The following is a 121,384-nucleotide window of genomic DNA, read 5'->3' as shown; positions in this document are numbered from 1 at the left end:
CTTTTTTAGTTTCTCGATTGGCATTTGTTTGGCCTTTTTTTCGTTTGTTTTTCATAGTTCTTTTGGTTATCTCTAGCAACAGTGAAAAGTTTTGGTGTAGCGTTTTACATCATGCCCATTTCAAAGACCTTGCTAGCTATGCTTTAACATGTCTCTGCATCCCTGTCAGTAATGCAGTAGAAGAGAGGATTTTTCATTACTTACTGCAGTGAAAAAAAAACACGAAACAAAATGCAGACTGAGCTTTTGGAAACGATTTTGCGAATACAAATGGACATGCTGCTGAATGGAAAATGTTGCACAAACTTTGATACCAGTGCCATAATGATAAGGCGTTTCCCATCTGATATTGTTTATGGTGAAACTAGCAGTAACGAAATGGCAGAGGTGCTAGCATTCCTAGAATAGTAAGGAGTGTTCATTGTGGAAGGATGTTGGACATAAATGCAATTGATTTCTTTGATTTTGCAGTGTTGGGTGTTTAATGTAGCCTACAAGTAATTGTATTGGGTATAAATATTGTATACTATTTCATATTGCATTAAGTGATATGCCAATATTAACTCCTTCTCACTAGTCACCAGGGTCTCACTGGTGGACGTTAATGGCTTTTTAGTCTACAGGATGATGCTTAGCCTAATGTTGTATGCATATTTCAGTTGTATTGTAATTGTTTCCATACCTATTAGGGTGGGCCGTTTTTGACTTTTTTTCGAAATTCAAAAACGGCTAGTCATAAAAATTGGCACATGCATGAAAAAATTACGTATGCAAAATTTCATCAGTTTGGGGGTGCATCTTCTGCCCCCGCAGGGGGGTCAAACTTTCAATTTTTTGAAAAAAAATGGGAAATTTCACTTTCCGTTTCAACACAATTTTTTTAGAATTTTTCTACTGGCTAGTTATAAATTGTAAGTGGGATGTACCCAGAACTTTCCTATGTAGAGGCATGTTCGAAGCTTAAGGTTTACTGCCCCCGCATCGACGACCAAAATGTTGAATTTTCACCAATTTGAAATGCTATTTTGTCATTGCTTAATAAACAAACTCGTCGCAAAAAGGGCGAGATGGTGTTAACGCTGTACGCTCATTTATGTTCTGTCCATTAACTTTGCAGGATGATACGAATGAGGTACGAACATCAGCACATATGTATGATAAAGAGTTACAAAAAAAATGAATAACCTTTTGAAGTTAAATTCTAGAGGTGGGCCTAAATTTCAGTAAAATTTGGACCAAATGAAAGAATCTGTAAAGTAAAAATATTTGAAATCAGTTGTTGTAGCCTAAGTGTTCCAATTTTCTGCAATGTACTTTCCCGCAGGAAAATCGTGTCCCTGTTACAGAACAACAGTTCCTTCTTGATCAAAGAATAACTCGCACAATGGTGATTGATAAACATGATAAATCGGCCACAAAATCTAATTTTAAACGTTTTCCGAGGACAGTCGCAAGATCAGAACAATTCCGTTCTTTACGGGAAGAAGGAGCAGGCACAAGTAGTGCTTTGGTTAAAACACCTTTAACTTATTCAAGGTCAGAAACTTTGTCATCCAATGAAGAACGCTGCGAAGATTTTGATTATCAACCCAGTTTTGCCTCGGAAAACCCCAGGAAAAGCAAGGTTACTTCCAGTTTAGTAGTATTTGCTGAATCATGCGATCGTACTGGTATTTCAGATAGGTCTGCAGCACTTATTGCTTCATCATTTTTACAAGATGCAGGAGTTGTAACGGATAGCGAATCTCAATCAGTCATAGATAAAAGCAAAGTGAGAAGAGCGAGAAAAAAAATCAGGTTTACAACTCAAATGGAAAGTAGGCCTATCATGTGCATAAATTTGCAAAGCATATATTTTGATGGCCAAAAAGATTAAACCATCAAACAAAATGAAATTGCTGGGCGACTTCGAAAACATTTCGCAGTTGAAGAACACATTACTTTACTTGAGGAGCCAAGTTCTCATTTCATTGGTCATTTTACTGCAGCCAACTGATATAATGTGTCATAGCTACCGGGATTTTTGAATAGCCTATCTTGGATCCAATAAAATTAGCTACGATAATGTAATGGCAATTGGATGCGATGGAACTGCAATAAACACAGGTCAAAAAGGCGTCGCGATAAAGCTCCTGGAAGATCATTTCCAAAATCCACTTCAATGGTTAATATGCCTACTCCATATAGTAATGAATTGCCTTTTAGGCATCTTATAAAAGATATGGCAATACTAGCAAACCTGATAGCTTCACTGGGCCCATTATAAAGCAGTTAGCCACTGTCACACAACTAGATGTTGTAAAATATAAAGCAGTTCCTGCACCAGAGATTGAAATTGATGAAAATAACCTCAGCACTGACCAAAAATATCTTCTACACATGCACAGAGCAGTGAAAGTTGGAGATATATCAATTCATTTCGCATATAGGAGTCCAGGTATGATGAACCACTCAAGATGGTTGAACACTGCCAATAGAATTCTACGTTTATATGTTGCATCCAACGCGTCAGCTGTATTGGTGGAACGTGTGGACTATATTATGAATGTTTATATTCCAGTATGGTTTGCCATTATAAAGGAAAGCAATTTCACTAATGGCTAAAAAAATTTCTTTTAAATTCTACACTCTGCTCAGAAGCTATCAAATAAACCCCCAATATCTTCAACAAAGTAATATAGAGGAATGCGTTTTATGCCCATCCTGAAAACATTTGTAAATGTTTGTAAATGACAAATTTGTGTAAACAAAATCATGATAACAATTCACGTGGAACTGTACAGTACATTCCATTTACGAAACCTGCAGATCATATTGCTTTTATTCTGAAGTGAATTATAGATTGCGTTTTATAGCTGCAACTGATCAAACGTAGGCTACTATTGCTTTCAGTTTAAGCAAGATTACGTCTTACAGTTTGTCAGTTCGTATCATCCTGCAAAGTTAGTGGACAGAACATAAATGAGCGTACAGCGTTAACACCATCTCGCCCTTTTGAGACAAGTTTGTTCATTGAGCAATGACAAAATAGCATTTCAAATTGGTGAAAATTCAGCATTTTGGTCGTCGATGCGGGGGCAGTAAACCTTAAGTTTCGAACATGCCTTTACATAGGAAAGTTCTGGGTACATCCCACTTACAATTTATAACTAGCCAGTAGAAAAATTATAAAAAAAATTATGTTAAAACGGAAAGTGAAATTTCCCCTTTTTTTTCAAAAAATTGAAAGTTTGACCCCCCTGCGGGGGCAGAAGATGCACCCCCCAAGCTGATGAAATTTTGTACACGTAATTTTTTCATGCATGTGCCACTTTTTATGACTAGCCGTTTTTGAATTTCGAAAAAAAGTCAAAAACGGCCCACCCTAATACCTATCTGTTTGTATTTTATGGATTGCATTTTTTCAGGAATTTTACTAAGCGATTCTTCTTTAACAGATAACATGTAAAACAATAGAACCTGGGTAAATATTATATAATTTGTTGTTGAAAGTAAGTGCAAAAACACCACTGATTTCAACAAAGAGAATAAAACCTCAGGTTTGGCCTTTTTTTCCATAATTTGGCCTTTTTTGGGGATGCATTTGGCCTTTTTTGTTTTATCAATCTGGCAACCCTGCTGCTCGGTCGTGTTGAGCTAGTACGTGAGTGAGTGAGGTCAGAGGTTTGTTTCAGCATAATTAATTAAGACTTTTGATAATATAATTGAGCGTTGTCTCTTTTCTTCAACGAGCGATTATAAATGTTTCAATCAAACAAGCTTATGTTTGTAGATGCCCCGAACATGTTTATTCTTGTGTACCAACCAAGCTGGCCTACACAGTAGACTTGAACCACTGAATGTTTAGCAGGGATGTTTAGTTATCGAAGCTGTGCACGAAGAAGCGCAAGATCAAGGAATGTTGGCTCGATTTTCAGAAAGTGTGCTTGAGCAACGCAATTCAAGGGCAGCTCCCCGCCGAGCGAAACTTCAATTGAATGGCCTAGTTCAATAGGCTTACCAACATACAAACAACAAGCACAAACTTCACTCTGTCAATCTCGGTAACTGATGGGCCTGCGTCAGTAGTGTAAAGCCTCTACAAGTAGGCTACAGTTATATGCAAACTGCCATGATCAAGCTTCCTCACAGATTTTTTTTATTTTGCGGATAAAGATCGCCATCACGTCCTGTTAACTTTTGTAAATCGTATAAAAAATGACGACATTACGCATTCAGCTTATCAGGTATGGCCAGTGGCGCTGCCAGACCTTCAACAATGGGGGGGCAAAAATTGACAGAGCAAGACAGTAGCGTAGTCAAAAATTTTGAAAGGGGGGGTGTTGACAGCCGGCGGGCGAAGCCCGATGGCGTGTTCGCCGAAGGCGACACTTAGCGGCGGGGGGTCTGGGGGGCCTCCCCCAGAAATTTTTGAAAAATTACTTTCAGTTTGGTGCATTCTGAGATCATTTTCAACAAAATTGTGGGTATGAATATTTCTGTAAAATGGTGCTGTCCGGTGGCATAGCAAAAGGATAAGATCATGTTTTCTTCGGCATTTTTCGGAAATAAAGCTTAGTCTCTATGTTTTCTTGTTGCTAATTCCAGACTGAGATATTTGAATGTTTGGTATTGGCAAAACTCGCTCTTTTAATGCAGTTTCGTTTAAAATTAGACAAACTTTGTTTTAGAGACATAGGTTGATTGCTTTTTTTTGCGAGATTATTACAGTTTTATTATTTATCAATTTTCTCCTTGGTTGATTGATTCAAAAAGCGATCTTATTCGGGTGAGTCACTAACTTTTATGCTCAGAAGTCAACCCAAAGTTTAGAAAATGTAACGTCATAGAGGTCATACATCTTGATGAGTGTCAAACAAAAAGCTTTGAGACAATGAAGTTACTTTAGGCTATTTCTGATATATTCAAGTTTTGTATAACGAATAGCTGTTTAGATGTTAATCTAGATCGAACAAGCGATCTCAACAGTTGCAGATGGCTTGCATCCTTGCACAGTTTGACGAGAAATTACATCATAGGCTAAAGCTTTTCTTGTAAACAATGTATATTAACATCCGTAAATTCAATTTGAAAGGTTGAAACCCCCGATCCCTCTTCCTTTGGCTACGCCACTGGTGCAAGACAGTGGTATATTATTTAATTTCTCTTGTTTTCTACCAGGGCTGGAAAAAATGTTTAGCTTCCCGGGAATCTGTTTTTTAGAGAAAAAATTTCCCGCGGCTTACAATCACGATAATGAGAACCTTATATTTTATTGATCTCCGGAGCTGACGTAAACCTTAAAAATCATGTCGACATATTCTTGATGCCTCCCTTATCGAAAATTGTTCTTTGGAATACCGCTTTGAAGGAGGATTACGACTATGAACAAAAGAATAAATTTTAAACTTCATTTTGAATTGAAAAGATATGACGTAATGTCTTCCAACCTTAGTTATATATTTTTTCATTATGTAACGTCTTGTAGGAATAAATTGAAAATCAGTATGATCACTCAAAATGAAAGCAATGGGACTACGAATCCTCACTAAACCAATCAATCAATCAATGGTCTTGTTGCACCTAAGATGACAACCTTATATTTTACTGATCTCCGGAGCTGACGTAAACCTTAACCCTTTGAAGGTTGGGGGGAGGCTGTCAATTCAACTTTTTTGTATCAACATTTGTATCTCTAAAACCACTGAGGCTGCGACTATGAGACTTCTTGACTTTTCATAACTTTTATTCACCTCTATTGAGCTGAAATTTTGAGCGAATAAAGGTTATAAATTGAGAGATATAAGGCATTTCTCAGCACATCCTCTGAAATATTTCATATTCTATTGATCAAAATTTTCCCACCAGCCGGATGAAAGTAATTAATTTGGCCTCGTTAATCAAATGTTTCGTTAATCAAATGATTCAAATTGAGATTATGTAAAAAAAATTTAATCACAACATTGCAATGCATGTTTTTCATTACTCTACCAAAAAATACCAAATAACCCAAACGTCATAAGTTACCTCAATATTTCAACGTATATGAGCAGTTCTAAAACTCACATAGTTTTAATTTTCGGATATGCTCAGCGTGAATAATTTTACAAAGTGAATCCCAAGTTTTGAAACCGTGCTTTAAAAAATAACAGAGATATCACTCCTAAAGCATAAGAAGAATCGACACCCCCCCCCCCTAACTGAGCAAGACTCCAGAGAGCCCAACCTTCTAAGGGTTAAGGCATAGATCTGTTGACTCAATGCAAACCCTTTGAAGGTTGGGGGGGGGCTGTCAATTCAACTTTTTTGTATCAACAGTTATATCTCTAAAACCACTGAGGCTGCGACTACGAGATTTCTTGACTTTTCCTAATTTTTATTCACCTCTATTGAGCTGAAATTTTGAGCGATTAAAGGTTATAAATTGAAAGATATAAGGCATTTCTCAGCATATCCTCTGAAATATTTCTTATTCTATTGTGAAACATTTTTCCACCAGCTGGATGAAAGTAATTAATTTGGCCCATGTCTCGTTAATCCTAACTGTTTCACAGCGTGAAGGGCATTGGCTGTATGTAAAATAATGTAAAAAAAAATTAATCACAACATTACAATGCACGTTATTCATTACTCTACCAAAAAATAATGTGTAAACTCACGCTACAAATTACACTCATAAGTGACCTCAACATTTCAACGTATATGGGCAGCAGTGGCTCCGAGAGGGGGGGGAAGTCGGGCCAGTTCCCCCCCCCTAGCAAAACATTGTAAAGGAAAAACGAGTCGTTTTTTGTTTTTGCAGTTTTGAGGGGGGCCCATTTTTAGTACTAAACTAAAAATTTACCAACTAAATAATCAACAAATTCTTAAATGAAGTGCGTAGTTCCAAGTATTTCTCAATCATTGTAAATGTCACTCTCGATGCTTCTCATCAAGAACAAATCATATTCGTGTTAAGGTAGGCGATGTTGAACAGCTTCAAGACGTAAAATCTGAAGCTGAAATGATTTCTGCATCACTGAACGGTTTCGATTGTATTGATAGTTTCAACTTGAAAACTGGCGATGTTTTAGCTAAGCGGGAACTATTTTTGCTTGACAACTGAACCTTAACTTCAAAATCTGCGTTGGCCAGGCATAGCATGTTGTATCCAACATAAGTTATCTGGGAAAGTTAAAGGTATCAGTCCAAGCACGATTAAAGAAAGTAAATCCTGTATATTATTTGTTTATGGATCATCATCATCATCAGTCATTATCTCCGCCTGCAGCAGATTGCGCATCAACATGAGTTATTTGCTTCCAAGAGTGGTGATTTTGAGCCAGCTTGTCCAGTGTCGCCAAGTTGAGTCCGGTCCATGATTGGATGTTGTCTTGCCATCGTTTTGGTTGTCTGCCACGTTTTCTTTTTCCTTCTATGCAAACTTTGCCGAATTGTGATCTTTTAGTGTGGCCGAACAGTTTTAAAACTTTTGATTTTATTGTTGCTGCAATTGGATGTAATTTTGTGATAGTTAAAAGATCTTCTGTTTTCGTGTGGTCAAGTAGCCTTTTCTTGGTCATGCTTCTCATGATGTGATTTTGGAAGGTAGTGAGTTTTTTCTTTATTTGAGTTTTTTGTTTATGGATGTTGTTGCTTAAATCTAGCTGGAATTCATAATGTTGCCTACAGACAGCGTTGTTCAAATGTCTTATCATTTTTGGAGTAATTGATTTATCTGTAAGCTTGTGGCATCTTTAAAGTTATAGCCCAGTCAAAGGAAAATTTCTGAAAAATCTAAAGAAAGCTGTCCTATCATCTTGCAAAGATAATTGACTTCGAGAATGTAATCAAGGCGTGGTGCAGTTAAACTCAATGCTTTACATTACCCTTTTGCAATTGGAGCTCTAAAGACGTTTCTTAAATGCATCAAGTTGGAACCAACAAGAGCTTGATCGGAAGCTGAGTCAATGCTAAAGTAGCCTACAACTAGCAGTTTTAAATTTGTGACTGCTTTGCATTATGTGGGTTACGGTCCTAAACAAGATACACTGATGAATTTAATGGAATTAAAGGAAGATGTAATCTAAGTAAGAGAAAGCTGGGAAGAGTAGGCTACTACTCGCAAGCTAAAGTTGCAGTGGCAATTATAAAAATGACTTTGTTTTCTTGAGGACAGAACGATTTTATAACTCCACTTAACTAGCTGAATCATTCGAAGGAAATATATTCTACCGTGCATTGCAAAGAATTCGATAGTTGTTGAAATTGACAAATGTATCAACAAACTTAAACATATCGTCGATGAGTTTGAAGTTCCATGAAAATTTCATCGTAATATGTCTGTTGTGCAGTTGCGGGCATGTGGGACAAATTTAAACCATTTCTAGGCTACAACAATGACATTTTTCAAGACATTTTGGATAAGTTGTTACTTTTGACAGAAAGCCACACAGCAAACTTCAGCTGCAAACCAGAACGAACCACCTCATAGTCTCATTGTTGATTGCAACTTTCGAAAGGTTTTTCCAAATAACTTTGTTATGATTTTTTTGTGTTCCGGTAGCTACCTCCAACGGTTGTGCTTTGAGAACGTGGTTTTAGTAATAACTGAAATTTGTAAAGAATTGTTTGCGCTCCAGTAGGCCTATGACTCAAAACCGATTGAAAAGCCTAACTATACGAGCAGTGGCGGATTCAGAACGTAATTTATGGGTGGGCTTAGGAAATATCTTGGTGGGCCTTTTCAGTGCCACAGTGTTAAACATTAATATGTTTTTTTCATGAGTCTGATTTTGGGTGAGCCCACTGTCAATCTGGGTGGGCCTGTACCAATCAGGCCCACCCGGTAGATCCGCCCCTGTATACGAGCCTAACTATACTCGTACATGTTGTGCATCAATTCAGACGTCGCAAAATTTTTATCACTTGATGCTGTGATCCGTAACTTTGCATTGCAAAAAATCCAGAAATGGTTGAATTAAATCAGGGATGTCCAAAGTCCGGCCCGCGGGCCAACTCTGGCCCACGAGACGTTTTTGTATGGCCCGCGCCTGTTGTTGTACAATGTGTTATATTGGGCCTGCAGACACACAAAAATCATATAAACTCAACTATTTTCGTTGCCTGTCGGCCTATTGTGTGTTTACAAAGCTTTCTAGACAAAATAGTTTGCCTCAATGACATTTTTGCTGCAAGTGTAATCCAGTGATTATATATTAATGATTTTTACATTGAACGAAGTTCTTTTCATGCTGAGGAAAATAGGCTAATTTTAGCTTAACACGAACATGCAATGCAATATTTGCTAAAAAAATATTATAGGGCCCATTTTTCGTGTTGTTTCCCGACCAGTGCTGACTTCTCTCGGAGGCCCTGATGGGCAGTACTAAAATTCACATAGTTTTAATTTTCGGATATGCTCAGCGTGAATACTTTTACAAAGTGAATCCCAAATTTTGAAACCGTGCCAAAATAACAGAGCTTTCACTCCTAAAGCATAAGAAGAATCGACACCCCCCCCCCCAAACTGAGCAAGACTCCAGGAGCCCAACCTTCTAAGGGTTAAAAGTCATGTCGACTTATTCTTGATGCCCCCCTTATCGAAAATTGTTCTTTGTAGTAGGCTACCGCTTTGAAGGAGGATTACGAGTTACGACTATGAACAAAAGAATAAATTTTAAACTTCAATTTGTATTGGAAAATACATGACGTCATGTCTTCCAACCTTATCACATTTTTTTCATCACGTAATATTTACCACCACCAAACCACCTTTGACGATCGAATTTGTTAATTTATTATTCGGTAAAATGTTTAGATGATGTCACGTCATTACGCCGATTTGAGATATAATTTCATTCATGACGTCGTATGGATGAAAAACTTTTACAAGTTTTATACTCTGCTGAGATTAAAGAAGAAACATAAATGACAAATATTGGAGAAATTGAGTCTCCTTTACAACTTAAGAATCGAACAACTCAAAACTGCTGAAACAAAACGTTTTGTTTAAGTGAAAGAATCACAACAAGCAACCAATGCCAAAATGCGCGCGGAAGAAGTCATGGGAGTGTGAGATATCGAAAATTTAACAGGTTGTTATTTTTCTACATCAATGTGACGTTAGTTAAAACTTAAAAAAGTCTATATCTTTGCTTCTGTAGAAAATCTTTTTATCTACTGTACAATTTAGTCATCAAGGTTTTCCATACTTTTTTTTAAAGAGAGAACTATTACCCCTAATTATTAACTATTGCCCTAAGTCAGTAGTTCAAAGTCTCTACACTATACGTCTACAGTCTACAAATATGTGAAACAGCCAGGAATAACCTAGCATAGGTTTTGTCAGTCCGGGCATAAAGATTCAAACCAACCAATTGAAAGAAGAAACAAACTTTCTGTCAATTTATTTGTACAAAATGACTGCAAAGGTCATTAGTTAGGCCCGTCAAATTTTGATACTTGGAAAAGGTTAACTTGCAAATGTTCATCGCCCTCCTTTGACAGTAAGATTTTTGGACTAGTTTTTAGGGAAGCAGAATTCAGAAACAAACGAAAACTTCGAGTTATTGTTGCAATTCCGCATCAGTATTTTATTTGAAGACATCAGTATTTCATCGATATGAGTATACTGTATATCGATATGATCATATGAGTATTCATCGATATAAAAACGCCGCCAAATTTTTATTTTCAGGGTAATTATTTTAGCAATTAGTTTTCTGGCGTCTGTCAATGACGTTTGACAAAGTCGACTTTATGAATAACACTCTCAGAGATACCAAAAGTGCATTTGTATTGTTTGCTTTTCACATGGTGGTGTATTTCAGAATTCACTACTACAGCAATAGAAGTGAAACAAATTTAGCGCTACCTTTGATGCTTGCCTTATAAACGGCATGAATCTCTTTTTCTCTTATTCTTAATTGCCATTTCGCAAAAGAAACATCAGAAGCAATGGCTACCATCAAGTCGCTATGGTAATGAATGCTCTTTCAATCCAACAATGGGCGTTGCTGCAGTTGTGGAGTTCCATTTCAACCCCATTGCTTCTCGCATAAAGTCAACATTTCTCTGGCACAAGATGTGTCGTATGTTAAGTATTGATATATTCCGCCTACGATCCCGGCGCAGTGATGGGATGGATTGTCAGGTTGATCAGATGCCCAAAGTATGTCGTCGATATTGGCTACAGTGCCATCGTTCTGAAATAAAACAAAGAAATGAATGTTTAGATGGCAAAATACTGTAGTTCTAGGGCTAGGCTACATGTGATAACAGTAGCATAACAATCTTCACTGTGTCAGATTTTGCTCCAATTTATTTTTCGCTTTAATTGCGTCCCTTTAAGTTTACGTGATCGCTGGTGTAGGTCTACCTCCAAGTTTTCGTTTTTAACACATAGGTTGCAGCCTATTAATTTGTTGTGGAAGTGACTGACCGTGCCACTGCTTTTCAAGTTTTAATTCTTGACAAGTAGATTCGGTGGCTATGCAAATTAAAGATACTGATTTCTGAACTCTGCTTGATCATATTTTCTTTTTGTTGGTGTCAAAGCCGTGTGTTTACTTTGTCGTTCTCTTTATGTTCGCGCCGGCAATGATATACTGTAATTGAATTGGTACCGTATGGTGGTAGGCTATCTGCAGTGTAATAATTTTGAAAAAATAAGTCTTTCTAGTAGATGATTTAGATATTTTATTCCGTGCATCCATTGCTTAAGAACTTCAATGGAGAAAACCAAGCTGTAGCGTTGGTCAGGGCAGTTGAGTTGAGTTCAGTTTATTTTTTGTTTTGTTGGCGAAAATGTGTTTCCGACAATGGTTCACCAAATCAAACGTCACATAAAACCGTTATGGTCTACTTAACCTAGCTGGCATCTTACGTCATGGAAATTACTAGAAAATGTCCAAGTATTGCACCATCGTTCGTAAGACCTGATGAAACATTGCATCACCACCTTTGAACACCTGTTTGAATTGCGTGACAATGTCTTTCATTATTGCGTCACAGTTACTGCTGATGTGCGTTTGAGATATTGCAAATTATTCTAACTTAGTCATTCGTAAAATGGTTGCTTGAAAGTTGGAGGCATATTTAACTGTTTGGTTAGTGCTTGCCAGCTGGATAAAATTTCCGTCTTTTATCTAAGTAGTTTTTATCGTAGTGACAAGTTTTTAGTGGCGTACCGTGTTGCGTCCCAATTTCGACAGCTTTGAGGCTATTTTTACAGAAATACAATTCTTGAAAAGACGTTTCGGAAGAGTGTTTCATTTCGGTCATTGCATACAGACGAACGGATCCGGGAATCTTATGTTACAATTTTCCACCGAAGAGATTATGGTTTACCGTTGTGACTAAAAAGAAAGACACAAAAAGCAAAAACACAATAAACACAAATAATTCGTACAACAAGGATGGCAGCGAGAGGGAAACTTAGTAGGCTACCTCTTTGACCTTCTTGTCAACGATACTAGTAGTGAGGTAGATAACCCTGAAAATACTTCATTTGGTGACACAAGCATGAAAATTGGCACACATGTACTTTGGACCATGTAGATTTCAAAAGTTTAATTAACCAAACGAAAATTCAAAGCGGCGGCCCGTGACGTCAAAATTCAAAATGGCCGCCATGCAGGTCCTGGACTGACGTAGGAAAGTTGCTTTATGAAAGCAATGTAGATGTGTCTCATTTCTTACTACCTTGAAAATGTTACTTTTAAGACAGTATGAATGATTTAAGATGGTATTCAACAAAATCAAGTGTGTAACGTACTTTGGACATAGAAAGGGTTTCACAAATTTGACAGTCAGGTGTGCAGAATAGTCTAAACTTTGATACTTCCACCCAAACAGACTTAAAATACTTTCTTAAAAAGACAATTTATGTACAGTCAACATTTCAGTTATCAGTTATTACTACTGAGTACGTAAATCATGTTCATGACAATGATTCACATGTAAATAATATCTATTCATGGTCACAAGGACAGGAACATAGTGAAGTGCATGTTAAATTTGCATTTTTACATTTACAGCTTTTGCATTCTTTTTTAAAATTGCATCGTCTTAGTTCTTCACATGCTTAGGCTACGGGGTCTTTTCTTGTCCACATAATGTCCCATGTTCTCCCATCTCCAGATTTCCACCCCCAGTTACTTGGAGATGGCAATTCTGGACTCCTTTCAAGAGCTCGTCCCCAGATGTGTCCGGCCTGATATGCTGCTCGAAGTGCATGCAATTTCAGCGCATCTTCTGTCGGTGAAATATTACTATATTGTTCATTTTTAAGTGTAAATAAAGTCATTCTTGCAGTGTCTACCTTATCATCAGTGCTACTTTTATCATAAAGATATACCGTGAATTTTTGAAGGATCGCAAAATCTTCTGCATTTATTTCCTCTGGACACTGACTGAGCTTCTGAAATGTTGGCGTCACATCTGGATACACTGACCACGTTACAAAGAACGACTTCTTTCCCTTTCCTTTCATGCCTGAACAAGAGTCACAGCCACTAAAGGCATAAAAGAACAACAGCCCTTTGCATTTCTGTGGACCCAGGACAGAAAATATCTGATGAATAGGAATCCATCTTCTTTTGTTTCCTCTCCCGAAAGATATCCAGAGTTCGTGAAGTCCATCCTTGCTCAAGTTTTCAAACAAGCCAATTCCAATAACGATCACATCAATGTCATTAGCCAGGATGGCTGCTTTTTGTATAGTTTCATACTTGAGACCATGATGAAGATGAACAAACATTTTGGTATCGGCTTCTTCTTGGTTTGAGCTCAAATTGACTAAAGCGGGATTGTCATTATTAGTAACAGCTTTTTCATTCTTGGAAGCGTAAACGGTATCATCCGGTGGCATGAATTCTTGGAGGGAATCAGCTAAGAATGGATATAGTTCTTTTTTATTGTCTGTATTTTGCAAAAAGTTTGGCCAGTTCTTTGGGACTCTCCCATCTCGAGAAACTCTCCGCCTGCTACCATTACCCCTCTTTATACGAGCATGAGATTTGATGCTTCCGTCCTTGTAAGTGTCAAACACAACATCCGTTCGTTTGTGCTTTTTGGCATATGGCTCAATTTTCTCCACGAAGTCCTTCTGGGCATATTCACCAAACGTATGATGTTTTGGTGTAGTAGAGTGTATACTAAACATGCTCCATCTATCACCATCATGTCTACATCGTCCAGTAAAGCAGGTTGTGCAGGTACCACATTCTCTAGGCAACCCATTAAATTTGCTTTCTGTGTTTGGTAAAGATCACCTTCTAAACTTAAAGCTGCTGGGAATCATTGGTTTTCATGGCTAAAAAAATCAGGCAGATCAACTTGTCGAATCTGGCATGAAATAAAGAGCTTTGAAAAAAGGCTGCAGTCACCCTTCAATGTGCTCTGATTCCCTTTTCGTGTTGTCTTTTTTGAGTTAAACAGTGTGAATTTTGTTCCGAGCAATTGGTGAGTAGAATTTGTCCAATTCTGATGTGAAGTTTTCCAACTGATTTTTACCTTTTGTATCATAGTCCTTTAGCATATCTGTTACCTTTTGCTCCATGACATTTTTCGTATTAAGAGTAAGCAGATCTGAAATTGACTCCTCAAGATAGGGATTGCCCATCTCTTCAATGGTTCGGGTGAGGGGAATGACGTCTTTGAGAAAAGCTTTCTGTGCTGATGGTGTTGCTTCTTGATGATTTAGGGATACTTTTTCTAGACTTTTAGAAACACATTCATATTCCTGTATAATTCTACAGACTTCAGGGCCTGCTACCGTCCATCGTAGCAAGGCTGATTCGTGTTCTGTGATTCCAATTATCCCTCCATTTCCTTTCATAATAGCATTATTCGGTTTATGGGCTTGGTCAATAGCAATCGCAGAATATTCTCTGTTGGTCTTCTGAATCACAAAGTTCCCTTTCATGAACTGCTCATAAACATCAGGAAATTTATCTTTCAATGACAACATGTCAAGTAGGTGTATGGTCAGCCACCTTGAGTAGTGAGTTCTGTCACCACTAAAGAATTTTGGAAAAAGTATTGCCAGAGCCTCCTTGTATCCTGGAAAATTTCTTTCCCGGAGAGTGCCTCCAAACCCAGCAATGAGAGTTCCAGATTGAATGCAGTGTACCAGTAGTTGAACATTGGAAAACCATCCGCTTTCCTGGCGCACCATTCTTTGAATTCCACCTCATTGTAAATCCAGCCTGGTGTCTCCACTTCTTTCGCAGAACGCATCAATGCACACAAACCACACGCTGTGACCTGATGGATACGTCTAGTCTTTGCTACATTGGATGCAGAAATGAAAGATTGTGCTGTACCTGATGATGCTACCTTGGCTTCTTCAAGAGCAGTTGTCCAGCCACTACCTTTCAGAAATGTACCTAATAGTTTTAATGCAGCCATTTCAATGTGAAGACCACCCATGATGATGACCAAGTTGCCGTATTCATCAGGCCAATACCATTGCACTTGTTTAGATAGTGCAAAAAGAGGTTGGTCAGCTGTAATGACTGGTGTTTGAGACGGATTAAGATACGACACAGTTTGCTTGACTTGATCCATAACATGCTTTATTGTAGACACACTGTCTGCTTTATCTCTCAAAAGTGGTGAAATGCACGAAAAGCTGACGTCGAATTTGTGATTTTGTATCTGTGAGGCATTGAATGCGGACCACGTTGCTTGCACCTTGTCATCATATTCTTTAGTGAGAAGTACGTGGTCTAGCCAGTTGAACTGTCTGTCAATCAGGAATAAAGATGGGCTAGGTATTTTCTGTATGTCATACGCAGGTGGAAGTGGTTGTTTAGCGTAAAAAAGATTTTTTTTCCCGTTTTTGTGAAGATTTTTAATGAGAGGTACAATTTGAAATCATAAACACAGGCTAAAAATGTCACAAAAAACATTTTCAAGATAGTAAGAGATAAAAAACACGTAAATTGCTTTCATAAAACAACTTTCCTACGTCAGTCCAGGACCGGAATGGCGTCCATTTTGAATTTTGACGTCACGGGCCGCCGCTTTGAATTTTCGTTTGGTTAATTAAACTTTTGAAATCTACATGGTCTAAGGTACATATGTGCCAATTTTCATGCTTGTGTCACCAAATGAAGTATTTTACGAGAAATCTAAAATTATCTGCTTAGGCTAACTATAGTGGTAGTGCACTTGTGGCACTCTTGGCAAAAAAGCAGTCAGGGTTGGTTTTCTAGATGCGCAGCTATTTCCCCATTACAATGTTTGTCACCATGAAGGTTGGATCTTCCTCAAGGTTACTTAAAGAGACTTTCAAATTAAGGGAGTTTGTATGATAAGTCTCCCTATCCTTTTCTAAGACTTTTTTCAACACATAACCATTTAAGCTTATTTGATTTTTTTTTGAAAGGATTAAAAATAGTTCTTCACAAACACCAGGCAGTAACACCAAAAGATTTCGGCCATCCGGACGGCATTAACAAAAAACTGAAGTGATTGAAATAAAACAGTGCAACGATACTGGCTCTACCTTTGAGAAGGCGCCTTCCCGCAGGTAAAGCGCTAACCAATTAGGTGACGCGTGCGCATAAACAATTTAAGCAAATGAGCCTCTGGAACATTGCGGCCCCTAATTATGGCACATCATTATAAGCGATTAAAGAAGAGGTTTAATGCCAGGTCTACATATAAATATTTACTAACATGTACGTTATTACATGCCTGCTGCAGCAGGCTGTTGAGAACAATCGGAAGTATAGCCTACCTATATACAGTACATTGAGTCGAACACGACTCACACAGGATTTAACACAATGGCGCAAAATGCTGAGCTGCCGGACAACGTCGGCTATGAAATTCAGTTGCACAAATTGGCATAAATGGCAAGGAATAGCAACAATGAAGCAAGTTCTCACGCGATATAAATTGGAGTGATGCGCACAGATCAGAAAACATAGCATCGAAAAGAAAAACAAGGCTACACAAATTGATGTGATACGAAAGTAACGATTAATACACATGGTATCAAGTAAGGGTACACAAACGAAGGTTACAAAGCATGTGGAGCTATAGCAGACGTATACTATAGCTATGTTGGGATCCGTTTGGTCAGGGCCGGATTAAGGTTTTATGGGCCCCTGGGCTGAGCTGAAAGTGGGGGCTCTTATCAAGTGACATTGTTCGCTAAAAATTAATGGTGGAGTGGGGCTACAACACGGGCCCAGTTGCATGTATCTGTGGCACCGAGCCCCAAACAGCGGACCAGTGGCGTAGCCAGAAAATTTTTTTGGGGGGGCCAAATATTTAATGAATTGAAGAGAACAACAAAGTGTTTGATTTAAAGCCATCGCCACTTGATGTGCAGTGGCGTATCCTGGTGGGTTGAAGCAATAAAAGTGGTAGGGGGGTTAGAGCGTGCTGAAGGCTCGCGTATTCTAGGGGGGTCCGGAGGCATGCTCCCCCGGAAAATTTTTGAAAAATTACACTCAAATAATGGATTATAGCGCTTTCTGAAAACACTTTTAGGGTAATATTTGTATGAAATTTATTAGCAGATAAACAGCTATTTTACTTATTAAAGATAGCTCTTACACACGAACGGGCAAAAACTGCGGCTAAAATAAGAGAACACTAAAAACTCAGCTACACAAAAACTCAATAACTACACAAAAACCTAACAGAGTAAGCCATTCTGAAATTGCTTCCACAAATTAGTTCAAAGAAACGTAAATCGCGTAAATTTTGCGCGATTTACAATTTGCAAAATTTATTGGTGTCTTTCTGTGTGTCTAAAACAAGTCCTTGAGGGTGTTAATAGCCAGATGTCTTGGAAAACGATATAAATTTCTACAAACTTTATTATATTTTCAACAAAGGGCTCAACTTCGGAATCCAAACTTGGAAAATTGGGGGGGAGGCATGGCCCCTTTCGCCCCCCTGGCTACGCCTATGCAGCGGATCACCTTCTTGTTTGCCATCGGCTTGCCACCCGGTGCAGCAGGTGGGACCTGTCAGTGTATAACTCCGTTGCGGAAGAATGTGTCAATCTGTGGTGTATCAACGAACTTTAGAAGACGCGATAGAAGAAGAACTGCATCATATCTAACTGACCATCTTGTATCAGGTAATGTCTTCAAAACAGGCAAACCATCTAGGAATTTTCGATGAACTTGCAAACGATGAGTAGACGTGACGAGCCATGAATAAAGGCTTTGCAACAATTCAAAAAGCTCAGCGGCAGAACGGCATGTTTCTACTGGACATTTACCGATTAAACTAAGTGAATGTGCTGTGCAAGGGACATAATGAGCTATACTACATTTCTCGCGCAGAAGAGCTTGAAGACCGTTATACTTGCCACTCATATTGACAGCATTATCATAACTTTGACCTGTAATCCGTACCATTTTCGGATATGAAAGTATCAAATAAATATGTTTTTTGTTAAAAAAAAAGAAAGAAAAATTGAATAACTGGGGCTGGACAGGGGTGCTGCAGCACCGCAGCACGTATGGGTGAGCCGCCCTTGCTTGTTTGCGATACGAATTAAAGCAGTAATCTCCAGTTGTGCAACTAAAAAAATTAGTAGATTTGTTTCTTTGAGGTGGGGGCCCCCAAAAGTGGGGGCCCTGGGCTTCAGCCCAGTCCGCCCCCCCCTTAATCCGGCACTGCATTTGGTCCACCACCCACCGAACGAGTAAACCACCTATTATAAATAACCAAGGATCACCGAAACTGTGGGACAAGCAGGTCTCAAGGAGCTTCGGTTTAAGGGCTAGGCTATAGTTAAAGTACAAAGTTACGACCCAAGTTACGGCCGAAGTTTACGGCCTAAGGTTATGGCCTAAGTTACGGCATTTGGATTGTCCCTCAAAGTTACTTAAAGAGACTTTCAAATTAAGGGAGTTTGTATGATAAGTCTCCCTATCCTTTTCTAAGACTTTTTTCAACACACAACCATTTTAAGCTTGTTTGATTTTCTTTTGAAAGGATTAAAAATAGTTTTTCACAAACACCACGCAGTAACACCAAAAGATTTCGGCCATCCGAACGGCATTAACAAAAAACTTAAGTGATTGCATTAAAACAGTGCAACGATACTGGCTCTACCTTTGAGAAGGCGCCTTCCCGCAGGTAGGCTTAAAGCGCTAACCAATTAGGTGATGCGTGCGCATAAACAATTAAGCAAATCAGCCTCTGGAACAAAGGTAGGAGGACGCACCTCCAGATTTCAGCTATCTTCACATCTTTTCAACAACAGTAGATGCTATTCTCAGCAAATATAAAAGACCATGCAATGTTATTTAGTGTAGGAGTTTTTAGTTAGGAAAACGCTTTGACCTTTGTGTTCATGATGACAATTTTTAATGCTTTGTATTTTAAAGATGTCCAAAATAGGGTGGTCTTGAGAACATTTTTTAGAATGATGTTGATGCCAGGTGCTCAAAGTCTTCCTTTTGGTGAAAAAAATCAGATGAAAAATAATTAATTTTTTCTTCATGTTTAAGGTAACTCAAGCTCCCCTCATTTTTCTGCAGAGGGCCAAATGGCTCCAACGTCTATATCTCATGAACGACAAGTGCTAGCTTCATTTAACTATAAAAATGTGTATGGTTTTCTATCCAACTTTAATGCATCATATAGCTCTAGCTCAGGGGTGGGCAACGTGCGTCTAGCGGGCCGCATGCGGCCCTTTTCCATTTTTTGTGCGGCCCTTCATCTTCTTCCAGCTATTTTTCCCCAAATAAGGCAATTTAAATTAAGGCTATTTTCATCTCGATTTACACAACTTCGAAGCTTAAGAAGTGATATGACCGTGTTTTCACCCCCCTGTACCTGTGAAATAAGTTTTGGGCCTGTATAAATCCAGCTTGAATTGAATTCACTGCAGGAGGATGACATTCTTGTACAAAATTTCAATAAGATAAACTCTATTGCTGAAAGTATGAATTAGTAGTTCAGTTCAGTTGTTTTTATTTCTGACCATCATATCAAAACAATACACGTCAACATAGCAAAGGTCGAGAAAAAGGTAGAAGCGACAAAACGCGAACGTTAAAAACGTGCTTGTGACCGAAGTAAGTTATTGAGTTGAAAAAAAAAAATTTGGCACGGTCGCAACACCTTCAGAAAAATTTAAGATATAAGAAAATAAACAAAGAAAATGTTAATAAACAAAAAAAAAAAATAAAAAAAAAAAAAAAAATAAATTTAGGCTATAGCTTTATTAGCCCACATAGCTTTAGCTGATATATTTAAGATTTGTATGGACAGTTGCTATGAAGATCGGCCATGGTGCGTTATCAAGAGTGCTATAGTATTTACTTGATGTGCGGCCCTCCTATAAGCATTACATTTTCCTAACTGCCCCTTGTGTTAAAAAGGTTGCCCACCCATGCTCTAGCTGATCTTCAAGTCATAGACTTCAAGTCAAGTGCAAAAAATGCCTTTTCCAACAAAATTAATCAATTTGATCTTTATCCTCGGACTGGGAAAGCTTCTTTGAGAGCTTGGTCCTGGCAGTTGCTCATACTTGTAGAGGCTTTGAACCACTGACGTAGGCGCGGTCACCCATATTGGCAGAGTAAAGTTATCGCTTGTTGTTGTAACAAAAAATTGATAGTAGAATTGAGCATGTACTTATTCGGCATACCTGGTTTGATAATAGAATCCAAGAATTTTGCCAAGCAGTATTCACTATTCAGGTGTAGAAACCATACTACAGGACAAGCGGGATTATCTTTTTGTGGACTTTAATTAAAGCGTAAAGCTTACACGGGCTGCTCCCGGAAGGAATCAATGTTAAATGCCGTGTGATTGTTAGGTTTTTCATTGTCTATGGTTAAAAATATCACCTCTCTGCCAAAATTACTGTAAATACTGCAAAATCATTCTGTAATACTGCAAAATCTTGCTAAACTTGGATCAAATTTTCGACTAATTGAATAGTGTAGGAGTGCGGTTGCACTTTATTAGATATTTGTATAATCACTATTTGGGCTAAAATAAAAAATAAGTTCAATCTTAACTAAGTTTTTGCAACATGGTAAAATTTCTTGCCCAAACTTTTGTCAAATTTGACCATTTTTACAAAAGAAATAGTTTGAGAATGTGGTTACGTTTTATTTGACATTTGCATGACTATTATTTGACATATTGCTACTTCTCACATAACCAGGTTGATGAAAATAACTAGCCGTCATTTTTTGCATCTACAATCTAGGCCTACATGTGCATTTACCAAGAGTACGTTACCGCAACAACAGCTGATTGCAAAAATTATATTATCATGTTTATTATCGTTTGCAAAGAAAATAGCTAAGAGATAATTGCCAAGAGTTTTTGGAGCCAGCTATAATTTTTTTTAATAAATTACTCCTAGCCTAGAAGAATCAAATTCATGGCTTCTGGACTATCGCACCTTGCCAGATGAATGGGTAAAGTGATTTATATCTTGACGTTTGAGTTTTTCAAAGGCAACTGTTACTCACACAGCGAGAAAAAAGGAATTGCAGAAGTGAAAATACTTGCAGTGCAAGTTTATCTCAAGGCTTGGATAGTGGCACCAGTAGCAGCTTGCGCTTCTTAAAATGACCTACTTCTTATGACGTCGTTGGTAAATTATGTGAAAACCAATAAAGACTTTTCCAATTAAGGCTGCTTTAACAAATCTAGCAGTTCATATTCCGTATTTGTTTGAAAAAGTAGTCAACCTGGTTTTTCTAAATAGAGCGTGCCATGCTCGGTGAAACTTCAAGTGATTTAGTCACTAGCAATTGAAGCAGAAGACAATTCACTATAAGAAAGTACAAATTAATTTGGAATCAATCAATTGACTGTGAGCTAACAGACTTTGTGATATCAAATTTAAAAGTATTTTTCTCTAAAAACTGAGCCTTAGCCTACTATGAGTTTTCTGAAGAAAGATCTGGAAACGTGGAAAGATGATGACAATTTTCAAATAACCTTAACAATTTTATCAATAGTATAAGAGTTGAAAGGAATTAACGAACATGCAGAGCCTAGTGTAGCAGCCATTCAAGAGTATTGCAGGTTGATGACAAAAGATGAGGAACAGCTCTAGTAGGCTATCTTTTTCAAGTTCCACAATAAAATAAGGAAACGTTTCCTGACAGCAAGAAGGGTACGGTATTCTTACAAAAAAACAGTGATGTACGCGCATACAAAAAATATTGATGCAGTCAGCGCAAACGCAAACGTTTGAAAAACCATACGCCGTATGCGTCAACGTAACTTGTACAAAAAGGTGGCGGCGTCAGCGTCAGCTCATACACTAGCGTAAACTAATTTTGTTTGCTAGGTGCCAAACATTCACACGGTATAAACCACTCGAAACAAACAAGTTTTGTTTTGAATTTCCACGAAGAAACACAAGCATCTGAAAGTATTAATCTGACATTTCGTTGTGTTTTGGTTCCAATATGTCTTTGCCCATTGAAAACGTTCTTTCAACTGCAGCGCTAGAAGGTATTGGCGTGTTGTAGCGAAAAAAATACATTAAAAAGTATGCGTTGACGCTATGCGTTAAAAAAAACGCGAAAACTTTACGGCGTAGCCTCAAGCGCAAACTATCCAAAAAAATGTGGCCGCAAGCGTTAGTGTAAACTAAAAGTCTACGCCGCAAGTACGCGGCGTAGAATTTGCGGCGTATACGTACATATCTGCAAAAAAGAAATATCATTTAAATGAAACATAAACAGTTTCAATGATCAAGCGAATAAAAAAATCTCAGTAACCTCACAAGTACATGTAGGTCCACACAAAGTAAAAATTACATGACTTAATGACTTTTTTTTATTTAAAAACAATAATGTCTAAAAATACAATTTTAACTGTACATAGACAGATGCCAATGTTTCGATTTTCAGGATCTCTTCAGCGCAGTGAAATGAAAGTAGATAGTTGTATTGAAGTTTAGGATGAGATAATAGTTTTCAAGAGTGATGATTAATAAGCCAATGAGAATTAAATTAATTTTTAATTTCGGATTGCAGCAAAACGTAATTTTCCTGTCAATTGGAAAATATGATTTTTTAAGAAAAGTTGTGCTAAGAAATGATTTGAATTTATTAAAAATAAAAACTTGAGAAAACGACAAAGAGTTTGTCACTAAGCTAGAACATAACAATCATCTGAGATGGATTCAAAATACTTTGTCGGCATATACTGTCTGCATACTATACCCTATCTGTCTGCAGTTAACACTATCTGTAGCGACACCGGGCTTTTTGAGGACACCCACTCTAGTAGTGAAATATTTCTCAGAAGGAAATATGCTAGAAATGTAAAATTTCTTGGCTTTTAGTTTTTGTTCTTTGCGAATCTTCTAAACTTACATTGGTCATTTTTCTACCTTCCTACCCTTCACAATAAGCATTTCGTCTCAGCTGGCTAGATTTTTTCGTGCAATGCTAGATATATATAAATTAATGTAAGTGCAATATAAATGTTAATGCAATTACTTTGAAATGTAAAAACGCCCAAAAATGCTTTATATTTATGAGCAAAAGTAATTTTTGTTTAGTTTAGCATTACTTTATGTTATAATTCAAAAATTTCAATTTTGAAGCTATTTTTGTGAAAGTAGAATAAAAACCGCCTTTCTGACGTTTTTTCATCTCAAGCAATTTATTCCAATAAATTTGTTGGGTAAAAATTTAATTTTTATACGCACAATACACATGGCTATTATCTTGTAAACTATTTTGGCACTGTGATTTTCATAGCTCCCGTTATTAGCGATTAATTAGCACGGGGCTAAAATAGCCCGTGACGACGTGACGTGCTTTCCGCGTACGAAAACAGCTCGTATTAAGATAGGGTTAAACATGTGCTTTTAGATATTATCTTCTTTTTTTTTTTTAATTAAAAATATTCAATAATACATGCAAGTTTCACTTTGTGTGGAGCTGCATGTAGGCCTACTTGAGAAGTTACTGATAATTTTTTTATTCACTTGTTGATTTATGCATATCAGTTTGTATCCTCTGTGGATCCTTTTCTTGTATCATGGGCCAATCTTATAAATGTTTGCTAGACCAACCCTTCATTTTCTTTGAGTTTCAATGATACTCGCTTTTTTACATGTTGTGTTGTTTGTGTTAGGCCTACCAGCCATCATTCTATAGATTTGAGGAAGCTAGAGCACCACACAGAGCAATATGCCACAAATTTTCAGTCATGCCCTCAGTAGCTCGAAGAAGCAATGACCATTTTCATTAGAGTGTGAGCTTACCAACTTACCACAGGGTGTGTAGCACACTGCACTTGCTATCGAAATAAAGCCTGCCAGATGTTCACATGTTAAGCTACAGTACAGTAGCTGTTTATTGTTATTTCACAAAATCAATCCGTGTGTTGCACAAAAGTAGTAGCCAGATACTTTAGTGCAATAGATTTATGTTGACATCACTGACATTGTATTAGCTAGACCTATACCATGTATTAAATTTGTATAGGAAAACATACGTTCTTCATCTTTTAAATTCAAATGAACCTACCCTACAGTGCTACCATTTCTGGTTCATGAGATATGAACGTTGAAGACATTTCGCCCTCGGCAACAAATGAGAGCGCTTAAGTTGCTGTACCTCTAAATATGAAAATTGTTTAAAGTTATTTTGCACCCTTTTTCTTTTTTTCACCAAAAGTACAATAGGTTAACTCAGTGGTGGATTTCCAGAAGATTAGCTTCCGGAACGTTAGTTTTTACTTTCTAAATGCGCTAGGTGCCGTAGAAGAGATTCAGAAAGATGCTCTTATAAGACTTTAAAACAACACACTTGATATACGTGTTTAAAACCTTGCTAAAGTGAGTATCGTAGTCTGTAGATAAATAATATTACCGTACGTTGTTCAATGCACATATTCGTATTTTAGTGATACAATAACACAAAAAATTACAAGTTTCACAAATTTTCTAGACATACATCGTATTCAAAACCATAAGACCTTTGGCGACTTCGGGTCTCAATTGCCGAGTTACGTCCCTGGCACAACCAGGATCCAACATACTTTACTGATGAAAATTTTCTCAAAGGAAGACCGACTATTCGTATAAAGAGTTACAGTGTGTAGAGAAGCACGGTCAGATGTCAGTATGAGGTTCATTTGTGAAAATCCGCGCTCACACTCGCTCGATGAAATTGGAATAGATTTTGCTTCGCGTTCATCTAAGCGCAATCTCTTTGCCACTTCAATGATTTCGTTTTCTACGTGTGTCATTACTGTGTCCTCTGACCAAGTAGTTGGATCAAGTATTTTGCAGGCGTTATCAAATGACAAGTATGTTGAATTCAACAAGCGATCTTGGATGGAATTTCCTAAGTGATGATAGAAGCGGGGATTAATTGGCGGGTTATTTCTGCAATTCTTTAAATGCAATTCTATACCTTTGAACTCTAAGTTTTCTTCAGCATCCTTGGCAGTGCGATAATGTCGCCCGGGTTTGTTCCTACGTATTTCAACTAACTTTGCTAGATTTTAATTTTGTTATCTGCATCCCAAATAATACATAAATAAATAAATTTAGATCAGTTATGTAACGTTGACCTTTTAGAACACAAGACACGGTCAATACTGCAAAGAAGTTAGTCGACGTACGAGTAAAACTCGTCGGCTAACAACTCTTCTAAAAGCCTACTGTCCAGCATTGAACGTTTTATAAGAAGCCGAAGCCAAATCGTAAACTTTTGACACTGCACATAGCTCAAAGCCTTTGTTCAAAGGTTCAAGGCTTTGACGATATTGAACTTCCAAGGTGTACTTCTATGGGGATCTTCCAATAGGTCGCGGAATAAGACTGTTCTTATTGCTACTCTTTGCAGTTGGTACCACGACTGCTCAGACATACTAGGCTAGACTGTGAAAAGGGCAAGGTATGCTAAGAGTGGTGCTAAGCAGCGGGAAACAATCAGTAAAGAAAGTGGAAAAATCGAGGAAAACTAATTGTGACGTGATAAGGTGGCTCAATGAAACATCAGAGTATAAACGTCAGGGTGTGAACGTCTAGGACAGTCAAGCTGCCTCAAGGTTGCACAATAACGGATAAAATGAATAATACAAATTACAAACGCCATCTTAACGCTACTCTGAACGGGGCAAAGAATAATAAGAGCATAAAATATTTGAGCTTCCGGAACGCCGTTTCGGACAAGTCAACTTTTTGATCGAGATTTCGGAGCGGCGTTCCGGACCGTTCCGGCTGAAATCCAGCCCTGCTTAAGTACTTGGCACCAACAAAATTAAAAAAAAGCGTTTTTAAGAACTACCCTGGGCCAGAAATGGTATCTCCAATATTAATATGTTTGCAACCCTTTTGCAAGTGAAGAACAATGCAAAATCCAAAGAAGCAACAAACTAACCCATTTCCACGTTCCAGCGGTTTCTCTGTCGTTGATGCCAATCCAGTAAGGTTGAGTGTCATCATTAATAGTATTGCGAGCTATTCGCCTGAGCAATAAAATAAAAAATCTAATTATAGACATTTTGGTATCTACGGTATTATAATTTCGAATTGTTTTGTTGTAAGTAATTTGCTCTGACGGTGCACGTTTCCATGGTGTACGAAAATTCATTGAAGCAAAAAAAAAAACTTAAATGTTTCTGCTTTTGTTTTCTCATTCATTCCATAAACGCTCCAATCAGGACAGTTAAAAAAACAGCTTGAGTCTGATACTGATGAGATTATCCGGCTCCAAATCAAGGCATTTTCAAGAGACAGCAGCATGTAGAAAGAATAGCCTACACGCTGTTTTGTCAAGTTTTCGGCCCCTTGGAAAGGTTACGGACCCTTAAAAATATTTCCGACCTGAATCCAAAAGTACCCCTCGGACCTCTTGTAAACACTACTGATTGTAACTGTTACTAGAGAAGTAGGTTACTACATAATCCTGATGATAATACAAACTTATCATAAAAACAACGGTTTTTAAGCAACTCGCTGAAATGTTTTTCAAGGCATCACTGAAAGTTAACACTAAACATCATTGAAAGTAACAAAAGAAGACTTTTTGACCATTTTTACACAAAATAACAATGATTTTAATTCTTACCAGCGTGTGTCAAGATCTCGTATGCCCAAATGAGCCAATTCAGACGCAAATCCTTGGCAGGAAGCTTCAGCGGCATCGTGCGTTGCATTTACAACGGTCTTCTGGTAAATGTAGCCGTTGAATCCGTAATGCCACATGCCGTGAACTGCAGAAAAAGCAGCACTTTGTATGCGGTGACAATCACTCTAGCAAAACTCACAAGAGATTTATTGAGTAATTGTCAATGTTTCCACAAAATCATTAGGGTAAATACGCTCTAACATACAGTATAGTTCTGCCGTGATTTGGTTGCACCTAATATCTGCCATTTTCAAGTTTTCTAGATAAACAACCTTTTGTGTTTATAGCTGTAAAATTACCAAAGTAAAACACTCGAAGTTGACTTTTGTAAGGCTGGAACGGACAGGTAAGGTGAATCCCATTCTTGAATCCAAGCATGGGGGTATCAGAAAATAAGGTTCTCATTACACTAAGCCTTCGGCACAAACGAGAGTAAAGTGGCCAGTTCCTTTCTCTCGACCGCCTTTACTTCAGCAACTACGCCCACCCAATTTATTACACCCTGGGTAGAGGTGAGCAGTGTTTTGTTAACAACCAGCATAAGCGGGGAGTCGAACCAGGATTGCATGATTGCAAAGCGAGCGCCTTACCCGCTGCGCCATCCGACCGGAACGGACAAGCAAACAAAATTTTTACGAATGAAATTTGAGCCAGGTTTTTATTTGTTTATTAAAACATGGCGTAGATTTGGTTTTGCCAGATAACTAGTTATAAAAATGTATTGGGTTTGTATGGTAAAACCTAATATAATCTCGATGTTGGCTTTAACCGCCTTATTGGCTTATTTAATGTTATGCATTGTGGGCACAAGTTACTGTAAAAGTAATTGAGTTACAGCTGCAGTTACTTCGCTCAAAAAGTAACTAGCTTCAGTTACAGTTTTTGTAAAAAGTAACTAGTTACAGTTACTTTTAAAAGAAAATGGATGTGTACTGATCTACAACTACTCTTCTTCACATGAACTACAAATTGAAAAATACGTGATAAAAAGCAAAATGATACTTTGTTCGTAGCTGTTGCCTAACTACAAAACAGCGACCACCCTGCTAGCTGTCCACACACTATAATGCTTTTAAACATTCATAATCTAATCCCAAAACGTCCGTCTACAGAATAAAAATAAATAAAAAATTGAAAAAAACGAGATGCACAGGACACTCCGTATATAAGCAATAGCCAGTAGGGCGTGTCAATATTTTTACATGGGTAGGCCTATCTAAAATGAGCGAAGAGGCACAACATCAATTTCCTTTCAGAAACATCAGTATTTCAAAATGTTGATCGTTAAGTCCAGCTCGCTTTGGCTTCAAAATTTCCTTTCCAAGGTAGAACAGTCTTTCAACAGCAGCACTGGAAGGGAAAGAGGTATCATATTGCAAGAAAAAACGCCTGATAGCGTCATTGGGGAATGCATCAAACGTAACCTTCTCTGTTGGGTTACGTTAGAGAAATTCATTTAGAATTTTTGCGGCACTCGCTTCCTTTTTTGTGCTTTCAAATAACGGAGTTAAAAAGTAATCTGTTTCATGCCTGTCAACATCAATGTCGCTGCTGCTTGCTGCATCATCGATGTTGAAATTTCTGCGGTTTTGTAATAGATTAACTATTTCGAGATGCAGACTCTGCATCTCAAAACACTTAAAACGGCTCTGCATTGCAGAGCCGTTTTAATTTCTTCACCCTTGTCAAGCCAAGAAAGTCTGAACTGTGGGTGAAACGCAACAGCTAGCTGGCAGCAGTGTTGGGCGCGATAACTCATTTTTCAGTTAAGCGTTAAGCGATAACGATAATCGATAAACGAAAAATGCCTAAAGCGATAACGATAAATCAAAAAAAATTAAGCGATAACGATAAACGATAAAATTATCGCCGATAATGTCCGATAACGATAATTTTTTTTTTCTTGATTAGCGCTGCTCTATCCACAGCACGAACTGGTTTCATCAACTTGACGAAAAATCGAACATAATTAGGCTACTGTAAAGGGACAAAACTTTTTGTAAGTTATGCATGAATAGAATCGCAACAGCGGCAGTGGGTATCGAATCTTCAACCTCTTGATCCAGAATCAAACTACTGAAGTAACCGCCGTGCTTATAATTATACCTTCAGATACCAGTTGGATGCTTTTATTAATTGAGTTACACTGCCGCTTACGTGCAGTAGGCAAAATCAAATTAAATGAAAATACCATAAAAAATTCCAAACTTTGTATTTTGCTTTCTGCTTCAAGGGCTGTTTACAGCAAAGTCAGCAATAATTGAAAAAAATCCAAAAAACGCAAAATCAAACGAAATTTATATCGGAACAACAATATTGGATTTTTCAATGTTAAAATTAGCCATTTAATGCCAAAAATCTCTGATAAACTCCCTGAGCTTCCGATCCTCGGATTCCACTGAGTGAGTTTGCAGCGCTTCCCCAGTTTTCTGGCTGAATTTTAAATGATTTTTCATTCAAATTCACTAGGCTATTATTTGTTACGTTTTTTGTCTCTGTGGCCTCTCCTTATAAACCGATTTCTTATAATGTTGATTAGTTATTTGTTAACTTTGATTTGCAAAATTACCATTCCGCATTCATAATATTGTTGCCCCACGAAAACTTATGGCGTTTATTATGTGACCGTCTTTTTTATGACTTGTTCATTAGGTTAACATTTTGGTGCTCTCTCACTTTGGGCAGGTGCCCCCCTCCCTACTTTTTTCGCTCTGGCGAGAGCACTGAACTATAGGCCTAATGTATTGTTCTTGCATCTTTTCTCGACGGTCATATATAGCCTATCTACTTCATGCTTACTGCATGGCTAATTTTCTTTAACTTTAAACAGCAACAACTTTTAACTTGCTACGCCCCTAATCTAAGCTTAAACAATAAAATCCCACTCTCCAGAGTTTTGATCTTAAAAAGTGCGGTAAAATGCACGATGCTGCAAGCAGAGTTGCGCTTACATTTTAATTGTAAAATTCACTCACGATTGCCGATTGCTGCAAAACAACTAGAGAATTGTTGCATGCATTTCATTGCATTGCAATTTGCAACTCTAAAAAGTATTGTGTTGTCAAGGCCGTCGGTGCAGGGGGCGTGCTCCTTCCCCTGACAACGACCTGTGCGCACACACTTCAGGCACTGAAGAAGAACTGGTTTCAATTTTAGTTTCATTAACTAGGTGGCTAGTAAAAATATTACTTTTTATGGTTTTTCCATTTGTGTGTTGATCCGAAATAAAATTTATCGGCGATAATCAAATATTGCCTTTGGCGATAACGATAAACGATAACTGAAAAAACAATTGAGCGATAACGATAAGCGATAAAATTTATCGCCGATAATTATCGCTGGTAAATTATCGCCGATAATGCCCATCACTGGCTGGCAGTCACTATCATTAAAAACATGACCAAATCTGTTTTGTAAAGATTCCAACAATCGGGTAAGTAATGGCAGGCAGACAGCCATCTTGTTGCTGTACCGAAGTTCTTGTAGTCTTTTCCGAGTCATGCCCAAGGTTGGTAGCAGATTAGCAGTATACCCATATATGCCTTTACCATTACCAGTGGGGTTTGTTTCAGTCTCAGATTACGGTGATGAACTGTTTTATTTTGATCAACAACGCACGAGTACAAAATAATTGACACGGCGAGGAGAACACAATAAACATAGCCAAGTCAGAGACTTTAAAGAACCGGCCTGCCACGCCTCGCGGAAGCGGGGAGCGGCGTGATTATGGGGTGGCGATGCACCCGGAAGGGAAGTCCACCAGCTTAGGTCGCGGGGGCCAGGCTGGGGAGTCTAGGTACCTGTGGAAGGAAAGTGTGGATCGAAAATTTTGTGCGACTCGTCCGCAAAATTTAGAATGGCGGAACGGCCAGGGAGACGGGCTTAGCTTTCCGCAAACGCCGCAAAAAGGTCAGCTCACGACGGCCGGGCGGCCCGTCGTGTGGGGCGACTGGTACCGGCAGAAGTTTTAAAGCCGGGCAGCGCCCACGTCTTTATCACGTGACCGTAACACAGGTACGTTTGACTCCTATACCCGGTCTGCCTGTAGGCAGAGCGGATAAACTTTGGGGTCTCCCACGAGGAAGAGAAGCTTAGCTACAAGGACAATTTAAATACTCGTGGGAGACGAAAATTATATAAAAATCTGGAGCAAAGGCTCAATTAATTGGTGTAAAAAAAGATGGTATGTGGGAATATATGGTATGCTTTACCTACCGAAAAAATGTTGACGTTGAACCAACGAGCACGGATGTGCACTGGCCAGACGTTGGGGCAGGTTCGCACAGCTGAGTCGGAGGACTAGCGATCGAAATGTAGATATGACTAGGCTACGTTACCAGGAAAAATATAGAATAATGGGATGAAACTTTAGAGGTTGCATCGAGTTGATCGGGAAATCATGTTTATCGATGTGTTAAAAGCAACGCGAGGTTGATCCCAGCGAGCAAGAGCAGCATATCAGAAGTTAATCTGTGATAATCTAAAATATTGAAAGATGAAAATATAGATCCAGTGTTGTTAATGATATTACGTAATTGATAGGTGATATGAGTCCATTCACGATATGCAATATATACTTAATTCATATATTACTATGTATATTTTTTTTATTGATGATGATTGTATTCTTCATTGAGCTGCAGCTTGCTGATGAAACGACAATTGTTTACAGATAAATTGATAATGAAACAATGGATTTAACATACTATGACGTCACACAATTGCTGGCAGGTTTTGAGGTTTGCTTTCTCGCGTTCGGATGCTCACTGCAGAGCTTCGGCTGTTGGAGAATTGAGCTTTTGATCGCTGAAATCGTCTTTTCTATGACGTAGCCCCTCCACGAGTGAGCCCGGCGTTCCAAGCTTTCCAGACACGGAGGGAACCTTCGATTGAGAGGGAAGCCACTTTTCTAGCCATCTCTGCTACCCCACGAGCAGGAACACCCAAGGCCGTCAGAACCCGAGAGCTCAACGGAGCATAGCTCCCGAGGGAGCCTACGACGAACGGAAGTGACAGGACGTCCCTGCAAGGGCGCTTCTTGTCTTCCTTTATGTTTACACATAACTCGCCGTACTTGTCGTGTTTCCTGTCGGCGGCTTTTCGAAGGGAATCCGCGCCGTATAGTCGAATGGGCAAGTGACGTCACATACAACCGTGACACCGTCAGGGCGTTGCAGGACAATGTCAGGGCGCAGGTCAGCACCGCCCGCTTAAACGTGTTGTGAAACCGTACTATCTATGGAAAGCAAGGGTTGCCATTCGGCAGGTACATGCTTCACGATCTCCCACAATACTGAATTGTGCCGTTCCGTGACAACAGGCATCACGGTAGGGCAGTGGTTCAATATATGAGGGAGAGTCTCTTCCGCTTTCCCACACGCGCCACATATGGCAGGTTTATAAGGGCGGCCATGGTTTGGTTTGGATTTCAAAGGAAGTAAGTTCAGGCGGGCCTTGTAGGCAAATGCACGGTTCGCGTGATCCAGGAGCTCCAAACGCGGAGCCCAAGAATTCGAAAATCCGGACAGGCAGTGGGCACTGACCGTCTTGCCTTGGTCAGGTTTGGATTCCTACTGTCTCCTCTACCACAAACCCTTGTGTTGATGGAGGGTCGGCACCACTTTTTTTCTTAGGGGAGGGGTGATTTTTGAGCTCCCCTCGGTCAACTCGAGACCGCCATCCGGGCGTGCGGACCAACGTACATGTAAATGACGGGTAGCCGCCGGGACACGGCCCCACAAGCTTTCGCTTGTTGGGCACGGTCGAGAACGGGCTCCTTCAGGAAGGGGGTCCTTATTCAAGTAACTGGCCAGCTGGCTTGGGGTAGGATCTGGAGTGCAGAGCTTCAGACTGGCACGACGTCAAAGCTGCCCGAAAGCGACGGCAGAGACAATGTCGTCAGGAGATGTCACCATCTTGAAGGCCTAAACTATCGAAACCGTGTCGCTTTCGCGACACAGATTCAACACACCAAAGCCTCCCAATGCAGGCTTACAGTAAAAGAAAGCGCTGCACGCCCACCTGGGAAGACGCCTCGCCACCTTCAAACACTGCAATACCAGTCGATCGAGCTTCAGAAGCTCATATTGTCTGAAGCGCCGCACTCGCAGATGGTATGACGCGGACGGAAGAATGATAGAAGTAAGTGCCAGAAGTTTCTGGCTCGGAGTGAGGAAAGATATCATTAAAGAGGAAATGTGTTTCTCCAGGGTGGAGATAAAAGGTTGGGTAAGGGACGCATCCGAGGCGTAACCGGTTCGAGCGCCAAGATATTTGTACGTTTCGCCTTCGGGGATGACTCGGATTTCCTCCCCGGCTAGGGAGAAAGGTTCCGGGTCGACCGCAGACGGGACGCCGACGCTTTTCTATAGGATAAGGTGCCACACTTGCGTGGGTTAAACCGTAGCCCGGACCAGGAAGAGAAAGGATCAGTAGTAAGGGAGATCATCTGCTCGCGTTCGGAAGAATTGAGACAGATGTCGTCCGCATAGGCCATACAACGCACTTTGATGTCTTCTTTGGCAAGAAGATTGTAGCCGCAATCCGTTTTGTCATGGACGCCTCTGAGGAGCACCTCGATGACCAAATTGAATAGCAGCCCAGACAACGGGCAGCCGAGACAACGGGCAGCCCTGACGGACTCCTCGCCCCACAGGGATACGATCGGTTTCACCGTTACCGCAACGGACGGTGCAGGTGTTCCCGACGTATATATCTGAAATGCACTCAATAAGATCTGTAGGGGCGTCGAAATGGCTCAAGATTTTGGCTATGCATTCATGCCGGACACTGCCAAAGGCGTTTCGGATGTCTAGAAACGCAACCGACACAGGTCTTTTGCGCGACTGTGCATCCGAGTGAATGGTGTCGAGCATGAACACATGTTCATAGACGCCTTCTGCGGGCATAAATCCTTTTTGTTCTCGACTGATAACACTCCCCTCCACCGCCCATCGCTGCAGGCGGCGGCATAAATTTTATAAATATTTCAGCAGATGGAGATGGGCCGACAGTTGCTGATGTCATGCAGGTCACCCTCAGGATCTTTGCATATGAATGTGATTCTCCTAGTTCTCCATTGGTCCGGTACGCCGCGGTTGATCCGGCAGATCTCAAAAAGGCTGGCCAAGAGTCCCCCTATTGGGTCCAGGGTCTTCCAGAAACCGTAGGACAATCCGTCAGAACCAGGGGCGGAACCAAAATCAAGCGACTGGAGGACCGCTTCCACCTCCCGGGCCGTAATGGGACCTTTACCGTCATCGATGAGAGAGAGGTTTACATTGCCATGCTCGTAACGATGGGCGTTCATCCACTCAGGCATCTGCGAGCAACTCCCAGCTTTAGGAGCGGTCATGTCACGTCGAAATCTCTCCTCAATTTCTTGAGGCGGAATTTCGCAGTGAAGGTCGCAGTTCTTTCCTTCAATGATCCGACGGACCATTCCCTTCGCGTCCCGCGAGAAGGCGGCTCGCAACTCCACTCCCCTACGATATCGGGCTCCGTTCCCGCGCGAACCCCCGCCATCAGACCGAGAAGAACCCCCGTTCGAACGACGGCGAGCCGCACGAGTCCGGGCGCCACATTTGAAGCGTGGTTTGCGAGGACGAGTCCTCTTGGGTGGCGAAGCGCCAGCGGTCCACTCTTCCAATTCAATGCAGAACCGATCAAAATTTACCCCATTCGCTAAGGAAAGGTTCACTAAACTGCAAAGGGCCTGCCTGGAACTCTTCATCTGACTTTACCTAACCGGTTCAGCAGAGCGTTGGATGGATCGTTGAGAATTCAGGTGCGTTGACATTTCTGAGGTAGTCTGTGGGAGTACAAGGTAATTGGTGGCTTGATTGCATGCCATGGCGTCATTTTGGGAGCGAGTCAATGTTGAGGTAGGGGTAGAAGGTAGAAAAGTTGGAAGATTTGAACTGGAGGGAGTGAAAGGTTGGGCCTCGGCAGACAGCGTCGATCTTTGACGTTGCGTGGGACAGATGACACTGCAATCAGAAGAAGGAGAAGAGCACGGGAAGGAGGCCTGAGATGGTCTGGAGAGAGAAGTCTGCTTGAGCGGTTTGGATAAGCTGAAGGAGTCCTTAACTTCAGTTCCGGTGGAAGTCGCCGGCTGCAGGGGAAGGAGTAGAGGAGCAGAAGGCGAAGTTGACCTGGAAAAGTCGAGCGAGTCCACTGCCACGACTTCGGTGCAGGACGACTTGCGCATGGAAGTTAGAGAAAGGAGGTTCGTCTTGCCAGCAGCAGAAGGGCCGTGACCGTCTGGGCTATGGCTGGCAAGCGAGATAGAGTGAGAAGAAAATCCGCTATTTGGCAGCCTTGATGAGTCAGAAGAGACCCCACTTTCCGACCCATATCCGGCCAACGTCTGGCGGGGCACCAATAAAGCATTTCGATCGGGTAAGCTATCACCAGAAACGGAGCATGGTGAACTCATTGCTGCTCGAGAAGAGGATGAACGAGAAAGGATAGCTTTCGGTATGGTGTTGGAGGGAAAGGGTGTAGGACAGCTGTCGCGGCCTTGGCAATAGAAAACTTGAGATCTTATAATCTCGAAAGGAGGAGGTAGGGAAGAAGACCCCTCAACCGATGTGCCTGCGGTCCAGGGCCGGCGCTTCCCATGCCTGACAGCAGCGGCACAAGAAAGCCCAGGCTTGGTCTTCCTGTGGGAACTGGTTCGGCTCTCTGTGAGTGTCTGGTCACTGCTTGGCCAGGGAAGGCAGGTTGGCAATTGAATGCCCTCCGGACAGGATTGCCAGTGCTTTTGGGCCCCTGACAGCTTGTAAGCTGGAGGGAGAACGAGGCAGCACCTGCTGCAAGTGATCAGGAACTCGGCACGCGAAAGATGAAACGTTAGCAAGTGTCCCTGATAAGCTTGCACATCTCGGTAAAGTTGAGATGCCCTCCTGCAAGACGTAATAGAACAGAGAAGGGGGTAGAGATTGGGGAGTGTGAGGCGAATGGGGCATACGAACTGGAGTCTATTCGACCTCAAATATACAGTAGTGGAGCTGACTCGTGGCATGCGACAGGTAAGCCACTGTGTGGTGTGGCATCACGAATCGGACACTCGTCGCCATGACGAAGCAACGAGTTCGTGAAAGCTACAGAGTCTACCGGTGAGGCTTCACCATCTGGGTTGAGTGGGACTGGGTGCCCACTTACAGGAACCTGCTTCCTCATCGGCCAGCCTAAACTAGTGGACTCAGAAGACGGGGAGGTAAAATCAACACCGGCTAGGTTATCTTGAAAAGTCTTTGAAGCTGTGCAATTTATCTATTTCGACTTTCGAGTTTTCGACCGTTGAGTAGTGAGTAGGCTACTGACTACCTCGTCTACTTGTTTTCAAAGTTATATAACCACAATCTACAAAAAAAAAAATCGCTTTACAAAAAAGGAGAACGTAAAATTTTTAAAAACAGACAGCTTTGTAGGAAAACGGATAAAATGGAAGGATAAAATCACAAACAAAGATGAAGATAAAATCACTACCAAGACAGGCATGGGTGCGCCTCAACCGTCTCCGTACGGGCGTTGGGCTTTTCCGCTCAACCATGCACCATCGGGGAATGGCCTCTTCCTCCTCCTGTGAATGCGGTGCCGAGGAACAGACCGCATACCACATCATCAATGACTGTTCTATCTTCAAGCCACCAAACGGAGTGGAAGGTCTGCGTGTCATGGATGATAAAACCAAAGACTGGCTGCTCTCTAGTAGCCTTCCAGTGTAGTCCGGGAACATCGTGAATCTGGGGTGGTAAAAGGATAGACCCTCGTCCCCAGAGGCTTACACGACGACGACTACTGATGAAACATTGGTGTTTTGAACAACAAAGTTTGTGATGTCATAGGAAGAAACAATGTGGAAAAATCATTAGCAGGTTGCGTGTATCTCAACAGCAACGTTAATCTTTTACAAAAAGTTTGGTACGGTAACTTTTTTCCTTAGCAGTTGTAGTGCAGCTGTTATTTCCGCAGCACGTGGCGGGCCGGATGAAATCAGTTCGCGGGCCGGTTCCGGCCCGCGGGCCGTAGTTTGGTGACCCCTGATCTAGAATACAAACCAACATGGAAATTCTAAAAACAGTGAAATCAAGAAAATTGAAATATTTTGGCCACATGATTCCCAATGATTCTATTCAAAGACTATTCAAAGACATTCTATTCAACTACTAGAAAGAAAAATGAACGGCAAACGAAATAGGGGCAGACCACCAAGAATTTGGACTAATGATATTAAAGACTGGTCAGGATTTAATTACAAAATTGCAGTAGAAAAATCTCACAACAGAGAAACTTGGCGCCTCATTACCTCCAACCCTCAACGAGAGGAAGGAACTTAATATAATGAATGAAGTAGGGGAACAAACGAAGGATTGTGGCGTCACAGACATCAATCCGTATAGAACGCAGCGAAATCCCACCTCACTGAAATCCCACGGCCTCCTTTCTGTCGCTGGTGCCCGCAAAATCATATGTGGCTCTTTACACAGGTCCTCTCTGTACATAACCTCGCTTCTTGTCACCGAACGCCTATAATCTCTCCCAAACAAATAATTTGACCACTAAGAAAAAAATGCCATAAACTGAAAAACAAACGACCAATTTTTGTTTGGGAAATCAAGTAACTGTAACTTGTAACTGTTGAAAAATGCTAAAATAGTAGCTAGTTACTGCTTATCGTTACTTTTTCAAAAAAGTAACGAAGTTACAGTTACAGTTACTCAAAAAGTAACTAGTTATTTAACTAGTTACTGCCCACCTTTGATGTTATGCTTTTGTATGGTAAAGCCTAATATAAGCTAAATATTGGCTTTGACCCCACTATAATTTCATGATTTTGAATAATAAAGCCTAATATAAAATTGGCTACTAAATTGCTTTGCAGAGTTTTTAATTTGACGTTTAGTGTGAGTACCTTGGCATAAACTGTGGATTACTTTGCTTGTATAGTAGATATAATGGAGGCATTGACATTCGCAATTTCCTTGGTTTATAATTTAACCAAGTCATTATCTTGATGCCTTCTTGATTTTTCAAGGAATTTTTTGCTACTTGCTGTGATGTGTTGGTTTTAAATCACAGTCATAAAATTTCAGGAAGTTAACTAAATTTATTTTTCGACCCGTAATGGTGTTATTAAAATAACCAAACTTCTAGTTAGGCCTGCACGTATAGTCGCAAGGCGTTGTTACTGTTTTAGTTATCCCATGGCCCACATGGCCCAGAACTGTGTATCAATTCGTCATTGTAATCTGTAGATTACTTTGCTGATATCACAGAAGCCTGCTGGTTAAAGGCTATCGCTGATTTAAAATCAGTTGCTGGTAGCCTACTTTATTACCATGCATGCCTTCATTTAAGACTACCGTACTACATTGGCTACACAGCATCTGGTACGGTTGATTAGAAATGACCAAACACACTGGGTAGCGTACTCCCGGGCCTCTGCTTTAAAATCTTAATAATCGTATGCAAGTTAAGCTATTTAGCGTACCGTATAGTCAATTAAGCAATCAGTACGCTACACTAGTGGGCTACGAAAAATCAAATTGATCGGCGAGCCGTAAATGATACGGCATTTAATGAAAAGGAAAGCTAGTGTGTTCGGACGGACATTTTTAGGCTACATAATCAAGTGTAGGCTACCTAGTGTTTAACAATATTTTAGCCCAATCTACTTTATCGAACGCTTTTAAATCCACTTCACCCAACTCAAAGAGATGTAAGATGTGGTGAAGTGGCCTGCTGCAATTTTGCCTGTCACGGGAAGATATACTGTTAGGTGGTTGGAGTAGACGAATATAATAGGTTTTAGAAAATTATTCTTGCACCAATTAGAATATGTTAGGTTTTACACACCAATTATCTTGAAAATCATTCTACATTGGGGCACCAACTTTTGTCAGGAGATGCATTAAATCTTTAAACGTAGAAAAATGTAAAAAAATCATTTTTAGCAAAATCGCGGATATTAGGTTTACCAAAATCACAGCAGAGTTTGTTGAAGAGTTTTTTGCTATGAAACTGTTTGAATTTTTTTTATGCGTACCATCTTCTAGTCTTCCAATACCAAGGGCTATTTGATTGAAATTTTCCTTATATGTAACAGTAATGAAGTTGTTCACAGTGGTTTCAAGAGAGGCTATACTTCCTGTATTACCGTCTATATCTGAAATATATCACAAAATACACTTTGGAGTTAAAAATAACTTTAAATGAATCTGGTTTATGACATTTCCATCTTGTAAATGTTTGCTTGGAAGTGTAAGTTTTTACTAACTTTGCTCAACGTGTGACTAATCTAGTACAAAAAATTGACTTATAATAGAATATAGAAAATATTATTCTACCTTGATTTTACAGTAGGCCTACGTAGTAAAATTAAATGTTTCATGAAAGTTTTTCTTCTGATTAAAAAGTTGGCAGTTTGATACCAGCAACCACTCTACGAAGTGCTTTGTCTGCTTGTCTCTACTGAGACAGAGGTGGTTCACTGATTTGGTCTCAACCGTCTTTGCATGGGCGTCGGACTTTTCTGGTCTACTGTGCTGTGACAGGAATGGGTGTGATGCTGAAGAACAGACCGCAGAACTGTATTCATTAATTGCAATGCCCGTCTACCAACGGAGCAAAAGACTTTGTTTTGGTCGATAAAACTCGAAAAGATGTAAACAACAACACTGACAAAGAACTAAGTATTAACTTAAATAAGACTGAAATAAGTTGTTGACTGAATCGAATTCTACACACGAATTGTGTAGGATTTACAAACAAACAACTCCAGAGTGAATGACAACAAACAATCGCAGCTTAATGAATGTGTAGCTAAAATTGCTTGGGAAAATTCGAAACATGATTGCTAGTTCTGCATTTTTGTTTTCAATTTGATCTCCATTAATACTGTATGCCATACAGTATTAATGGAGATCAAATTGAAAACAAAAATGCAGTGTATGGGCTGCGTCATAAAAACAAAACTTTTTTAATTGATATTTTTAAGTCACGTCAGCTTTATCACCACATAAGCCTTGGGCGTTACAATGTTATATTTAATAATACCTGTCCGTAAAGCAGTATCATTTGCAAAACTTTCAGCTTTCAGCGAAGATAGCAATTGTTCCAATTCAGCTGTCTTGCTTTCCAATGCGGTTATTGCTGCATTAGAAACAGGAGTAGTGATCAGAAGATAGATATCTGAGAATGCGCATTGTCATGGTGCGCGAAACGTTAGTGAAGCAATAAATCAACCTGATTATCGTTGCTTTTACTTTCACTTTTATCAGATGAATGTTGCAACTAGCGCTATAAAACATATTTATGGCCTGGTGAACACCAAACTTTTCATGCAGCCAAACGAAGTAAATGGTTGTCGTTTTTTATGGTTTGAAAAGAAAAACTTCTACATGATACATGATCAAACCACGGTTTGAGAAATAAAGAGGAAACAATTTATTTTAATGTTGTCAGTGCTTTTGTCACTACGATTGATGTGTGGTATCAGGTCGTTGCAGTAGGTCAATACTAAAAACATTTAAGCTTTTTTATTGCTTAAAGCAGCAAGGACATATAATAGCAGCAATAATAATTTGTTTGCACCGTAAATATGACACATAACTGAAAATCTACAGCAGTTACAAGGATCACCGTTTGAAGAGCAACAAGAATCATTATAAAGGTATTACTGCATTTTCATTTGTACACAGTTGATAAAGACAGACGTGTTTTTTAACGAAGGAGATACATTTCGTATAGCCAACAACTCTTGACTTGTTATAAATTATCTGAGCATGATAATCGACGATCAATTTAAAGCCAATGGCTTATAGACCAAGGTTACTATTAGAATAAATTAGAAGCTTCATTAGAAGCTTTGTAACGATCATCTACAAAAACATTCGATTAATCAATATGTTCTATACAGAGTTAATTGTAAAAATTAGATTCCAGTTAGATTTTGTTATTGTAAAGATTGTAAAGAAACAACGCAAAATTTTTGGCTATTCTTTTAACAAAACTTACATGTTTCTGCTGCTTGTATACGTTGGGAAGATGTAGCTTTGTATTCCACAAACGATGTGTTGAGTTGGATTAAACTTGTGTTTAAATTCTTCAAGTTAGCTATGTGAAAGTCGTAATTTTAGCAAACCACATAGTAGACAGATGACAGTCAACAACTTAAGTGGGTGAATGAAAGTAACATAACATGTTAGCCTCAAACGTTTTCTGCAAGACCTTCTGCCCTCATCAGAAAATAGCCTAATACGTCTAAACAAAAAAACAAATAACTGTGAACAGGGTCGTTGACGGGATTTCTCGGGCCCGGTACCACTTTATTTCCGGCCTCCTTCATCGACAATGTTAATTGTGAATATAAAGGTTGTGTACAAGCTTTTATTGATGTCGTTTAAGCATGGTCGTTTAACAAATTTTGCGCAATCTTAAAATTTTCCGAATCTCAAAACTTACTATCTCTATGTAGCCTACGGTAGCGGTTGCATTTTTTAACTTTTATTTGTCACATGGCGTTAGAATATTACTTCCCGATTCTATTGATGTTTCACTGGTCATTCTAGGCTCACCAGAAGGAAATTTACAGCAAAGTTAGTGCAGACGGTCAGAAAGTTTTCAATTTGATTTGGGAAAGGTTTTGGGCCTAGGTTAAACATTTGCTGATTGCTGCAATCTGAAAAGCGGTTTTGTTCTAATTTTTAGTGCAGAAATAGGGATAGCAATCTTCTTACCTGTGCCATTTCAGTTTTTGAGTTTAAACAAACATTAGCCTGTTTATTTTGAAATTCGTATTTCGGTTATTTCACTAAATATTGTTGGTTAAAGAAATCCCTATGCTAGACTAAATTCTTATTTTACAGTTTGTTGGCTGAAATGGCTATTTTACCACCAGAGAGCTGAAGTGGGCCCAGTACTTTACCATCTGACGGCTGAAAAGGCTGTTTTAACCTCTGATGGCAATTTCTTTAGATCTGATTATATTAAGATCTTGATAATGTTTGAAGTCGCGGGGAATCTTTTAAATCCGGGCCCTTAAATATTCCGGGCCCGGGTCCAAAAGTACCACCTAGACCCTTCTGTCAACGCCCCTGACTGTGAATAACAATAATAATAATAAATGACTGAGATGACTACAATTGGTAACAAGCTGAGTGCAGACAAAACTGAAGAAGCAGATGCCAAAGCTGCTAACAATCTTTTATATGTATTCGAATGTAGTCACAAAACAAGATCGCAGATAGCGAGTGCAATGATATAGGAATTCCAAGCAAACGACTGTAAAACATGAATTAACTTAATTTAATATAACATGATATTATACTAAGATGCTCCTCTGGCAAATAATTGTTTGTTGAGTTTGGGGTACGCTCTTTTATTTGAAGCATCTTGTAAATTTCAGTTTCAAGTTCTGATTCCTTTTTAAATGAATCTAATTTAAAATTAACGTTACAAAAAGTTGTTATATTCTCCAAGTTGTTATCTGTTGTCTTTTGCTTTTCGGAGGCTAATAAGTACAACGTGATAACATTGCTTTCAGGACTATTAAAAAATTAATGACTTCGAAATAATATTAGTTCAAATCAAATAGCAATTGTCATCAACTTTCCAATATAAGTCTGAACAAAACTTACATGCTTCTAATGCTTTTGCTGCTTCTGATGCTTCTAATGCTTTTTCTGCTTCCAATGCTTCTAATGCTTTTGCTGCTTCTACTGTGGTTTTGTACTCTACAAACGATGTGTTGATTTGAAATATACTTGAGTTTAATGCTTTCAAGGTGTTTTCTGCAGTTGTGAGCTTTTCAGAGGCTGAAAAATATCGTTTGAAAATAACAATTGCAATTACAACAATTATAATGCCCTAGGTCAGTTATTTTAACTACAAAACGAAAAATAATAATTTGGTTACATAAAAATTATATGAAGCAAGCCGAGTAATGATAACATTAATGGTTACAATAAACAATATCAATAAGTAGCCTAGTTGTAGCCTACTTTTGAAAAGCTTCAAAAACGCAGAGAAAAACATAAGGATAGTGAACTATTGTTGTCCATATGAGTATAAGGTTAAAACATTTTTGCTACTAAATTTTATCCTTAGCAACAGGTTATATTAGAACCGTTAGGATGGTTGGGCCAAGGTTCAATGACACTCCTGGGGGCCCCCAAAATACGATAATAAAAACAAACATTTTATTAAGAAACTCAAATATAGATCTCCAAAGTGCATCGAGAAAGGAGCCAATTTTATCAAAGCAGGAGTTGTCTCCAAATCAAATAGACGATGTAAATAGGCTACGGTACACTATCGCAAACACATGAAAGCACTTTCATTGGCTGCCTTCCAAGCCAGAGTAATAAAATAGTCCCTGGACCTTGTCAACGCTACTGCTCTCAGTGGAAGCAACTTTGATTTTTCTACAAAACTCTTTCTTTTTCAATTAATCATTTGAACGCAGTAGCGGATCCACGGAGTCGCACGTGCCCTTCTCACAAAAAAACTCACGCAATTATTTCTCCGCTTTTGTACAATTTTCTTGTTTTGGTTGCTCGCTCAATCACTTTTCATCAACCCAGTGCTTCTCAACCTTTATTTCTGGCAACCCAAAAATTAAGGTTAAATTAATAGTGAAGATTTGGCAACCCTATTTCCAAAACTACGTTTCGCACAATGTTTTGTAAGCATGAAAAAATGAGTCACACTCATATATACCACGATTAAACATAACAACAAAATGTCGAATTTAATTAATGTGAGCCTTGACTTTGTATTGTTTCAACAACTTGTCAAAATTAGGAGCTATCTTGCTCAGTGTCAATCTCATGTCATCTTCATCTTGAAGACAATTTCTCTCCTTTGTTTTGGTGTAAGTAAGCGTAGAAAACCTGCTCTCACCCAAGCAGGTAGTAAGAAATGGCAAGTGAGTTTTTACTGCGTGCGTGCCAACAACAGTGTTTTCATTCTTGACTTTTGTCCAAAATTGACCAAATGTTTCTTTCTTAAAACAGTTTATCAATACACTGTTGCGCTGAATGTCAATAAGCTCCTCTTGAAATCCAAAAATGCTGTTGTAGTTTTCAGGCCCACTCTAACCCCTCTTCATTCATAAATGAGCCGACCAAAGCAAAGATATATTCGCCTCGTGTTGTTGTTTCAAAAGCTTTGCAGAATAAAAGTTCTTCTTCCAAACTAGTCTAGTGTGTAGCCTACTGTTGTCTACACTTCACGGCAAAATGCATGTGGCAAAATCGTTGGGTGAAACCTGCGGTGTAGTTTGAATAGTGAAAATTACGAAAACTGAAGTAATGGTAGGCTAGGCAGTTTTAACTTTGCTCAAGAGACGTTATTTTTTATCACCACATCTTACACACAGCGACCCAGCCAAATGAAACGGCGACCCAGTTTTGGGTCGTGACCCAGGGGTTGAGAAGCACTGCATTAACCCAACCGATAAAATTAAGCCAATTGTGTGTTCAACATAGAATTTAATGGGTATAGGCCTCTCAACACTGAAAAAATTATGCAATACTCTAAGGCAGTGCTCTTCAACCTTTTTGTCCGTGGTACACCTTTTTTCAACTTTTAATAACTTTGTATACCTCACAAATAGCAATGTTTAATTGTGCACAGAAAGTAAAAAAAACTAATAATTAATTAATTGTTTGTTAAAGTGATTATAGTAGTCTTGAACTGGGCACAAGAAACTAGTCTACGCATGCAAAAGTGCAAAAAACGTCAAAATTGAAGTTGATTTAATGGCTAGCTTATTGTTGTTGCATTGTTTTGGCAAGTTGGACGTAACGTGGTGTTAGCTCTTTCTCTATTCCTCCCGGCATTAAAGAATCAATGTCAAGTATCGAGTTTCGTTTGTTTGACTTGATCTCAACAAGACTGGAAAAACCTTCTTCACACAATTAAGTGGTAGGCATCTGCACCAAGACATCAATGGATTTTTGCTCGAGATTTTTGTATTCGGGAAATTCAAGAAGAGAAACCCAACATTCTGTGTAATCCACTTCTCGGAATGAGTATTATTGATTTAAATCAGCCCGTAATTCCAATAATTTCTCATCCTCAGTTGGTTCTTCAAATGGTTGGATAATTCACGAGTTTGCTTCCAGACATTGGTCGTTGTTTTCAGGAAAATACGTAGTCAAATTGTCGGCACGCAATTTCGGGTGACCAACAATATGGGCAGACAAGTTATCTTCAGTAGAAACGTCCTCAAACTCCCAGCTAGACTCTTTCATGTATTGACTTAATACAGGAAAGTCATTGATGTTCCTCGACAAAGCATTCTCTTTCCAGAGTGCAATTTTCATCTTCAGCGCATTGATCTTGCTAGTTGACCAAAATATATCACCCCTCTCCCTTGAAGACTGATGTTCACTTGGTTCAAACGATCAAAAATCGACGCCAAGTATGCCAGTTTTGCAATCCAGAATATGTTACGAAACGTAGAAGCCCTTGGGTCTCTGTGTTCGGTGTAAAATGCCCCTAATTGTTCGCGAAGTTCAAACACACGGGAAAGAACTTTCCCTCGGATAGCCATCGTACCTCTGAGTGCAGAATAAGATTTTAGAAGAGGAGCTCATTTCATCACAAAGTTTTGAAAAAAGCCTCTGTTGCTTTGCACTTTTTCAAATGGCATTTACAATAGCCACAACTTCCAGCAGAACATCCTTTAATTTATGTTCTTGACCACCAACCTCACCTGGATTCAGATTGAGTTTCTTCGTTACTAATGCTTCGCGGTGAAAAATACAATGAATTTCTACGCATTTGAGTGACAGTCGTTGTATTCTCTTAACCACACCCTTCTGTGAGCCTTGCATAGCTGCAGCGCCATCTGTTGTGACAGCTTTACATTTCGACCAATCTAACCCTTCTTTTTCAAAGAACTTATCCATTTTCTTGAAAATCGCTTCAGCAGTTGCCCTTTCTCCAACTGTTTGACAGAACAGATAATGTTCAACAATTCTGTTAGCTTCTACGTCCAGAAATCTACAGAACACCATCAGCTGAGACTCACTGCTTACATCAGCGCTTTCGTCCAACTGTATGCCGAAAGACGGGGCTTTTAATAATTTCTGTATTTCTCATCAATCCCAAAGTCAAATGCGAACCATACGGCACACGCATCCAAAATGAGCGTATCTGTTTCAAAAGCACAAAGCAGGTTGGCGAGTAATAACCGCACACCAGTAGGTCCAGTTAAAAGTTTACAAATACAGTCGAATTCGCCTATAACGGCTTCGTTTATAACGTCAATTCGCCTGTTACATCACATTTCGCGTGAAAAAGTATCACGAGTAAAAAGCAGCTCTACAGCTGACTTTTAAACAACTCTTTTCAACCCCAGTAGAAGCCCTGAAGTCAATCAGACAACTAGACCGATACTTTTGATGTCACGACAATAGCGAGCAAATCCTACATTATTTAGTAAAAGCTGAACGCTATGTGGTAGAGAAATCCGTGTCAAAACCGAAACAGCTGAAGATCAATGCCTTTTTTGCTAATAAACAATGAACTTCTCTACTACTGTATGTAACGAGCTGTATAATGCGCAAATTTCCTGTACTTTTCGCTGTAGGTTACTTTTTTTAAACAATTTCTTTGTTTACTGTATTTTCTGCGTGATGTTTGTCAGTTTGGTGGTACACAGTAAACCTGACTGGATTATACACCTCTTTCTTTAATCAAAAGACAGTTTTGGAATAGTTTGCGGTAGTTCGTCTATAACGTCAATTCGGCTATAACGTCAGTTTTTGCAATCCCCTAGAGGTGCCGTTATAGGCGAATTCTACTGTATGCCAATTGCTGTCTCTGTTGTGACTTCCACTAGTTATCACAGATCTAAGCTGTATACCCTTCGTATTCCTTCTCCAGCTGTATACCCTAGTTTTGATCTGGTATACACTTGGGTATACAGTATACCCGGTTGAATAGCACTGCTCTAAGGTAAACGCATTGTTCACTCAACTAGTTGTCTATTAGACTAAACAATTTCAAGGTAATAGAGAGATGAGTCAAAATTTTAATTCTCTAGGAGAAAGTGGGAACACATTAGACAAATTTTCGAAATGTCATTGAATGACAATGCAAGGTTAAGCAAAACGTCGTGAACATATTAGCTACTGAAACCTCCTGTAATGGTAAAAAAAATCTTTTCAATTTTACTTCAATTTTAAGTTAGACCGTGCAACTCCCCAACTACAGAAATCCTGTTTTAATTTGATGAATTTGGTCAAATGCAAAGTGTGCGTCTAAAATAAACAACACTTTTCGTCCATGTAATATACAGAAAGCAATCAAAACAAAGTGACAGTTACAAACAATTTCCTGGGACAAGCTCCCCAAGACCTTTATCAAATTATTCGCTTTTTTGAACCTCAAATTTTGCATTATCTATTTTCTTTTGGAAATTTTAGTTTGTTGAAACTCTACTATTCCACTTTTGTTTTATCAACTACTACTGCTACTGTAACATATATTGAAGCACACTTGCAATAACAAAATTTGTAAAATTTGCATCATGCTTGAGCAACGTAATTCAGGACTGTTCTCAAGTGGGTGGAATAGCATCATTAATTTTAGTCAGTGGATGGAATAATTCACATACAACAGCTTTGGAAACTTCACTCAGCCAATCTCGTTAACCGGCTCTGCGTCAGTGGTTCGAAACCTCTACAAATAGCCTATGCCACTGCCACTTCAAACTATTTAGGGTAGCCTAAGTAAATTTTTACATTGTCAAAGAAAATGTGATTTCTATAAAGAGAGGAGTGATACCTTTTTGGTTTTAAAGTTACTGTAGGCTTCAAGTGCTGTAGCTTAGATTAATTAAAAATATTTTGGAGCTGATTATCAAATGTTTGACATATCTAGACATTATTCAGTCAACCGCCATAGGGGTGAGTTGTTACAAGGTGTAACATCTCTCTCCTACCAGAAAATTTACTTAATTTGGTATTTAAATAATAAATTTTTTTAATTTTAAATTGCTCAAGCAGTTAAATTATGCTCCCCTTCATCTTCTGTGAAAGGTAGCCTACCAGTGCAGCATCTGAAATGCCTTAAACTGCAACAGCATATGTTGAATTGGAGGATTTACCTGAAGGCATAACAGCATCTCGGGTTTCAATTCGGCCCTTTCCAAAAGCTCCAGCAAAAGTAGGTAAACATACTTCTCGAAAACGTTATTCTGCTGTTGTTACTTCTACTCCCGAAAAAAAGAAAATAGAAGATGCCTTCATTATCAGAGAAGCTAAAAAGACTGGCCACAACAAACAAGCCAAGCGAAACCTTTTGAAGAAGAGTTGCAGCCAAAAATCAAAGGAGTGGTTCTGCATGGCGTGCGATGATTCATACTCAAACTCTGCATCAGGAGAAACATGGATTCAATGTGTACACTGCAAAGGCTGGTCTCATGAAGCTTGCACTGACTTTGAAAAGCAATATGTCTCTGAAAACTGCAATGAGTAGGCCTAGTTGGGTAGAGATTGTGTGTTTGCTACACCCAGTTATAATGCATTGTTTTTGGTGATGTTGTTACTTGTTTGTTCTTGTTTTTTTTTTTCAATTAAACTTGGGTGTTCAATAAATTCTGACAGACTTTGTTAAATATGACATCAGTTTTAGATGTTTTCTCTTAAAAGTAGACTTCTTATTTATAAAAAATAGCTGATACTAGTCTAAAAAAAAACTGTAACATCTCACCCCATACTATGTAACATCTCACCCCGATACTGGAGTGAGATGTTACAACTGACTCATAGGTATGTAAATGCAAATATTTTTTTTAAAGCTCAATTTAAAAAATAATTAAAGTTGCGATTATAACAACCAGTCATGTAGCAATAGTGTATTAAATTTGCAGCAACTTTGCGCAAATAGTAGGAAAGAAATCTTACATTTACTGAAAACTGTAACAACCCTCCCCGGTCTCCCCTAGTACAACGTACCGGCAGAGGTCTTAATGTGATTCGGCGTACCGGTCACACATTTCAAAGGAAAAAAGCTGATAATATCAAGGCCAATCCTGATTTTACAAGCCTAGATTAAGAAAATTCACAAACAGTTTTTCACTAACAGTTTTCCAACGTGGTTCGGTGATCGAATTTTTGCAATTTTTAGCGGGGCATGTAAAATGCGCGTAAACATTGTATAAGAGAGTGTCTGTTGGCGTACCTTTGTTGTTGCGCAAGTTTTAATTGGTTTCGATTCATTTCAAAAATTCTTTTGGCTTAGTTATAATTTTTTAAATGTTTTGAATAGAAACGTCTCTTAACGATGAACCATGGTTGGAATTCGGCATAGCGCCATACTAAAGGTTCATCACTGAATTGAATTACCGAGACGTGCAAAGCAGTTCTCGGTATGTGCTCAAAGGCCAGAACTTACTGGAACAATTCTAACGACGTGGAACGTGACGTCAGAGACATAGCTCTCTGGCGCTACATTGAGCACTACTCTGCAAACGACATATTGCGGTTTGGGCAGACGAGCATCATCTGTTGCCAGAAAGAATATTTTAAAAAGGTGATGCATTGTATTGTCTAAAAAATTTGTTCAATTTTTTTTTAGACAACACAATGCATCACCTTTTTAAACACTTTGACACAGCCAATATAACTTTTTTCCGAATCGGAATCAATCAGGTTTAAAACTGGTAGTCTATTATTCATGCAGAGGTGAACATAATTATTCTGTTTTGAAAGTAGCGGTCTATCGCTACTGTTACAATATGCCAAAAAAGCGGCTCTACCACTACTCGCTACCAGTCGATGAAAAGTAGCGCGCTACCGCTACGCAGACAAAAGTAAAAAACGCTACTTCTACGCGCTATTTTTGTCCAGAACTGACACTGGAAAGCTCTATTCAAGTACCTTGTAAAATCAAATGACCTTGCAAACGAATGTTATCACCTTTCAAGACCACATTCGTTTACACTGCGATTTCAAGATCGTCATAGAATACACGTTCTAAGTAGAATTTGATTTTTATGCCCCAGTGTTTCAGTCAAAACTCAAAAAACGATTAATTATTTTCCACTTTAAATTGAAAAGTAGCCGGTAGAAGAAGTACGACTGAAAAAAGTAGCGCCATCTCCTACCGCTGCATTGGAAAAAAGTAGCGCGCTACTGCCCATCTCTAGCCGAATAACCATACGACCACGCTTTGCTGTTTGAAAAATTTACGCTTCAACAGCATGAGAAACTACAGAAATTATGCCGAGAAAGAAAAACAATTTATGAGCATTGTGAAAACTGAAAAGCACATTATGATCTTATCGCAAAAGCAATACTTAAAAAATTATTTTCAAAACGGTTGCGTACGGGCAGTTAAGTGCTTCCGTACCGGCACCGGTACGCGTACCACAGTTAGAGTAGCACTGGCCTATGCAAAACTGCCAGGAATAACCTATCAGAGGCTTTGTCGTCAGAGAATAAACATTCAAAACCAAACTTAAACATGAATAAGGAATAATAAAATTTTTATCTACGCATTACTTTGGCCTGTGCAGCAATAACTTACTTTTTCTTAACTCTTCCTTCAAATCGTCAATTTCGTCGACGCTCGGCCCAAGTGCTTTTGGTGAAACAGATTTATTTTCGCCTGTCGTGTAGAGAATATTTCATCAAAACCTTATTTATTTAATTAAACTTTTATCTTTAAATACCACGTTGACAAGCATGCGTATAAATGTAAATACATGTGAAAGTCTCTTTAATTAAAATGGCCCTGTCGACGATATACCAAATGATTAAAACCTTACAGGGTAAAATCACCCATAACAAAACTCTCCGTCATACTTTACTCAATGATACAAAAACAAGCACTGTGTTGTGTGAACACAACTTTATCAAGCGACAACTGTCGGTTTCAAAAAAAGGATTTTATCGTTTTACCGATTATTACCTGCATTCCAGTTACAAAATGCTAATTGGAGAAGTACAGTACGGAAAGAAAATGCCCTGACAACTTTACTTTTCTATCCTTTAAACACGTACCCTAAGGGCCTAAGCAATGCTTTTTGAAAAAAGTACCACTATCAGCCGTAAGTTTAGACCCACAACGTGTGAAAACACAAGGGAGCAGATATAACTTTAAAAAGTGTTGGGTTCTAAAAACCCCCAGGTACCAGGGCCTCTGAGAGAAATTTTTACTAAGGCTACGAAGAGTCATTCCGGGCCCCCCCTCTCACTTCGGACTCCCTTTGTCTTGGGCAAAACGTGTGATGTTTGCTTAGGCATATTGCACAACATACAACATTTTACTGCAGAATTGAACATCTGTGTGCAATAATAGTATAAGGCTGCAATAAAAGTATTATTTAGTGTTTTGTTTTGTGCATATCACGTGATCTGTCCCTCGCCAATTCGTGTATCCTGCATTGAATTCATGTGTCAGTTGTTGATGGTGCTGTTGAGAGGTGTCGCTTGTAGGCTACAGCTTTAATGTAAAATTTTCAAATTCATTTACTTATTTCTCTTAGATGTAGCCTATAGTTATTCCTGATGAGATGTGGTGTCGAAAACGTTAAATTTAGTATTTTTTTTATTTTTTTATGTGTTTAATATAAAATGTTAAATCCGTTAATGTTACTGAGGGTTATACGTACGGTATCTGGTACAACAAGTCAAGCTCTTTACTAAGCATCAAACATAACATCTTGTTAAAACATAATCAAATTAATCATCTGACAAATAAACTTTCTTCATTAACTTTTGCATTCACCACATGCTTAGCAGAGGTGAACGAACTTTTTTTTACACCGGCTGCGCTCCTGCTCCGACAGTATTCACTCCGGCTCCTGCTCCGAAATTCATTTTGAAGTGAAATAAGCGCGAAACTACCGTTTTCAAATAGTTTTTAAAAAACAGAAAAAAGCCCAAAAATGTCCGAACCTAGCGGGTTGGGCTTTTCGAAAAAAGCCGGGTTTTTCTCAACCCTGTTTTTGCTATACTATGCCCCCCTGACAAGAGAATAACCAACTTTTATGATTTAATTTAGGGTGCTTTTAACAAAACATTTTTGCACGTAAAGCATTAAATTACCACTTTGGGCCCCTCATTTGCGCGCAATGCATTCAATTACCTTTTCGGGCCATTTTTCTATATTACGGGCCCTCCAGGACTAAAGAATAACAACTTTTATGCTTGAATTTAGTTGTTTAGGATGGTTTTAACCAAACAATTTTGCGCGTAAACTATAAAATCACAATTTCGGGCCCCCCAACAATCACAGTCCTGGGCCCTCAAGGGTACGCCGTACCCTCCGTACCCCCCTCTCATAGGCCTTGCCAGGTACTGTTTGTATGTCATGAAATATTATAACAATGTTTGCTTGTATGTCATCATCATTAAGTTCCTTCTCTCGTCGAGGGTTGGAGGCAACGAAGCACCAAGTTTATGATAAACCATGTACATTTTGTATTTTATTTCAAAACAAAAAGTGTGAAGATAGGCTAAACTTGTTTCGCAAGATTTTTTTTCGATTTGAAAAATATTTGACCGCGTTTGGAAAGCAAATTTAGCTACTTGTTTTATTGTAGTTCAGTTCAGTTGTTTTTATTTTGACCATCACAGCGAAAATAACAATTGTCTATATGGCAAAGTAAACCGTAGAAGGGAGAAGACGCGCACTTCGCGCTTGTGACCTAAGTAAGTTATTTAGTTTAGAAATTGGCATGTTCGCCTACATTTAAAAAAGTTTGAGATAAAAAAAAAAGAAACAGGAAAGGCGCTTTCTTACGATCAGATCTCATTTGTAATGAGGATGGCTCGTGGAGCGAACACTATATTCATTCCAGGGAACGGAAAGTTGGAAATATGAAAGCAAACATAATTTTTTAATAATTTGCATTTTTTCAATAGTTGCCGCAGCAATTTCGAGGCTGTTTTAACTCTTTATGGTCCATATAGTTTCTCATTCATACGTTGCCAGTCCAAGATGCCAAAAAGAAATCCAGCTCGATGTAGACGCAGTGTTTGATAATAGCACACTACGTAGCCTATATGCAAAACTACCTTTTGTTTTAATGTGTTACAAATATTTGAATTGATTTTAACTAAGAAAAGAATAATTTTCATAACGTTTGTTCTCTTGTAATTCAACCAGTTACTGACCTGCTTATGTTGACTTCAGCTTCTTGTAGGACATGGAAATCATGGATAATATTTGAGATAAAACTTGATAAAAATAAAATTGGAGAATATTCGGACGCCATAGCCTAACTAATCTAACCATTAAGAGATTTTTAAGGAATGAAAGACACATTAGAAAAGAAATGTCTTACTTTTTGAGAGGGCTTCTAGGTTATTGTGTAGGAGTTTATTTTCTTCCTGCAGTAAAGACATGTTTTTTGTTATTTCCTCATTTAACGCTCGTATCGCCTTGAGTTCTATAAGACAAAAGTAAAAGCTTCAGTTAATTAGATAGACCAAAAATAAACTCATTCATAAAACAAAGTCCATTTGGTGGTCCCAGTCTTTTTCAATTTCATAATTTGCTTCTTTTATACGCAAGCCGATTAGCAGGCGAATAAATTACAGTATAACACAACCTTTTCCAGTAGGCAGCTACATGGCAGCTTTCTAAAAACTATACAAGACTAATTTGATGGTGAGATTGCTCAAACGAATTTTAAGTAGCCTATACGAAAGCAAGCAGCATCACGGCATTTATCATGTCTTTAAAACGCCTACGAACATTTTCGGTTAGCCTACAATTTTAATCTAGCCTTTGTCAAACATTTAAAATAAGAACTGCTTGAAAACAGATCACGAAACAAGAAAAATAACAGTTCACAACCTATCTACAGCAAACTAAAAAGTTATCGCCAATGCAAGTTGAGTATGGTAGGCTAATCGTATACAATAATAACTTACTGGTTATTATTAGAAAATGAGTGTTGTTTTTAATCTGTTTTCATTTCGTTTCGATTCGAAAAGCATTTCGACACTACACACTAAGAAACATTAGGCCTACCATGTTTTTTTTTCTTCTTTCTTTCAGTTTGGCAATTACTTCCATAGTAGTAATTGTGAGCTTACAAAATAATGTGTTTTGCGTTTTCAAATTTACCATAGGACCATGCTTCACACCTGTCATGATGGTGTCCGTTGAGTTATCTGTTTTTGCTCGATCTGCAACAGCATGTTTTTCAATCTCTTCTATTTTGTCCTCAAGCTCTCCAATGTCTGCAAGCAAAGCAATTTCAATCGGTTAAAAATATAAAGACAATTAGCTTTTTAGTCGATGAAGACCTGTTAAACTCCTTTCAAAACCATAGCCTATTTTTTGTAACCCTTGCAACAGTATTGGCGTATGGAAAGTGTTTGGGCTGGTGGGAGTTCTATGTCAGACGACCTTGGCTTGATGTACGGCTATGGTGCTTAGTGCTCAACATATTGTTTGAAGAATTTCATTTTCTGTTTCTATTACTCTACACTACAGAAACAAACAAGTTTCGGCAAACACTTCTGCAACTAAACTAATCGCCTGTCATATCCTAACTAAACTAACTAAACTAATATGCCTGTCATCTCTCCAAAAAAATGTCAATAGAGAAATAGAAAAAATTGATGTGTGGATGAAATCCAATAAACTTTCATTAAATTATAGTAAAACTACTTATATGATCCTCTGCAACAAAAAAAGTGCAGCAGAAAATTTTAGTCTGTCCATCAGTGGCCGATCCATCAAAAGGAAGAAATGTACAAAATATCTAGGTGTAACTTTGGATGAGCGATTGACATGGGATACTGGGATAGTCATATTATTAATCTTAGAAAGCAGCTTGGAAAGATCTGCGGCATAGCATTTAAGCTGAGATACATTGCCCCTTTAACAATATTACAAACTTTATATTATGCTTTGTTTCAATCCAAGATTCAATACTCGATTATAAATTGGGGAAGAGCAAACTCTACATTGCTTGCTCCACTACAAGTGTTACAAAACAAGTTCATTCGATCCTGCTTATTTTTGCCGAGGTCAACAAATACAACTGTTCTTTATCACCAATTTAATGTGCTCAGAATTGACGATATTATTAAATTAGAGACTGCATAATTTATGTACAAATATGTGCACAAAATGCTGCCCCGGGCCTTCGCTGGCTGCTTTATTTTTGTAAACGAAATTCACCATCATAAAACCCGTCAGAACCAAAAGAATGATTTATATTTGCCTTCTACAACGTCAAACTCTGGTAAGAAGATGCTATGTTTTAATGGAGTGAAACTATGGAATCAAGTACCAAAAGAAATAAAAGAAAAGTCTTAGCCTACAATGTTTTTAAATTTAAGTATAAATGTTTATTAAAGAATTTGTGCAATGATCACTCCTGAAACGTATCATCCGCTTATTTCTCTACACAGTTTTTTTGTTGTTGCCCTGTGTTATTCCATTGTTAATGTATTGTTAATTCCATTGTTAATGTTTACAAATTAAAGTGCTGGTATTGTGCTATATATTATATACCGTATGTGTTAATGTTCTTAATTTTGGGTCTTTTGTTTAAATGTTTGGGTGGCAGCTGACTTTGGTGACCTTTTGGTCTTTCGCTGCCATCCTTGTTGTGCGAATTATTTGTGTTTATTGTGTTTTTGCTTTTTGTGTCTTTCTTTTTCGCCAACAAAAACAAAAAATAAACTGAACTGAACTAATCTTTACAGCTTTGCTCAGGTTTAACTTATGCTGTGGATTTAAGTTTTTGTGATTTTTGGCAGTAGCCTATATACAAAATTAAATTTACGTGGAATGCACAGCATCTTTTTTCCATGACTAAGTAGGTTATAATAGGTCTATTATAAAAAAGAACTAGGCTACATAGAAAAAGAAACAAAATTTCTCAAACTTCTATGTTATTACAAACAGGAAAATATTATATTTAAATATCTTCTCCACAAAATAGAACTTAAGTCACTCCCAATAAAATTGCTTGCGTAGCGTTAATTGTTTTGTACAGCAGATAGGTAGGTTTTTACATAGTTTTACTGACAATTATGTATGAAAACTACCTTTATGTTCACCGGATCCACTGAACTGATTTGGTGAAATCACAGCAGCAGCACTTGCAAGGGTTTCGATTTGTTCTGACTGCAAAGTAAAAACGGCTACATCAAAAGAATAATGCTAATCGGTACGGTATCTTAAATTTGTAGAGGAATACAGAACATTCTAAAAAAGGTACGGTAGGCCTATTATCATAGAAATTTTTCTTCTGTATCTTACGGTGTAGGCTACAACAAACGTCAGTTAGAAGGCTAAAAATCTTGCTGTCATTGGCTTATATCACATTAGTTTTTTTATTTTCCAGAGAAAGGTTGTACTGCAGTCAGAGAGATTACTATATTCAAAAAATAACGTTTTAGTTTGAAAGAATGACGTCCTTTGAAAATGGAAAATAAGCAACATATTTAAAAACCGATTTTATTCGTAATCGTTACATAAACTGCAAAATGTTCGTGCACACTAATTCGACAGAAATTACTTGAGCAAAATAACATAATATAGTAGGTTGGTCTTTGCTTCTATTCGTGAAAACTGAATTTAAACCCTTCAAAGATGTCTTTCTATGATTATGTTCACGTTAACCTTCAAATTTGATGCTCGAGTCAAAATTTGGTCGCACTGCTTAGATCATATATTTGATTGAGTTTTGCTTTCAGCAACATGATTGGTGTTATTGCACAAACGTAGATGCAAACGACTTGTTTCTGCCTAACGCTGCGAGTTCTCTGTGGTGGTAGCAGTTTGTCACGAGCTTTAGGAACGTGTAGTTTCCTAGTCAGGTGCAATGACCACACCTTAGATCAGCTTGACCGTGGCAACCTCTAGGTGGTTATGTCCTAGTCATAGTCCGTAGGCTACAGTTCTAGTAGGCTACCTCTAGGTAGGCATGGTTTGACATAGTGTCGCCTACTGTGGACGATAGATTGATTGTAGGAAAGTTTATTCAGTGAATGAAAAAGCTTATTTGAGAACTTATTCCTGGCAGGTTCGCATACTTGTAAAGGCTTTAAACGACTGACACTCGCCGGTCACCGATATTGACAGAGCGAAGTTTCTGTTGTTGTCTGGGAATTATTTCATCCACAAAGTGTCGCTGAATAGAGAGCAGTTCTTAAAATGCGTTGTTGAAGCGCATCAAAGATGTGAATATTTAGCTACCTTCTACCTAGCTTACCTTGATCAGTCCAGTTAATCCAAAAATTACTGCCAGCAAAATAGCTGCTGCAATTAGAAGCTTCCACATTACTGCAAGCAAGATGGGCACATTAAATGGTATCCAACTAACAGTAATGCCAATTCAGTTGACTAGTTGTTGAAGTTATTTATCTATTCATATCAAAAATGCACAAAATTTAAACGAATTTAACACGATCTGAAAACGTTCTATTTTACACGTTATTATCCTGCTTTTTGTTTTTTATTGTTGTGGTGCGCTTAGGCGCATGGTTTTTCTTATTGTCGTCATTTTATTTACATTGATATTATGTAACTTGTGACCTGCCTCACTACATAATTACATTCAGCGTTTTCTGGTACAGACGCTGGAATTGATTACCACCGCATTGCGCGTATAATCAATTAAGCGTTCTGTACCACGTTCCTTTCCTAAGTTGATGGTATTGCGTTTCTTTCTTACTATATATTGATGAACCAGTTCAGTGGCCAGGTGGTTTCGTCTTCGGCTCTGGTTCTGGTAGATCTGAGATCGATTCCAGGTCGGGTCAAACCGAAGACTTTAAAAACGGTACCGATTGTGTTCTTTCTTGCGTAACGCAGTGAGAATAAATCGGGTAATAATGTGATAACATCGTAAAACCTGATATAAAATTAAACATGAGCCCTGTCGCTAAAAGACCTTAGCTGTTGTAGAGCGACAATAAATAAAACCATAACATTATTATTATTACTATATATTGAGTTGTTTTTGTGCACATAAGTCAGTAAGTACAAGAGGTAAATGGTTTTCTCACTTGGTTAGCTACTACTGTTATTATTGTTTATTTTATTGTGAATGTTTAAAAATACAACAGACATTTATTTAACTGGTGTCGCCGGCAGGATTTTTTACAGAATTTCTACAGGAGTTTAGAAAACATGGAGAAACTGATCGAAGTCCTGCAACAACAAATTGCCAACCAAGAACGCCAAAGAAATACAACAGCAGGTATCTTTACCTAATTTCGTAACGTTCGATGCCACCACTGAACTGTGGGCAGACTATTGGAAGAGGTTTAACACCCTTGTGGCAGCACAATCAATGGCACAAGACAAAATGCCGCAGGTTTTCTTCACCAATCAACCACCCACAATCTACAAAATGTTAACAAATTTGGCTGCGCAGGAAACAAACCTAAAGGAAGTCAACGATCTCACCATGACGGAAATTACAAATTACATGGCTCAACAATTCGACCCAAAACGCTTCATCGTGAGGGAGCGATTCCGTTTCTGTAGCGAAATGAAGCGCAAGCCAGGTGAAACAGCTCAAGAACTAGCCGTCCGCATACGCCAAGCAGCTGCCACCTGTGACTTCTCGTCCACTTCAAATTCATTGGACGAAGCTTTACGGACTCGTTTTATTTGTTCAAATAGGTAACGAGGCGGTGCTTAAAGCGTTATTCAAAATCAGAGCTGATGAACTTACTTTCAAACGTGCGGTGGAGGTAGCATCAGAAACCGAAGAGGCAGCCAAGGTGGCCAAAGAAACTGTTTACGGCACTCCACCAGCACCAGTTGCGAAAGTAAGAACCATCAATAAACCTCCAAAAACTAGGCAGCTTACAGGTACTTTCTTTACTTGTAAAAATAAAGAATGCTATGGTTGTGGTAATTCCAGCCACAACGTTGACCACACACCTAGAACTGGACACTGCTACAAATGGCAAATTTCCTTTCCAGCGACGTCTGGACTCCGGTAGGCGCACCTCAACTGCAAGCGCCTGTGTCACAGTTCCAATCTGCTACCAAGTATCTAGTAACAATCACGGGTTCTTTCACGGCCCAGGTAACTTGTCCTTCAACGAGAAGGGCAGATATTATTCCTTTTGTAGTCACGACAGTCAACGGACTAAACTTGGCTAGGTCGTGATGCAATAAATCTCGTCTTTAGGAATTTCTATTGATAAGTTCCTTTTGTCTAACTATTCTACTTTACAGAGCATCCAGTTATGCGACAATTCTGATAAGAGTCTGGAGAAAGCATGCTCCTCTTATGTGACGAGTTCAAAGATGTTTTTAAGCCTGAACTCGGGTGCTTACGAGATTATGAACTAGACATAGACTTCAAGTCTGATGTTAAACCTGTTTTTCTCAAACCTAGGCCTGTACCTTTCGCGCTAAAGGAGAACTTAGCACAAGCTTATGACTCGGGTATTGCACGTGGTGTATGGACACCAGTTCAGTTTTGCGATGGGGGCACACCGGTTGCTCCAGTCCGTAAACCTTCAAACTCTTCAGAAGCGAAGGCCAAGTTACGCATATGTGGCGATTATTTAGTCACAGTAAACCCTTCCCTGGAGACTCATCGTCACCCGTTACCCTTACCAGAAGACTTAATGCAAAAGGTGGGTATGGTTTCAGCAAAATAGACTTGGTTGATGCCTACAATCAGATTCGACTTGGTCCTGACAGTCGAAAACGACTCGCATTAAGTAGCTACTCACCGTGGCGTGCTTTTACAAAATGTTTTACCTTTTGCCATATCTTCTGCTCCAGGTTATTTTCAGAAGATCATGGACGACCTTACAGCCGACCTTCCAGGGGTCGCAGTCTACCTAGACGACATTCTTGTCAGTGGTACTATTGCTGAGGAGCATCTCCAGAATCTTAGACGGCTACTCCATCGACTTCACTCAAAAGGCCTGAGGTGTAGAAAGGACAAGTGTAAGTTTGCACAACCTCAGGTAGAGTACCTCGGACACATTTTGTCCAGGCAGGGCATCTCCTAAGGTAAACGCCATACTGGAGATGTCTGCCCCCACTGACGTATCTTCTCTTCGTTCGTTTTTAGGTTCCTTACAATTTTATTCGAAGTTTCTACCGTTGAACGCTTCCACTGTAGCAGAACCACTATACCATCTCACAAAAAAGGACATTCCTTGGAGATGGGGAAAACAAGAGGAAAACTATTTTGTTCAGCTTAAGCATTATCTTTCTACTGATGAGGTTCTTACAAATTTCAATGCGTCACTTCCGGTAGGTATCGCATGTGTTGCTTCTAGTGTGGGCATTGGTGCTACTTTGTTTCACCGTTACCCAGATGGCACAGAACGACCTATAGCAAATGTTTCAAAGATATTAACAGCTTCTCAGAGAAACTATAGTCAAATTCAGAAAGAGGCTTTGTCGATAATTTTTGCGCTTAAGAAATTCTATCAATATCTTTTTGGTAGATCATTCATTTTGGTCACTGATCATAAACCATTGCTTAGTCTTTTCGGCCCGACCAAATCGACACCTTCTTTGGCAGCAAATCGTTTGACTCGTTGGGCACTCTTTTTGTCGCAATTTACATACACTATCGAGTACAGGAAGACGAAGGAACATCAAAACGCTGATGCTTTGAGTCGCTTACCCGCAGGATGAGATAAAGTCTTCGATGAAGGGGAAAGTGCGGATGACATTGATATCGTCTGCGCTATCGATGCTTTGGATTTGCAGGTCCAGACCCCAAATGCTGCCTCATTACGTAAGGAATCTTCTAAAGATCCTATCATTTCCACGGTAATGCGTTTCATTCATGAAGGATGGCCGGCCAAGTCTTCTCCACAAGACCCGGTCGAACCGTTTCGTAAGTACGCAGACTCTCTTTCTACTTGTTACGGATGTCTACTTTACGGTTCTAGAGTGGTCATCCCATCCAAACTTGGTCCTTCTGTCCTTCAATTGCTTCATGAAGGACATTTCGGCATTGAGAGAATGAAGCAGTTGGCAAGAACATTCGTTTACTGGCCAAACATTGACCGAGACATAAGGAACTTTGTCGCAAGTGTAGTAGCCTACCTGTGGCGAATACCAACCGCAATCTAAAACCCAGGTCCAATCATGGACGGTTCCAGAAGCACCGTGGAGTCGCTTACACATAGATCATGCGTAGAATTCATGGGTTACCATTGGTTACTCAGCATTGATGCTTTTTCTAAATACCCATGTATTCATGCTACTACTTCTTTATCGTCAACAACTACTATCAAACTGCTAGAAGAAGATTTTGCTCATTTCGGCTATCCCCATACTATAGTTCCCGATAATGCTACTACTTTTAAATCCACAGAATTCCAAACCTTCTGTAAGGAGAGGGGTATGGTACATATCACGGGTGCCCCTTACCATCCGGAAACCAATGGAGCGCCTCGAACGTACGTTCAAGCAAGCACTTCGCAAATCTTCTCTACCCCCGAAACAAGCCGTCTTGAAGTTCCTACAGCAGTATCGACGCACGCCCGCTCCGAGTGGCTACTTTCCAAGCCAATTACTCAACAATCGTCAGATTCGAACCAAGATCGACACGCTTCTCCCCACATCATCGTCTCAAGTGGTACCACGACAAAACACACGCAACACGGACGCCTCCGAAGGTACAAAACGACATTTTAAACCAGGAGACCCCTGCTACGCGCTATCCTTCACTCCACGACGGAGCCAGGACCCTCGTTGGGTTCCAGCCGAGGTAATCAAGCGACAGGGAAGCTGAATCTTCCTGGTACGTCTACTACCACACGGTCCAACGTGGAGGCGCCATATGGATCAACTTCAACCTCGCTATGCATCATCGGAGGACCAAGAGCCAGGAGAAACTCCTACACCAACGATTGACTCTTCCGCTGTTTCCTCCTCAGCTCGATCGGATTCGGACGAGACGCCTATAGTCTCGTCCTGTTAGCACCGGAATTCGGTGTCTTGTTCATTTTTTATCTTTGTGTATAAAAATTATCGGGGAGGTGTTATAGTCGTCATTTTATTTACGTTGATATTATGTAACTTGTGACCTGCCTCACTACATAATTACATTCAGCGTTTTCTGGTACAGACGCTGGAATTGATTACCACCGCATTGCGCGTGTAATCAATTAAGCGTTCTGTAGCACATTCCTCAGTGGATTGTTTTGCGTTTCTTTCTTACTATATATTGAGTTGTTTTTGTGCACATAAGTCAGCAAGTACAAGAGGTAAATAGTTTTCTCACTTGATTGCCTACTACTATTATTGTTCATTGTATTGTGAATGTCTAATTGTGAATGTCTTTGTCAGCTGCGTAGCCGAGTGGTGAGAAGTTTGAAAGGACGTGGGTTCGACACCGCTCCAGAGCACGCGGCTGTGTCTCGGCGAAAGACACTTAAAGGCAAGCCAAAATAAGGGGAGCAGCTGACTCGAAGACTATTTGTCACTTCGCTGCTTCCTGTCGTCTGTTGTATCGCATCTGTGATCGCAGTGTACTGTATGTTATCGCAATGGGCATAAATAAAAGCATGATTATTATGATTATTATTATTAAAAATACAACAGTTTTTGTTATGCATGTTTCTCTATATAAATGTTATTATTATCATTACATGCAAATATATTTTTGGTTTAATCCAGTGGTTCTCAATTTTTTTTCTTGCGACGCCTTTGAACAAGTTTGCTAGACTTGCGATGCATCCAGCGATAAGAATTTCAGTAATTTTAAATTCTTTGTTGTGTCTCCAATATTTATTTGTCTCCTGCAAAGTGAATTAGACTTGTGTTTTCTAAATCATGATCAATGGTTGCACTGTTATTACAATGAATTCGAATGTGCATGTCACGGAGCATTTTATTACCTCAATTGAGTTAAAATACTAAACGGACGACGCCATTGGAGAATTGAAACGACACACAATTTATCTGATGTTGACCTAACGGTGACTTCCAAAACTTAAGGAGAAAATAAACCTCAAAGACAAGGAGGAGCGTAGAAGACTAGAGAGCAGATACACAGAGAAAGTGACAAGCGACGATCTAACCTTAACCCAATACTCTGCAAAGTAGTCTGTTGGTTAGGTTAGGCATACCATTTTATCTCAGCAATGGGCCTACCAATGTACGATAATTCAATAAAAAATAAAGAATTATTTAATGCACCAGGAGACTTGGTTTTCTTCAAGGATTCAATCGTCTGGGTTTTGATAAGAGCTTTTTGGTGATCTTGATTGCCGTATTTTACTGGATCAACTGCATAATGATGCGACTCAACCACCTGAGACATATAACGTTCTTATCAGGCTTATACTTAATCAATTAATAAATATCGTAATGCATTAAAAAAAAGAAAACAAACTTGACTCGTGCGGTAATTGTTTCGTAGTAGGCTATCTTAGCAACATATTTGCTTCAAATGTACAGTAAGCCTAAAGCTTATTATTTTTTTAAATTTATGTCAAACCTAATCGAGTCAAGACGAAATAGCGTACGCATATAGGAGTTCTTCTTAGTGGTAGCCTATATTAATATGTATAGTAGATTAGTAACCTATATTAGTAGCATATTAGAAGCATTCATAAGTGTGTGTTTAGAATATAGATTAGACTGTGTACTTTCTCAGGTTGCACATTGATTGTTGATTGTACGCTCTCCCAGCTTTCGTCAGTGGTGTTTTCTTCCTGACTAACTGCAGAATTGAGGTTGACATATTAATTTATAACATGTGTGGCAACATATGTCCACAGAGGTATTATCCAATATGAGTTACTGTACTCAAATTAAGCTTTAGTCTCTAAACTTAGTAAAATACACTTTTGAAAAAGGTATACGTTTTGGCTTGTAAGCTATTGTAATTCTGTCCGCTCAACCGCATGTATCTTCTTCTTGCTTACTGTCTCAATTTGTTGTCATTCGCTTGATTGCAAGAATCATTTACCAGGGCTCACCACTAGGAGGTTGACAACTTGAGCATTTATGAAAGCTATTAAGTTAAGTTTATTTTACATTTCCAAGATAATTCATCATAAACACAATGTTTTGTAATTTTATTCTAATTAGAATAATCTAACACTTCAAAGTACTGTAATTATACAAGAAAAAGCAAAGCAGCTCATGCTGTGTATGTGCCTAAATCCGATACAGTTGCTTCATTTACAATCATGTTCAATGAAACACAAGAGCGACAATTTGGGTGCAAGTATACAAAAGTGCAAATTTCCTGATACAGGCCCTTTACGCCACAATGCTTAACGATGATTGTAAAGTAAGAAAAAGTTGCACTGGATGATGACGCTCATTTAAATGATAACTAAGAAGCTAGAGTGTGAAAGAAGTTGCAGTGGCCAAGTAATGAGTACGTTGCAACGACGTTTGCAAGAACTGCGGTTCGTCACCTACTGTATATAGAGCAAGCGGCTGGCTGTGGTAAGACATTTAAAAATATTGCTAAAGGTGGACACGACTATTGGCTTACTTGCCTTTCCACCAAGGAAATAAAAATCTTCAAATACTGAACCATAAGCCTGGATATGATAAAAATATCAATTGGATTGACTACTGTGGATATTTGATGTGATCCAACAAGGCATTGATTTGCTGAGTTTGGGAAGATTACTTTGTAGCCTATGGCCTGGTGTACAATAGGCTACGTCATTTCCTTAAATTAAGAATAACTATGAACGAACTAACGCAACAATATATTGTCTTTCATTGGTGTCAAAAGATCATGCGCAGTAAAAAAAAGTTTCCCAAAATGAAAAATTGATTCTGCCAAGTATTAGTTAGACGAGAGGACGGCAACAATTAACTGCAATGGGCTACGACGTGTTGGTATTACGATACTGTTGTAAGACGTAAATATCGAGCAACATATAAACAAAATTTCATTAATTTATTTATTGGACACATAATAATAAATTTACGCATTAAGTAAGTGATAAGAGATATCTAATATCGTCTCTCGACCAATCTAGCCAATGTCAGCTTTGACAGAAAAAGTGACAACAATAATGGCCACTTGACTTGAACCACATAAATAGGTGCCACGGACGTGCTCTGTTCCGTTGAGTGTAAGTTGTAAGCTACGACTCTGAGTTACACACAAGCACTTACATGACGATTTGAAGGTGTCTGTAGTTTCTGCAGATCGTGGTTGAACAAATGCAGCAGATGTAATTTGTGTTGGTGGTAGAGCTGCCTCTATGGGACGATTGTCCAAAACTTTTAAGTGAGAATTTTTAGACTTGGCATCTTGAAACTGCGAATCCTCAACCTAAGCGCAATATAATGAAAGGATGCTTTAAACTTTTAAAGTGACGTGTCATCAAATTAATAGGTTTCTGGCTGCTCTAGGCTGCATTGCTCCAAATGAATAAATTATAAGACAAAAGTAAATCCTGAGCAGCTACGTATTCTGGAATAGATATTAACCAGACCGATTAACAAAACGAATCTGACCATGTCTGGTAATGCTCTGCACAGAATTAAGTAACTGCTTGGAATAACAACAATCACAATCTTAACTGTTAGGCAAATTAACAAATGTGATTGACAGCCCTTTATTCAGCGAAAAAGTGGCACATGAAATAGATGCAAATTAACGTTACTTATTGTAAGTGGAAACTTCAAACTAGTAATATGAGGGCGGATCAATGAGATATGTTTTCACAAGAAAAGTGGAAAAATCTGCCAAGAATTAACATCTAAACAACATTTTTTAAATAGATTTAAATAACTACTGTTGCAACGCATTGATCTCTGAATGAATGCATTGATTTTTAGGCATTCCTGTTTTTGTAATGTAAATTTAAACAACCATCAGTTAGTGTATAAGTACATTAGGCTACTGTAATCTTTTTATTGCCATTGAGATTTATTCAACTTGAAAATAAAAGCAACCTCTTGATTTCGTTACTTTTGTTAATATTTTGCAGCTTTAGAATAGCAGATCTAATAAAAGTGGGGAGTGCACCAAAATTTCAACAAAGCAAACATTTTGAGAGAAATGAACAATGTAAAATTTGGAAACTAAACCGTGAAAAGTTTAATAGGGAGTTTGGAAGGCATGCACTCCACAAAAAAAAAACTTTTTTATCGTATTTGTTCAAATTTGATCGTATTTGTTCAAATTTGATCGTATTTGATCAAATGCAGTCTATCTAATTAAAAACTAAATTTCTGTAAGTTAGAGACACAAAGTTTGGTTGAAAAACGTTCAGTTTCAAATAATTTTATTCTTCGGAGAATAGACAAGCAAAACAAAGTAACCTTAGCGGGTTTAACTAAAGACTGAAACGTTTTCGACACGTACGTGTGTCTTAATCAGGAATTAAATCTGCAATATATATAAAATAAAAAATCGTAAGATAAATTTGCTTTGCACTATAACTGCAACGACATTGTGGACTGAAAAGCACAAACTGAACAAATGATACAAGAATGACTACGAGTAAATTATACGGTGGGAAACAGATCACATGAGGTGTAAACTACAGGCATTGGACAAATATTAGAACACACACAAAAGGAACGATGAGCCACAGGCGAATATCTGCCGTTGATAGATGGATTGTTACGTTTGATTCTTAAGGCTTCCATGATCTTAGTCTGAAAATCAGATCTGCCTCGAGAGATAATTTCAAATTGGTCGATTAAGATTGTCAGTGCTCCTTTCACAAGAGGCGATGTGCTCTTTAATTGTACTCTTAGTTGTTAGGTTTGGGTAGTGTTCCCCGGCCCTTGTCAACATATGTCTGGTTGACATACCAATGTATGTCTGGTTTGCGTCACGCAAACAACTAAATTTATTCACACCATTCGAAGAAAGAGCAAAGGTGGTGGGCGACTTCAGTTGTTTAAATGATTTATACACAGATGAATATCACATAAAATGTTCTTTTTAATAATTTTAGCTAGGTATTTTGCAAAACTTGTTAAATCTTTTTCTAGAAAAGGTATACGGTACTAATAAAATAACTAAAATCTACTTCTTCAGGCGTGTCTTTTGGTTGATCAGCCATGAAGGTGTTTAAGACTTTAGTGAAAAAGTGAGAAGGATATCCATTTAAATAAATTGGATATCCATTCTTTGGAGAAGTTTTGCATAGTCTGGTATAGTGCTGCAATCACTTAGTAAAAATTTGAAAATCTGTCCGAGGTTCTTACTTTTCCTGTATACATTTCACCTCATTAAACGTTTTTTAATACTGCAATAGGTCGTTTTACTTGTTGACTAGTTGAGTTAGCACTCTCTTTACTTAAACGATTCCCTTGTGTATCAGTTTTGAATGGCACAAAATCTGTTGTTTTGATTTACACTGTTGAAATCACAAGTGCCCTATGGCCTACGCCACTTGTTAGGTTTTTGAAATGTCATTAGTTAAGCAAACCGTATTTTCGATTAATAACTAACGTAATTTACCTACCTTGCACGCGCTTGAAATTGTATATTGGCTTTTCCTTTCTTGGGACGCTTTTTTAGATAGGTTCGTGAAAGAAGGTGGGAGTCCAATTTTCGCTTTCGAGCTCCATAAATCGCGTGTTCTTGAAAAGTAACATTTGATCAATTAAAGAAAGTAATAAGGTTTGTTTAACAATACCATAGTTTAACCCTTTGCTTTTCAACGTTTTTTTGGAAGTTAACTGCTCAAGGGGGGGCCATTTTTGGATCAAATTCAATCAGCTGTTACGAGTTATCCGCTGATGCTATTTCAACAGAAGTTGCACTGGTGTGAAAGCAAATCATTTGTCTATAAGTTTGAAAACTCATTATTTTAAAATTTTATATGTTAAACTTGATATTTCAATATTTGCAAAGGTACCCAAAAACGACAATTTTGATTTAACTTGCCGCCTTTAATTAACCGTGCTAATCCGATTTCATGCAAACTTCTAAATAACAAAGAGCTCGATCGAACGCACGAAGTGTGTGTGCGGTGTGCCGAATCATTGCATTGATTAGAATTTACGACTTGCGAGCAAATCTTATTGTAAGCTACTCAGTACTCACTGATTCTAAAATAGTTACAATCAGAGCAATATTGTTATACGAATTTGAAAAAAAACAAAACTGCGTTTGTTGTCTTACATTTTTGTCCTAAACTAATGCATTCCGAAACTCATGGCTAGCTTCTAGTTTTATGGAACCAAATTTCTCATAAGTAACAGCTTAGCCTGCTTGAATAGCTGTTTACATCTTCGTTTGTCTATTTTAGGTCTACAATTGAGTTTGTAGTATGAATATTTTTAGTAGAGAGAAGACAATTGAACAAGTTGTTGAAATAATCTGAAATTTCTAAGTTCAAATTAAGTGCTTTTGAAATTGTGGATTTGTGTCAAGTCGCATCACAAATATCATGCAGGCCACATCATAAGTCATTTCGCTTACGAGTGTTTATAAACATGACTCATAAATTACATCCACAAAAAATACAGCATTTACATCAACAAAGCTAAGTTCGAAGCTCACTTTTTATTGAAGATTGTGTCAATCAATTTGAAAATACATTTTTAGTCCGCCAGCGTGGAAATAATGCAACAGCGAATTGAGGAACATGCGTAAACAAAGGAAATGTGAAATAACCCACAGTCAGCAAATCTACATAAATTTAACCTTTACAAATGTTGAATCAATGTAAAAGGACTGGATTGCTTACTGGGTCCTTATTGTTTGAAGCACTAAAAATACGCGTAAAAGCGACAACGTCAGCAAGGCAGTGATTATGTTTCTGGCCAAAAAAAAATAACGTTTGACTTCAAAGATAAAAATGATTATAACGAAGCTTCAAAGTTTGTCGTAAAACATTTTACTGAGATACAATAAACATAATCATTTTGTGCCAGATTGTGAGAGGACTTCCTAGATTCTTTCCAACGATTTGCATGATTGCAAATTATTTTCTATAACTTTACATTGCTAAAAAATGGCTTCTTTGTTGAAACAACGTGGCTACAATTCTATAAAAAATTCTTAGGCCTACTACATTGAAGTAATGAAATTTTTTTTGTGATTTTGCCGATGACGTTTTACAATATCCGAGAAGTAAAAAATAATAATGATAAATTATTTTACAAAACCGTGGTTTGCAAGTGCTTCACAAAAAATTGTTGGGGGAAAATTTACTATTAGACGTAAAACGTTTGTAAAAGAAATTTGTCGGTTTACGTATTTATAATGTTTATTGCGCTGTTATCGAATTATAAACTGCCTGTAGGCTATTGTCTACCTTTGTGGTTGCCGGCCAGCTTAGAGCAGCATGCAAACTAAGCGTTTATGGTATTTGCATCGTGTTATGATTCTCGAAAATTTCCCACAAGGTCTTTATTTTTATCGTGATATTTTGTGCCTCTTCTGTCCTAAACTTGAAGTTATTGTGCAGCACTATCCACATCGGTTTTTAGACTCAGTCTTCATTGAAAATCTTTTGTGTGGTGCATCATTTCAAGTAGTGTCTTTCCCTAAACTGTTACACAAATCGCCCAGAACCAGGTTGATTATTATGTATCTTACAGCAGTTGAGAGCCCGTTATTGTATGTGTGGAATTATTACTGTAGATGTCTGACTAAATTCATGCCAAAGTCGAGCAAATTCTGCTTTCGGGATCCTTGCCGTTATTTACTGTATTTTTTGTTGATAAGTTTAGGCAGCATTTTTCCAAGATAAATGAAGACATCGGTATTGTTCGTCACTTAGATTTAGTTTTCTCAGCATTATTTATTCATTCTTTGATCCACTAGTTTGTCCCACTTTTGGTATAATCGGATCGTTTATAAATGGCGGGTCTTCACAATAGCCGGCCTCTTATACATTGGCGCAACGTATTCAGATGTTGAATCAATGATGAAGAAAGCTGATTTGTTGTTTGTCTTATGTGACGCCTAAATTTATGCCTCGTCTACAGTACAAAATATTTTGTAATGTACATTGTGTACATTGTACATTTTGTTTGTAGGCCTACATTACAAAATATTTTGTAATGTAGATGAGGCATTATCATCTTTATTTTGCGCTCTTTGGAACAAAACACAGTGCACTGTGAAACAAAAATACAGGACATAACAACAAGTAGGCGACATAAAGCAGTGAAGGGACGCCATCGAGTTAGCTGCTACGTGTAAATGGAGCCTATCTCATAATTTTGAGTGTATCTCACAATTACTGTTTGCAAAAACGCTATTTCTCCGGCTTCTCCCAAAAGCATTTGCAGTGATACATTTCCTCAATTGCAAGTTTTGTCAATGAGAGCATTTCCATAGAACGTTTATTTCGAAACCAGGTTTTCGTGTCTTTATCCAAGAAAAGATTTCTTATTGTATACAAGATTTCTTATTGTAACGTTTTTTATTCGTCAATGAATATTATCTGCTTGAAACAACTGTTTTGAATAGTTTGTGGCCTCCATAGCCTACTATTTTGATCGTGGATTGCTATTCTTCTTTGTAGAGCTGATAACGCAAAAAAGCTTGCTATTATTGTTTCTAATTAACAGCTTTACGATCACTGGCTTTTCTTTGTAGCATAAGAAATAACGCGCTTTGTATTATTGAGGTCAAACCAAACAAAAGAAAGCAAGAGGATGCTTCTCTCTGCTCGCGCATATCGATGCACGAAGCAATTATGAGCTTATGGCTTGTCATCGCAATGTAATCCATTTCACGCTTTGCTGGAAGTTAGCTAGAAATAGCAAAAATTCACCAAAATCTTGAATTTACAAGAAAACTACACAACTTTTAGCATCAAATTTAATATCATCAGATCCGCCTGGCAATTTTAGGAAAAGTCAAGAAAAACCAAGTGCATGGCGTTACTGTGCTTCAAATAATTAAAGGAAATATGAGGGGGGGGCCAAATCTGGCCTCCCTTTGAGGAGCAAAGTGTTAAACGGCTTATAAGTTTGTTGCTCAAAGGTAAGCCAGATCTGGCCCCTCATATTTCCTTATGGCTACTAGAAGCACAGTAACGCCATGCACTTAGTCATTCTTGACTTTTCCCAAAATTGCAAGGCGGATCTGATGACATTGTTTTGATACTAAAGGTTATGTAGTTTTCTTGCAAATTCAAGATTTTGGTGAACATGTCGAACTAGCTAACTTTCAGCAAAGTGTAAAACGGATTACATTTCTCTTACAAGCCATAAGGTCATAATTGCTTCGTGCATTAAAAATGCGCAAGCAGAGAGGCGCATCGCCTAGTTTTGCATTGCTTGGTTTGGCCTCAATAACACAAAGCGCATTATTTCTTGTGCTACAATATAAAAGCCAGTGTGCATAAAGTTCTTAATTACAAGCAATAATAGCAAATGTTTTTTGCGTTATTAGCTCTACGAAGAACGGCAATCCGCGATTAAAATAGTCTGTAGGCCACAAACTATTCAAAACACCAGCAAATATCTATTGACGAATAAAAAACGTCACAACAAAACTTGCAATGGAGGAAATGTATCACCGCAAATGTTTTTGAAAGAAACTAAAGAACTGGCGGTTTTGCAAAGACATACAATAAAATCATGAGAAGAGTTCCTATTGAGCAGCTGATTTGATGACTGCATGTCCATTTGTTGCTTTATCTGCCCTAGTTGTTATGACCTGCATGTTTGTTTTTCCAGGATCTGCATGTTGTTGCATTGGGCGCAAAATAAAAATGATAATGCTATGCGTCACATAATAAAAACAACAAATCAGCTTTCTTTATCATTGATTCAACATCTCAAAACTTTGCACTAATGTATTGTACAAGAGGCCGGTTACTGTAAAGATTCACCCTTTATAAATTATCCGATTGTACCAAAAGTGAAACAGACTAATCGATCAAAGAATGAATAAACAATGCGGACAAAACTAAATCGAAGTGATATCTTCATTTATAAATAATAATAATGCTTGTTTGGTTGTTTTATATAACGCTGTATCCATCGCAGAATGCGTTGCTCCTCAACGCTTTACAAAGCAGACAGTGTCAATGCAACCGTATAAACGCGCAACTGAGTTATTGTTGAAAAGTGATGCCTAAACTCATCAACAGAAGTACAACTGTAAACAAAGACAGAAATCCTGAAAGTATAATTTTCTCGACCTTAGCATCAATTTAGTCATACGCCTAATAATTTCACATATACAATAATGGCCACTCAAAGACTGTAAGGTAGAAAAACTAACTGGGTTTTGCGCAGTTTGTGTAACAGTTCAGGGGAAGACACTACTAGAAAGGATACAGTACGCAAAAAATGTTTAATGAAGACTGAGTCAAAAAGCGAGGTGGATGGTGCTGCACAGTGATTTCAAGTCAAGCATAGAAAAAACACAAAAACATTAGTATAAAAACAAAGACCTTGTATGAAATTTGTAGGAACCATAACGTGATGCGCATGCCATAAACGCGTACTTACTACAAAGATAGGCAATAAACGTAATTTGTAAATCTATAATAGCATAATGAACATTATGAAGACGTAAATGGACAGTTTTCTTCCCCATAAACATTGGTCGTGAAAAACACGAAAAATTCTGAGGAAACTTGTGTAATACACGTACATTTCTCGTGTTTTTACGAGCCAATGTTTATAGGGCTTTTACAAACGTTTCACGTCTAACAGATTAATGTTTCTGCAACAATTTTTGTGAAGCGCTTACAAACTACGGTTTTGTAAAATTATTCATCATTACTATTTTATATTTTTCAGATGCTGCAAAACGTCATCAGGAAATTTTCATCAATGACAGGAAAGAATTGCTACCCTTAATGCAACTTTCAAATTCATCAATCCATGTCGCTAATAAGCCTAGTGTACTTTCGAATGATCTGTTAGCTTCGTGCGTAGGCTTAAACACAGCATGGCTTAAACGCAATACTGTCTATCACAAATATGCGCTTAAACTCAAAAGGTTTAGTAGTAAAATTAAGGTGAGTTCGGATATCAATAATTTTTACTATTCGGATAACGGATATACAGTAGAACTTGGATAACTCGTCACCCCAGGGGGAAAAGAAAAAGTGACGACTTACGCAAACTGACGACCAATGCAAACAGCTAAATTTTGCCATTGTTTCGGGTCGCATTAATTTCATGGTGCTCCGCGACCTAATTAAATGCGATAGTGGTAAAGTGAGACGAAGAGAAAAGCGAGAAAAGAATTTAATTACGGTACACAATAAAGTACAGTATATACAGTAATAACACACTTAACAGCTTAACTGAAGAACACAGATATTTTTGACGCGTTTTGCTTGCAAGTGTCTTGTCAACCAAGTAGTCATGCATTTTTGATAGTGAGCTTGCGAATTCACCAATTCAGCGCTTCTCTTATCGGCAACAGAGCACGTGCGTGCACACCCGCAATCGACCAGACCAGGGCTTCTCAAACTATGGGTCGCGACCCCAAATGGGGTCGCGTAATGAAATTTTGGGGTCGTAATGGAATTCTAGTGCTGGTGGGTTGTAGTCTTGCCATGATGTCAATTGACCGCAACCGTCGGTGCGAACTGTCAAACGATAAAATATAATCAATCGTAACAATATTGATGCATTGTTACGCTATCATTGCTGTAACGTGCTGACCAAAAGTAACCTTACCGCTCGCATTATGATTTCAGAGTAGCTTATCAACTAGTTTCTGAAGGAACCAGTTACAAGATTAATTGACTATGGATCAGTGGTTAGGTTTCGTAGATTCATGCGGTAACAATTGCAAGCACAAAGAAAACAATTGATAAGTCAGAAAGAAAAAGAAAATATAATGATCAAAATGATCCGTTTTAATGTCATTAACGTGGATGTCCCCATAATGCAACAAAACTTTAATTGCAACAAAACTGTTGGTGTTTTATTTAAATCCAAGATGTTGAAACTTGACTTTAATCCGATCATATATTTAAATGAAAAACGTATCTGCTTTGAGACCTAGTGAAATATTTAGGAGTAATAATTAACGACTTGCTATCCGATGATGAAGACACGAAACGACAATTACGGTCGTTGTATTGTGCTGGAAACATGTTAAAAGCAAGGTTTTCCAAATGTTCGATTGCTGTTAAAAATGTGTTGTTTCGTTCCTATTGTATTCCTTTTTATGCCTGTCAACTATGGTGCAACTATCTTTCATCCAATAGTAATCGCTTACGTGTTGGATACAATAATTGTTGCAGAATGTTGTTTAATCTGCGGAGACGACGCAGCATCACCTCTGCATTCGTTGATAACAATACCACAACTTTTCAAGCTCTCATTCGTAAAAGTTATACCAGTTTGTAACACGATGTAACTTGTTTTCCAATCAATGAATTAATGAAATAATGCCAACAGACTGTTACTATCAATCTTTGTATGTGGTACAATGCAACTCAGCTCTCCACAACTTTTCAAGTTCTCATTCGTAAAAATTATACCAGTTTGTAACACGATGTAACTTGTTTTCCAATCAATGAATTTATGAAATAATGCCAACAGACTGTTACTATCAATCTTTGTATGTGGTACAATGCAACTCAGCTCTTCGGAGTTGAGTATCTGCTTTGTTTCTACATTTTATGTTTGATTGTAAAATGGACCATGTTGAGTCTGATGTAAATAAATAAATAAATAAATAAATGGGGTCGCATAGAAATATATTTTTCAAAATGGGGTCGCAGAGCAAAAAAGTTTGAGAAGCCCTGGACCAGACCAACATACTCCACGCATGTGCGTCTGGCCCAATAGAGTGTGTGCGTGCACACGTCTTAGCGCAGTAATTTCTTCTCGAAAGAGTCTGTAAATGCCACGTCAGCAATTGGGTGGGTGACAACTTAGACGAATTTTACGTCCCAGGGGAAGAAAAACAGTGACGACATAATCGAATTGACGAATTATGTGATGACCACTTAACCGAACTTGATTGTGTACAAAAGATAGGCTTTCTGCCGGGACCTGGCAATCATTGACGACTTGGGCAAACTGACAAGTTTTCCGAAAACGAGTTATCCAAGTTCTACTGTATGTTGGATAACCGATTATCCGGAAATAAACGTTAACTATCAGACAACCGATCTTCCAAAATTCACAAAATAGTCGATTATAACATCATTTAAAATGCGTAAAGTTTATTGTAAATGTCCAAACATGCCATGTGAATGAAAAATTACTCATTTTCAACATTTTCTGCTTCTGCAATACATTTTTTATAAAGCGCAAAGCATCGACTGTGGAAAAGTGTAAACCACATCAGAGTCTTGTAGCAAAGAGTCCACATGCACCAAATGCTCCTTCTGCTTCCACAGAAGTGGACTGGATGGTAAGCAGAGCTCACAGAGAGCCTGAACATTGGCTGGCCGTTTTCCTGAAGCTTCAAAGTCTTCACATTTGCATTACTTTGCAAGCAACATTAACAGCGCATCAGCTACTTTACTTTCATGCTATGCGGTAAACTGACAAAATTATATTTGGATATCAGGTATCAAAAATATCCACGGTTAATTGGTCAACCGCTTAATGGCTATTTGAATAATCTAATCCTAGGTACTCACTTGCTTAAATTGCGAAATATGCTTTCGTCTTCTTCATTAAAGTTTGACATAGCTGAATTTAATACAAAGACTTTTCTATATTTGCCAAAAAGTGTAATTTTAATATTGAATACTAGAAATATCTTTAGGAAAAAAAAAAGTATTTTAATGTCTTGAAAGAAAGATTCTTTGATTTTAAAGTCAAATCTCTTACTTTCAACAGTTGCTATCCCAAAAGGCAGATTATAAATAAATGATATTTTCACCATTTGAATTAAATTTCACATGCGTTTATCTTCATAAGTGTAGAATCGACTTTTAATTTCTTTCAGTTAAGTAATTAACTTTATCGTATTATTCTAAGCCTACGCTTCTTGAAAACAAAGTTCAGTTGCTTTTTATAAAGTTTTTATCATACTAATATAAAACATATTTTAATATTGTGATGTCACAAATCTCTGGTTTGTACAGTATGACAGAGAACTGTTTAATGTACTGTATCTCTGTATTTTAAAAATCTTCAACAAATTACATCGTTTTACAACAAAAATTTAAAACTGTTGCTTAACATACGCCACATATCAATAAGTCAATGAAAAATGAAACAAAAAAGAACTTAAATAGTCCTTTTTTATATTTAATCTTAAACAGCCAAAGCATATAGGCTATGCATTCGATTTTAGTTTGAAGCAAATGTAATTCGATCTTATTTTTTGCCCTGATCGGCTTTTTTAATCGATCCAAATATAGATTCTTTATTTTGTTTGAATGCATTTTATTTATTCTTTTGTAGCTACTAATACCTCATTGGAGTTTAGCAAATTGCTGCCAAGAGTTTCGATTTCACCCAATAACTATTCTCAATGCTGTTGCTACTTCACCACCCAATCAGGGGCGGATCCAGAGGGGGGCGATTGGGGCGATCGCCCCCCCTAAAACCCAAGAAAGTAGCTTTATTCTTCATTTATATGTATACGATTTGGAAAACAACATATCGAAAGCAATGCTGAATAAGTCTTTCGTCATGTTCAAAGATTAGGTTAGGCTAGGCTATAATAATAACATAGTAGGCCTATAAGGCTATTATTTCGTCGCAGAGTCTAATTACCGAACGAAATTACTAAAATTTAAAAAGTTTCTAAACTTTTTGCCGGCACTGTAGAGCATAGCGATAAATCCCTTAGCCTAGATAAGTTGGTTGGACAGAGCAGGTTATTGGCAACTTTGACGGTCAGACGTGGAACTAAAACCATTGAAATTCTACCTTGAAATTGCATCTAGAAACAGCAAAGCTCAATTTTTTTCAATGAGACTTTAGCATCTTGACACCTAACATCATTGCTACCACGAAATTGCTCAAGTACTGACCCGATAGCATTGACAAAAGTCATTTGCAATGCCTACAACGGCTTGTTACGTCATGTATATAGTGTGGAATCTGCTCTAGGTTCAGAGATCCAACTATGGAAGGAGAAGTGGGAAAATAAAACTGTTCCGGCGACTGCTACAGTCTTACCGATGACGAATACTGCAGTCTTACCGAAGAAGCTTTACAACCGTGTGATGAAAATGTGTAGGCCTACACAATCGTAGACTCTCTTCTAAAAATACTATTAACCTTGCCAGTCAGCGTAGCATCAGCCGAAAGAAGCTTTTCATCTCTTCGGTCGTTGAAAACCTGGCTGAGGAACAGCATTGGCGAGGAAAGACTGAATGGATTGGCCTTACGATACCAGCATCGGGACATTTTAATTGACACAGACTCCGTGGTAAATCGATTTGCCAACAGTAGAAATCGTAAACTTAACTTAGTGTTGTAGTCAAAGGTACGACACCTGTTAGTATTACCCGTACCGGCAAAGTAGCTTTTTATTTTCGTTTTATTTGTGAAGTCCAGAAATAGTTGTTTCTGTTATTGTTAGTTTCTTTTTTTGTCTGGTGCAGCGACAGTGCATGACACGTTTTAAGGAGGACTATATCTTTTGATCGTCATTTAACTATGTTTAACTGCCATTCTATTGCACAAATTGTAGTGTTTCGCTGGTCCAAAATAAAAATTTACAATCTATACTTAGCCTATAGTGGCGATTTTACGGGGGGTGGAGCATAAACCAGTGTTTTGACCTGGCTCCCACTTTTGTTGCTCATTATGTTGAATGTATGCATAACCTTTCCTCATTGCTCTTTGTAACAATTCAAAACTTGTCAGAGGAATAAAACCTCGAAGTTATACAGTAAGTCTATAACCTCAATGTTTGCATCAATATTGGGAAGACAAAATTACCTGTTATTATCTTTCCGAGGTCAATTTTTAAATTGCCGTGAAACAATCAAGAGTGAAACCTTCAGTCTCAACTATAAATGCGGCTAGGTTGCTCAGGCTACAACTTGACATGGCAAGGGCATATCAGCTCTTTATCTCTCCCTTTGTTAAACAACAGCATTGTTGAAGGTTTTTTAAGTTATAGAATGTCAATTTCTCATTATTTGTGTTCGAAATGCTCTCAACGCATCAAACTTGATCTAAATTTTCTAGGGGAGACCCCCGTCGTTATTTGTGCCTGGCTGATCACTTGCCTAAAAGTCAATGACATCGCCCCCCCTAACGTGAATACCTGGATCCGCCCCTGCACCCAATACTACCTTGCTGTTAATCCCTGCCCTACTCAGGTGCACGTGGAAATTTTCATATTTGGTATTCTTGCATTAGCTACTGATACTCAACATCAACATAATGGAGTATTTTTTTAATTTCTTGTTTGTTTTTGTGAAATTGGTATATTCTCATTTTGAAACATTGGGAAGTCAAGGAGGGAAATTCGTTTTTCGTGCACTATGCGCTGCGTTGTGTCAAAGAGTAATCAGAATCACCTGTGTTTATTGTGTTACCTCGCCAATTGTATCGGTTTAAATGCTTAGGCTACAGTATATTTTACAACACAACAAAACTGCAACATATCAAGTACATGTTACTTGGCCCAGGTCGAAATGGTTTATCCTAAATCTTGGCCAACAATGTTTGTACGACATCTTTTCTGAATTGCAAGTGCTTTATATTTCCGTCAATCTCCTTGCGCAAGCACCAAGCTGCAATTACGGATATGTTTACAATATTTGAAAAAGACACAATCACCACTTCTTATAATTAGTGGTCCGTGAGAAATCGAACAAGCGACTCGACTGTTCCGTTTATTATATTGTAGTTTTCCACCATCATAGGTTTCCTGTAACGGTTGAGGTTTTGCTTCAGGTATTGTTTGTGACAGTTTTATATTTTCTTTCCTTGATATTTTGACAACTTTCCTTCGTTTCTGTTTTCCTTTTCTGCTTGGTTCGGAGCAATCTTGCTCATTCTATGCTTGGATGAAATCCTTCAACCTCGTCTGCAACCCTTTGTAAAACATGATTTTCTAGCACATTTTTGTTGTCATTTTCTTTATCTGTAACGTCACCCGTATTTTCTAGTGGTAAAACCACTAATCCGCGATCCTCTTGATCACTCATGTCATCAAGCACAGCAACTGCTTTTAAAGATGTCAGAAATAGTATTGATATATTCAGTAAATTAGCTAGAAATTGCACCATTCCTAAGATTTGATATAAAGTTTAGTCTTTGAATATTACCAACAAAGCTTCTTCTATGTTTCTTAAACTCCAGCAATTACACTACTGCTGACACATACAATATACATTATACAACCGAATGGCCTGCATCGGTAGTAGATCCACTGTTACGACACAAACCTATTTGTAAGATGCATTTGTTGCTTCATGATTCATGAAACTTAGTTTTTTTGTGGCATTATGCTGTTTAAAGTCGAAATTTAGCATAAACAGAGTTCCTAATGTTCCCGTATAGGTCGTAGGACATCATAAAAGAATGTGAAAATACCATATCTTATAATTTTTGCACAAACATAAAATTAGGGATGCTTGTACCCAAAAAGGTATCAAATAATATTACTACTCAGGCATATTATTTCCTCTTCGGTCAGTGAAAGAACGGACAAACTGTGGGAGTGGGACGACCCCCAAAAGTCATATCTTTCCTGAACTTTAATCTATACCTTGGGTTGAATAAATAACTCAGAACAATTTAAATACGATTATGGTATTGTTTCAACTTTAAAATCTCAGTCGAAATCTTGTTTCCAATGTTCATTGGGAACATTAGTTAACCAAAACAACAAAATTGAAAGTGAAGTTTGGCACACTTCTTCTTCTTCTTCTTCTTCTTCTTCTTCTTCTTCTTCTTCTTCTTTTTGCTGATGAGGCAGTAATTCAGGCAACATCTCTCAACTGCTGCAACCAGTGCACTCTATCACTCTTGGGGTCTATTAGGTCCACATGTCATGTATGTCGTAAAATAGAAGGCACACGAAAAAAGAAGACATTTTGAGGAAAAGTACAATATGTGGCAATGCAAAATTTTACAACTATTTCCTTGCAGATAAAGAGTGGAACTCAGCTTCAGTTTTTTTCCAAATGTTTCGGGATTAAAATTTTTTGAAAAAATAAATTATTTGATGTTCCTTGATGTTTTTTGTTGTTGACTAAGAGGCCAAGTTGGGAGAACAAATGACCGAAGTTCGAATCTTCTTAGTTCTACGCTATCAGGGTGCACATACGTTCATTGTGGAAAGACAATTCATGACAATCTTGCAGATGATAATTAAAGTTGACTTACTTGTGTTTCCACATCTGCACAACTTCAACTGCATGGTTTCGCCATGAAAACGCATGAAGAAATCAAGTTTATAATTTTATGATATAATAATACAGTGTCACGAAAAAAACGAACAATAATTTAGAATAAACTATTGCTCATAGGCTTTCTTCTCAAATCGAACACAAGTTTTCAAGTAAAATGTTTCAAATACTAGTTAGCAAAGGTGGACAGGAGCGCGCTACTTTTGTAGCGCCACAACTAGTGCGCTACTTTTGTTACAATATAGCGGTAACGGAGAAGTGCTACATTTGCTTCAGTCGTACTTTTGCTGCCCGCTACTGAAGCGTGACATCATTTGTTTTCAAGATCATTTTAGCTTTGCAAGGTACATAGAGCTTTCCAGTGTCAGTTTTAAGTTTTAAGACAAAATTAGCGCGTAGAAGTAGCAGTAGCGCGCGCTACTTTTGGCACTAATAGCGGTAAGACGTTATTTTTTTATCAACTAAAAGCGAGTAGCGATAGCGCGTTACTTTCCTAATAGCGGCTGCTCATCTCTGCTAGTTAGTGATATTCTCACAAACAATTACTTCGCGATAAATCAGATGAAAAATAAAGCACTGTGGCAGTTCTTGGAAAGGTTTCGTTTCAATTCACTCATCAGCAAACCAATCAAGGCAAAAAACTTCAAAATACAGTAAAATCAATTATTCTGTTATTCGAACAAAGCATAATAGTAAGCGTTGGATACACCGCAGCAGATTATCCACCGATTAAGCAAACTTGGTATTTAAGCAAATTTAACTACTGTTTTCGTTGTGCAACAACATGAATCCGCTGTTGAAGGTCGGTTATTACTAATGCACAAATAAAGGGCACAAACTGACCTTCAATCGACTGATTGGACAAATACTGTATTATCGAAATTGGCCGAAAGATCAGTTGTCGGTGTATCCAACCTTATATGGCACATGTCAGTGTTTTGAAACAGGCTTTGATTTACTTTAAAAAGTAGTTAAATTCTTGATTTTCCCAGGTTATCACAAAGAAGTCTTCTAGCAAGTTGTGTAATCCAGTCGAAGGGAAATCATTTGGTGCCAGGATATGACGACAAGACGAAGGTATCTGGCTATGACAGGCTGAGGAAACTTGTTGAGCACGTAGCTGTTCCGATCGCGATTTCCTTGAAACAACTATACAAAAAGAAACACATGACCGCCCGAATAGCTCAGTTGCTTAAGTGCCTAACTTTACACAGAAAGGAGATCAGCGGCGTTGGTTCGACTCTCGGCATGTACGCTTGAGCAACGCATTTCAACAACTGCCCTCCATTCAGTGGAAACTGTTGGATGAAATAATTCTCAGATAACAAGCGGAAACTTTATTCTGTCAATCTCGGTGACCGGACCTGCGTCAATGGTTCAAAACTCTACATTGTAGAGTTCAAAGAAGCTTTCTCAATCTGAAGGTAAAAATTCATTAAAGCTGACAAATCCGGAATTTCTAGAAGTAAAAGAGATGCGAAATTATGTCACTACTTGTCACATTTTTGGTTGAGCGTTGCGTTATTCATTAACTTGGAAGAAAAAATATTAAATCTTTATATTTTGCGCCCGTTGTTGTAACATTGTATCAAAGTACTACATTGTAAACTACAACACAACAGAATGCTTTCTTTTGCATAATTCCTTACCCAAACTTAATGGCGTGAACGCGAGAGATGTCGAACCGATGTCCTTTCAAACATCACTTAAGCGCTCTCACAACTCGGCTACGCAACCGGGTAAAGAAAACTTGATATAGAAACATCATCATCATCTAGCTCCTTCCTCTCTTCGAGGGTTGGAGGCAATGAAGCGCCAAGTTTCTCTGCTGCGAGATTTTTCTTCTGCAGTTTTGTGATCAAGTCCTGACTAGTCTTCATTATCATTAGTCTAAATTCTTAGTGGTCTGCCCCTGTTTCGTTTTCCATTTAATTTTCCTTCTAGTAATTGTCTTTATATAGAATTATTGTGAATCATACAGCTAAAAGATTTCAATTTTCTTGCTTTAATTGTTTGCAGAATTTCTGTGTTGGTTTGCATCAGGAATTCATAGTATATGTCAATAATTTAACCATGACTAGGCCTGTAAGCATTACTGTAGAAGTAGATTAAGCACAAGATGAAATAATTGTAAGGTCACTTACCTTAGGAACTCCGTCGCTCGTTATGACGTAATCAAGATCAGCTGTAGAGTTTCCGTACTTTATCTTGTAGCTGGTCACCCAACGAGAGTAGGCATTCCGTCCCTGTGTGATTACGCCAGTGACAAAAGTCGGCGATCTTAGATCAATTTGCAGCCATTCTCCTTTTCTTTCTGAAACAATGATTGTTATGAGTTTTAGCTATTTACTTTGATTTACTGGTTCCTCTGATGTCATTAGATCTGTTATCTTGTTTCTGTATGAGACATGACATGGTTGTCTAGATTTTAGAACAGGTAATGAAAAGCCAAGTAGCATATTGTGTAGGGTGCATCATCTGCCCCTCATTTTTTTGTTTCATTTTCTGCAGTGGATTAAAATGTTCCTTTTTATGATTGTTGAAGATGTGCAACTTTTCAGAAGAATTCATTAACATCTAGGGGTACCACAATTGGATTAAATTATGTCATTTTGTGTTATTTTGGGGTCATTCCATGGCTACTGGTACAGTTGTAGAACCACATGTCGTAGATTTTTTATGAAATTTTATATGTAGAACCTCCGTGCAATTCTGAGAAAAGTGATACCAATTTTACCAAAATCGGCAAAGTACTTTTTCAGATATCGACGATTGAAAATTTGCCCTTTTCGTGATCGCTCATGCGTAAACATTAACTGCAAATTTTGTTTGACTTATTATGAAGGTGTTTCAAATGGTAACTTGAAAATTCCACTGCATATGAGTTATCCAAAGTAAGGAGATTCTAAAAAGATATATTGTTTGTTTTTATATCACTACAGGCCACCAAGTGGCTAGTTTCACACACGACTATTTGTGATCAGTCATGCATGACGAAACTTTGATCGCTTATAGCAAAAAACACTCTACTTCGATTTTTCTGCAACTTGGCTTAAATGAAAGGTAATTTTCTTGGCTTTCTAGCTTCCAAACATGAAGTGGGATATTTGAGCAGAAATGAGGTAGTTTGCTGTAGTAAGTGTATCATGTATTTTTTAAAGTGAAGGGTAGCACAGTTTAAACAACTGACTGAGGGGAGACGTTAAAACCAATTCCGTGACCGGTTACAACGTCGTATGCAACAGTTACAACGTTAAATTGGGATTCTCATGAATTGGACAAACACAAACTGAATGGGTTCCGGAAGCTCCTACCAAAACGCACCATTTTGGCCTTAATGTGCAAAATTTTAACAAACCAATCTTCATATCTGGTTGTCTCTTTTTAAACTCCTGATACAACTCATTTAGTGTCACCACAACCAATCTTCCAAAACCTCAACCACGTCAACAAAGGGCTTTCCCTCAAGAGATTATTGATTCTGTTTTGAAGTTCTATGAAGATGATAAATTTAGTAGGTTACTTCCAGGTCAAAAGGATAAATTGTCTGTGGGCAAAAAATGCTATCAACAAAAAAGATTGGTTTTGGTGACACTAAATGAGTTGTATCAGGAGTTTAAAAAGAGACAACCAGATATGAAAACTGGTTTGTCAAAATTTTGCACATTAAGGCCAAAATGGTGCGTTTTGGCAGGAGCTGAGAAAGCAGCAATGGCAAGAGCAATACTAAAGAAAATGAAAAGTTTCAGACAGCCATTAAAAAGATTTGGAGAAGGTTTTGGAAAACCAAGGTTGATTCCAGTGTTGCCGGCCACCAAGTTGGCCGATCTAATCAATGAAGAACACTGGAATCAACCTTGGTTTTCCAAAACTTCTCCAAATCTTTTTAATGGCTGTCTGAAACTTTTTATTTTCTTTAGTATTGCTCTTGCCATTGCTGCTTTCTCAGCTGGCAGTGTCTTGGTGCTGTAAAAGGCAAAGGGAGCAAGTTCCCCAGACAAGTACCATGTGTGTAGCATGAAATACTTGAGTGCTACCTTTGCTACCAGAGAGCTTGTATTCTTCTTTGTTGGTGTAAGACTTCAACAAAGCGCAAGTCGTTTGTTGGTGCATTGACTTGGCACGGTGCTAAAAACCAGTACCAGCCACAGCACAACAAGATAAATTTGACAAGATGTTTAAACTTTGCAATTTCAATGTAATACACCATTTGCACGTCATAAACCAGTATGCCTGATAGAAAGCAAAGAGATAAGTGTTCAACCATGTCGGAGTCGGCGTTTTTGTAATAGCAAAGTACTGGATGCACAGTTGCTTGGGCGTGTGGCCAGTGAAAGCCCTGCATTTTTTTTTGCACATGAAAGGAATAATTCTCTGAAAAGTCTATTGCAATCAAAACTTCACCTTCTTGCAAATTTTCTTTTCTGGACTTGTAATAATTTGATTGTGCTTTGGACACATAACTATGTGGAAGAAGTTAGACCAGCTTCTCAATCAAGGTTTCTATGAAATCTGAAACACTCGTGATCATCGTAACAATTTCTGCTCTATCAACTGTCGTCCAATGTTTAAAAGTGATGTCTTCGTCATGATCCTCAAACAGCGAGTTAATGTAGCTTCTCAAAACTTCTAAAGATGAACATTGGTCAATGGTCACATTTGCAAAACATGCATTCTCTTGAGGTAATATCACAAACCATTAAAGAAAGCAAGTCTTTGTAAGATTCTGCCAAGTTTCCCGCCTCTATCGGTAACTTAGGATTCTCATGAATTAGACAAACACAAACTGAATGGCTTCCGGAAGCTCCTGCCAAAACGCACCATTTTGGCCTTAATGTGCAAAATTTTGACAAACCAATTTTCATATCTGGTTGTCTCTTTTAAACTTTTGATACAACTCATTTAGTGTCACCAAAACCAATCTTTTTTGTTGATAGCATTTTTTGCCCACAGACACTTTATCTTTTTGACCTGGAAGTAACCTACTAAATTCATCATCTTCATAGAACTTCAACACAAAATCAATAATCTCTTGAAGGAAAGCTCTTTGTTGACGTGGTTGAGGTTTTGGAAGATTGGTTTTGGTGACACTAAATGAGTTGTATCAGGAGTTTAAAAAGAGACAACCAGATATGAAGATTGGTTTGTCAAAATTTTGCACATTAAGGCCAAAATGGTGCGTTTTGGTAGGAGCTTCCGGAACCCATTCAGTTTGTGTTTGTCCAATTCATGAGACTCCCAACTTAACGTTGTAACTGTTGCATACGACGTTGTAACCGGTCACGGAATTAGTTTTAACGTCTCTCCTCAGTCAGTTGTTTAAACTGTGCTACCCATCCTTTCTTCACTTTAAAAAATACATGGTGCACTTACTACAGCAAACTACCTCATATCTGCTCAAATATCCCACTTCATATTTGGCAGCTAAAAAACCAAGAAAATTACCTTTCATTTAAGCCAAGTTGCAGAAAAATCGAAGTAGAGAGTTTTTTGCTATAAGCGATCAAAGTTTCGTCATGCATGACTGATCACAAATAGTCATGTGTGAAACTAGCCACTTGGTGGCCTGTAGTGATATAAAAACAAACAATATATCTTTTTAGAATCTCCTTACTTTGGATAACTCATATGCAGTGGTATTTTCAAGTTACCATTTAAAACACCTTCATAATAAGTCAAACAAAATTTGCAGCTAATGTTTACGCATGAGCAATCACAAAAAGAGCAAATTTTCAATCGCCGATATCTGAAAAAGTACTTTGCCGATTTTGGTAAAATTGGTATCACTTTTCTCAGAATTGCACGGAGGTTCTACACATGACATTTCATAAAAAATCTACGACATGTGGTTCTACAACTGTACCAGTAGCCATGGAATGACCCCAAAATAACACAAAATGACATAATTTAATCCAATTGTGGTACCCCTAGATGTTAATGAATTCTTCTGAAAAGTTGCACATCTTCAACAATCATAAAAAGGAACATTTTAATCCACTGCAAAAAATCAAACAAAAAAAATGAGGGGCAGATGATGCACCCTAATATTGTGTGATAAAGTACAGAAATCTAAAAGATTGATGCATGGGATCGAAGATTGCAAGTCAGCTGTTATGAATTTATGCATTCTCATTAACATTCTATCTCATACATTTTTTATTAAACTTGAACACAATCTGGTGACTGACTTAATTGTTATAACCCTGTCACTCTCATTTATTTCGGGTTTGGTAGTTCTGAAAACCATCACTTGAGGACTTTAGCGCGCCGTTTCGTTTGACATCATTCCCTAATTGCGCAGAGCAAAACTTTTACTGTAGTAAAATAAGTTTTACATACGTAGTGGACCACGTACAACAATAAAAGAAAGTAATATACAGCACAACTCAAATGTTATAAATTTGTGTTATAACAAAAAATGACCTTCAGTTCCTTCTTTCATTCTGCTGACTACCGACTTTCTGCTTTATACGAATATGAGCAACGCATTTCAGGACTGCTCTCCATTCAGCGGCACCTAGTGAATGGAATAATTTCTTGGCAACAAGACTTCAACAATCGGAAAACTTCACTCTGCCAATCTCGGTAACCGGCCCTGCGTCAAGTGCCTCTACAAGTATGCGAACAAGTACCAGGAATAACCTATCAAGGCTTTGTCAGTCCGAGGATAAAGATTCAAAACCAAACCAAACCAAACCAAACCAAAATACAGTTTAACTTCCTTGAACGTATCATTGTAAAAGAAGAATACGAAAATATTTGCCTAGGGGGTGCTTTGGGCTGGGTTCCCGTGGCAGACAGCGAACAATATTCAGACCTCTTTTTCAACAAGACGAATTAGAAGCCAATTAAGAACTGTTTGGGAGACTGCACGATACCGGAAACGCTGGCCAAGTTTGCTAGTGCAGCATTTTTTTTATCAAAGGCTGCATCGATAATGATAGAATAATTACCATGGCAATTAATTGTTTCTTCTGCAAAGAGAAGCAAAACTATCAGAGGGAAGAAGAATGATACGTTTTAAGTCTATGTCTGTCTACAGTATATGTCTATGTTTTAATATAAAGAATCCCATTTTGATCAAGATTGTAAACATTGCACTTGCATATCAAGTTTGTTGCTGTGTGACAAAAAAGACAGACACAGCGCTTTAATTCAGTGTGATCATTAGCTTTGTAATATTCCAGTACGCTTTTGTTGTGGCATTTCTGCAACAAACTATTCAAGAACACATTTTACTAAAAGTTCTATTTTGTGATTAAACAAGCACATTACTTTCAAAGATATGATTTACGAAAATAAATATGAATCTTAGTACGGAGCAGAAAATGATATATGCGCTTGGTATTGCCTGCGAGATACTATTAAAACTTACGCCTACTAGATGCTGGCACCCAAGCAGCACTCTGGCTACCCACAGCAACCTTATCCAATCTTCCTTCGGAAGCGACATCACGAGAACTGTACTTTGATGACGCAGTCATGTCGGCATCTTGCACCTCCCCGCTTTTGACGCCGACAAGACACTGAAAGGCTAAATATAAGAGTTTGTTACTACGAAAAATATCACTAAAAAGCTTTGATCTGAAGCCTCAACGAAAAAAAAACGTGCAATCATCAATTAGTTTGCAATATCTTTTTGCTAAGTCAGTAACCCATTGGTCCAATGGTTGTTGGTAATTTTTCCGTTAAGCCTAAGTTTGATTTAAAATAAAGTTACACTAATAACTTTTAAAAGCATCTTCCAGTTACCCTGAGATTGTATTTACAGTATACCTAAATTGTGCATTTTTTTGCTAGCAGGATGAACAACGGTAAACTGTGCAAGCCGTCGGTGAAGCACGAAAGAATTTTTCGTGTTCTTATTTGATGCTCTAATGTAGCAAATGAACATCAAAGCCACTGGCAAAAATGTTCCTTCAATTTGTTTAATAAAAACTTACCCAGATTAATGTCGTTTAGATGTACAAGTCTGAGAAGTTTTACGTGATCTGCAAAAAAAGCCACTCCTTAAGTTCACGTAGCTCTGCAGTTCATTGGTGCTGTTTGGGGTATCAATCCCTAAACAGCACCAAGTCCCAGGACCATCTTCTTGTCAGCTTACCACCCAGTGCAGCAAGTGGGAACTTTCAATATGCAACTCTTTCGCACAAGAATGAGTCGATTTGTGGTGTATTAATCAAATTTAGAAGACTCTATAGAAGAAGTTCATCTATAAATCCAATCAATCACCGGTTCTTTATAGACGTACAGTATATAATTATAATCTGTTAATGTCCAAGTTATATCTAGCTGTCGGGTGCATAGCTGAGTGGTGGGAACCCTGGCACGCCACTCAAAAGGGCGCTGGTTCGACACAATTCAAGAGCACGTGTCTGTGTCTTTGGTAAGCCACTTAGAAGTATGTCTGAAGGTGGACATAAGGATTGGCTTTTTTGCTTTTCCGTCCACTAAATCTAAAACTTCAATCTCCGATGTAAGCCTAGATATAACAAAAATATTCAACTACCATCAACGTAATAACCTTCGAGAACTCGAACTCGCTGCAGAAGTTGATCCACATCATAACGATTACAATTGCATCGTCCAGGAGGTCCTGGGGGTCCGTGGTCTCCCTTGATTCCCTGCAATCCTGTCGGTCCTCGCTTTCCCGCTCGTCCAAAGATCACTTCTGTTTGCTGAGATATCCCTGGATCACGTCGAAGAGGAAGACAAAGATCTTCGGACTGAGCATCCACAGAGAATAAGAACAACGCTGTGATAATAATCAGTTTTGCGACAATCATCATCAGCTTTGTCAGCAACAACCCAGCTCACATGCTTGAAACAAAAAAAAAACGTGGTGAAGAAATAAATAACTGAGAATGAGAATAAATTTATGGAAAGTAACACAGGGTGTTTTAGACGAACTCTTGTAGTTTGAATTAAGAAAGTTATTATTGCCTTGGACTTTCATTGAATAGTGTCATGTTAAAAGCGTTGCAGTTTTCAACTTAGATGCTGTCATTTTGCAAATTTATAGATGAAAATAAAAAATATTTGATTGATAAATAAATATAGATATATAAATATAGATAAAATATAGATAAATATAAATATATATATATAAATAAAAATAAATATATAAATATAGATAAAAGTATTACGATAAGAAATACAGTTTGTAAAGGTATATTTGATGTAGGCACACATATAAAATGACATAAACAAAACTAATATAGGCTAGATTCTATGCTCTCCAAACCTTCTTAACCGTCTTCTTTATGCACCAGCAACTGCCAAGGATCTAAGCTACATTAAACGAAATTTTTCTAGCGGCCGGTAATAAGTTACACGGCCTAGTGCTTCACTACTGGTGGACTTTTGTAAGGTTCTTAGCCAAATTCATATTATTCGAATTATTCAAATAAAAACAAATTGCTAAGGTGTTTATTTGTTTTTTGGTCGATTCGGTCTACTTGGCTTCTGTGTATTTAGCACTCTTATGTAATATCGATGTTATATATTGCAAACTATTATGATATCTAAAAATAATTTCCAGGCAAAGATATTCAGTTCATCTTGATAGAATTTCACGTTATGTTGTAGGCTACAAGCATTTTTTAAAACAATAAATTAATTGTGAGTGAGTAAGTTTGTCACGTATGGTCAGAAGTAAATAACTATAGTAAGAGCAATGAGTAAATTTCAAAGTGTTTGGGAATAATGGTGCATTTGTGGATGGGGTCTGGCGGTTTTTTGTTTGTTTCTGTTGCGCTACGTTGAGTTAGCGAGGATCCGTATGGAATCAGGGGCGGCTCGCGAGTGTGTGCTGTGGTGCTGCAGCACTCCCATGAAAGTTTTCACGAAAAGTTTCTTAAATATCTTAGCGTTTCTTCTGTCCAAAATGTAGTTTATGTTTTCTGTTCACAGAATTGCTGACTGTGTAAATGATATTTGGCAACTCTGCGTGCTGTGAAATATTTTGCGCAAGGTTACAATAAAAGAAACACTCGATCGTGACGTCAACGAGCCGCGTGTTTTCTTGAGTTGCCAATACAAACGAATAGCAAAAGCTTGTGCTGTGTTGCAAACGGTAACAACTAGAACATCACACAACTAAGGCGAAAAAGCCATGTCCATTGAGTCTTGTCTTTGTCATGAGTTATCAAGGGGGGTGGGGGGACTTGTATACCAGTCCCAGGTATACAAGTCCTCCCACACCCCTTGGTAACTCATGACAAAGACAGGACTCAAGCTGCGTGGCTCTTTCGCCTTAGTTGTGTGATGTTCTAGTCGTTTCCGTTACAAACAGCACAATTCAGGGTTGCCAGGTTGGCATTTTTTATGCTGTTTGGCATGAAAAAATCCTGCTTGGCATTTTTTCAAAATTTGGCAGCTTTTTGGCTTTTTTTGTTGTTTTTTTTGCCCAAAAATGTTGTTTGGCATTTTTTAATTTGGCCTTTTAAACGTTGTTCACATGACTAACCACTTGTTTGGTTTTAAGCTTTGCAGCCGTTGTTTATGACTGACCATTCAGGCCTGCCGCCTGTTACTGTAATGAATATTAGCTTAATATTTTACTGATACTAACACTGTTTTATCATGTGAGTTTCATTTGGCTATACTGTCGTGCTCAGATGCTGTGACAGCACAATAGCTAAAACGTGTTATTCACATTGATCATACCCTTCAAAATATTACAAAATATTGCGAAACTCTTAACTAACCCAGTTTTATCTTAAACTTTTATCACAATTTAGAGCTGAAAATACGCTCAGAATGCACCAAATTAGATGTGATTTTTCAAAAATTTCTGGAGGAGGCCGCCCAGACCTCCCGCTGTTGAATTCGCCCTTGGCGAACACGCAGCATTCCCATTTCTAAAACTCACCAGCCGCCACTGCGTGGAATCATTGTCAAATACTACATCAAAGTAATTTCAAAAATCGCTACAAAGATAGGCCTAATATCAATGCTTCTTCCTTTTTTATTGGAATGGTCTGCACCAGGCGAACTAATTGCAAGTAATATCTACGCATGAACAGTAAACAACTCAACTGCCCTGCCACCTTCTTGAAAAAGTTATGAATGTTTATCGCAAACTAGGTTTTCTTGGAAAATTTCAGTCAGACAGTAGCAGTAGCGGTAATTAAAATCTGCAAAATGTGCCAAATCAGGCTACATCTTCAGATAGCTATTGTTATATTAAAAACCTAACTGTTGTAAAAGAAACTGGCAATGAAAGTGATAGTCACATCGCCTTTTATTATGCAAAATGCAGTTTCAGTTAACGTCTTTGTTTTTTCGATGAACTGCCGTTTTATGACAGAGTTAAATCTTCTTCTTCTTCTTCTGGTTTTATTCCTTCTTCAAGTGGGGTCGCCTATGACGGAGTTAAATAACTTATCTAGCCTATAAGCCACGCGCCACAGAAAACTTTCTTTGCAAACCCTCTATCGTGCCTGACTCTGCTTTAATGAATGATTATGAAATTCAATTTAGTGGCAGTCCCAAAGTCTATTATTAAAATTTTGCTTATCAACGAATCTCTGCATAATAAAATAATCAAAGAAGTCTAAAGTCCATAAAAACGCATTTATTTCGAGAAAGTTTTTTTCCTTACATTAAACTTACAGTATACACTAAACATGAATTCCACCTGGTTAGCATTTTTACTTCCCGCTATTGAAGAACGTCAAGCCAACTAATTGTGCATTGGGTGATACCATTCAGCAATTTCTTTTCTTTATTTTGTCACTTTTCCAGACAAAGCTTACTTTCTACATTTAAGGGTCTCAAAAACGCTATACTCGCGACAACATTTTGGTGCTGTTCGCGACACATTTTTGAACTTTCAAATAATTAACAAATAACAATTTTAATTATCGTAGGCCTAACTGTTCAAGTGCCACATATTCTTTTCACAAATTAAAAAAAAGGTAAATATTCAACTGCATTGAAAAAAATATCAAATGTTTTTTCGAAATATCTGATACTGTAATATCTACACCAGGAACCAACAGAACATCAAGTTTTGCCTTTTTATCGAGGCCGACAAATCTAGATTTCACCATTGGGTAAAGCAAGAGTTTGAAGAAATACCGCAGCAAGTTTTATGTAAGAAAAGTTTTCTTTAAATTAATTTGCAGATTATTGTCATCAATTCAACATATGGGTATGCGCTATGCGTTAGCCTAAGAATAACGTCAAAATGCATTTTTTAAGGTCTCAAATATGTGCTCTCAAACAATGTGCTGCTTAGATGAGAAGAAACAAACACATCAGCGCCCTTGATCGAAGTAGTGCATTTGAAATGGACCTACAGTCCGCTGGAGAGCTTCGATGTACCTTTGAAGATATTTAATTTCATCATCATCATAATCCATCGTCGGTTTGTTCCCCACTAGTGGGGGTGGCCGATTGTTTCCGCGCAGCAATTGTTTTTATCTCTTTTCTCCATTTCACCCTGTCCCTTGCATCTTCCTCCTTCAGTCCGATTTTTTTAAATTCATCCTTCACTTGTTGTTTCCACGTTCTTCTTGGACGACCGCGTTTCCTCTTCCCATCCATCTTTAGATCTAGTGCCTTTCTAAGAAAACTTCCTTCCTCCCTCCTTATCACATGTCCATACCATCTTACTCCATTTGCCCTTGCCATTTGGTCAATGGTCTCTCTCATCTCTAGCATATCCAACAATTCTTCAGTCCTTTTTTCCCTTCTCGTTTTCACCCCACACATTGCTCTCACCATTGACCTTTCCGTTCTTCTCAGGATTGCCAGTTCACTCTCTCTCAATACCCATGTCTCGCTACCATATAGCATTGCAGGCCGCACACAGCTCCGATATACTTTTCCTTTCATCCTTAGTGAAAATTTTCTGCCATACAACATTTCCCCACATTCCCTGAACTTTGCCCAGCCCAATCTTGCCCTTGTTGTCACCGCTGCTTCACATCCACCACTTCCATCTATCCGATCACCCAGATAACAGAAGTCTGTCACTGTTTCGATGCCATGGCAGAACTCATCATCATGGCCTTCCACTTCATTCCTTCCTTTACTGCATTTCCCACAAACAAAACACTTCGCCAGTCTTGTTGCGGCTCTCTTGACATTAGCACATCTTGCATGTACCCTTGCAATTTAAATATAGTTATTAGTCTCTAAACCCTTGACAGCCTGTTCCACCCTAAAAGGAGGATCATCAGAAGGTCCTTATTCAAATTGAATCTTATAATGAAAATATTATTGAAGATATTTAAATGCTTTATTCAACTTCATATTTCATACTTCCTAATTATTATTGATGTACAGTAGATGTCTAGAGCAGTGCTCTTCAATCTTTTCTGTTAAGATGCACCCTTAAATATGTTTTGACAAACTCATGCACCCTATTTTACTTAAAAGGTATACCGAGGTGAAAATACATATGAAAGTATTCTTGCAAAGAAAGTATACTACACTACAATATTACGTAAAATAAGCAAACAAACTCGATAAAATAGTATTAACTTACGTTGTGTTGCTGCACGTTATTAATCAAGAACGGTTGCATAACCGCCGGCTGACTTACAGAGTGGTGAGAGCCCTGGCACCGCAATTGAAACGATGCCGATTGGATACAACTCAAGACCATGTCCATCAAGGCTGCGTATCTTTAGCAAGACGCTTAAAGCCCATACCTGAATGTGGTCACTAGCCACGAAGATTCGCTTCCTTGCCTTCCCCGGTCCAATTTATCTGAACCTTCAAACACCGGGTGTAAGCCTGCATACGATAAAAAAGAAACCAAGAACTGAGACCGAGTAATGATCTCTAATTACTCTCCTTGTCTATGTGTAGGCCCGATGTATGTGATTGAATTTCTCTTCTGACATTTGATTTCACACAATCAAGAAAAATCAGTTTCACATAAATACGTTGTTGGCATTTGAATAAGCATGGAGATTCCCTTTTCTGTTATAAACTAACTTCCATATTCTAACACATTTAACAGGTGTACCCAGAAGTGAACTTATGGTGTTTCTTTATAATGCTTTCATGCCAAAATTTGACTGAAGATCAATTAAATCATTGAGTTCTGTGATAAGTCCATCATAAATAAAAGGTTGTAATATCCAAGATTTAGATTTAAGTGTGGCGTTAGAAATATCAATTCTCTTCCTTTGAAATTTTAAATTAAACTTATGGAGATGTTTAAATAGAGAAGCCATATACCCAATTTTTGCAGCCAAAGGTTGTCATAAAATTTACCAGCACGTTGACCATTAGGGTGGGGTGAAAAAGTACTAATTTTGGATTTGAGCATTCTCTCGCAGATATTTCTTGTGGAAGTTTGAGAAAACATCACACAAAAAATTTCAGAGATTTTTGACAACAGGAACCTACCCACTTTTTGAGTTGAAATTTCATAAAATTTCAAAATATCCCTAAAATTTCAAAGTTTTTTTCGCATTATTTGAAGTTGATAAAATATTGTAATATTTCTTTTATACCTAAAACTATTAGTTTACTTATGTGTTTTTCCGAATATGGGGCCAATAGATGCAAATTAAAGTAGGGAAATGAATCATAAAAAGTGTAAAAATCTTGGATTTTTTCTAAAAATTTACCAAAGTCAAAAGTTATAGTATCTAGTTTTGTATAGGCCAATAATTCCCGCATTCAATAGTTTCCTCGTCGAATAGGGCCTCGTCGAAAAGTCGTTTACCCTTTTGTGATTGTCTGACAATTTGATAGAGACAGTCTTCTTCTTTCGTTTGAAACGAGATCAAATTTCAGGGCAGGTGGTGGAGAGCCAAGTGAGTGTAGCTTCGTCCAGCGTTGCTATACCATGCGTTCCATTTGGTGCCTTGTAGATGGGACATTCGAGAACGACATGGTCAGCAGTTTGTTCCTCCGCTCCGCATTCGCAGGCCGATGAGGGAGCCAGACCCCACTTGTGCATGTTGGAGTGGAAGCGACCGACTCCGGTTCGGATTCTTTTGAGCTTGACCCAAGTCGGCCGAGGCAGGTCCATACCAGGGGGGCGCGCCACCGGGTGGGGTATAAAACCATGTAGTTTGGTGTCGATGGCGCACCACGCTGCTTTCCAAGTATCTTCCATTAAGTGTGCTGCGCTGATGGCATGATCGCTGAATGGATGTAGTAATTCAACAGCAGCTGGCACAAAGGGGTGTCTTGACTTTAGTTGCCGGGGAGATTCCTTAGGTGGGATGTTGAGTTTTGCATGGAGCAAGTGGTTAGGATCCCCCGCCCGGCGAGCCAGGTGTATTATGGCTCCCTTTCGGCGGAGCTCAGCTGGATGGATGCCTGCAAGGATTGGTAAGTACTCTGTTGGAGTTGGGCGCAGGCATTCAGTCTTCAGTCACAGTTCGCAATGTGTCGTTGATTGAGCTGTCGATGAGGCGGGTGTGGGCACTGCGGCACCAGGCAGGGGCGCAGTATTCAGCAGTGGAGTGAATCAGAGCCAGGGTTGCAGTGCGCAAGGTGTCAGCACCTGCACCCCAAGTTGTGCCTGCCAGACGTCTCAGCAGGGCGACGCGAGATGTCAGCTTTTTGCGTAGTGACTGCAAACGGTATGTGAGTGACCTGTCAAGTGTAACCCCAAGATATGTTGGTTCTGGGCAGGGCGGCAGAATTTTGCCGTTAACGGTCACTTTCAGGTCACGTTTTGCCTCCCTGTTGTTGACATGGAAGACTGCCGTCACAGTTTTACTTTCGCTGAGCTTCAGTTTGTATTGATGAAGGTATCCAGATATGGTCGTCATGTCTTGGCTCAACGTCGTTTGTAATGATTGCCAGTCTTTTGCAGAGTACAAGATGGCCAAGTCATCAGCATATGCATATTTGTCAGATGTTGTTGATGGTAGGTCGTGCGTATAGACGTTGAAAAGGAGGGGAGCCAAGACGGATCCCTGTGAGACACCGTTTTTGAGTCGCCGCAGTCTACTTGGTTTTCCGCTTCCGGTGGCAAGGGTAAAACTCCTGTTGTGGATGAGTTCCATGATCATTTTGACCATGCGCCTGTCAGGGAGTAGGTGGAGTAGCTTGTAGACTATAGGCCACGGTGTCAAACAGTGTCATAGGCTGCTGTTAGGTGGATAAAACAGCCCCCGCTTTCTTTTTTGCCGAGAAGCTCTCCTCAATATCTTAAGTTAGTAGTGTGACTTGGTCTACAGTTGACCTCCGGTGTCGGAAACCAACTTGTTCTTTGGGAAACAGTGGGTCAATTATTGGTTCGGCACGGGCGTAGATCAGTCTCTCAAGGATCTTGAAAGGGATGCAGAGCAAAGAAATTGGGCGATTTGCATCGTCTAGTGGTTTGTTTGGCTTAATGGCTTAGGGATTGCGACGACCAGAGATCTTCTCCATACTTCAGGAATCTTGAGGCGGCACAGGCAGGACGACAGGAAATTGCATAACCAGGACTTTAGAACATAACCAGCGTGCATGATAAGCTCTGGACATATCCTACCTGGACCAGAGGCCTTACCAGGTTTTAGGTGCTTGAGGGCAGCATTGAATTTGCTCCGTGAGAAGGAGCTAGAAATACTCTCCTGGTCTGGTGTGTTGATCTGCCAAAGCTTTGTCACTTCTTTGGTAACAAACCGATCGGAGATATGGTTACACGGCTTATATATCCCATTTTTTATTACCTGCGATGAGATCTTCTTAACAGGAATGGGACATTGTCGGGGTGATTGTCTTGATCGTCCCGTAAGGTCATTGAGTGTGCTCTTCGCTGTACGGCTTGAGTGCGAGAGATTGGATGGTCTCTGTCCAGCGTTCTTTTCTTTTTGCATCGAGTCTTTCCAGAAGAGCCTTGGCAGCTGAGGGTGTTGTTTGACCATCTGAAGAGCTAACAAAAGATTGGTAGAGGCGCTCGCACTTTGCATCCCTAACACGGAGTGTAGTTACTTCTACGACCGCAGCACACTCTGAAAATGTGATAATGGCAATGCTTGCGGATGACACCAGAAAAGTTCGAGAAAATGCAGTCATGGCAATATTGAAAATTCGCAATGGGGCAAATATTGGTGATAGATCCGTTCGGAAGTTTGTTGTTCCAACGATAAATTATGAGGCCAACCATTATTCTGACATCACCGTATATTTATGTTATGAACCTATCTTCACAACCACAATTACATCTGATTATATCATCTCATATCGTGAAAGCAAAATAGAAGTGAACAGCTATCCAAACCACTCCCAATCAGTAGAAAGAATTGTGAAAATGGTGACTGATGCATCGTACAAAGTCTGTGGGTTTGATAGAAGACATGGATTCATCCGTGCTGGTATAGCTTCCAGGAATCTGATTCCTGCTGCAGATACAATGGCGCACTACAGCCAAGCACATTTGTAGATACTGTTAACACTAAAATCAAGTGCTAGTATATTTGTGTTACAATTGAATTAGTGACTGTTGAATCCAATTGATTTTGCATGACTGTCATTTTATTTTCCCAAAACTGATTTTAAAATGCAATAGTATTCGATTTTTGAAAAAAATTGCATGTTTTTGCAAAAAAATCAAAGCAATCGAATCTCAAAACCTAAACAAAACTTGTATTAGAAGCTAGTCTAAGTCATTATTAGTGCAATGTAAAATAGTATATTGAACATAGCCAAAAAAGTGTCTTTAAAGTTCTATTTTCATAAGCATATGTTTTGCATATTTTTCGAAAAAGGCAGAATTTTCAACCCAAAAAGTGGGTAGGTTCCCAAGGTCAAAATTTCCTCAAATTCGGTTTCTGGTCGTTTTATGTTGTTCCACAAGAAATATCAACGAAACAAAGCAAAATTTTTGGTTCACCTCACCCTCATGCTCCTCTGTTGAAAAAACTTTCAATTTTTTTCTAAGCAAAAAGATACGGCAAAGAACTTTGCCTCTGGAGAGCCACTGTACTTCCCATGCAAGAGCAATTCTTTGAATGTCGCATCTATTTGTTCACACAACTTAGTCAATACCCCGCGATTGTTTGCATGGCTTCGAATATCAATACTAACAACTTCCTGGTGTGACTTTGTAGAAATTGTGTTATTTTGCCGTTACTTCCTCGTTTCATTGTCCTTGCAACAAGACTTTCACGATATAGGATGCAATAAATAGAAACACATTCAGAAAAAAGATGATGAAGTACCCTTATTATGAACCCTTTCGTAGTAGTGCATGCCATGGATATTTTGTTGCACCCTAGGGTGCACGGTGCAAACCGGTTGAAGAGCACTGGTCTACAGTAAAAAAGGTGTCTATCATAGCGAAAAAGGTCGCTATGGTCTCTATAAAAAGTTTAAAATCATGCAAAGTTAATCAACAAAATCTGAAGAAAAAAACGCGGGTTTGCTAATCATGTTTGGAATGTTTGCTTCAATATTGCAAGCGCACTTTTATTGTTTCATTAGCTGGCTGGTCAAGAATTATGTCAGCTTAAACTCCGTTTTGAAAATAAAGTTATATTCTTCAGGTTAAGGTTTTCCAACCACGTGGTGGCACCACGCTGCTATTCCGGTCATAATTTTATAACTTGACAATAACGCACAAACACAAGTCAACAATTTGAAACCAACCTTCCGGTGCGTAATAACAAAAGATTGTGTTTAGGATAAATTTGCATTGCTGAGTTTAAAAATGATGTCCATTTTCTGTATCAAATCTACTTTTTTTTCACTGCAGCCATCACTGATCTTCATTAGTGTTAATACACGAGCAGTAGCAGATCTAGAAAAAAAATCGTTTGGAAGGCACCATATAGTTTCATCGATAGGAAAATGTTAAGAAAAAAAGACAATATGAAAAGTAGAAATCCTATAAAGCAAACCGATTGACAAGAGGTCTGGTAAGCAACCTTGACATAGCCTATTCATTTTGTATTGAAGATTGTTTGGTTATTTTGTGGCACAGCAGTAAGCCTAATAAATTTTTTCTCAACCCGTACATTTCGCATTTGACGAAATTCATCAAATTAAAACCAGATTTGTGTAGAAGTTAGAGCTATGAAAGCAAGATGTTTCTCGCTTACAGTTTTTAACACAGTTTGTATAGCCTAATCTTGCAGAACAGAAACAGACCTGCTAGGAATAAATTGCATCAACATATTGTTTTCTGCGCAAAGTGGGAGAGAGGGAGAGAAACCTTTTATTTCGTCTGTTGCGAGAATCGTATACGGCACAATAAACAATGCGAATAAAATAGCAAGATAACAATCCTGATTCCACAACAGACAGGAAGTAGCGAAAGACTATATTAGTCATCGCACAAGCTTCTCTTAAAATCGCTTTTTTATTCAGTCCAAAAAATTGATTGACTTTAAAACTTGTTTTCATTCCGTTATGGTGCTTAGCAGTGGCGGTTCGTGGTTTCAAAACATGGGGGGCTGCATCAACCAGCAGGCTAACCCAGGGCCGTAGCCAGACCGCAGAGCAAGGGGAGGCCAACTTTTCGTTAGGGGAGGCCGAAAAAATTTGAATGATTTTGGCATTTTAACCTCTTAAACACCGGTATCCACAAAAATTGCAATATGTCAGTTTAGTGTTAAAACCAGTAGCGTAGCCAGGAATTTTGAAAGGAGAGGTTTTGACGACCGGCGGGCAAAGCCCGACGGCGTGTTCGCCTAAGACGACACCCAGCGACGGGGGGTCTGGGGGAATTTGGTGCATTCTGAGAGCATTTTCAACAAAAATGTGGGTATGAATATTCCTGTAAAATGGTGCTGTCAGGTGGCATAGCAAAAGGATAAGATCATGTTTTCTTCAGCATTTTTCGGAAATAAAGCTAAGTCTCTATGTTTTCTTGTTGCTAATTCCTGGCTGAGATGTTTGAATGTTAGGAATTGGCACAACTCGCTCTTTTAATGCAGTTTTGTTTAAAATTAGGCAAATTTTTTTAGACTGAAAGCATCATGCTCAAGCATAAAGAGACTGAAAGCATCATTCTCAATATCGTGACGTCACACGCGTGCCATAGGGGGGGGGGTTGTAACCCCCCCCCCCTTTGGCTACGCCACTGGTTAAGACCAACACTGGTCTCTTATCACGGCAACCATATTACAATGACCAACATAACAAAGCAATTGTTGACTTGTTGTATAAATAGCGGTAGCCTACTTGTTACGAGCAAAAACTTTAACTGGCTCGAAGAAGCTAGTGCCGAGGATTTTGATATATATGATTACATTCCGCCTATACAACCGTGAGCTAGTCTATTGCAATTGCAGTCGCGGATGTTTGGATGCAAGCCGTCTCACAAACAAGTCTAAATCGATAGATTTCGATACAGAATGTTCAAAGGCCATAAGCACTAAGTTTGCCTGTCTTGGTTGTAACATGCTCCGTCTAGTGGGAGCGTCAGCCCTTGTTAACACTGAGAATCCACACTCACAAACGGCAGTGCTAGATTCAAATGTAGCAATGTCTGCTGCAAGGTTGAACACTTCACAGATCAGAAAACTAGAAACAAATTTTTTTTACACTGATTGGATTGAAGAAAAAAAATAAACACTGCTTAACTGCACAAATTTGGTTTATCACTGCAAGTGCACAGATTGGTTATCACTGACCCTTAGAATTAAGTATGGTAAGTAATGGGTATGAATTAAGTATGAATTAAGTATGGTAAGTATTTAAGAATGGTAAGAATTAAGTATAGCCTAATTTGTACCGGTTTGTAGGCCTGCTGGAAATCCATTCCCTCTTTGTTAGGTTATCATTCTTTCCCAAAACATTTTTATTTTACACAGTTTCTGACAATTTTTTTACCAACCTAACACGTGTTGGCCTTGGTTGAATTGAACATGTTGAGGTTGCCAAAGGAGGAGTTAGGGGGGGGGCGAAATTGTTTAATCATCTTAGCTGTTAACTAAACAAAACAATTGTAGTTAATTGGGCCAGTTGGAGCTGTGCAACGGGAAAATGGGCAAAATCATTATAATTGCAGCTGTTGCTCAAGAATGTTGGGATTTTGCCAGGGGGGGGGGGGGGCGAGGCCCCCCTGGCCCCCGGCTGGCTACGGGCCTGGGCTAACCTAATATAAATAATTATAAACCTGTATCGGACTGAGTTATAAATGCACTGAGTTAGGGTTAGTAACACAGTAACATGTTCTTTTAATTGGCTGTCGTTTAATGTTTTTATCATTTGAAGTAAACTTTTGATAATGGCTTGAATTTGGTCAAGTTTAGGTGGTCACCAGATGGAGCTAGTACTATTTTGGGACTTGGTATTAACTTAGTTGGTTAGATTTGTGCTTTTCAACGATAGCAAATTTGTTGAAATTAAACAACAAATAAATAAATGGGAAACAATTTCCTTCAGGTGTTTTTCAGTGCATTTCTACCCCGTACTTCCTCCTTAAAAATAGTCCATTCCAACCTGTGTGACGTTTCATGACGTCATCATCCCAAAAGGACGAATTGTAAAAAGCACCAATAATTACAGTAATTGGCTTTACTTCACATCAAAACTAGTCTGTCTCAGTGACTTCTCAAAACACAGATTAAGTAAAGTAACCTACGATCCCTTCACCTAATCACCGATAGCTTCCACACGCTTACCCTAAAGATTTACGAGAACCAAAGTTGGAATCCCTGACCAGGGTCTGTTCCAGGGTTGCCAGATACTCAAGCTATAGTAAGGCCAAATCCATTATAAAATAAGGCCAAAAAAAGGCCAAATTTTTTATTTACTTCTAAGGCTAAATAAACGCTAACAACTTAATTGAAACAATTTTTTAAAAATGCCATTTTACAATCAAATATGACAGATAATAATTTAGCACTGTCAGAGCATAATGACCGGTTCGTTTGCATAATTTGATTAATGAAAAATTACTGTAGTAGCAGATAAACTAGAAACCACTATTACTTCAATTCATGAACAGTGCTATTCGGAACATCTAGCTAAGCAAAAAGCATGAATTTGTCTTATTGAGTATATGTACCAGGGATGTCTACAACTACAGGATTGGAAACTATTTTCAGGGCTATACATGAATACAGAAGAATTATTAAAATAAAACACTGTTTGTATCAACTAAAGAATGTATAAAATTCAATTGACCGATTTTTTAGCAAAATGTCCGAAAAAAATGTAAATTCGGTCAAAATGTCCGAAAAAATATAGTCAATTGACTATTAATGACCAAAAATGACTAAAAATGATCGAAATAAATAAAAATTGACCGAATTTTTTCAAGTCATTTTGGACAAATGACCGAAAAGTCTCAGCAAAAAAAAATCCCAGCTTATTTGATGTATAGAAGTTTAAAACCACAAATCTAAAAAATCAAAAATAAACGAATGCAAAGATTTTCTGTCGTTTTGTAGCATTTTGCGTATTGCAAACCGGATCAGAAGTACGGTAAACGTGGAGTGTTCAAAAATCAGTGAAATGTGTTGTCGTAGGCTTTTATAATAAACTTATTCACAGAACAACCCAGTACGAAATCAATACGTTTAAGATGTCATAAGAACTAAAACTAATACTGTAGCCTACTCGGTTTTGAAATTATTTAGCAGCAGACAAAATACGACAAAATTGAACAAATGGAATGCAAACACATCACATTAACAAACAAGGCAAGTGTATACTTTACGGTTTACGGCAGGTGCAACTTAATAGAATCGCCCTGTCCACCGCTAACACATTCTCTACTCTCTACCAATGTCTCTACTCACTAATTAAAATTAAAACGAATATAGGTCAGCCTCTAAGTGATGATAAGTGATACTTTTATAATACCATTGAAATTGAATTTCCTTAAAATAATACTTTCTAAACCGGTCAAAACTTGCAGCCATAAAAAGGGCCAAATAAGGCCAGATTTTCTGGCCTTATTTGCATCAATTTTTGTAGGCCAACTGCAATTTAAAAAGGCCAGTTTTCTGGAATTTGGCCTAAAAAAAGGCCATCTGGCAACCCTGGTCTGTTCTATTTGCAGTCCCTACAGCGCTTGTTCAGTGACGCAAGAAAACTTTTTTCTGAAAAACCTACGTCATAAAAAAAAGAACAAGCAACACAGAACCTGCAGAATTTGCAGACCCAGAGTTGCCAATTAATTTTTGTAACACAAATTTTTTTTTATTACAAAAAACATTAATATTAAGAGTTTTTTTAATTCTTCAAGCAAAATAAATTAAAAAAACATGGCAAAACTATCTATATGTAATATAATTCACATATGCACAAAAATGTTGGGGGGGCTGCAGTCCCGCAGTCCCTTATGACGAGCCGCCACTGGTGCTTAGGAAACTGTGCTTGTAACAAATAACACGTAAAATTAAGTAAAAACATAGGCTAATCAATGATAATAATTGATTAATACCAACTCTCTGTTACACTGGCAGCTCTAATCATAGCCACACTAACATTGAACGTGAATCTCAATTTAAGAGTCACAAATTGATCATAGTAATAAAAGTAGAAGCAAACTGTAAATATTAAACCAAATGAAAGCAAACTGTAAATACTCAATGTAATACTTTTATTTTCGAAATGATTTTTAAAATAATTAAACGGAAAAGTGAACGAAATGTAAGAAATTCTAGTTAAGTGTTTTTGTCGCTACCTGTTTACAATTCCACATAGCCTACTACATGACCAACATTGCAGACGACACGTCACACGACATGACGCAACATTAGAGGAGGTGCATGGCGTAGATTCATGAATTATGGCTAACTTGAGGAGTAGAATAACCGACTGTAAATAAAACAGGGCAATAAAGAAGAAATCAATGTGAAAACTTAAAAACAATTTTGTAGTTGTCGCAGGTTCTCTTTTTGCACTGGTTGGTTGTAGCCTAAATCATGGAGATTAAGCTTTGTAGACTTGTAGAGAGTAAACATTTCAATTAATGTAAATTGTTTGTTCATAGTGCAATTTTTTTGTCGACGATGTTAACCGTCATAACGGACGAAATGTTTGAGCGATTGATTTTATAGAAAGTTGATATATGAATTCTGCTAAAAGTAGAATATTTACCAGTTTTATCAATTGAGATTTACTATCAGTGACTTTGCAACATTGCCCAACCATGACCCAAATCTGTCAAAATTTCACCTTCTAGCCTACTTCTCGAAGCAAGACAAACATTCATTTAGCAGTGCCGTGCTGTTCTACGTGCTGTTCCCCTATGGCCTATAGCCTACAGTACCGGGTAGTTAAAATTTGCTGATCAGTGTGTTTTTAGCCACGTCAATTTATGACTATCTAGGTGGGCTAATGCCAGGGGCGGATCCAGGTATTCACGTTAGGGGGGGCGATGTCATTGACTTTTAGGCAAGTGATCAGCCAGGCACAAATAACGACGGGGGTCTCCCCTAGAAAATTTAGATCAAGTTTGATGCGTTGAGAGCATTTCGAACACAAATAATGAGAAATTGACATTCTATAACTTAAAAAACCTTCAACAATGCTGTTGTTTAACAAAGGGAGAGATAAAGAGCTGATATGCCCTTGCCATGTCAAGTTGTAGCCTGAGCAACCTAGCCGCATTTATAGTTGAGACTGAAGGTTTCACTCTTGATTGTTTCACGGCAATTTAAAAATTGACCTCGGAAAGATAATAACAGGTAATTTTGTCTTCCCAATATTGATGCAAACATTGAGGTTATAGACTTACTGTATAACTTCGAGGTTTTATTCCTCTGACAAGTTTTGAATTGTTACAAAGAGCAATGAGGAAAGGTTATGCATACATTCAACATAATGAGCAACAAAAGTGGGAGCCAGGTCAAAACACTGGTTTATGCTCCACCCCCCGTAAAATCGCCACTATAGGCTAAGTATAGATTGTAAATTTTTATTTTGGACCAGCGAAACACTACAATTTGTGCAATAGAATGGCAGTTAAACATAGTTAAATGACGATCAAAAGATATAGTCCTCCTTAAAACGTGTCATGCACTGTCGCTGCACCAGACAAAAAAAGAAACTAACAATAACAGAAACAACTATTTCTGGACTTCACAAATAAAACGAAAATAAAAAGCTACTTTGCCGGTACGGGTAATACTAACAGGTGTCGTACCTTTGACTACAACACTAAGTTAAGTTTACGATTTCTACTGTTGGCAAATCGATTTACCACGGAGTCTGTGTCAATTAAAATGTCCCGATGCTGGTATCGTAAGGCCAATCCATTCAGTCTTTCCTCGCCAATGCTGTTCCTCAGCCAGGTTTTCAACGACCGAAGAGATGAAAAGCTTCTTTCGGCTGATGCTACGCTGACTGGCAAGGTTAATAGTATTTTTAGAAGAGAGTCTACGATTGTGTAGGCCTACACATTTTCATCACACGGTTGTAAAGCTTCTTCGGTAAGACTGCAGTATTCGTCATCGGTAAGACTGTAGCAGTCGCCGGAACAGTTTTATTTTCCCACTTCTCCTTCCATAGTTGGATCTCTGAACCTAGAGCAGATTCCACACTATATACATGACGTAACAAGCCGTTGTAGGCATTGCAAATGACTTTTGTCAATGCTATCGGGTCAGTACTTGAGCAATTTCGTGGTAGCAATGATGTTAGGTGTCAAGATGCTAAAGTCTCATTGAAAAAAATTGAGCTTTGCTGTTTCTAGATGCAATTTCAAGGTAGAATTTCAATGGTTTTAGTTCCACGTCTGACCGTCAAAGTTGCCAATAACCTGCTCTGTCCAACCAACTTATCTAGGCTAAGGGATTTATCGCTATGCTCTACAGTGCCGGCAAAAAGTTTAGAAACTTTTTAAATTTTAGTAATTTCGTTCGGTAATTAGACTCTGCGACGAAATAATAGCCTTATAGGCCTACTATGTTATTATTATAGTTTAGCCCAGGGGTGTGCAACCTTTATTACAGAAGGGCCAGATATTAATATCTGGGTGAAACCGCGGGCCGCACGTTTATTTAACATATGCTTTCTAGTAGTTGCAGGCACAAAAACTTAGTTTTTCTGTTATTTGTGTTATTCTTATGGCATTATTAGGGGACCTTATCTCTTTGAAGAAATAATAAGTTAAGAGGCATAAATTTCTGAAGAAAACTGCTATTCAAATTTATTGTCACACTGACTTTAAACGAGTTCACTGAGAAATTTGCAGCTGGATTCTTTTCCGGACGACTTCTTCTGTTTTAGAAAAAAATTGTTCGCACAAATACGTTGAGCCAAAAAGAGCCATTTTTGAAGCCATGAATTTTTTCAAATATGGAATGTCATCTTGGGTGAGAAGTTTTCGGTAAGAATCGCCAAGATTTATTTTTAAATACTTTGCTTTCAAATCAGTTTTCTCTTGATGATCAATCAGTTCGTTGGATATCAGCTGGTGCTTTGTCAATGTCTGTGTTGAATGGCGAAGAGAATAAGATTTGAAGTCCTTGAAACGAGCCAAAAAATCATACAATAATTTTTCAAATTGGTCCGCAAGTTCAGTTTTCTCCTCAGGATGCATTCCATAGTCTCTCAAAGTTGGAAAGTGGAAAAGATTTCCTGTCTGTATATGGGCTTTCCAAAGTCGTAATTTGTTTATAAAGCCTTTTATGTGACCATACATTTGATTTGCATACACTGATTTTTTTTTCGCTGCAGTCTTGTATTGAGATCATTCAGGTGCGTAGTTATGTCAACCAAGAAAGCTAGATCGCATATCCACTTTTTGTCTTCCATTTCAGCTATTGGGTACCCTTTAAGTTTCAAAAAATTCACGACTTCTTGCCACAGTTTGTAAAATCGTCGCAACATGCATGCATGCAACGAAAAAGTACAGTAGCCTACATCTTTATGTGTCGTGTTGAGACCATGCAGAAACTTTTGAAACTGACGATGGTTGAGCTCTCGTGCTCGAATGAAATTACTGCCTTAACCGCGGGCTCAAGACGTGTTTGAACTTCAAGGATTTTGCGCACAATTTTTGCTGGTGAATAGTACAATGAAAAATAGCTATGTCATCATCGATTTTTCTCTCCTTCAAGGTAGACTTCAAGGGACCTATGAATCCAATGCCAGTTCCGGACATGGATCAAGCACCATCAGTTACGATTCTGCATAAGCTGGACAAGTCCAGTTCTAGCTTCTCAAAAGCATCAATTATTTCAGTAAAGATGTCAGCACCAGTTGTCGTACCCTTTATTGACTGTAGTGACAGAAGCTCTTCCGTTTCGTTCAAGTCTTTGAGCACTCCTTTTTACATATATGGCCATCTGTGTTGTGTCCTTCTGGTCCGTACTTTCATCGATCGCAAAACTCCACGAAACAAAGTTCTTCACCTTATCCCTGAGAGCGTCACTAATATCACAAGCAAGATCATCGATACGCCTCGCTATCGTCCACCGTGACAGACTTATTTTCTCGAACTCACTCTTCATTTTAGGGCACATTTCTTCTGCGACATCGATAAGACACTGCTTCACAAAATTACCGTCAGAATACGATTTTATGATTTGAGCTGTTCCCGGTGCAATTCTGTGCCTCTGATCTACTGACGTTCCAAATAATTAAATACAATCGGATTAGCGGTGGCTGGTGGGAGATTTCTAAAATGGTTAACAGAAGGTGCGAAATGTAACCTGCAATAATCCGCTCTAATGAATTGTTCGCAAGTAGACTACCAGACTAAACTAAATTATAAACACGTTTCGCGGGCCGAACACAATTCAAAATTGGCACATCTTCGCGGGCCGCACAAATTTTCTTCGCGGGCCACATTTGGCCCGCGGGCCGCACGTTGCACACCCCTGGTTTAGCCTAACCTAATCTTTGAACATGACGAAAGACTTATTCAGCATTGCTTTCGATATGTTGTTTTCCAAATCGTATACATATAAATGAAGAATAAAGCTACTTTCTTGGGTTTTAGGGGGGGCGATCGCCCCAATCGCCCCCCTCTGGATCCGCCCCTGGCTAATGCGGTGGGATGGCGCAACGGATAAGGATTGGCTTTCCAATTATGCAAACCTGGTTCGACTCCCGGCTTCAGCTGGTTGTTGAAAACATCGCTCACCTCTACTCAGGGTATAATAAATTGGGTGGGCGTAGTTGCTGAAGTAAAGGCGGCCGAGAGAAAGGAACTGGTCACCCTACTCTCCTTAGTGCCGAAGGCTTTGTACAATGAGAATCTCATCTTCTCATACCCGACACTTGAATCAAGTATGGGACCCCCTTTACCTTAGGTGGGCTAGTGCAGACATGCTGGTTATGTAATGACCAGTGGTGGATTTCCAGCAGATTAGCTTTCGGAACGTTAGTTTTTTACTTTCAAATGCGCTAGGTGCCGTAGAAGAGATTTAGAAATATGCCCTTATAAGACTTTGAAACAATACACTTGATGTAGCCTACGTGTTTGAAACGTTGTTAAAGTAAGTATCATAGCCTATGGATATTATAACGTTGTTCAATGCAAATATTCGTATTTTAATAAAACAATAACACAAAAATTACAACAAGTTTCACAATTTTTCAAGACACTTATCGTATTTAAAACCATAAGACCTTTGGCGACTTCGGGTCTCAATTGCAGGGTCTCAACTTTCTCAGAAGAGGACCGACCATTCGTATAAACAGTTAGCCTACAGTGTGTAGAGAAGCACGTTCAGATGTCGGTAGGCCTATGAGGTTCATTTGTGAAAATCTGCCCTCACACTCGCTCGATGAAATTGGAATGGATTTTAGTGACGTTATCAAACTTCGAAGACTATGGGATCTTTTTTTCGTAGTTACATATTCACGAAGTCCCCTCACAGCTTCGCGTTCATCTAAGCGCAATCTCTTTGCCACTTCAACGATTTCGTTTTCTCCCTGTGTCATTAATGTTTCCTCTGGTCAAGTAGTTGGATCAAGTATTTTGCAGCCGTTAATAAATAACACACAAGATGGAAGATGCACAAGATGGAAGAATTTTTTTTTTTTGTAGCATTTTATTTTTTATTTTTTCTTTATATCTTAAATTTTTCTGAAGGTGTTGCGACCGTGCCAAATTTTTTTTAACTCCATAACTTACTTCGGTCACAAGCACGTTTTAACGTTCGCGTTTTGTCGCTTCTACCTTTTTCTCGACCTTTGCTATGTTGACGTGTATTGTTTTTGATATGATGGTCAGAAATAAAAACAACTGAACTGAACTGCACCAATGATGCAAAAAGAAGAGACGGTCAAGCAAAAGCGTCATTTTGAAAATGCAAGGAATTTTTAAGAAGAGATATAGATTTACAATTAAAACTAAGACTTCTATCTTGTTACATCAAATCAGTCATGTTATATGGAAGTGAAATCTAACCTACACCAAAGAAATTTACAAAAAATGAATGGTTTTCAGCCCTGGTGCTACAGAAGAATACTAAACGTGTCATATAAAAAACACATTACAAACGAAGCAATTAGAAAAAGAATTGGAGTGCAAGATAGATGGGTAAACGACTTAGCAAAACAAAAGATGAAATTCGTGGGACATATTTTGAGAGGATCGGCAGGACAGCTACATCAATTGGTCATTGAAGGTATGGTGGAAGGAAAGAAGTGCAGGGGAAGAAGGAGACGAACTTGGGAAGATGATGTAAAACAGTGGGCTGACTTGTCAAGCATCGGAAAAGCAAAAAGAGCACCGAAAGAACGTGACATGTGGAAGCAAATGACAGGCACGTGATGATGATGATGATGATGAATAAATGACGAGTCTGTTGAACTCAACAAGCGATCTTGGATGGAGTTTTCTAAGTGATGGTAGGTGCCGGGATTGATTAGCGGGCTATTTCTGCTATTGATACCACGACTGCTCAGACATAGGCTACAAGGCTACTCTGAATAGGGCAAGGCAAATCCTACTAAGAGTGGTGCTAAGCAGCGGGACACAGTCAGAAATAAAGGTGGAAAAATTAATACAGAAAAAACTAATTGTGACATGGAAAGGTGGCTGAATAAAATATCGCAGTGTAAACGTCAGGGTGTGGCGCTAGGACAGTCAAGCTGCCTCAAGGTTGCACAATAACGGATTAAATGAATGATACAAATTACAAACACCATCTTAACGCTATACTCTGAACAGGGCAAAGCATAATAAGAGCATAAAATGTTTGAGCTTCCGGAACGCCGCTCCGGACAAGTCAACCTTTTGATCGAGCTTCCGGAGCGGCATTCCGGAGCGTTCTGGCTGAAATCCAGCCCTGGTAATGACGAAATACCTGGAAAGCTGAATCTTCTTAAAGGTACTTTACCATTGCTTTGTTGAATGTGACAACAAAAGATCTTGAAGTTTGGCTTTGTTTGACCACTGATATTTTTAGCATTGTTTGACCACGTAGCCTAGGCCCTAGGCTACAAGAGAGGTTGCAAGAGAAAGACTGATCAAAGCCGGCGGATGCCAAGCGATTTGGCTACATTGCAACAACTTTACCATTGCTTTGTTGAATGTGACAACAAAAGATCTTGAAGTTTGGCTTTAGTTGACCACTGATATTTTTAGCATTGTTTGACCACGTAGCCTAGGCTACAAGAGAGGTTGCAAGAGAAAGACTGATCGAAGCAAGCGGATGCCAAACGATTTGGCTACACTGGCGGCGGAGACAGTTACAATAATAATATCTGGCTTTTGAACAAGCTTTTGGGTACCTAAAATGATCTGGGACCAAGGCCCAAAAGTACTCACTGAGTCACTGGACCACCCAGCTCTATGTCAACGCTAGTTGCTACGATATACATCGAGCCTGGCTATGCTGTCGCGCTCAACAAAGCAGAAATGGAAAAGAAACTTGCAAATGGAAAAGTTAGCATGAAAAGTGATATTTTTTGATGTAGCCGTAGCTATATTAGTGTAGGTACCAGCACTGCGTAAATTTTGACTATCATTTAATGTAAACTTTAATCTTACCGTACTACTGTAAAGTAATTTAACCAACACCAAATTGAGATACAGAAACAAAAAATTGTAGGCTACTTTACTGTCATTGTTTACTTCATACAGTGAAATGTTGAGCCAACGGGGGACCAGAAACTGAACCTTGCCTAGGGTGCAGAATAGTCTTGAGCCGGCCCTGCCTTGTAAAAAAAAGTCTTAATTGGTGATTATTTGTAAATTTAGGCAGTGAATAGGAAATAAGAATGGCAGTTTCCAATCAGAAATCTGGTTTATTTGAAATCTACTGTTATTGTTGAGTGCATTTTCTGAATTGGTTCGCTCATGGATAGTTGGGTCTTATAATTGAACTTTGAGGACAGGGTAAAGACAAGCCACAAGAAATCATTTTGACCTTTATATTCCACCCAACCGTAGTCAACCTTCATTTTCACCCTTGCCAGGATTGAGCCCTGCCCAGGCTTGGTGCTGTAACCATCGACTCAGAAGATTATTTATGACTACCAAATCAAATTTCTAAGAAAGGACTGAGTCTGAAGTTTTCGATGTAAGCTTACTGTATGTTGCAACTTTTTTGTTTTGTTTTGTTTTTTTGTAAGCCAATAATTTGTAGTTTTGCACAATTTTGGATTACAGTCGCGATCAATTAAAGGATTTTTACAAATGCTAAAAACGTTGTTCTAAGTGCTATGTCATATATCGTTTTATGGTGTAACTATATTACTATGTAACAATTTTGAGTCACAAAATACCCAAAAAAGAAATTAAAATAACGCTAAAATCTGTCACACTTGTTTTTGTATATCCGTTGCTGATTGCATTACTGTATGTTGCAGACTACAATTTCTATTGCATTGTTTTACCACAGCTTTTAACAGGTATTTAAACGTACAAAAAAGTGTTTCTAACTGAGTTATTGCTGAAATGTTTGACCAAGATTCTTATAATGATTATTTAGAAAGCAATCCAATGGTTAAGCTTCAGAAATTTATAAAAAAGGACATTCTACAGGTAAACTCGCCTGTTGTCGTAACCGCGATTCCAGGAATCGGAAAATCCTACGCAAATATATTGCGTAGCCACAACTATTATTTTGCATATCAGCTCTTTGGTGATTTATTGCGACTCAATGGGAATAAAGAAGCTTATATAGATTGGATGAAGCAAAAGTTTGAAATAAACCACGGTCTTGCTACCAGAGTTTTTGAAGCTTTAATGTATTGGAACAACGTAAATTTGCAAAAACGCTAGACAATTATAGCTTGATTATTTGGTTGCAATGTTTTGTTAATACTCTTTCCATTCAGCATACAGAATGATATTTCAGAATAACGTCATTCTGAATCCCAAGTAGAAAAGTTTAAATTTTGCAACGAGCCGGCAGTTATTTTTTTTATTTGATGTAAATCTATGAATATGTGTGTTTTCTGAAGTTTACGATAAGCTACTTACATAATACCAGACATATTGTTCTTTTAGATGTCATATTTTATTGTTATAATAATAATAATAATAATAACAATAATTGTTATTGCATAGTGTTACCCAGCTAGTTGTCCAAATACCCTTTGAAGATACAGTAGGAATGATCAAACTTTTATAAACTGAATATAAGTGTATGGCTGATAAATATTTGTACTCAGCGTTTTTGTAACCAGTAATCTCTCAAGAACATGTAGCTCCACACAAAGTGAAGATTGCATGACTTTGAAACTCTTTTTATTTGATCAAATTTCCTAAAAACTAAATTGATTAAATTCAGTCATAAAAAATACCTGTTTCAGTGAACTTTTTCACGACTTATACGCTTTATCAAAAATTTTCCAAGAATTATTTCTCGTTTTTTAAATTTAGGACAATTGACCTTATTGTCGTTTTACCAAAGGACGTCAATAAAGTATAATTTTTAGTCAATACACTGACAAAATCTTCAAGTCTCAAAGCTCTCATTAAAGCGATTGCAAAATATATGTTCTTGATTTGCATATACACTAAATCGTTCTTTTTTGTTTGATGCTCTAAGTCTAATCTAAGGGGTTGTTTGAATCAAAAGTATTTTCAAATATTTACTTTTGACGTATAATTCTTTGTGTTGGCTTCGCTTCACCGTCGACTCACGCAGGACAAAGGCAATTCGCTTTGTGATGATCTTACAACGAAGCGACTTTCCAAATATTTAGTCTCATCAGGGCTCAGCACAAAATTGAATCGATTGGTTTCGACGCAATTCTGTTGCTTGATTTGTTTCGTTTTGAACAAAATTCTTTGTGGGAAATTTGGTTTTTATCCAGTAATGTCCAACCACGGCCTCTAAAAAAGAGGCGAAAATAATGTTTTCAAAGTGATAAGGGGCCATGAAGCTAACAAGTTTGAGAACCACTGGTGTAAATTGAAATTGATTTGATTTTGTTTCAATGCTATTTCTGATTCGTGACCAACCATCTATATTCCACAAATGAACCAACTTGCTAATGCACTCAGACACTAAGTTGTTACAGACAACACCCTGTCAATATGATTCGAATAAATTTCCATGTGTTAAAAATATTTGACATGTGACATAACTATTGGAGTTTTACAAAGCCGATAAAAACTGACAATTGTGTAACTTTCCCTAGTTTTCCCCATCAACTTTTCAAACAATGTCATTGTAATACTGAATGTATTGTGATCAAAACTTATTGTTATCTGTTATTTGAAATCTGTTGGAAAGATTGTGACGACAGCTTCCACTATTGTTTAGATTGGAGTGGCTTTTGTGATGATGACCTTCATAGCTATAAGCAAACATACAAACATAGTTCCGCCATGACAAAAAGATTGAAGGACGCTGATATAGATATGTTTTATCAAAAGCAAAGCTCCAACCAGCATAACAAAATAATATTTCAAAGTATCTTAACTCTGGCAATGCTGACTTGAGCCAGGATCGTCATTGTGTTCTCACATTCAAGCAGAGTTTTTAAAATTGGCAGGGACTAAATTACACTGCACATGACTGCACTATCATCATCATCGGTCAGCTAAAGTAAGACGTCGGCTCCGCTGATTCTCCACAACTATTGTCCATTGTTACACTATACTGAGTTACAATTTTGTGACATTTTGTTAAAAAACAACAAGATTTGATTGGTTTATTGGTTTTAAATGTTCATGATCGGACTGAGAAAGCCTTTGATAGGTTATTCCTGGAAGTTTCTCATACTTGTAGAGGCTTTGAAGCATCGATGTAGAGCCCATTACCGAGATTGACAGAGTGAAGTTTCGGATTGTTGAAGTGTTGTTGCTGAAAAACTTTCCATCCGTTATGTGCCACTGAAGAGAGCTGTCCTGAAATGCGTTGCTCAAGCACACACCCAGGGAGCCAAACCAGCGCCGCGTGATCTTGAGTCGCGCGCTAAACCACTGAGCTAACAGGGCCGACATTAGTGTCACTGAGATTTGTGAAAACTTTCTTTGACAAAAATGTCATATTAAACAAAATCTAAACAGTTTTGAATCAACACAAAATGCACCCTGTTTTTCCATTTGAAATGCTTCTGTTTAAAACACCCAAATTCATATTAGTTTATAGCCTAGGCTACTCATAAGTCCTAGCCAAATCTTGACGCTTCTTGCGCAAAGACACCCGCTTTCTAACTTGTGCATGTTGTCTATACGGTACCAGTGATTCTCAACGTGGTCCAGGTGGACCACGAGTGGTCCACCAGGAATTTCTGGTGGTCCACAGAGAGTTCTATAAATCCTTAATAAAACGTTCTTCTTAATTCGTCGTCGTCGTGTGAGCCTCTGGGGCCGAGGGTCTATCCTTTTACCACCCCAGATTCACGATGTTCCCGGACTACACTGGAAGGCTACTAGAGAGCAGCCAGTCTTTGGTTTCATCATCCATGACACGCAGACCTTCCACTCCGTTAGGTGGCTTGAAGATAGAACAGTCATTGATGATGTGGTCTGCGGTCTGTTCCTCGGCACCACATTCATAGGAAGAGGAAGAGGCCATTCCCCATTGGTGCATGGTTGAGCGGAAAAGCCCGACGCCCGCACGGAGACGGCCGAAGCGCACCCATGCCTGTCCCGGCAGTGTTAGGCCGATGGGGCGTGTGTTGGCGCCGGGGATGAACGAATAGAGTCTGGTGGCGGTTGACTTCCATTCAAAACTTCATTTATGGTCCGCCCAAGTAGTCGCAGAGATGTCTTGCACACCAGCCTCGTTGATAAGAAGCCGAGCGGCTGGCACGAATGGGTGTCTTGATTTCAGTCGACTGGGGTGCTCGCCTGGGAGAGCAGAGATCCTGCGGCGGAGAAGGTGGTCAGGCTCCAGTGCCCGTCGACCCAGGGACAGAGTGGCTTCTTCACGACGAAGCTCAGCGGGTTGGATGCCAGCGAGAATGGGGAGATTGTCCAATGGTGTGGGACGCAGGCATCCGGTCACTGTGCGCAGGGCGCTGTTTATGGCAGTGTCGATGTTGTGGCAGTGAGCACTGCGGCACCAAACAGGCGCACAGCACTCCGCCGAAGAGCAGACAAGGGCCAAGGCCGCCACACGCAAAGCGCCAGCCCCCGCCCCCCAGCCAGAACCTGCCAGCCGCTTGAGTAGCGCAGCGCGGGATGTGAGTCTCCCGCGCAGTGACACCAAATGGTGGCGGTATGTGAGCGATCTGTCCAGTGTCACCCCAAGATATCTTGGTTCGGGGCAGAATTAATTGTATTTATTGTATCATTCACTACCGTAAATTATGTAAGGACTGCGTACAGGTATAAGAAAATTATGTAGCATGTATGCTTGTATGTCAGCGTGATGTAATAATCATGTTTATTTGTGATTTTTGATCGATTTTTCTGGAAGTGCTAGAAAAGCATAAGCTCAGTAGTTTTTGAACTTATTTTGCTAGTTGGCGAGTAGGCTATTGAATTGTTCAAGGCATAAGTGAAGTGCTGGCAGGCCTAATCAATAAATCATATGTTGCTGTAATTGTTTTGGTGTTGTCGGTGCGCAAAGAATGCGCTTCTTCATGGTAGGCTACAAAGTTTCTTTAGGGAGAGTGGAGCTATTCGCTGTTTCACTGAATGTTAATTAAATTATTTTATGAATGTCACTTGTTATTGTTTTTCAGACGGTAAATTGAGTACTGTATTCTGCAGTGCTTTCAAATTAACAAAATGTCAGAAGCTCCTGTTGCTAAGAAGGCAAAACTGATCGACATTACCATTTTATTGAAACAATATGTGCGTGATGTTTTGTTAGAATAAAACTTGAAATTAAATTTATGTGTATTCAAGTAGTTAAGGTTGAGTGTGCAAATTAAGAGGGTTTACTTAATTAGTTAATTACGTATTATTTTATTAAGGACTAAGATTGAACACGCGTTGCACGCCCTTGAGTTTTCTGACCTAGTCCTATGTGGAATACAGTTTCGACTAGTGGCGTTCATGAGGCGTCAACATAGCAAAGTGGTCTATCGGATATTCTTTTTAAAAATATGGTCCATAGGCCAAAAAAGGTTGAGAATCACTGGTCTATACTTTATGCAGGCCGTACCTTATTTTTGATATGCTCGCACCTCGGAAAGAACTAATTTAGAGGTTGGAATGAAAGAAGAGAACAGAACAGAATTTAGCCTTCGTCTAAATAAAAGAGCTTTGTTTTGAAAACTTTTCAGAATACAACACTTTATAAAGTGCCATTCCATTACAATCAAGTCAAATGGATCCGACTAAAACTAAGACAAACGTTTTCAATTAACAGTGAAATCTGTAACTAGGAGAGTAGTCAAGAGGGTAGGGGCAATTGCACATCTTCCCGAAATGTTTAAATAAAATGTTCACACTCTGTTACACCAACATTGACAAAGATTTACTATTGAAAGTAGGCATGATTTAGATCGAGTTTCGAGGGGGGAGGCTTCCCAGACCCCACAACAGGTGCTACGCTTGGGTCACCGTTGCCGGACTTACTCACATGTGCAAAAATACTTATTTGCCGCCCCCCACAAATTTTGTGCTGGCTACCCATGAGTGTAATCTATCTCAAACTAGATTTAGCATTGTGAAAACATAATTAGGTTAAGTTAGTGAACATTACTCAGGATGGGTAGTAGACTGTTGCCCAATTGTATTTTGAACAACGTCCTTGTTAGTCTTATAGACAACAAAAGCGTGGGCAACGCCTGAGACTATGGTGGCTCCATGAAGTTGGGTTTAAACAGCATTCGTAATGGATGAAAATGCATTCTGTCAGATTAAGATTTGCGGTTTTAATTCCTGTGCCTTTTGATAAGATTTTAAGCGTCTAAAATCATGCCGGGCTCTGGTTTAAAATTACCCCATAAAACTCCCTGTCAATATCACTGAATGTGAATAGGCCTATGTGTTGAAAACGTTTTTAATTCGTCAAAAATCAAACTTACTTAAATATTTTCATACACGTCTCACTGATGGCAAAGCTTAAAATCATCACATGAGACTAGTTCGTAGGCTACATTCTTATTTAATACCAACGTCAACGCATTTCGTGTCATCACTTGTGTAAGAATTATCACATCGTTTTTTGTCGTATCCAGGCTTACGCCTTAATAGTTGAAGATTTAGAAGGAGCGGGAAGGCAAGGAAGCTAATCTTCATGTCCACCTTCAAGGGTGCTTAAGTGTCTTGTCAAAGTCACGGCTATGCACCTGGCCGCACTATTGATATGAAGGAGTTGTGTTTTGCAAATTGCATGTTCACCAGAAAAACAAAATAAAGCTATCACTTTCCAACCTAACAAGTTAACAACACACGTGCGTGCATTTTAATTAGTTATGCTTGCATGACTTACTTTTACCTTGCAACAAATCAAATTGATACCCTGGCAGCTTTCATACAAGCTTTATTAATTTTGTTGCTCTGTTAAGTTTTGGTATTACTTAAGTCTAACATTGCCTGCAATTTTTATATTTATGACCACTAATTAGTTTCTAGACCTGCCTCGGTAGCAAGTGTGTACAAGCACAGCTAACTCACAGACCACGCCTTAGGCAGGAGTTGCTGTACGCCTCCACAAAAATTCAATGTTCAATATTTAGCTTTCACAAAGCAGTTACAATGAAAGATGAAATACTTTGTAATTAACGGCAAAAAGACAATGATTAAACACATTAAGAATTTACAACAAAACTGAAGGAAATGCAAGAATATGTTTTACCTGGAGACTAGTTTAACCGCACAGTATTTTTACGCTTTTAGACAGTTGTTTACATTTGGGCGTCTCAGCGTGTCTGTTACAACTTTCAACGTCCATATTAAGTTAAGAGTGAAACTTTTTCGTTTGTCTTAGCTCAGTTACATGGCCGGTCAAACGAAGTGCTGTCAAAAACAAGAAATCGGAACATAGAGAACATATAAAACACGTGGGAGTTGTTTAAAGGTATTGCCCAAACGCCTACTCAGAAATGAAATTCCTTATCGGAATACAAATGTTGCATGAATTTGAAAGAAGAACTGGTTTCGTCGTCAAGATAGCTATGGCAGAGTAGATGGAAAATTTAACTAAACTGGCCTCAGATCTATGTCAGGTGCACATGCAGTTAGTTTCAGGCCAGTGAGCAATTTACAGCCTTTATGCGACGTTGAATCAATAAAACTGATTTAGTGTACGGGATAAAACTCGCAAGTAAAAAGTGTGTCAGAAAATATGTAGCCTAATGTATTGGATGGCCCAAAGCACAAAAGGCGTGGCGCAACATTATGGTTTGTGGCTGGTTTATCTAAGCTAGCAAAATTGATTTCTTTTACATTGATTCAACACCTGCCGATATCAAATTATTGCAAAAGGTTTAATTTTTATTGTTAGAAATATGATTATAAAAATATTTTTCTTGGGTTAGACGACGAAAATGGAAACGTAATAAGAAGCAAAAAGCCTCCAGGAAAAAAAATCACAATGGCAAAATTCACACGGAAAAAAAATAAATTTTGAAACTTGCTCAGTTCATAGGGAAAAAGTTGTTCATGCTTAAGTTTTGTTTATATCGACTTTAAAAGTAACTACGTAACATGTCGAGGTATAAACATACTGTTGGTTTGCGATGAATAGCAACTCTTGTCCAGTTTATATCTAAACAACCATATCAAAAGGTCAGGGGTGTAGCCTGTTTGTAAAAAGGGGAAACCTAATAGAAGCATGAATTGAAGACACGCTTTTAGCAACATCAAAAGGATGTTAAAAAAAGATTGAAAAATATTTAAGAGGGCTTTGTCTTTCTGGGCAGGGCCAAGACTTTACACTTGATACTGGCATAGATACGCTAAGCAATCCCTGATGCTAGGGCTGTTCTTGTTCAGTGACGTAGCTACATAAAAACATTATAGGAGAGCAACTGTTGGTGGGACAAACACTTTATTGCTGTATTTGAAATAAAGCGTTTGTTTAAAAATACAGCTACGGAATGCAGCCAAACATTTATGAAATGTCATTGAACATGTAATGCGATGTCATTAAAACGTTGTATTAACATTAAAAACACTTTTTTTAGTAAGCACCATAAAATTTTAATGGAGCGATTGCACCCCCAAGCCCTCGTGGCTACGTCCCTGAGGCTGTTTGAAACGAGGTTTCTTTGGCTGAAACACAACGAAAAGAGATTACTAATCAAGAAATTTAATCATAACGAAACAAAACGAAATCAAAAGGAGCATAAGCTGGCGTCGAAATGACGCACCTTATTGGCAACCTGGAAATGATGTAATTCGCTCTGAAGAACATGCTGTGGCATTGAGTTTAAAAAGTAGTAATTTATTTCATGATAATGAGCAAAAATACAAAGCCGACGATAATGGGTTCAAGCAACAACGCTTCCAAAATAAACAATTTAATCTAAAAATGCGTTGATGTCGTAATTTGTTAGACTAGGAGTAGGCAGAAAGTGCCCACCGACTTGCTTGGGGCCGCATGCGACTCTTTTATTTTTTTTCTTGTGATTTTTTCAGCTTTTTTCTCTACATAAGGTTATGTGAGTGTTTATCATATTGAAACTATTGCTTTTACAATTTCCTGTTTATTTCAGCAGGCATCGCGGAAGAGTTGGATAGGGGTGGATGTAAAAAAGCGTCCGTCTCACTCTCACAGTTTACTCTAAAATTAAGCGGAAGACAAAATTCACTTTTTAAGTTCAACTGCTTAACTTCAGCTGACATGTCATAGGGGAGTGCAGAAAAATAATCAAATTATTAAAAAATTTATCATTTCATTAATTTGTTCACTTTAGGCGTGCCAAGAGGAGTCCGGACCAGTGATATGCAATCGATTACAAGCATCTTTTAATCTCTGTCTTTATACGTATTGCCTTGAGGCCTTTTGTAACCTAAATCCGGTCTGCGGTTGTCTCCTTCATGCGCACAAGACATTGTTTCTAACAATGCCTTTTGATGATGACACAATGCAAAAACTAACTAGATAAATTCGTGAAATATTTTTCTATTGCATTGGTTTCTGGTTTAGTTAATTTCGAATAAGGAAAATATATGTTGTGCTGTAAATAGAAAAGAACATGTCGACAAAAGGAATTAAGTCTTAAGTTTATCATGGATGCTGTTATCATACACAGGGCCGTATGAGCACAACCTTACCTCCCCTCTCCCTCCCGAAATCCACTAGTCGGCCCCTATGTTTAGTGATGGTTCTTTAAAATAAGACAAGAAAGGGTTGGGCTATAACCGCGTAACTTCGTGAACGAAGAAGCTTCTACTGTAGATCGAGCGGCGCTGGTTCGACGCTTCGGGTGTGCGTTTGAGCAACGCATTCTAAAGACTGCTCTCCACTTAGCAGCACATAGTGGATGGAATATTTCACAGACAATAATGCTTTAAAAAAATACGGAACCTTCACTGTCAATCTCGATGTACCCTCTGTGTCAAAAGCCTCTACAAGTATGCGAAACTACTGCACCAGGAGTAACCAATCAAGGCTTTGTCAGTCCAAGGATAAAGGTTCAAAACCAACTAACCATAAAATTAAAATGAGATTTGAGTAGAAGGTTTCGTTTAAAATTTAAGTTAGCTTACCATTTCACAAAAGTTTCATTCACGATTATACAGAAGGATTCAAAAAATTACAGACTAGAACTTCGAACATCTATCCGAGGTGTCTTCATCTTCGCTTTGCCTATAGCATTTTCACAGCACGTTTCACTTTATAGCTTATCTCTATTTAATACTGAAATTGATAATTTCAGTTTTAATTAACTAAGCTATTGGAATGAACAATGTTTACTTCGGAATACTACAGTTTTTTTTTGTCAGACACAAAAATTTTTTTACTCCTTTGGACCAGAAGGTTTGTTTTTGGTTCCTTTTGGACCATACAC

At 38.4% G+C, this 121,384-nt stretch overlaps 2 protein-coding genes across 2 annotated transcripts; both read right to left on the bottom strand.

Annotated features, from left to right (window-relative positions):
• Positions 1-10,646: 10,646 nt before the first annotated feature.
• Positions 10,647-75,888, bottom strand: LOC145767083 (uncharacterized). Its single transcript, XM_082578830.1, has 17 exons — positions 75,548-75,888; positions 67,478-67,595; positions 65,166-65,325; positions 63,668-63,741; positions 63,216-63,330; positions 57,289-57,359; positions 56,120-56,198; positions 54,200-54,295; positions 53,392-53,496; positions 50,628-50,708; positions 42,722-42,898; positions 41,100-41,198; positions 40,140-40,235; positions 39,130-39,249; positions 27,018-27,162; positions 26,328-26,415; positions 10,647-11,165 (listed from the first exon to the last, which is right to left on the bottom strand). Exons 1-17 carry the CDS (start codon positions 75,793-75,795, stop codon positions 10,998-11,000), a joined length of 2,040 nt encoding a protein of 679 aa, XP_082434956.1. The 5' UTR covers positions 75,796-75,888; the 3' UTR covers positions 10,647-10,997.
• Positions 75,889-80,275: 4,387 nt separating this feature from the next.
• On the bottom strand, positions 80,276-89,039 carry LOC145767332 (retinoschisin-like). Its single transcript, XM_082579133.1, has 5 exons — positions 88,761-89,039; positions 88,180-88,227; positions 87,612-87,770; positions 82,381-82,550; positions 80,276-81,385 (listed from the first exon to the last, which is right to left on the bottom strand). The coding sequence occupies exons 1-5, from the start codon at positions 89,023-89,025 to the stop codon at positions 81,248-81,250; spliced, it is 780 nt and encodes a 259-aa protein (XP_082435259.1). The 5' UTR covers positions 89,026-89,039; the 3' UTR covers positions 80,276-81,247.
• Between the last annotated feature and the right edge of the window lie 32,345 nt (positions 89,040-121,384).

The sequence above is a fragment of the Aplidium turbinatum genome, chromosome 3 (genome assembly GCF_918807975.1).
Source record: "Aplidium turbinatum chromosome 3, kaAplTurb1.1, whole genome shotgun sequence".
Lineage (NCBI taxonomy): Eukaryota > Metazoa > Chordata > Ascidiacea > Aplousobranchia > Polyclinidae > Aplidium > Aplidium turbinatum.
The sequence above is the reverse complement of the archived record's forward strand: the minus strand, read 5'-3'. Positions and strand labels throughout refer to the sequence as shown.

Bases quoted from the DNA above. Each gene is read 5' to 3' on its own strand.
- LOC145767083 (XM_082578830.1), bottom strand. From the start codon at position 75,795: ATGGTGAAAATATCATTTATTTATAATCTGCCTTTTGGGATAGCAACT. The intron at 53,497-54,199 runs GTGTGAAGCATG...TTTGTCTTATAG, and splicing joins AACGGACACCATCATGACAG to AACTCAAGGCGATACGAGCG. The intron at 26,416-27,017 runs GTAAGAATTAAA...TTTATTGCTCAG, and splicing joins CGAGATCTTGACACACGCTG to GCGAATAGCTCGCAATACTA.
- LOC145767332 (XM_082579133.1), bottom strand. From the start codon at position 89,025: ATGATGATTGTCGCAAAACTGATTATTATCACAGCGTTGTTCTTATTC. The intron at 87,771-88,179 runs GTAAGTTTTTAT...TCTTATATTTAG, and splicing joins TCTAAACGACATTAATCTGG to CCTTTCAGTGTCTTGTCGGC. The intron at 82,551-87,611 runs GTAAGTTTTAAT...TCATTGTTTCAG, and splicing joins GGTGCCAGCATCTAGTAGGC to AAAGAAAAGGAGAATGGCTG.